This window comes from Schistocerca americana, chromosome 8 (genome assembly GCF_021461395.2).
Source record: "Schistocerca americana isolate TAMUIC-IGC-003095 chromosome 8, iqSchAmer2.1, whole genome shotgun sequence".
Lineage (NCBI taxonomy): Eukaryota > Metazoa > Arthropoda > Insecta > Orthoptera > Acrididae > Schistocerca > Schistocerca americana.
The window spans coordinates 405,838,950-405,983,128 of record NC_060126.1 but is presented as its reverse complement, the minus strand read 5'-3'; the positions used below and the strand labels follow the sequence as shown (position 1 = coordinate 405,983,128).

General features: G+C 44.0%; 1 non-coding gene across 1 annotated transcript; it reads left to right on the top strand.

Annotated features, from left to right (window-relative positions):
- Positions 1-32,445: 32,445 nt before the first annotated feature.
- Positions 32,446-32,518, top strand: Trnaa-cgc. Its single transcript has one exon. It is a non-coding gene; the product is annotated as a tRNA-Ala (tRNA).
- Positions 32,519-144,179: the final 111,661 nt, after the last annotated feature.

Sequence of the window (144,179 nt, the reverse complement as noted above, 5' to 3'; positions counted from 1 at the left end):
CCTTCTACTTGATTGGAAACATCGGAGGCTTTTCACACGTGGCTCCTCTCGTCCCATCTCAGAAGGTCGAAAGTGTCGGATTCAGATTCTGAAAACTCCATTACAGGACACAAATTAGGGTTGAGGACCGGTCCAGCAATCATATGAAACACGTACCAGAGACTCGAGCTGTTTCCTTTTCCCCTCAGTGCTACAGCATTCAGAATGTATGCTTCGATAAGGATCATTATTAGTTTCTTTTTCATATTCTTCTTATTATTAGTGTTATTGCGCAGTGGACGATTTCACTAGCCAATAGTGAAAATGTAAGTGAGATGAAATAAATCTATGTTAACTCCACTTAAGCGCCAATGAAACAGGTATAGGCATGCGTATTTGAATACAGAGATATGTAAACAGGCAGAATATGGCGCTACGGTCGGCAACGCCTTTATGAGACAACAAGTGTCTGGCGCAGTTGTTACATCGGTTAACGCTGCTGCAATGGCAGTTTATCACGATGTAACTGAGTTTGAACGTGGTGTTGTAGTCGGAGCCCGAGCGATGGGACACATCTCCGAGATAGCGATGTAGTGGCGATTTTCCCGTATGACCATTTCACGAGGGTACCGTGAATATCAGGATTCCGGTGAAACATCAAATCTCCCACATCGCTGCGGCCAGAAAAAGATCCTGCAAGAACGGGACCAACGACGACTGAAGAGAGTCATTAAACGTGACAGAAGTGCCACCCTTCCGCAAATTGCTGCAGATTTCAATGCTGGGCCATCAACAAGTGTCAGCGTGCAACCCATTCAACGAAACATCATCGATGCTGACTTTCAGAGCCAAATGCCCACTCGTGCACCCTTGTTGAACATGCGACACGGAGTTTTACGCCTAGCCTGGTCCCGTCAACAAAGACATTGGACTGTTGATGACTGCAAACATGTTGCCTGGTCGGACGAGTCTCGTTTCAATTTATATCGAGTGAATGAACGTGTACGGGTATGGAGACATCGTCATGAGTCAGTGGACCCTGTATGTCACCAGCGGACTGATCAAACTGGTGGAGGCTCTGTTATGGCCTGGGGCGTGTGCAGTTGAACTGATATGTGACCCCTGATACGACTAGATACGATTCGACAGGTGACATGTACGGAAGGGTACTATCTGCTCACCTGCATCCATTCATGTCCATTGTGCATTCCGACGGACTTGGGCAATTCCAGCAGGACAATGCAACGCCCCACATATCCAGAATTGCTACAGAATGGCTCCAGGGACACTCTTCTGAGTCTAAACAACTCCACTGGCCATAAAACTTCACAGAAATTGACATTATTGAGCATATCTCAGATGCTTTGCAACATGCTGGTCAGAAGAGATCTCCACGTCCTCGTACTCTTACGGACTTATGGACAGGCCTGTAGGATTCATGGCGTCAGTTCCCTCCAGCATTACTTCAGACATTAGTCGAGTCCATGCCATGTCATGTTGTGGCCCTTCTGCGTGCTCGCTGGGGCCCTACACGGCATTAGGCAGGTATACCAGTTTTTTCGGCCTTCCAGCTTATATGAACCAAGTTGATTAAGAAAACGACAATAAAAAACTCGAATTGCTCTCATTTCCAAGTTAAAGCTTATAACTATACTTTATTAGCATTCGTTGTCTATCCCTTCCCAAATAGGCTTGGAAACCTCGCTGATGGTAGACAGAGAGGTGAAGTTTCAGGCAAAGGTAGCTGTTTGTATTTTGTCACTCATTTTTACCCCGGGCTCGTAGCTATAGGGGAATAAGAAGAGGAAGGAGGAACGGAGGATGTTTCAAAATCTTCAAATGTGTGTGAAATCGTATGGGACTTAACTGCTAAGGTCATCAATCCCTAAGCTTACACACTACTTAACCTAAATTATCCTAAGGACAAACAAACACACCCATTCCCGAGGGAGGACTCGAACCTCCGCCGGTACCAGCCGCACAGTCCATGAGAGGATGTTTCACTTACCCGTACTTTCAGTCTGTTACAAGCTGTATTCTGTTCGTGTGGTGGAAGAACGTGTTACTGAAGTTTAGTTAATACATGTGGTCACTATAAATCCTGTGATACAATATTCCTCGCAAATGTGTAAAAAATGCTCTCAGTTTTTGCTACATTTGCGGACAGCTTACATTTAAATCGCAAAGGAGGCCGATAACGCTGTATGTTAATAAAGCGTACAGAGTGTACCTTGGCTGTTAAATCAGAAACCAAGACAAGCCCTGGGCCCATCATGTATGTTGCATATCTCGTGTCTCGAGTCTTCATTCATGAATGAATCGTCTAAGATTTTCCGCAGGCTTTGCTACTCGCATGATCTGATGAGAACCATCAAACGATGAGAATGATTGTTACATTTGTATCAAAACTCCATTAACACATATTTCCAAGAAGCTAAAGTTTTTCCTTGACATGTCCTGAAGCACCATCAGCCATATGACCCGTGCCTCATGGAGACGGGCAGCCTATTCCTGTCGCATCTTATTTGTGATAGTCACTAGGACGATAGTGAAACTATCACCTTCAAATCCCAGTACTTCGAAAGATCCTGGTACTGCGTGTGAGGGTGAGAGCACAAAGATTCACAAAATAACGCAGTTTGGACTCAATCACGTAGTGAGAAATCTGTAACTGCTAAACGGTGAAGCTGAAGCATTGGCGTCATGTCTACAACAATGGAGCCGGCCGCCGTGGCCGAGCGGTTCTAGGCGCTTCAGTCCGGACCCGCGCTGCTGTTACGGTCGCAGGTTCGAATCCTGCCTCGGGTATGGATGTGTGTGATGTCCTTAGGTTAGCAAGGTTTAGGTAGTCCTAAGTCTAGGGGGCTGATGGCCTCAGATGTTAAGTCCCATAGTGCTTAGAGCCATTTGAACCATTTTTCTACAACAGTCGAATTGTCTTGATAAGACGGTAAATGTGATTGCGTTCCATAACCGTCACGTTGCGTTCCTTCCATTTTTCGAAAGTGAAAAGAATTTAGGATTTTGTAGTGATATTCAGGGACGAATGGCAGCTATCGGCATTGACTATGAGTGGTCGGTATAGTTCGTTCATTGATTCCTCCAGAGTAAGTTCAAGTATGTGCTACTGGATAACGGCAAGGAGTTACCATCGATTCCCATTCGGTATACATGTTACAAGGGACAAACATATGATAACATGAAACAATAATTGTTATTACGGTTGAACTACGACAAGTTTAAATCGCAGATGTTCGGGGATCTGAAAGCTACAGGTATTTATGTGGGCTACAACGCGACTACACTAAATTCTGTTACCTCCTGTGCCTCTGGGATAGTCTCGCCAAAACACGTCATTACAAAAAGAAAGATTGGCCTAAGCGTCAATCAGTTGAACGAGGAACTCACAATGTCACGCACGAAGCACTTGTTGAATCCAAGAACACAATTCTCCCTGTTATTCATATAAGATTAAACCTGAGAAAAAATTCGTTAAGGGTATGAAGGAAACTGGGGAAGCGTTTCTCTATTCTCGCGAGAAATTTCCAGGTCTTAGTGAGACAGATTTTCGTGGACCCCCAGACATCCACACTGTACAAAGATGAGCAGTTCAACAACATCCTGATAGGTGATGAAAATCTGGCTTGGGATGCCTTTGTTTAAGTGACAACAAACTTTCTACGAACTAAGACGGCAGAAAACTATGAACATCTTGTGGCAAACCTTCTGCACTCCTACAATAGACTGGGGTGCAACATATCCTAAAGTTACACATCCTGGATTCTTAAAAATCGCTCCTTTTTTGTTCCAGGTGAGCATCAGTACCGACTGTGATACTCGTTGCCACTGATTCTCCGCTCCTCACGTCTCCTTCTCTCCTTCACAGTTTCACGTGAGTACAGATATGTCTTGTACGATGGAAATGTAACAAGCATGATGGTAACAAACGGAACATGAATGAAGTATTAACAGCATCAGTATCTCTTACAAATTTTTTTATTTATTTAGGCTGGAAATAACGTTTTTGGTATGGTACTCTGCAAGTCCAGATGTTGAAAAACGCTGTTTTGAAACGCATCGTAACCGCATACTAGGGAAGGCCAGTTGGCCGGCTTGTGGCAGCTTCTGCGCACCTCGGCAAGACTGACTTCAGATGGGGTAATTGGCAGGCGAGTTTGAAACTGCCTCTCTCGGCAAGAATTCGTTGTTGTTTCCACTCGATGCCCGAATTCTGCCCACATTCCTGACTGTCTGCCTTCGATCTCCGCTAAAAGAGTCGCAACTTATTCTAGCTGTGAATCGCTAAATGTAGACGCTCGGGCCAAGACCCCAGTATTTTTAATTCCTGTTACGTATCTGCTGTTTAGTCACTGTTCACGCACGGGTGACTTCTGGAGGTCGCTTTGTCTGATGTGTGATATGCACGGCAGAATGCTCAGCGTAATTACGAGTCGACTGGCCTAGGTAGAAGCTACCGCATCCCGTGGGAAAAAATATGCGACGGGCACACGAAGATCTACAGGGCTCCACAAAATATCTAAACACTAAAAACACATTAGCAAGCCTAATAGGCTGTAGGCATTCAAAATAGCAGCCAGTCGTCTAGAAATGGATAAATTCAAGTTCTGTGCGGTTATCAAGGGAATCTTATATCACTTTTCCTGCAAAATAGTGACGAGTCCAGGTAACGATGATTGGGACGAAAATCGATCACGCAATATCTCTGGAAAGTAGACCAAAAATCCTCAATAGCAGTAAGATCTGGTGACCGTAATGTCCACGGTAGATGCGAAAATTCGTCCTCGTGCTCACAAAGCGAGCCCTGGACGATGCGATATGTCGTCTTGCAAAACTGCATCGTCATTGTGGGACAAATACTATACCATGGGATGTACAAGATCAGCCAAAATGAAAACTTCCTTTTTTGTCATCAGTCTTTGACTGGCTTGATGCGGCCCGCTACGAATTCCTCTCCTGTGCCAACCTCTTCATCTCACAGTAGCACTTGCAACCTGCGTTCTTAATTATTTGCTGGATGTATTCCAGTCTCTGGCTTCCTCTACAGCTTTTGCCCTGTACGGCTCTCTCTAGTATCATGGAAGTCATTCCCTGATGTCTTAACAGATGTCCTATCATCCTGTTGCTTTTCCTTGTCTGTGTTTTCCAGATATTCTTTTCCTCTCCGATTCTGCGCAGAACCTCGTTGTTCTTCACCTGATCAGTCCACCTAATTGTCAAAATTCGTCTGCAGCATCATATCTCAAATGCTTCGTTTTTCTTCTGTTCCAGTTTTCCCATTGTCCATGTTACACTACCACACAATGCTGTGCTCCAAACGTACTTTCTCAGAAATTTCTTCCTCAAATTAAGGCCTATATTAGATACTAGTAGAATTCTCTTGACCACGAACGCCCTTTTTGCGAGTGCTAGTCTGCTTTTGATGTGCTCCTCGCTCCGTTCGTCATTGGTTATTTTACTGCCTAGGTAGCAGAATGCCTTAATTTCATCTATTTCGTGACCGTTAATCCTGATGTTAAGTTCCTCACTGTCCTCATTTCTGCTACTTCTCATTACTTTCGTCTTTCTTCTGTTTATTCTCAGTCCATATTCTGTACTCACCAGACTGTTCATTCCATTCAGCAGAAAATGTAATTCTTCCTCACTTTTACTCAGGACAGCAATGTCATCAGCGAATATCATTGATATCCTTTTACCCTGAATTTTAATTCGTTTCCTGAACCTTTCTTTTATTTCCATCATTGCTTATTCGATGTACAGATTGAAAAGTACGCGAGGAAGTCTTATTGCCGTTTTAATCTGAGCGCTTCGCTCTTGGTCGTCCACTCTTATTATTCCCTCTTGGCTCTTGTAGATATTGTATGTTATCCGTCCCTCCCTATAAATTACCCCTATTTTTCTCAAAATATGGAATATTTTGCACCATTTCACATTGTCGAACGCTTTTTCCTCGTCCGAAGATCCTATGAACGCGTCTTGTTTCCACTATCAACCGCAAGATCAGAATTGTCTCTCTGATGCCATTACATTTGCTAAGGCCAAACTGATCGTCATCTAACACATCCTCAGTTTTCTTTTCCATTCTTCCGTATATTATTCCTGTAAACAACTTGGATGCATGAGCTGTTAAGCTAATTGTGCGATACTTGTTAGGTCTTTGAGTCTTCGTAATTGTGTGGATGATACAGATGGTATGTCGCCAGAATCATACTTTCTACAGACCAACGTGAATAGTCATTTTGTTGCCTCTTCCGCTAATGATTTTCGAAATTCTGTTAGAATTTAGGTGGAAACAATACATCGAAGGTCTTTATGAGGAGGAAGTATTGTGTGATTTGGTAGAAGAAGAAACAGGAGTCGATTTAGAACAGATAGTGTATCCAGTATTAGAATCAGAATTTAAAAGAGGACATAAGATCACATAAGGCAGAAGAGATTGATATCTCTGTTTTCCACTCGCCTCCTCCCCCTCCCCCTCCCCTCCCCGCGACACGCATCAAGTATCCAGTGCTTGTGCTGTCACCTGTCTTCTGTGAGTGGTTACTGGACGTTGAAGTCGAATATATGGGCGGTCACATTAATGTGGCTGGATTGTGAAATACGTTTTCTTAACGATAAAGTAAAAAAAAGCTTAAAAAATGTCTTTTCATCACGTGGCGGACACGGGCAACGGTGGATGTGGACGCAAGGATTTGTGGCGGCCACTTTTGGCTCTTCCACGCTTGGACATCAAAGCGGCTGGTCATGAGAAATTAGACGATTAGTCTTATACTGAGCAAAAAGAGAAGAAAAAAGGAGTGTCGCACCAGTGGTGGTATTAAACCTGCAAGATGTTCCATCTACCTTACGTAAATGGCACTGACAGGAGACCTAAGAGGACCCACTTCAATTGGTATTTTGGCAACCCAAAGCCTTGGAGGTTTTGGCAGCACGTGGATTTTCTTTTGCGATCCGGGTACTGCTTTTACGGCGTTTCTTCCACACTCTCCATATAACAGTAGTACATCCAACGTCTCCTCATTGGTGTAAATGTCTGCACGCAATGAATATTGAAGCAGAAATGAGCGGCCTGCAGTGCAGACAAGTTCAAAATGGTTCAAATGGCTCTAAGCACTATGGAACTTAACATCTGAGGTCATCAGTCCCCTACAACTTAGAACTACTTAAACGTAACTAAGCCAAGGACATCACTCACATCCAGGCCCGAGGCAGGATTCGAACCTGCGACCGTAGCAACAGCGCGGTTCGGGACTGAAGCGCCTAGAACCGCTCGGTCACAACGGCCGGCGCAAACATGTAAACAAGCAAATAGGTTGACATTCTGACACAACATAGCCCGAAAGCTTTACTTGGCGGTGTTTTCAGCGCTAATCGTGATCCTGGCCACCGTCCTCTCAAATTCTAGTACATTGCTCGAATTCTTTTTCTACTACAGGTTTCAAAGTCGACATTAACAAACACTGTATCACTGTAATTGTCTTCCAAAGAGCTATAGAATGCAGTTATAAAAGATAAACGGTTCCATTTAGAAAAAAACGTACTTGCTTCAGTATCTCCGTTGATACCAGCGCTAAAAATATTAATGAAACAAAAAATACGTGTCCCTCGACGCTCTGATATTTCCCGAAAATCGCGTTTCGAAATGTGTGACCGTTTACGAAATAAAAGGGTTGTTACGCCCTAAGTGACTCTAAGTGTATGGAATCGTCAGTGCGCGAGTCCTTCTTGCACTTGGCCAATTTTTTGTTGATGCATACTAAATAAGTCAAATCTCAAGTTGCACCTGTGATGATAGGAGGGGTGCAGGAAACGCCCGAGCACGTTGGAGAAATGGTTACGAAATTACGACAGCCTGTCCGGTACGAAACTTTTCTAACTGGTTATCAGGCATTAATTTGGTCAAACGAGTGGTTGACAGGGATATCATACAGAAGTGTACATGTAGATGACCATTATCAATAATACCAGCGGAGTCCAAGCTAATATGATGCATCTTGAGAGGCTAAAATTATGTTCGGTCGTAAGATGACTCAGTCACCTTGTCTCTCACAGAAATATGTAAGAACGAATAATGTTCCTTCTACGCCTCCCCTTCGCAACTTCCTTTCAGCCAGTAACTTGACACTTTGCTCTCCTCCGCGCCCCGGAGCTTCCGTGGCACGCCGTGAAATCACATCCGCGGGCGCGGGCAGGATCTGAGTCCCCTTGGCGACGTGCGGCGCGAGACACAAGCTACGCAAACCGCTCCGCAGATTAATCGGAAACGTTTATTGACGGACCTGGACTAATTGTTTGCACTGCTACGCATGTAGACTGAGTCCAAATAAGGGTCACCACCCTCGCCCCTCGCTTTGACCCACGAGTCAAAGGTAAACTTCCCAGTGCTCCGAAGTCAATAATTAAGAGGCCTAGATATATATATCTAACTACTCTGACGAAAATTCCGAGGTACGACCACTCGACTGGAATATGTACACCGCTAGCGGTTTGTATACTGCCGGCAACTGACACTTCGTAAGTTCTGCCGATAATGTCTACAATAAGAAAATGGGAATACAATTCAAAGTTAGTAGGGAAGGATCCCACAAATATGCCATCCGCAGATTTTGACGGAAACGAATATTGTCTAGAAACGAATTTTGTCTAGACAGCGAGTTTATAAACGAATGATATCCCCGGTTTCCATTGTACTAGCAGTCATCTTCAGATGATAAGGTACGGCCGCGGAATGGAACATGTCACGCGTTGTGCAATCAAGTACTCATTCATTAACCTGATTGTAAAACATCTGACGTTACAATGAGTAACGATATCTTAGGATTTGATCATGTTTGCTAGCACAATCTAAACAGGTCATATAATTTTATGAACCCGCGATCTAGACAAATAGGCGAACAAAGTTTATACTGAAAAATAAAATAGCTTTTCCACAATCATGACCATGTCAAGCATTATATGAATGTGCACTGTGCATTCACATTAATGTGACAACCTGTGAAAGCCTGAATAACCAACTTTTAGAGCGCGAAACGTTCAGGAAGAGAGGTCGGTGAGATTCTGAAAGTTACCGAATGGGATGTGGAGCCATGACAACTCCAATCCTGTGGCCAGCTGCGCTAGGTTTTTCGTCTGACGATCCACGGCACCAGCAGCCCGATCGACGTGGTCCCACAGACCCTCAACTTGATATAAATTCGGGGATTTTGGTGGCCTGGGGAGCACGGTAAACTCATCCTGAGCTGTGTGACACTTTGTGTTATCCTGGTGGTAGGCGCCATCGTGCTAAGGAAAAACAGACTACATTGGGGGAGGCGTTGGTACCCAAGGATAGATGCATACTCTTGCTGATCGACTGTGCATTCTAGAATAACTAGATCACGAAGGGAATGGCAGAAAAGTATTCCACAGATCACAACACTTCCTCCTCTTTGAAGGCTGTTTGCTTTCAGGCGTTTCACGCAGCACACGCAAACGGCCATGGGCCAGATGGAGAAGAAAACGTGATTCACGTGTAAGGCCACCTGTCGCCACTCAGTTTACTTCCAGTTCCTTTTTTTTCTTTTTTGAGTTATCAGTCTTCTTACTGGCGTGATGCGACCCAACACGAATTCCTCTCCAGTGGCAACCTCTTCATCTCACAGCAGCACTTGCAAACTGCGTCCTCAATTATTTACTGGATGTATTCCAATCTCCCTTTTCATCTACAGTTTTTGCCCTCTACAGCTCTCTGTAGTATCATGGAAGTCATTCCCTCATGTCTTAACAGATGTCCTATCATCCTGTCCCTTCTCTTGTCAGTGTTTTCCGCATATTCTTTCCCCTCCAATTCTGCGTTGAACTTTCTCGTTCCTTACTTTATCAATCCACCTAATTTTCAACATTCGTCTGTAGCACAGCAACTCAGATGCTTCGATTGTCTTACGTTCCGGTTTTCCCACGATCCGTGTTTCACTACCATCCAATGCTGTGCTCCAAACGTACTTCCTCAGAAATTTCTTCCTCAAATTAATGCCTATGTTAGATATTAGTTGATTTCTCTAGGTCATGATCGCTCTTTTTGACAGTTCTAGTCTGCCTTTGATGTGCTCCTCGCTCCGTTCGTCATTGATTATTTTGCTGCCTAGGTAGTATAATTCTTTAATTTCATCAATCCTGATGTTAAGTTTCTCATTGTTCTCATTTCTGTTACTTTTCTTTACTTTTGTCTCACGTCGATTTATTCTGTACTCATTAGAGCTGACCGTGTAATTCTTCTTCACTTTCACTCAAGATAGCAGTGTCATCAGCGAATCTTATCATTGATATCCTTTCTCCTTGAATTTTAATTCCACACCTGAAACTTTCTTTTATTTCCATCACTGCTTCCTCCATTCACAGATTGAACAGTAGGGGCGAAAGACTACATCCCTGTGTTACACCGCGTGGTCTGAGGCGCCTTGCCTTGGTTCGCGCGGCCTCGTTGGAGGTTCGAGTCCTCCCTCTGGCATCGGTGTGTGTGTGTGTTGGCCTTACCGTAAGTTAGTTTCAATAAGATTAAGTAGTGTGTAACCCTAGGGAATGATGAAGTCAGCAGCTTGGTCTCATAGGAATATACTATCACCACCATCTGTCTTACACCCTTTTTAATTGTAATGCTTCGTTCTCGGTCGTTCACTCTTATTATTCCCTTTTGGCTCTTGTACGTATTATATATTACCCATCTCTCCCTATAGCATACCCCTATTCTCAGGATTTCGAAAATCTTGCTCTATTTTACATTGTCGAGCCCTTTTTTCAGTCCGACAAGGCCTATGAACATGTTTTTTAATTTTTCTTCAGTCTTACTTCCATTATCAACTGCAAAGTCAGGTGCCTTTACCTTTCTTTCAAATTGATCCTCATCTGACACATCCTCAATTTCCTTTTCCATTCTTCTGTATATTATTCTTGTCTGCATCTTAGATGCATGAGCTGTTAATCTCATTCTGCTATAATTCTCGCATCTGTCGGCTCTTACTGTCTTTGGAGTTGTGTGGAGGATATATTTCGTAAAGTCAGATGGTATGTCGCCAGACTCATACACTCTACACACCAGTTTGAATAGTCGTTTTGCTGCCTCTTACCCCAGTGATTTTAGAAATTCTGATAGAATGTTAACTATCCCTTCTGCCTTATTTGGTCTCCAAAGCTCTCTTAAATTCTGATTATAATGCTGGATCACCTATCTCTTCCAGATCCACTCCAGTTTCTTCTTTTATCAAATCAGACAAATCTTCCCTCTCATAGAGGCTTACGCTGTATTCTTTCCACATATCCGCTCTCTCTTCTGCATTTAACAGTGGAATTCATGTTGCACTATTAATGTTACACCATTCTTTTTAATTTTACCGAAGGTCGTTTTGACTTTACTATATGCTAAGTCCGTCCTTCTGCCAATCATTTCTTTTTCGATAGCTTCATATTTTTATGCAGCCATTTCGTCTTAACTTCCCTGCACTTTCTATTTGTTTCATTTTTCGGGGATTTATATTTGTGTATTCCTGAATTTCCATGAACATTTTCATATTTCCTTCTTTCCTCGACCAACTGATGTATTTCTTATGTTACCCATGGTTTCTTCGCAGTTACCTTGTTTGTACCAAAGTTATTCTTTCCAACCTTTGTGACTGCCCTGCTTAAAGATGTCCATTCCTCCTCAAATGTGGTGCCTACTGAGATATTCGTCGTTGCTGTATCTATAGCCTTAGAGAACTTCAAGTATGTCTCATCGTTCCATAGTACGTCCGTATCCTGCTTCTTCGCATATTGATTCTACTTGACTGTTATCTTAAACCTGAACCTACTCATCTTCACTACTACAATGTGATCTGAGTTTATTCCTGCTCCCGGGTGAGCCTTACAATCCTGTATCTGATTTCGGAATCTCTGCTTGACCATGATGTAATCTAACTCAAATCTTCCAGTCTCACCCGGCATTTTCCAAGTGTATCTCCTCCTCTTCTGATTCTTGAACAGGCTATTCGCTATTACTAGGTGAAATTTATTACAAAACTCAATTAATCTTTCTACTCTCTTATTCCTTGTCCTAAGCCCATATTCTCCTGTAACCTTTTCTTCTGCTCCTTCCCTACAAATGCATTCCAGGGCCCCATAACTATTATATTTTCATCTCCCTTTACTTTCTGTATTACCCTTTCAATATCCTCATGTACTTTCTATTTCTCTTCATGTTAAGCTTTCAACGTCGGTAGGTATACCTGTATTATTATTGTCGGTGTTTGTTTGCTGTTGATTCTGATAAGAACAGCCCTGTCACTGAACTTTTCACAATAACGCACTCTCTGCCTTACCATCCTGTTCATAACGAATCCTACTTCCATAATACCACTTTCTACTGCTGTTGATTTTACCCTACATTCATCTGACCAGAAATCCTTCTTTCCACATCATTCACTCACCCCTCCTGTGTTTCTATTAAGCCTTTGCTTTTTCAGATTTTCTAGGTTCCCTACCACGTTTAGGCTTCTGACATTCCACGCCCCGACTCGTAGAACGTTATCGTTCCGTTGTTATTCAGTCTTTTTCTCACAATCACCTCCATCTTGGTAATCCCATCCTGCAGATCCGAATGGGAGACTATTCTGGAATCTTTTGTCTATGGAGAAATCATCATGACAGTTTTTCAATTACAGACCACATGTCCTGTGGATACACGTTATGTGTCTTTAATGCAGTGGTTTCCATTGGTCTCTGCATCTTCATGCCAATGATCATTGTCGATTCTTCCGCCTTTAGGGGCAGTTTCCCATCCCGAAGGTCGCGAGAATTCCCTGAACCTCTCTGTGCTCCCCTGCCCTCTTTGACAAGGCCATTGGCAGAATGAGGTCAAGTCCTTATGCTGGAAGTCTTCAGCCGCCGATGTTGGTTATTAATAAAAATTTAAGAGGTGGCGTTCCATTAATAGCCAAAGGCCCTACCCCTAGATCACCAGTTGCGCTACTAGAATGTAAATTCCAGTATTCGTCTCCGACGAAGACCAGTGAACATGAGTGCATGGACCAGGCGCCAGCGGCGGAGAGCAATATTCGCTGGAACGTTCGTTGAGGAGACACTGTTGGTACCCCGTTGATTCACTTACACCGTCAGTTGGTCAACAACTGAATACTTAATCGCCCGCACAGATCCCCACAACATTTATTCGTCGCTGTCATCTATGGCCTGTGATGCACCTCAGTTGCCTTGGTGGCGATTTTGGATAGCACCTTTTTTGCCGTGTACCACAGCGGCACGCCAACAGTTCACAGGATCAGCCGTTTCAGAATTGCTTCCATTTTGGGCCTCAAAGCCACTGATAATGCCGTTTTGGACGTCAGATAAATGGCTCCAATTCCGTCTTACGGTAATCACTCCACTGTTTCCGGCGTCTCCCGACACGGTTTATGTATCGTCCGCTGCCCACCTGCCGTCTAGAGTGGTTATTGCACGTTAATGTCGAACAGAGATGGAGATCACATTAACGTTACTCGACCTTGTAATTTATTGATTTCAATTAAAATATCGGTAAGTCCGTCTCGTTCGATTCAGCAGCATAACTTCAGGTCCGTACTTTGAGTGTTCGCACGCTTGCTAAACTGAAATATTCCGATACAACACTGGGAGCGTCTTTTTGTAATCTTTCAATTTTCAGTTCTATAAAAAGAAAGCTTCCTTCGGCAGTCAAACTACCAACTATTGTTTTCAGAAACACGCTTTATCACAATACCATCGTGACGCCTCCTTCCTAGATGTCACACGACACACACACTCAACAAGTGGCGGCCGACTCCTCCATTGTGAGAGTTCCCAAAATGCCCACCAGAAAAATACTTAACTTTAGGTTTTCCAGTCAATTTGTATCAAGAGCCGCTTCTCGCTCCTTCTTGTAGTGCCACTGTAAGGCAGAAATTTCTCGTCGTGGGAAAATTATTCTTCCTTGGTGTCAGCCTTCCACCCATTTAGGAGGAATACAGGAAATATGATTCATTATCTCCCGGCTGAATAAGAACCATCTTTTCCTTGCTACCGGAAAGTGCTCCTTGCGACTAAATAGCGAACAACGCTGTGAAACAGGTACGGCTAGGAAATTAACATATTACACCTCCCTCCACCTTTACAGACTAATTCATTCCGATAAATAGTATTTATCTGTCAAGCACGCTCTATGGTATACAGTAGAAAATTAAATCTGGAAACAACCGCTCCAATATCCTTTCTTCCAGGTGGGATATTCCATCAAGATACGCAGTACTTCTGTGAAGCTTGGAAACTAGGAGAGATATACAGGCATAACAGAAACTGTGAGGTGTATCTAGATTGCATCAGAAAAACACCATTACGATGTTTCAATTCCTGTACAACACACAGTTTTAATGTGTGAGGAGGTTTCATCCATAGTTTACTCGCTCTATGTCATATTACAACAAGGTGGCTGCATTTATCCAGACCGAGTATCTGCACACCTCTCTCTTTCGTATCTATTTGCAATGTTTCATACAATGTTGTGACAGAAATCGTGGAATAGCAGTATGGACTTATACAGGCGACCGCTGCGACTGCCTTTACCAGCAGCACGACATCCGCGAAAAGCCGCATGGAACTTCCGACACTATCTACTAGGTTATTTATATACACTCCTGGAAACTGAAATAAGAACACCGTGAATTCATTGTCCCAGGAAGGGGAAACTTTATTGACACATTCCTGGGGTCAGATACATCACATGATCACACTGACAGAACCACAGGCACATAGACACAGGCAACAGAGCATGCACGATGTCGGCACTAGTACAGAGTATATCCACCTTTCGCAGCAATGCAGGCTGCTATTCTCCCATGGAGACGATCGTAGAGATACTGGATGTAGTCCTGTGGAACGGCTTGCCATGCCATTTCCACCTGGCGCCTCAGTTGGACCAGCGTTCGTGCTGGACGTGCAGACCGCGTGAGACGACGCTTCATCCAGTCCCAAACATGCTCAATGGGGGACAGATCCGGAGATCTTGCTGGCCAGGGTAGTTGACTTACACCTTCTAGAGCACGTTGGGTGGCACGGGATACATGCGGACGTGCATTGTCCTGTTGGAACAGCAAGTTCCCTTGCCGGTCTAGGAATGGTAGAACGATGGGTTCGATGACGCTTTGGATGTACCGTGCACTATTCAGTGTCCCCTCGACGATCACCAGTGGTGTACGGCCATTGTAGGAGATCGCTCCCCACACCATGATGCCGGGTGTTGCCCTGTGTGCCTCGGTCGTATGCAGTCCTGATTGTGGCGCTCACCTGCACGGCGCCAAACACGCATACGACCATCATTGGCACCAAGGCAGAAGCGACTCTCATCGCTGAAGACGACACGTCTCCATTCGTCCCTCCATTCACGCCTGTCGCGACACCACTGGAGGCGGGCTGCACGATGTTGGGGCGTGAGCGGAAGACGGCCTAACGGTGTGCGGGACCGTAGCCCAGCTTCATGGAGACGGTTGCGAATGGTCCTCGCCGATACCCCAGGAGCAACAGTGTCCCTAATTTGCTGGGAAGTGGCGGTGCGGTCCCCTACGGCACTGCGTAGGATCCTACGGTCTTGGCGTGCATCCGTGCGTCGCTGCGGTCCGGTCCCAGGTCGACGGGCACGTGCACCTTCCGCCGACCACTGGCGACAACATCGATGTACTGTGGAGACCTCACGCCCCACGTGTTGAGCAATTCGGCGGTACGTCCACCCGGCCTCCCGCATGCCTACTATACGCCCTCGCTCAAAGTCCGTCAACTGCACATACGGTTCACATCCACGCTGTCGCGGCATGCTACCAGTGTTAAAGACTGCGATGGAGCTCCGTATGCCACGGCAAACTGGCTGACACTGACGGCGGCGGTGCACAAATGCTGCGCAGCTAGCGCCATTCGACGGCCAACACCGCGGTTCCTGGTGTGTCCGCTGTGCCGTGCGTGTGATCATTGCTTGTACAGCCCTCTCGCAGTGTCCAGAGCAAGTATGGTGGGTCTGACACACCGGTGTCAATGTGTTCTTTTTTCCATTTCCAGGAGTGTATATTGTGAAAAGCAATGGTCCCATAACACTCCCCTGTGGCACGCCAGAGGTTACCTTAACGTCTGTAGACGTCTCTCCATGGATAACAACACGCTGTGTTCTGTTTGATAAAAACTCTTAAATCCAGCCACACAGCTGGCCTGATATTACGTAGGCTCTTACTTTGTTTATCAGGCGACAGTGCGGAACTGTATCGAACGCTGTCCAGAAGTCAAGGAAAATGGCATCTACCTGGGAGCCTGTATCTAATATTTTCTGGGTCTCATGAACAAATAAAGCGAGTTGGGTCTCACACGATCGCTGTTTCCGGAATCCATGTTGATTCCTACAGTGTAGATTCTGGGTTTCCAAAAACGACATGATACTCGAGCAAAAAACATGTTCTAAAATTCTACAACAGATCGACGTCAGAGATATAGGTCTATAGTTTTGCGCATCTGCTCGACGACCTTTCTTGAAGACTGGGACTACCTGTGCTCTTTTACAATCTTTTCGAACCTTCCGTTCCTCTAGAGACTTGCGGTACACGGCTGTTAGAAGGGGGGCATGTTCTTTCGCGTACTCTGTGTAGAATCGAACTGGTATCCCGTCAGGTCCAGTGGACTTTCCTCTGTTCAGTGATTCCAGTTGCTTTTCTATACCTTGGACACTTATTTCGATGTCAGCCATTTTTTCGTTTGTGCGAGGATTTAGAGAAGGAACTGCAGTGCGGTCTTCCTCTGTGAAACAGCTTTGGAAAAAGGTGTTTAGTATTTGAGCTTTACGCGTGTCATCCTCTGTTTCAATGCCATCATCATCCCGGAGTGTCTGGGTATGCTGTTTCGAGCCCCTTACTGATTTAACGTAAGACCAGAACTTCCTAGGATTTTCTGTCAAGACGGCACATAGAATTTTACTTTCGAATTCACTGAACGCTTCACGCATAGCCCTCCTTACGATAACTTTGACATAGTTTAGCTTCTGTTTGTCTGAGAGGTTTTGGCTGCGTTTAAACTTGGAGTGAAGCTCTCTCTGCTTTCACAGTAGTTTCCTAACTTTGTTGTTGAACCACGGCGGGTTTTTCCCGTCACTCACAGTTTTACTCGGCACGTACCTGCCTAAAACGCATTTTACGATTGCCTTGAACTTTTTCCATAAACAATCAACATTGTCAGTGTCGGAACAGAAATTTTCGTTTTGATCTGTTAGGTAGTCTGAAATCTGCCTTCTATTACTCTTGCTAAACAGATAAACCTTCCTCCCTTTTTTTATATTCCTATTAACTTCCATATTCAGGGATGCTGCAACGGCCTTATGATCACTGATTCCCTGTTCTGCACTTAGAGAGTCGACAAGGTCGGGTCTGTCTGTTATCAGTAGGTCCAAGATGTTATCTCCACGAGTCGGTTCTCTGTTTAATTGCTCGAGGTAATTTTTGGATAGTGCACTCAGTATAATGTCACTCGATGCTCTGTCCCTACCACCCGTCCTAAACATCTGAGTGTCCCAGTCTATATCTGGTAAATTGAAATCTCCACCTAAGACTATAACATGCTGAGAAAATTTATGTGAAATGTATTCCAAATTTTCTCTTAGTTGTTCCGCCACTAATGCTGCTGAGTCGGGAGGGCGGTAATAGGAGCCAACTATTAACCTAGCTCGGTTGTTGAGTGTAACCTCCACCCATAATAATTCACAGGAACTATAAAAAAAATGGCTCTGAGCACTATGGGACTTAACTTCTGAGGTCATCAGTCCCCTAGAACTTAGAACTACTTAAACCTAACTAACCTAAGGACATCACACACATCCATGCCCGAGGCAGGATTCGAACCTGCGACCGCAGCGGTCGCGCGGTTCCAGACTGTAGCGCCTATAACCGCTCGGCCACTCCGGCCGGCAGGAACTATCCACTTCTACTTCACTACAGGATAAACTACTACTAACAGCGACAAACACGCCAACACCGGTTGCATGCAATCTATCCTTTCTAAACACCATCTGTGCCTTTGTAAAAATTTCGGCAGAATTTATCTCTGGCTTCAGTCAGCTTTCTGTATCTATAACGATTTCAGCTTCGGTGCTTTCTATCAGCGCTTGAAGTTCCGGTACTTTACCAATCTGCTTCGACAGTATACAATTACAATACCCATTGCTGCTTGGTCCCGGCATGTCCTAACTTTGCCCCGCACCCTTTGAGGCTGTTGCCCTTTCTGTACTTGCCCGAGGCCATCTAACGTAAAAAAACCGCCCAGTCCACGCCACACAACCCCTGCTACCCGTGTAGCCGCTTGCTGCGTGTAGTGGACTCCTGACCTATCCAGCGGAACCCGAAACCCCACCACCCTATGGCACAAGTCGAGGAATCTGCAGCCCACACGGTCGCAGAACCGTCTCAGCCTCTGATTCAGACCCTCCACTCGGCTCTGTACCAAAGGTCCGAAGTCAGTCCTGTCGACGATGCTGCAGATGGTGAGCTCTGCTTTCATCCCGCTAGCGAGACTGGCAGTCTTCACCAAATCAGATAGCCGCCGGAAGCCAGAGAGGATTTCCTCCGATCCATAGCGACACACATCATTGGTGCCGACATGAACGACCACCTGCAGATGGGTGCACCCTGTACCCTTCATGGCATCCGGAGGGACCCTTTCCACATCTGGAATGACTCCCTCCGGTATGCACACGGAGTGCACATTGGTTTTCTTCCCCTCTCTTGCCGCCACATCCCTAACGGGCCCCATTACGTGCCTGACGTTGGAGCTCCCAACTACCAGTAAGCCCACCCTCTGCGACTGCCCGGATCTTGCAGATTGAGGGGCAACCTCTGGAACAGGACAAGCAGCCATGTCCGGCCGAAGATCAGTATCAGCCTGAGACAGAGCCTGAATCCGGTTCGTCAAACAAACTGGAGAGGCCTTCCGTTCAGCCCTCCGGAATGTCTTTCGCCCCCTGCCACATCTCGAGACGACCTCCCACTCTACCACAGGTGAGGGATCAGCCTCAATGTGGGCAGTATCCCCGGCAGCTCCAGTCGTAGTCCAATCGGGGGTTGCGTGGGACGAGCTGGCCGTCCCCGACAAACCCCCATCCGGACCCCCACAGTGATGCCCATTGACAACAGCCTCGAGCTGTGTGACCAAAGCCAACACTGCCTGAAGCTGGGAGCGAAGGGATGCCAACTCAACCTGCATCCGAACACAGCAGTTGCAGTCCCTATCCATGCCAAAAACTGTTGTGCAAAGAACGTCTGAACTAATCTACAGAGAGCACAAACAATTGGACACAAAATTTAAACGGTTATTTAAATACAAGATTGCCTAATAGATGCAGTAATGCTGCTACTTGCGCACTGCTGACACACTGCTCGGCGGCGGAAGGAGACTACGCGATTTTACACTACTCAGGTACTAAAACGCGATGCTACACTCTCAAATACTATAATACGCCCGAAATTCATGAATTAAACAATGCAAGTACCAAAAACACGCAAAGAAATTAAGAATTAAACTATGTAACAAATAAGTGAGCTAAGAGTATACGACTTGCTGCAGCAGCTGCTTATCCAACAGCAGGATACAAGAGACGAGCATACATGCAACAACAGACATTGTGCATGTATGCACCACAACCGACTTCGAGCTCGAGATTGTAACACACAACAACAATAAGTATAATTAATGAAATGTTTGCATAAATATGAAAGCTTTTAAAAGCTAAGTGTAACTAAAATGTACACGGCGTCAGTTATTAGCGCCGCGAAAAAGTCAATACACTCCAACAACAGCGGTCCAATAATAAACAGTTAGTGAATGATTGCTGTGATAAGCTAATGGGCCAATGAGAGCAAATTTAAGGTTATTAAACAAGATTGTTTTTCGATAAATTCGGCCCGCTTAAGATAATTAAAAAACTGGATATCCCACAAAATCTTTCAAAAGGGACTTTAACATGCATATGAAAATAAACACCTATTTTTTAAAGCAACCAGCGCAATGATGTACGAAATTACATAAGGCTAATAACGCACAGTGCTGTTAGGAGCAGGGCAGAACACGATAAACAGCTAAAGCACAGGCAATGAACAAAGCTTTACAGACTTGCTGATCCTCACCCATATCACGCCGAAGCAAAGCTCAGTTTTGTTTAGTCACGTGGAATAACGCGTTCCCATTGTGACAACAAGCAAAGGCGCTTAGCAGTGATCGTCTTACACTGTAGCGAGCCACCAAAATGCAGCCGCCCAGTAAGGTTACAACGGTGAACTCGACCCACTGCAATGACGAACTTCCGTCACTCCGAGAGCCGTATCTCCACGTAAATCCGTTTCCGACGGCGGAAATGCACTTCACAACTGATGTGTAGTTATCATACAACTTTTATTCAAGCGATATTGAGGATATCCAGCCCAGTTGCCAATCGTGTGACTATTGCCACAACATGTTTCGGGACAACATTATCCCGTTTTTCAAGTACTAAAAACAAGGAAACCATATAAAACATCCTCCTTCTACCAACAGACGTATAGCGATTACAGACGTCCTGACTTATAACCCATCTAAAAAAAATTTTATGCCATTAGGTCTCGTCACAACTTAAAAACAAGCTGCATACGTGTATTGTCAACTCAAACCATAAAACATAAAACATCCCAAGCCGGTGCATCCGTCGTTCCCGTGGTACAGTTGGAAACCAAGAGTCACTGCCATCACCTACCAGCGATGATACTTGCGAACGACGGTCATAAAATCTTTCAGAAATGCCTATCTGGTCCTAGTCCATTCTGCTTAAAACTACCTATACGGTGCAATATGAACGGAGACACCATTCGTGAATCCTATGGCACTAGAAAAATATGTTGGTGGCTGCTTCTTAACGAGGATATCGTCAAAATTTGCCCAAAAATGCCCTTTAGACACTCCTGTCCTCTCACGTAATTGGGGGAACCATCTCACGCAAATTAGCGATGTTGTTTAGCAAGGAATGGGTTAGAATTGCTTTAAAGACGGCCAATAATTTAGTACAGAGTTGAGTCGTATGACCGACACAGATGAGAACTGGATGAGGAAATCGGGAGCGTATGAAGTACAATGTCAGGATTGTGAAGCGAAATTTGTGGGGCAGATGAGGCGAGTTTTTAAATTTAGATTAAAAGAGCATGATAGTAGAGAGAACAGCTCGTCCTCTGTAGCAAAGCATCTCAAGAATGAGCAGCACTCGTTGGGCGTTATAAGAGAAAGCATGCGGGTGTTGCATGTGGAAGAAAAATGGTGGTTCCTGCCAAATTTGGAGGAGGTAGAGATTTATTATGCCTTGAAAGAGAAGTGCGTCGGCGTTTTGAATGAGAGGAGAGAAGTGTCTAAAGTGCGTTTCTGGGCGCATTTTGGCGATATCCTCCTTAAAAAGCAGCCATCAACATATTTTACCTAGTGACATAGGGTTTACGCATGATATTTTCGCCCAGATTGGTGCATAGAGGTAGTTTTAAGCAGAATTGGCTAGGATCAGACAGTCATTTCGTAAGGCTTTTATGACAGATAGTTGTATCATTGGTGCTGAGCATTAGGCTTGAAGTAAGTATCATCAATGGCGGGTGATGACAGCGGCTTTCAGTTTCCAACAGTACCTCGGGAACAGTGGATGCACCGGCTTATGCCGTTTTATGTTTTATGGTTTGAGTTGACAATACAAAGCATGCAGCTTGTTTTGCCATAATGACATAAAAAAGTTGTTACGGTACCTTATAAGTCAAGACGACTGTAATCCTAACGTGTCTGTCGGTATGAGGACGACATTGCATCTGGTTTCCATGTTTTTAGCATTTGAAAATGGGACAACGTCGTATCGAAACATGTTGTGGCAATAATCACACGATTGACAACTGGGCTGGATATACTCAATATCGTAGGTTACAACGTTTCCCGACTTCCATTGCTATGTAGTTGTACGAGTTTTAAAATATACTTCAGCACCACTTCCCCTCGTCTCTGCTGCAAACTCAGCTTCGAATAAGCGTTGCGGTCCGCTCGGTGTAAATCAGCACATTCAGTGGCCCGCTCTTCCCAGCGGTACCCACTTTCTTTCTTTAAGCTTCACCGTTGCACCCTCGCCACCTCGCGGTGAACGACACATCGCAGATCGATAGCAAGCTCCGCAATCGATTACGGACTATTTCGAAGTCGTGAAAGGTGTATTAAAATTGCAATTTTCAAAATAGTGCAGGAAAGTCTGTAGTAAACAGTAGTCGATTTGCATTCCAGCAAGAGAACACATAACCATATCATTTCCAGAAGATCAACACAAGCAGCGAAGTTAAGAAATCGTCGTCCTTACTTATCCGTATACCGGTGCTGGCACAAATGGGCAGGATAAGTTGGTGTTTGGAGCTCAGTATTTCCGAAAACTCGCTACCAACGAAAACTCCGCGACGTGCGGGTATTGGTTCAGCTCATCATTGCTTAGAAAATGTCATTCTGATATATTTTGATAGTATAAATGCGAACCTCTAACATTTCCTTTTGTTTGTTTCTAGCACTAAAGACCATGCATCGAGCTGTTTACCGCTCTTACTTAATTTTCGTCATGGTGATGTTTCGATGTGTAGGGCAACACAGCATCAATAACAGACCTAGAGAAAGGAAAAAAAAAGTATTGCAGCATTGTTGGCTGTAGGTTCAGATGCATTATTCGTTCCTCCTAATTTGCAATGATGTGGAGTCCCTGCCTTGATGACTGCACCGCATAGAATGCCGATGACACAAATGGGAAAAAAAGTAAACTGTTAATTATATCAAAAGTAATCGCCATAACTGTTACTATATTTATCCCATTGTAAGACTAGACGGTAGTGCCTTCATAGGAAACGTCTGCGGTTGCCTACGGAAACGTTATTGTACGCAGGCATGCCACGTCTTCCTCCGAAGGAAAATGTCGGCTAGGAATGTCTTTCTTCAGGGGCCGGTCGCGGTGGTCTAGTGGTTCTAGGCGCGCAGTCCGGAACCGCGGGACTGCTACGGTCGCAGGTTCGAATCCTGCCTCGGGCATGGCTGTGTGTGATGTCCTTAGGTTAGTTAGGTTTAAGTAGTTCTAAGTTCTAGGGGACTGATGACCACAGAAGTTAAGTCCCATAGTGCTCAGAGCCATTTGAGCCTTTCTTCAGGGCTTCATAATCACGGACATTATGTGGGCGGGGCACACATGTTAACAGGCTTGTTTCGACTACTGTGCAGAAGTTTCGCTGGGAAACTCTTACACATCCTCCTTTTTTTACAAAATGATGTAAAATAAAATAATGTAAGGATAAAGGGGAAATGAAACGTATTTTTACGAGACAACTTACGTTTAGTAGAAGCGGCGGCTCGATAGAGCAGTCAGAAATCAAATTGAGGAGGAAAAAACAAGATACTCCATCTTCTTAAAAATATTTTCATCACAACATAAGCTAGAATCTCCACTTGGGCTTTCGTGTAAATTTATCGGCCGATCAGCCATTACGTGAAGTAGTGGATGCTGGTTGAATATCGTTGCTAGCGACTTCCAAAATCACATTTTTTCGCTCATTTGAGTTTATTATAAGTTACATGGTCATCTTACATTTGATGCGTCTTTGTGCCACGTGTCTGGCTACGCATACGCAATTTTAGTATTATTAGTAGGGTTGTCATAATGTTTAAAATAACGGTATGGTATTCTGTCTTATTAAACTTCTAACCGCTGCTTCGCTAGCGTAGTCTGCATGACCGGCACAGATTCTTTTGTTATTCTGAAATCAAATCTTTTTATTGTCCACAAATCGCAACATCTAAACTTTCCACGCTAAGTAGGGTCATAGAAGCATAGTCTTTTCAGAACGTATTTCTGTCCAAAATACGATTCTGGTGCTGCAGTCAAAGATTTTTGTGTTCTTGTGGTGATATTTCCATAGGAACTCTCACCCACATCTAACCAGAAGTGAAACACCAATTTTTATAGATTTAGCTTTAAAATTTTTCTAATATAAAGAAATATTTTCCTAAAAATTTTCACCGCCTATTTCACACCCAAGTGGTTCAATTTTCAAAAACAATGAAACACGTATCTTTTAATTTCTAACAGATAAACCAAATACCGATTTTCATAGATTTAGCTTCGAAAATGTTTTCATACTGAAATAATTTCATAAAACTTTTCATCCCCGATTTCACTCCCTTAGAGGGCGAATTTCCAAAGCATCGAAACACTTTTTTTTTTTTTAATTTCTAACCGGAGAATCAAATACGAACTTTCATAGATGTAGCTTTAAATATGCTTTGGTAATTCGTTAATAACGATTTATTTCCCAAAAAACTTTAACCCACTATTTTACCCCTTTAATGGTTGATTTTGCAAAATGCAGAAACACGTAATTTTTTTTATTTCTGACTGAGAAAACAAGTGTCAGTTTTCGTAGTTCAATTTTCAAAACTGCCTTAATAGCCACATTTTTCAAAAAGCTTTTCATCGCCTAGTTCACTTCCTAGGAGTGGAATTTCGAACAATCCCTTCTTAAACGATACTTACAGAAAAAGATTTGCAGCCTCTCCAAATTGCAAGTGTCTGTCCATGGCGCTTTCAGCTGGTCGATGATGAATCAGTAAATCTGTCTGGGCCTATTTAGATCGAATTTCCAAAAACAGTGAAACGCGTATTTCCTTCATTTCTAACGGAGAAGGCAAATACTAATTTTCATAGATTAGCTTTAGAAATGCTGTCACATTGAAATATTTTCGTAAAAGATTTCGGCCAGTAAGGGGGTGAATTTCCAAAAACAAAGACATGTGCATTTTTTAAATTTCCAACAAAGACGCCAAATACACATATTCAAAGATTTAACTTCAAAAGTGCTTACACAATGAAATATTTCCACAAACACTTTCGTCTCTATTTCGCTGCCACAGCATTTGAAATCTGAAAACGAGCAACAGGCGTATCTTCTATTTCTAACCGAGAAGCCAAATGGAAATTTTCATAGATTTAGCTTTGAAAAAGTTTTCTTAATGACGTATTTCCTAGAACATTTTGTCTCCTATATCACCCTCATATGGGTTGAATTTTCAAAAGCAGTGAAACACACATATTTTTGTTTGTAACTAGTTTTCATAGATGTAGCTTTAAAAGTACTTTAGTAGTTTTTTTAATAATGATTCATTTAAAAAAAAAACTTGCACCCACTGTTTCACCCGCATATGGGGTAAATGTCGAAAAATGTCGAAACACGTATTTCTTCATTTCTGACCCAAAAACCGAATACCAGTTGGTAGGTCTGGTTTCAAAATTTCCTTAATAGCGACATTTCTTTTCATGCTCTATTTCATCCCGCCAAAGTCGAATTGGCAAAAACCACTTCTTAAACGTCTACAGTATATGATCAACGTCCTATCCAAACTCGAAGCTTTTATCCTTAGCGCTTTGGGCTGGGGGATTATGAGTCAGTGAGTCATTCAGTCGGGACGTACGTAGCCTTTTATATGTAGAGATTTACAAAGACAGCATCTCTGTTCTCTCAGTTATTGGATCATTTGACAGGAAAGATTTGGTATCGTGTATAATGATGGGACTAGACTATTTTCATTCTTTTTTGGAAACTACAAAGTATCGATTTTTCAGGTACAGATGATGTACACTATATGGTGTTCCAAAACAACTGCTTTATTTCTTGCAGTAGTTTCATGTAATGTATAGCGATTTTCTACGATAATTTTCTCTTCAAATGTAATATCAACAAATACAAAAAATACAAGAATTTCGCTACATGGGCTGAAAAAATGTTTATGCAATTTAGCAAATGTGTCTATAAATACGCGTCACTATCTTTAATGTGAGTTTTCCAGGTCCGTGGACTGTTATAGATTTTCTAAGTGAATGACTTTTCGCCCACTTTGATGGTCTGTAACTCATGAACGTGTAGTGGTATTACTTGCTTCATAGTCTCATTCTTTTTATCTCTGCGAGACGCTTTCGTCGGTATACATTATCACGTATATTATCGTGTATATTTTCGCGTGTACTTTTGCAGTGGGACTGGTGCTTTCTCAGCGCTCGTGTTCCGCGCTCAGTTATTTCCAGTTGCACGTGACCGCCTTCTTGCCTTCTGGGTAACTCTTTATGTCTGCTCATCGCTTTGGACAGACATGTAGTCCTTATGCACTATTTCGCTCCTCAATTCTGCGGTTCCAACGGTTCCAACTTATCACCCATGCGTGTTGCTACGCCCCCTTTCCCAACGGGCTGTCATGTTACAGTGGCTATTCACGCCTCTTTACCGAATCATCCATACTCTAATTCTCTTATACAACTGTTACCTCATTTCCTTGTACTGCACTTAATCTGAAACTCTCATTGTACACTGTACAGTCATATTAATGGGACCAACTGTCAGAAGCCTGAATAAACACCTTTTGCAGTGCGAGACCCGCAGTAAGAGAATCAGTGAGGTCTGGAAGGTACCGAAAGAGGTGCTGGAGCCAGGCCGATTCCACTGCTGTGGCCAACTGCGCTCGGTATGTCGGCTGAAGTTCCAAGGCGCGAAAAGCATTACCTAGATGGTCCCACAGATTCTCGACTGGGTTTAAATCCGGGGAGTTCGGTGGCCAGCGGAGTAAGGCTAAACTCATCCTTGTGCTCTTTGAACCACAGACGTACACAGCGCGATGTCTCACTCGTTGTATTGTGCTACTGGTGGATGCCTGTGTAAAAGTAAAAAAGGTAAGCCGCTTACGGTCGGACGTGGTCCGCAAAGTTATACATACATACTTGTATCGATGCATTGTGAACTCTAGAATGAGGAGACTAGCCAGTAAATGCCATGTGAACTTTCCCCAGACCAAAACACTCGCTCTTCGTTGTAGGAAGCTTCATTTCAGAAGTTTCACGCCGTACTCGCCCACGGCCATCTATGCGATGAACCATAAAACGCCATTCTCCTGATACGACCAGCAGTCACCACTCGTTTGACATCCAGTTGTGGTAATGGCGGACAAATTCCAGCCTTCGTCGCCGATGAACGGGATAGCACGGGTGCATGAATCAGGAGCCTGCTGTGGAGGCCGACACGCAGCAAAGTTCACTGAACGGTCTTTTAGGGGACGCTACTAGTAGCCCCTTTTCTTATGTGGGCTCCAAGCTGCTCAGCAGTTTCACATCTATTCGTTGGCACACATTTCCACACTCGTCCTTGACCCATGTCATTTTCCTCTCCACCAGTTCTGGATAACACCGTTTTACCATGCACGGTATACTTTAACTACTTCAGCAAGCGAATACTTTACAAACTTGGCCGTTTCGGAAGTGCTTCCATCCTTGGTCCGAAAGGCAAGCATTGTGCCATTTCGAACGTCAGATACGAGGGTAGTCCAGAAAGTAAGTTCCGATCGGTCCCAAAATGGAAACAACTAGGAAAATCCGGTAAAGCTTTGCACAGATGTGTTGGGCAGTGTCCCTAGTATGCCCATCGATCATGCCATGTAGCTCTTTCCAGTTTTGAGTGAACAGTGAGCACGTAAAGGGGCCTAGGGAACAGCGTCTTCCGCCAGCTTTGAGGGCCTGGCGAAAGATTTCGCCTGAAGCTATGCAATCCACATAACAGAACTGTCATGCGGTTCGTTCTACACAACAATTCTCGGCCGCACACTGCAGTAGCAATGAAGACGCTCCTGCAGCGTTTCCAGTGAGAAGTGTTTGATCACCCACAATACTGTCCGTAATTGGCTCCCCATGAGTCTCATCTCTGCTCACAATAACCGCTGGCTATGAAGACAAAATTTTTACACAGGCAACGAGCTGCAGACCAGTGCAAATAATTGGCCGAAAGCACAGGCGGCTGCATTCTGTGAAGAGGATATTGGAAAGTTGATACAACACTTCTACAAAACTCAAAGTTCGAGTGGCGACTATGTAGAGAAGTAGGTGGAAGGTGTACCTAACTGTTTCAAAGGAAACGTTTCTGGTTTTACTGTGGTGTCCATTTAGCGACCGATCGGAAATTACTTTCTGGACAACCCTCGTAAATCGTTCTGTTTCACATTACGACAACGACTGCTTTGCTTTCTGCTTCCTCCTCTGACACGCGTTACGCACCTTCTACTGCCACCTGCCGTGTGTGGGAGGGTTATTGCAAGATGACGTTGAGCATAGGCAGTAGTCGCATTAATATGACTGGACCTATTTTGTGTTTCTGTTTAGGACGGTTGTGGGTTTTGGAATAATTGCTTCACAAAGTTCTTTCTGGGTTAAATTTAGTTTCAAGCTTTCGACAACTTCTTCCATCGTCATCATCAGGAGACCTCCGAAGGCTGTTGGTGGTGTAGCTGGCCCAATTATGTCATGGTGATGTCAAGAATTCACAGAACTTCCATATGCTACCAGAAACGACGTCGCTGTCTGTTACTGAAGAACATTGGAAGCCACACTGCTTTCGTTAAATGCTGGATGACCCAGTAGATTTATTTGTAACCTTTAGCATCAAATGCTGGTTTCCACACGTTACTAATGGTTTAGCCACTGTATTACTTGACATCGTTGTCACACATTCTGATCTCAACGGCTGACGGAAGCGCAGTAAGTTGAAGTTATTGAGTTTAGAATGTGTAACGACTATTGGAGTGGTTACACTCTTAGAGACGCATGGGAACGGGAACTTGATGCTGAACGACAACAGAAAAGTCAATTGAGGCATCCACCATTTAATAAAATCAGCATTTTGTACACTTGGTTCTCTGCAGATTAGATAAACTGCAAATATGTCATATTAATAATCACATGTTTGACGTAAGGTGTTTTTTTAAGGTAATTTATTTTATCAGAACAGTCTCGGGCTTTCCATCGTCATGCGTGGTATGTGTAATATGGAAGACAAATATTTCTGATAACATGTTATTTTTATAGTGTTCAATGTTTTTTGAGTATGTGAAATTCTGTATTCTCGTAACGTGACTTGGTTTATATGTACTACTGTTTAGCTTTAGCGTATGCCAAAAACGATGTCCGTAATAATCATATAATAAGATGATTATATATGCCTATACAGCGTATATGCCTATACTGGAACACGTGAGGCAATACTGCTCTTACGACTTACCTTAGAAGAAAGATTAAGGAAAGGCAAACCTACGTTTCTAGCAATTGTAGACATAGAGAAAGCTTTTGACAATGTTGATTGGAATACTCTCTTTCAAATTCTAAAGGTGGCAGGGGTAAAATACAGGGGGCGAAAGGCTATTTACAATTTGTACAGAAACCAGATGGCAGTTATAAGAGTCGAGGGACATGAAAGGGAAGCAGTGGTTGGGAAAGGAGTAAGACAGGGTTGTAGCCTCTCCCCGGTGGTATTCAATCTGTATATTGAGCAAGCAGTAAAGGAAACAAAAGAAAAATTCGGAGTAGGTATTAAAATCCATGGAGAAGAAATAAAAACTTTGGGGTTCGCCGATGACATTGTAATTCTGTCAGACAGCAAAGGACTTGGAAGAGCAGTAGAACGGAATGGATAGTGTCTTGAAAGGAGGATATAAAATGAACATCAACAAAAGCAAAACGAGGATAATAGAATGTAGTCGAATTAAGTCGGGTGATGTTGAGAATATTGGATTAGGAAATAAGACACTTAAAATAGTAAAGGAGTTTTGCTATTTGGGGAGCAAAATAACTGATGATGGTCGAAGTAGAGAGGATATAAAACGTAGACTGGCAATGGCAAGGAAAGCGTTTCTGAAGAAGAGAAATTTGTTAACTTCGAGTATAGATTTAAGTGTCAGGAAGTCATTTCTGAAAGTATTTGTATGGAGTGTAGCCATGTATGGAAGTGAAACATGGACGGTAAATAGTTTGGACAAGAAGAGAATAGAAGCTTTCGAAATGTGGTACTACAGAAGAATGCTGAAGATTAGATGTGTAGATCACATAACTAATGAGGAAGTATTGAATAGGATTGGGGAGAAGAGAAGCTTCTGGCACAACTTGACCAGTAGAAGGGATCGGTTGGTCGGACATGTTCTGAGGCATTAAGGGATCACCAATTTAGTATTGGAGGGCAGCGTGGAGGGTAAAAATCGTAGGGGGAGACCAAGAGATGAATACACTAAACAGATACAGAAGGATGTAGGTTGCAGTAGGTACTGGGAGATGAAGAAGCTTGCACAGGATAGAGTAGCATGGAGAGCTGCATCAAACCAGTCTCAGGACTGAAGACAACAACAATACAGCGTGTAAACAAAAAGGCATGACCTAATTTTTAGCTAACATTCCTTACACGTAGAGGAAGAAAATGCATTATTTGGACATGGGTTCGCCGGCCGAAGTGGCCGTGCGGTTAAATGCGCTGCAGTCTGGAACCGCAAGACCGCTACGGTCGCAGGTTCGAATCCTGCCTCGGGCATGGATGTTTGTGATGTCGTTAGGTTAGTTAGGTTTAACTAGTTCTAAGTTCTAGGGGACTAATGACCTCAGCAGTTGAGTCCCATAGTGCTCAGAGCCATTTGAACCATTTGGACATGGGTTCCAAAATGCCTTACTTCTACGTTAGAGCTCAGTTTCTATAACTATTCGCCAGCCGCTGTGGCCGAGCGGTCCTAGGCCCTTCAGCCTGGAACCGCGTTGCTGCTACGGTTGCAGGTTCGAATCCTGCCTCGGGCAGGATGTGATGTCCTTAGGTTAGTCAGGTTTAAGTAGTTCTAAATCTAGTGAACTACTTTGAATCAAAGCCTCATCTGCACTAAAGTTGGGGTCGAGACGCTGTTGAATGAATTAGTTACAGAAGTGTTCGCTGCTGATAGTGCCTTCACACGCTGTACACGGTACGAATACAGTAGGTACTCATACAACATTCTCCAGGCAGTCATGTGATCAACAGTGCTTGTTGCAGCTAATTGTCTTGCGCTGGCATTAGTGCTGTCGTCAATTGCACGAAGAAGTTCCATCTCCAGTTGAAGTGTTCTTAACCTTCTACGCTTTGCCTAGGCGCGAGTAGTAGGCTTCAGTATCCCATACTCCCTGAGGCGACGACCAGTTCCCTCAAACGTCCTCCTGTTGGGGAACCGTAGTTCTGAAAATCTCTATCGACACAACCGCTGAGCGCTATGGCCGTTACCATCTGCTAATCCGTACAGCAAATTGGCATCTCGTAACACCGCATTTTTTGTACTGTCCTGGAAACCAAGTTCGTGATGAACACTGAACCGTTCATGTAACGTACTTGATGCTGATAGGCCAATGAAGATACTCGCATGTCTACATCACCTTCGTTCAACTGGAAAAAAGAATACTGGGGGTGAACCTAATAATTACAAGTTAGTGCACATTCTAACCAAAGATATTTTGGATATTTCGAGTAAGAAAACGTTTCATGTAATGCTGGAACATTGTGCTTACGTGTGCTCCACATGGTTGACGTGATTCTGAAGAGAAGTAGAAAACGAGTTCTAACATGAGTTCAAACATGTGTGAGGAACGTTTCCTGAAAGGTTGGCTATCCTTTTTTTGTTACACTCTGTATATGTAATTAGCATATTACGCATTTCTTTTCTTTGTAAAAAGACATAGTAATATTAGAAGCAACAACATACACGAGGGTTGGAACTTAAATAGTGGCAGCTATTTATTCATAACAACTACGAAAGAGTTACATGTTTGCACCTGTTACTGTCCTTCAAAGTAGTCACCAGCGTTGTGTAGAACCCGTTACCAGCGATGTGGAAGGCGTAGTATACCGTTAGCAGAGCCTGTTTTGTTGATGGTGCGAATGGAACGGTTGGTGGATGATACAGTACTTCCCAGTCCCATCGATCGAAAGTGGCGCCGCTTCTTTCGAAAAGTTTTTTTTTTTTTTTTTTTTTTTTTTTTTTTTTTTTTTTTTTAGCATTATGTGCGGCCATGTTAATCTTTGTATCGATTGTGAATAAATAGTTGCCACTACTTAAGTTCCGACCCTCGTATATAGTCTGGTACGTTCAACAAATAATAATCTTTGAAAGCATAGTAATCGCTACACATTCTCGTAAAAATTTCTTACGCTCGCTACAATACACAGACGAAAAAAATAGCAAGTCCACAGAGGAGTTGTGCGACTTCAACGAAAGTTGGTAGGCGTGTTTCTATATCTGAAGGACGATGTCTATTCAAATTTTACGCCAGTCGCATAAGAGTGACACTAGCAGCGCCACTATGAGGATAAACATCAGGTTTGCTTCAAATGCCCATTGTAACGGTCCTGAGCGTTAGTTACCTTTGAGGTAGAACGTGTTGAGTTGTTGTTAGTCAACAATGACTTAAGGTGACAAAGAGGCCATTATCATCAATTCACTGGGTTTGAGCGAGATCTTGTAATAGAGCTACGAGAAGCTGAATCTTCCTTCTGCAATACTGCAGAAAGACTTGGCAGGAATGTAGCACCGAGCTAGGTGGCGCAGTGGTTAGCACACTGGACTCGCATTCGGGAGGACGACGGTTCAATCCCGTCTCCAGCCATCCTGATTTAGGTTTTCCGTGATTTCCCTAAATCGTTTCAGGCAAATGCCGGGATGGATCCTTTGAAAGGGCACGGCCGATTTCCTTCCCAATGCTTCCCTAACCCGAGCTTGCGCTCCGTCTCTAATGACCTCGTTGTCGACGGGACGTTAAACACTAACCACCACCACCAGGAATGTAGCCACACTACGTTACGGCTGGGTAGTCACGAAAATGTTCGATCGCAAGAAGATCGGGCTCCAGGAGACCACGTGGCACTACGGAAAGGAGAGACCAACGTTTTTGGCGTATGATTCTGGCACATAGTACTGCGTCTGTAGCAACAATCTGAGCAGCAGTTGTCAGCACAGTGGCACCCCGAACTGTTACAAATCGGTTACTTCAAGGACGGATCCGAGCCGGACGCATTGTAGCGTGCAGTACACTGACCCCAAACCACTGCCATTTGTGACATCAATGGTGTCAAGCATGAGCTCATTAGAGGGAAGGGCGGAGGTCTGTTGTGTTTTCTGATGAAAGCTGGTTCTTCCTCAGTGCCAGTGATGGCCGTGTGTTGGTTAGGAGGGGGATAGGCTGCGTGCTAGGCACACTGAACCTACACCTGGATTTGTGGTCTACAGTGAGATTTCGTATGGCAGCAGAAGCACTCTCGAGGTTATCCCACGCACCTAGGCTGCAAATTTGTACATCAGTCTGGTGATTCGACCTGTTGTGCTGCCATTTAGATACAGCATTCCAGTGGGCTTTTTCCAACAGGATAACCCTCGCCCACATACAGCTGTTGCAACCAGCACGCTCAATCAAGTGTCGACCTTGAGTTGCTAGATCACCAGATCTGTCTCAAATCGAGCACAAAGGGGACATCATTGGACGACAACTCCAGCGCCACTCACCACAGCCAGCATTAACCAACCCTGTACTGACCGTGCCAGTGCAACAAGTGTGGAACTCCATCCCACAACCTTACATCCGCAACCTGTACAAAACAATGCATGCAGTCTGCATGCTCGCATCCAACATTCTGGTGGTTACACCGGTTAATATTGTACAACATCTCACGTTTGCAAAGTATTTTTTCTCGCTTACATTAACATGTGGTCTTGTAACATTAATCACCTAAATATGTTATGTAAACAAATGTATTCCCATAACTTCATTACTCTGGATTACTTATTATTTGATATTGGTTTTTTTCCATCAGTGTACATGCAGATATGCATATATAAATCACATAACTATATTCACGTACGATGAAAAGAAGTACATATAAGGCAAGACATATTACGATTATGTAGGAAAGCACTAATTGTGAAACACTATGTATTAAAAATAACATATCATGAAAAATATTTGTCTTCTGTAGTAAAGACACCACCGACGACGGATATACCCGTGAAAGTAGTCTGATACAATAAACTACCATAAAAAAGCAGCTTATTTCAACTGCGTGATTTTTAGTGTGTCGTATTTGGAAACTACGTCACTACTAGTGTTCTTCAGTGAGAGACGTAGGCATAAACTCTAGTAGCATATGGAAGTTCCGTGATTCTGTAACGTCATCATGACATGATCCGTCCAAATGAAGTACTTAACCGCCTTCTGAAATCTAACTGACGACGGAGGAAATCGTCGAAAGCTCGAGATCGACAAACCCTGAGGCGGCAAGAAATCCGTGAAACATCTATGAAGATCGTCACCACGAAAAACTACGTAGTCAGATTCTGTGTTTATTTCTAGGCACTGTCTTGATCTCATGCTACTTGCAGTAGTAACGTTTCCTCTCTAAACATTTTTCATTCACCTGCCTAATTTTTCTCACGCCACGATGCAAAATTTCGGAACCTTCGAAAGTTTTATGTCTTCACTCCTTACGTCATTTTTTTCTCATCTTTGACTGATATGTCTTAATCTGCGGAAGTCACTGCGCCATTCTAAGTTCGGCGAGTACTGCTCAATTTTAAAAGTTACTGAGGCGCACTTAAGCTCCAGTGACAAGGCAGCCAAAGTTTCCAGACCACATCCAAGTTTAGGAGTAGACGTGGTCACACCTGGTAGCCATCATTTATCAGTGTGCGGCACCTGGAGGCAGCTCGCCATATGCAAAATCTTACTGGAAGTAATAAAGGAAGAGATGACACACGCACAAAATTTGATGTATCTAACGCTGGGTGCCAAAACTCGCGTCATACGTTGGAAGAAACAGTTTTCTGTATATAAAACCGACAAACCTCGAACTCATATCCGTAAAAGAAAAAGAAACAAAAAAGAATAAAAAAGAAAAAGTCATGAAATTTTATGTGTCAGATGTGTTTGAATTTAGCTGAACACCTGAAGCGTAGAAAAGTGAAGCGATATGACGAAAGGAACTAACCAAGCCCATAGATAGAACTCAGTTTCAAATTTGAAAATACCTGAGATGTAAAAATGAAGAAAATGAGGAAGAAAGACTTTATAGACGTAGTATGAGCTCTGGATGCGGAAAGATGAGGCTGGAAATAACGTATGTCTTTCTCAAACGGTCGTCACAGCATTTACCTTAAATAATTTAATGAAACCGCTGTAAAGTGGCTGACCAGATGGGGGTTTGAACCTCGGCCCTCTCAAACGTACGCGATGCTTACATCTTTCCGGTACAGTACATTTAATGCCAATACAGAGCGACTAATTCTGTGTATGTTGCAATTGAGTACTGCTGTGAAATGTATAGGAACGAACTTTGTTTAAAAAAAATTACTTATAGAACGAATCTATATAACTGTGGCCAATTTCGCCGCCCGCACCCTTAACCAGGAAGCTTTATTTTTGGAAGGAAAGTCTTTAGTTTTCTCAGAGATTCTTTTTTTCTGATGAGTTTACCCTTAACAAACAAGAATTTTGATCTTTTCGAAGATATGCTTTAGTTTTAGAAGATCACTAATTTTCGAAAGCGTTCTGTGGATTCAAAGGAGGTATCTAGTTTTCAAGCGAGGTGTGATATCTAGTTTTCAAGCGACGTGAGGTGTCTAGTTCTCAAGCAAGGTGAGGTGTCTAGCTTTCAAACAAGGTGTTTAGCTTTCAAAGGAGATGTCTAGCTTTCAAAGCAGATGTCTAGCTTTCAAAGGAGATGTCTAGCTTTCAAAGGAGATGTCTAGCTTTCAAAGGAGATGTCTAGCTTTCAAAGGAGATGTCTAATTTCGAAGGAGGTCTCTAGTTTTGATAATAGGCTTCTAGTTTTCTTTCAAAGATGCCTAACTACTAGCTATTAAAATTACTACACCAAGAAGAAATGCAGATGATAAACAGGTATTCATTGGCCAAATATATTGTACAACAACTGACATGTGATGACATTTTCACGCAATTTGGGTGCATAGATCCTGAGAAATCAGTACCCAGAACAACCACCTCTGGCCGTAATAACGGCCTTGATACGCCTGGGCAGTGAGTCAAACAGAGCTTGGATGGCGTGTACAGGTACAGCTGCCCATGCAGCTTAAACACGATACCACAGTTCACCAAGAGTAGTGACTGGCGTATTGTGACGAGCCAGTTGCTCGGCCACCATTGACCAGACGGTTTTGATTGGGGAGAGATCTGGAGAATGTGCTGGCCAGGGCAGCAGTCGAACATTTTCTGTATCCAGAAAGGCCCGTACAGGACCTGTAACATTCGGTCATTCATTATCTTGCTGAACTGTGGGATTTCACAGGGATCGAATGAAGGGTAGAGCCACGGGTCGTAACACATCTGAAATGTAACGTCCACTGTTCAAAGTGCCGTCAATGCGAACAAGAAGTGACCGAGACGTGTAACCAATGGCACCCCATATGATCACGCCGGGTGATACGCAAGTATGGCCATGACGAATACACGCTTCCAGTGTGCGTTCACCGCGATGACGCCAAACACGGATGCCACTATTATGATGCTCTAAACAGAACCTGGATTCATCCGAAAAAATGACGTTTTGCCATTCGTGCACCCAGGTTCGTCGTTGAGTACACCATCGCTGGCGCTCCTGTCTGTGATGCAGCGTCAAGGGTAACCGCAGCCATGGTCTCCGAGCTGATAGTCCATGCTGCTGCAAACGTCGTCGAACTGCTCATGCAGATGGTTGTTGTCTTGGAAACGTCCCCATCTGTTGACTCAGGGATCGAGACGTGGCTGCACGATCCGTTACAGCCATGCGGACAAGATGCCTGTCATCTCGACTGCTAGTGATACGAGGTTGTTGGGATGAAGCACGGCGTTCCGTATTACCCTCCCGAACCCACCGATTCCATATTCTGCTTACAGTCCTTGGATCTCCATCAACGCGAGCAGCAATGTCGCGATACGATAAACCGCAATCACGATAGGCTACAATCCGACCTTTATCAATGTCGGAAACGTGATGGTACGCATTTCTCCTCCTTACACGAGGCATCACATCGTCTCAACAGGCAACGCCGGTCAACTGCTGTTTGTGTATGAGAAATCGGTTGGAAACTTTCCTCATGTCAGCACGTTGTAGGTGTCGCCACCGGCGCCAATCTTGTGTGAATGCTGTGAAAAGCTAATCATTTGCATATCACAGTATCTTCTTCCTGTCGGTTAAATTTCGCGTCTGTAGCACGTCATCTTCGTTGTGTAGCAATTTTAATGGCCAGTAGCGTATTTTTCGAAGAAGGTGTCTAGTTTTTAAAGGAAGTGTCTGGTTTTCTTTGAAAGGAGTTTTCCAAATTTTTGTAGATGAGATGTTAGCTTTGCGAAAGAGGGTTATTAGATTTTCTAATAGAAGTTATAACGTTTTCGAAAAGGAGTTAGTAGATTACTGAAAAGAAGATATTAATTTTTCGAAAGGAGCTTATTAGCTTTTCGAAAGAAAGCTATTAGTTTCTGGAAAGGAGTTTTCTACTTCACAAGAAGAGCTCTTCCGAGACAATTCCGGAATGAAGGAACTCGAGTTACCTTGCTCACAGAAAAACTGCATTGTGCTGGGAGGGTAGATCAAAGAAGCTAGGCCAAGGAAGGCCAGTTTGACGACCGATTGGCCGGGAAAAGAAGAATAAACAAAAATTTTTAAAATTTAAAAATTAATAATAAATTTAATGTGGAAGATCTTGCTAATACACGTTCCTGAAATGGCGCTTGACTCATAAGTAGGTCACTAACTGGCTGGCAAGGGGAGAGGGATTGTTAGTCACCCGATTCTAAGCTGAAATTTTGAATTAAGTTCCAAACATTATTGCAGTTTCTCATGCCGTGAGGATATATGGTCCCGGTTACGGTGATCCACTGCGCTGGATGGAGGCATTAATGACACAACTAAATGGTGCGGCCGCACACACACACACACACACAAACACACACACACACACACACACACACACACACACACACACACTCACTCATTACAGTTACCTCAATCAGACATCTAGGAGAGCGTGCCCGAAAGCAATGCGCCCCAATTTCTTGTCAGAGTCCTTAAATGCTTTTTCAATAGAACAAACGCTATTAGCATTCAACGTCTTTGTCCTTCACGTGTACATACATGTTTCTCGACATAGTCACCCTCGTGACGAGTGCAAAAAGGAGACCAGTTTGTTGATGCCGTCACTTGCACTTTGCTGACGGCGCCACAACCTCACTTCTCCGATTCGTTGCCGTCACAATTAACTCCTCCAATGTTCAAGTTTTGGAAACATGAAAATCGGACGCGGCCAAGTCGGGACTAGTACAGAGCATAGTAGACAACAACGAGACCAGGGCGACGGATTATTGCAGACGTTGCAGCGCTCGTGGGCGGTCTGACGTTGTTACGCTGAAGCAGGGGGTGCTCCACGTGTAGACCAACTCTTCGAATTCGAAACGCTGTTTCTCACGCACCGAAATAGTTCGTTACATGCCGCTATGCATAATTCGGACTCCTCCAGCGCCAGGTGGGTGAAAACAAGTAGCCATGAAGAACAAAGATGGAGAATGTTAATAACGTTCATTTTATTTAAAAAGCTTCAAGAGTTTCCACATAAAAAATTGGAAGGCATTACTTTTGAACAGATCCTCGTACTTAACACATCTGAAACGGAAGCCGCCCATGTGGCGTCAAATAAAAGCTATATCTGGTTGAGACAAGAGTTCAGATACAGGCTAATCTTTTCAGTCATAAGAAAAGGATTTTATGTTGTAACATGTCAGTGATCGAGATTAGTATATATAGAATTCCCGCGAGTTGAACAAGTAAGGCGAAAGAAAGCAACAGCTGCCCTGTCCCAGGAGCTACATCGTCAACTCCCTACCACGAAACCTGTAAATCAAGATGACTGGCTGGTGATGTGATCCACACCAGTCTCAACACACTTCCCTTGTATGAGCCTCCTGTACGCCTCAGTACACAGACACGATAACAGATGCCGCACAGTGCCAATTGAGAAACCGAGCTCCAGGTTCGGGCATAGCGAGACCGACCGTCGTCAGGCGATTAATAGTTATGCGCGGAAATAAACTTCGTCATCTACATCTACGTGATTACTCTGCTATCCACAATTAAGTACCTGGCAGAGAGTGCAGTGACCCACCCGCAAGCTCTCTCTCTACCGTTGCACTCTCGAAACGGCGAGCGGGAAAAACGAGCAATTAATTTTTTCTGTGCGAGCCCTGATTTCTCTTATTTTATCGTGATGATCATTTCTCCCTATGTAGGTGGGTGCCAACAGAATGTTTTCGCAATCGGAGTAGAAAACTGGTCATTGAAATTTCATGAGAAGATCCCGTCACAACGAAAAACGCCTTTGTTTTAAATTCACGTATCATGTCTGTGGCACTGTCTCCCCTATTTCGCTATAGTACAAAACTAGCCGCCCTTCTTTGAACTTTTTCAATATCATGCGTCAGTCCCACCTGATGCGGATCCCACATCGCACAGCAATACTCCACAATAGGGCGGACAATTGTAGTGTAAGCAGTCTCTTTAGTAGATCTGATGCACCTTCTAAGTGTTCTGCCAATGAACCGCAGTCTTCGGTTTGTTCTACCCACAACATTATTTATGTGATCGTTCCGATTTAGGTTATTTGTCATTGTAATCCCTAAGTATTTAGTAGATTTTACAGCCTTCAGATTTGTGTGACTTATCGCGTAATCGAATTTGAGCGGATTTCTTTTAGTATTCATGTGAAAAACTTCACACTTTTCTTTTTTGACCGTCATTTGCCACTTTTGGCACCACACAGATATCTTATCTAAATCGTTTTGCAATTCATTTTGATCATCTGATGACTTTACAAGATGATAAATGACAGCATCATCTGTAAATAATCTAAGAGGTCTACTCAGATTGTCTCCTATGTCGTTAATATAGATCAGGAACAATAGAGGACTTAAAACACTTCTTTGGGGAACGCCGGATATTACTTCTGTTTTACTCGATCACTTTCCGTCTATTATTACGGTGACCTTTCTGACATGAAATCACGAATCCAGTCCCCACAACTGAGGCGATATTCCATAGGAACACAGTTTGGTTAGAAGACGCTTGTGAAGAACGGTATCGAAAGCCTTCTGAAAATCTAAAGAATATGGTGTCAATTTGACATCCCCTGTCAATAGCACTCATTACTTCATGAGTATAAAGAGCTAGTTGTGGTTCGCAAGAACTATATTTTCTGAATCTGTGCTGACTGTGCCAGTAAATCGTTTCTTCGAGGTAGTTTGTTGAGGTGTTTTGTTGTTACCTCATTAGAAACTCCTGCCAGCGGAGATATTACGTCTCTTCGAGTTCAGCCGCATGTAAGTGTTACGATACGTAGATGCTGGAACCTTTTAGCTCTCAAATCACCTTACCGGCATTAGCATTTAGCGTGCAGCTTCACTGCCCTCTCTCACACTGGATTCCGTCCCAGAGGAGGAATAAGCTGTAGCTGCAGCGTCATGGTATTGTAACAGCCAAACAGCCCGTATTTGTGAGTCGTGAAAACGATGCATACCATGTCAATAATAATTCAAACTCCATTTCGTACAGTTGGTATCAATAATGAAATTATATGCGGTAATATTCGCTAATACGCTTAGCAAAGTATTAGGCTTCAAGCGAAAATTACGAGAGAGAACGAGAAACAGGAAAATTTGCCGGGAACATAGAATATTTTATCAGCATGATCTCTGTTGGAATACCAGTCCTAAGCAATGAAAGGAAAGGTGAAAGGTTGTCGGAGTGTATAGAGAGTCCATACAAGAAATGACCGAAGTCGAAACGAGGCCCAGAAATACACGACATTCCATCACAGCTATCCTTGGGAGAGCCATACATGACAAGACTGGTCAGCAAAATGTATGACAAAGGAGATATATCATCAGACTTCAAGAGGAATGTAATAATCGAGATTCCAAAGAAAGTGGATGCTTATTGATGTGACTTTTATCATAATTACCACTTGGATGCAACAACAATTCTTTACAGAAGGCTGGATAAACTGGTATAAGCCAACCTTGGGGAAGTTCAGTTTGGATTCTGGAGAAATGTAGGGACATGCGTGGCAGTGGCAGTACTCACCCTACGACTTCTCTTAGAACGTAAGCTAGGGAAAGTGAACCTGCATTCGTACCATGTAGATATTAGAGAAAGTTTTTGACAGAACTGACTGGTATATTTTGTCTGATAATCTGAAAGTAGCAGGGATAAATTACAGAAAGCGAAAGAGTATTTACAACTTCTACAGAAACTAGACGGCAGCTGAGAGATTCTAATGACATGTAAGGATAACAGTGGTTGAGGAGGGAGTCAAGCAGATTGTAGCCTATTCCGACGTTTTTCGGTCTGTACACTGCGGAGGCAGTAAAGGAAACCAAAGAAAAATTTGGAGTAGGAAATAAAGTACAGGGGGAAGAAATAAAAACATTCAGGTTTGCCGGTGACATTGTAATTCTTTCAGAGACAGCAAAAGACTTGGAAGAGCAGTTGAACGGAATGGCTACCAGAGGAAGCCAATGGACGCCAGTCTTCACTTTTGGATGCAAGCCGAAAGGCAGCAGTTTCTAGTGCTGGTAGTGGAAGACTGAGTCCACATCAGTAGACGAGAGGCTAGCAGCTAACAACAGCTAAATTCAGCAGATCGTGTTGGCTGCTGGTAGCACAATTCAGGTCCTGCTTCGAAGCTGGCTTACTGTGACTGGAACAGATAAGGGCTCACTAGCATGAGAATTTGTGCCTATTTGCCAGAGGCAATGATATTACCCTTTGGCGAGGATTGCTGCATGTGGACTAGTTTTCTGGGCTTGTCAGTGGTCTTCACCGCATCGTGATGTCTCAGCTGTGGCTTCCAGCTCTTTAGTTTCACTCTTTCTGTAACGAAAGTGAATTGAAAGGTGTTATTGTTTAGGATTTAGGTGTTGTTACAGCACCTTGGAGTGCTGTCAGAATTACATTACATTACATTCCCTTCAGAATACTGTCGTATTGCTGCACTGGCGATTCAGACATATGTCTAGAGGGATGCTTGGTAAAGGTGTTAGTTGTGTGCCACAACATCTGCAATATTAACACTCCTGCTTGTCTCTGGTGCTGTGTGTGACACTACACATGAGGCGGTCTTAGCGTGGCGCAGCACTAGCTGGAGAAAAGTTAATTTTTTTTTTTTACATACAGCCAGTATATCTTTTTACAGCATAACGGATAAATGGTTTATTAGGTACAATTTTATGAGATGTTACGAACAACAGAAGGAAATACCAATTTTGTGAACACTTTGGTAAAATAATATATTGTCTTGGAGACTAAGTGATACGTTATATTCTTTTCACAAGCTACAATATAGACATGGTTTAAAACAGTAATCCAAGTAGTGCAGAATAAGTTTGTTTTATTTCCGTCAGTGATCACAAATCTTTCTGTCCTTAGAGTACTGGTTTTGGCCAACGATGATAATCTTTATATCTGTTTTACAACGTGTGCTAATACAATGAAGCCACGGCGGCAGCGTCACAAACTACACACAAAATCAGCAGAGCTTCATCGCAGATATTTAAAATACTGTGTAACGTAGGCCACAGTGTCGGCAGAATCATCGTGTTAACACTGCTACTGTTAAAAAAAAATCATCGATGTCCGAAACCGATAGTCTAAAGAGCAAAACGTTTTGTGATCCTTGACGGAAACAAAAGAAATTAATTTCATTTTCTTATATTTTATATGTTTACTACGACTCAATTCCATGAGTAATTCAAAAAGTTGTTAAACGTTCACCTGTAGCAACTTCACAGCTTTTGTTACGCAGGACTGAACTTCAATACTAGCGAGGAAACAGCGAGAAAAATAATTTAGGTCGTGGGAGTACACCGGAAAAAGACGGAAGTAATGAGAAGTAGCAGAAATAAGATCAGTGACATACTCAGAATCAAAATTGCTGACCACGAAATAGGCGAAATGAAGGAATTCTGGTACCTTGGGAACAAAATAGCTCATAAAGCACCAAGCAATGAGGACGTAAAAAGCAAACTAGGACAGCCAAAAAGGGCATTCTTTGCCAAGAGACATCTACTATTATCAGATATTGTCCTTAATTTGAGTGAGAAATTTCTGAAACTTACGTCTGGAGCATGGCATTGTATAGAAGTTGTGGCGTCTGGGTCTCCTTAGAGAGTTGACACGACTCAGAGGTGATGGTTGTCCCAGTCGGTATGACGTGGAACGGCGTCCGTCGCTCACGGCAACGCCACCCTGTAACTAGTAGAAAAACACAAACTCCTCGCGTGGTTTGGTCATATTTCAGTTATCGTCTTTCGTGATTAATGTCAATATTTAGATAGAGCAGCGCATCAGAATGTGTCAGCTGTTCTTCTTTCTTCGCTCGTAAACGCGGCAATTGCACCACTCGATTACGCGATGACTCCTTTGACCTAATGATGACCACCAGTTCTCTTTTGTTGTGAGCCTGCGACAGACTTTTCAGCTTGCGCGAACTGGCTAACTGTAGTTCTTGTTTTTATTATTCCCGGTTAGATTATGGATGTTGAATATTAATACGAGGGCAGTTCAATAAGTAATGCAACACATTTTTTTCTGAAACAGGGGTTGTTTTATTCAGCATTGAAATACACCAGGTTATTCCCCAATCTTTTAGCTACACAACACTATTTTTCAACGTAATCTCCATTCAATGCCACGGCCTTACGCCACCTTGAAATGAGGGCCTGTATGCCTGCACGGTACCATTCCACTGGTCGATGTCGGAGCCAACGTCGTACTGCATCAATAACTTCTTCATCATCCGCGTAGTGCCTCCCACGGATTGCGTCCTTCATTGGGCCAAACATATGGAAATCCGACGGTGCGAGATCGGCGCTGTAGGGTGCATGAGGAAGAACAGTCCACTGAAGTTTTGTGAGCTCCTCTCGGGTGCGAAGACTTGTGTGAGGTCTTGCGTTGTCATGAAGAAGAAGTTCGTTCAAATTTTTGTGCCTACGAACACGCTGAAGTCGTTTCTTCAATTTCTGAAGAGTAGCACAATACACTTCAGAGTTGATCGTTTGACCATGGGGAAGGACATCGAACAGAATAACCCCTTCAGCGTCCCAGAAGACTGTAACCATGACTTTACCGGCTGAGGGTATGGCTTTAAACTTTTTCTTGGTAGGGGAGTGGGTGTGCCGCCACTCCATTGATTGCCGTTTTGTTTCAGGTTAGAAGTGATGAACCCATGTTTCATCGCCTGTAACAATCTTTGACAAGAAATTGTCACCCTCAGCCACATGACGAGCAAGCAATTCCGCACAGATGGTTCTCCTTTGCTCTTTATGGTGTTCGGTTAGACAACGAGGGACCCAGCGGGAACAAACCTTTGAATATCCCAACTGGTGAACAATTGTGACAGCTCTACCAACAGAGATGTCAAGTTGAACACTGAGTTGTTTGATGGTGATCCGTCGATCATCTCGAACGAGTGTGTTCGCACGCTCCGCCATTGCAGGAGTCACAGCTGTGCACGGCCGGCCCGCACGCGGGAGATCAGACAGTCTTGCTTGACCTTGCGGCGATGATGACACACGCTTTGCCCAACGACTCACCGTGCTTTTGTCCACTGCCAGATCACCGTAGACATTCTGCAAGCGCCTATGAATATCTGAGATGCCCTGGTTTTCCGCCAAAAGAAACTTGATCACTGCCCGTTGTTTGCAATGCACATCCGTTAACAGCTCCGTACAGCGCTGCCACCTGTCGGAAGTCAATGAAACTATACGAGACGAAGCGGGAATGTTTGAAAATATTCCACAAGAAATTTCCGTTTTTTTCAACCAAAATTGGCCGAGAAAAAAAATGTGTTGCATTACTTATTGAACTGCCCTCGTAATATGAAGTCGTGAATCTTCAATCCATCACCCAAGTCATTGCCACATTATGGAATTGCGAGGATGTTGATAAATTGTTATTCCGTCGTCAAGACGTCGCTACGTCGTGTGTTCAATAACTGCACGCCGTAATTCCAGAGATAACGTATACTTAAGCAATGTTCAGAATGCATCGTAATCTTGGGACAAATCGATGATTGTTCGCTGTTAAATAACCACGAATTCACTTTTCATTTCATAATATTCTAATAGTCAATTGAGTTTCACTAACACACATGATAATGTCTATTCAGTTGTGAAGGCGACAAGAAGAACTAAAGTTTGAATTAAGTTTTATTGTTCCTCGTAATTAATTGTCGCTACGCTGAGCACGCGTTTGCATCAGAAATCCTGTCCGCACAGTTATACGCTCTTCGTGTTTGCGTTTGTTTTGTTACCTACTTGAGATTAATAATTTTTTTTGTCGACGATCTTTCTTTCTCAATGTCCTCGAATGTTCATGCTAATTCAGTATCACCAAGGCTAAGTCCCATCACAAATCTCACACAAAAAAAAAAAAAAAAAAAAAAAAACGAAGAACATTTTTGTCTATTATTATGCATGTTCCGTCGTTTGCATTCCGTATTTTTTACATTGTTTCCACTTTAAAATCACCTGGTTATTCTGTTTTGTGGCCAAATAAGTGCAACCTTGCCAAATTTCCGTTTTTTCTATTTTGGACACCGGTGTATAATTGTTGATATTTGTCTCATTTAGGGTTAAAGATGGTAGAGATTACCGATATTTCGGGCCAATGAGTCTCAAATGACCAACTAGTACCGCTTCGGTTTTGGATGGGCAGAGATTTAACTTTATATCCTGCTCCCATTTTAATGATGCTGTCTTCACGTTTAGATACCAGTGGAGAATATCAGCGTACATACAGTATTTGCAGTAGGACAAAACTGATGGCATATCACTGACATTCACTGAAAAGAGTATATTACCTGCCTGTTCGATTCACATACCATGATCGTTTTAGGCTTGTTTCTGTTTATTTTCAGCTGTGATTGTCCAAGTTATCAAACAATATTTTAAGTTAGAATTCACGTCATTTTTCAGCAAATCGAATACAATGCATTTTTATCGTTAATTTTTATCTCTTTGCTGCCGCATTTCATTATTTGTAGTGCACTGCCTATAAATAAATCTTTACTAATAATATCACCGTAAAACCACTGTGTGTACCTGAACATGTAATCCAAAACTAATAGATGGATTTTCATGAAGTTTCCACAGGAAACTTGAGCGAAAGTTGGTGCAACATATAGGCTTTATTTCATCCAAATCGGAACATGAAGAAACATACTGTGATATGAAGTTTTATCTGAAAACGTCTGCTCAGTTTACTTATTCGGATGTTTAATCATTACAGAAAAGGACTACCCAAAAGCACTAATAGATAGTGCTGTTAGTTTTTTTTATCTCTGTGACATATGTATTTTCTGAAGTTATACGTTATTGACAGATTTAAATGCCACATTCTTACCTTTATGAACACAAAGTAATAGCAAATTTATTTGGCTATTATGTATGGATTTACTGACATCATTTTGTGTGTTAAAATCTTAAAGATATTTCCTTCCTTCCTTCCATAAGTTTTATTCATATTCATTGCTAAGAAATAGGCTTTATCAAGTTTGCTTTGTGAAGTGATTCCTACATATTGCTTCTGATTCTTCTGTTTACGAATAACAGTGCCTAGGAAACAGTCAAGTTTTTCTGAATGTAACAGAACGGCTGAAAGACTGAGGACGATGCAGTCTTAAGAATCCAATGAAGGTAGTAAAGCGAGACTTGCTGTGGCTCAAGAAAACCAGGCTTTAACTTGCTCTTTGGAAACTCCGTTTGAAAGTGAGGTGCGACGTAACTCTGTCCGAGAGCGTCATGCATTACCTCGCTCTGCAGAATCCTCCACTTACAGGGGCTTAAAGTTACTACTCTGGAACATAACATCATGGAAGTGGGAACTTTGTATGGACGTGGCGCAGATAAGCGAGTTTTTATACTCCAGAATCCCACTTATTCATAAAAAAATTTCCATTTCGATTTTATCGTGCCTAAATCCCTATTAGCTTATGTTATACCAGGACAATAAACAAAGCACAAGTCCATACCTTAGTGTTATTTCCTTTTCTCTTTGTCAGGTCTGCGAGACACTCTCCTTTGTTAGTGAAACAAACAAGTTTCTTCGTTCATGTCCTCGTGCTATTAGACACGTTGTACACAAAAAAGCTTTATAATTGAAAAATAAATTCCATCCATATAAAGGTTCAAATGGCTCTGAGCACTATGGGACTTAACATCTCTGGTCATCAGTCCCCTAGAACTTAGAACTACTTAAACCTAACTAACCTAAGGACAACACACACATCCATGCCCGAGGAAGGATTCGAACCTGCGACCGTAGCAGTCTCGCGGCTCCGGACCGAGCGCCAAGAACCGCTATACCACCGCAGCCGGCCATCCATATAAAGAGTCAGACACAGTATAAATCAATACGAATATAACGCCAAGTTTCTCAGCTGGTTAAATAGATATGGAGACAGCGGATAAGTTAGGGGGACACAGTCTCTTATTCTAATCTCTTTCTTAACGCTGTTGATATCTATAGCTGTGCTCTGATTTTTCTCTGTAATGAGAGCGATTCTTGTACACTACTGGCCATTAAAATTGCTGCACCAAGAAGAAATGCAGATGATAAACGGGTATTCATTGGACAAATATATCATACTAGAACTGACATGTGATTACATTTTAACGCAATTTGGGTGCATAGTTCCTGAGAAATCAGTACACAGAACAACCACCTCTGGCCGTGATAACGGCCTTGATACGCCTGGGCATTGAGTCAAACAGAGCTTGGATGGCGTGTACAGGTACAGCTGCCCATGCAGCTTCAACACGATACCACAGTTCATCAAGAGTAGTGACTGGCGTATTGTAACGAGCCAGTTGCTCGGCCACCATCGATCAGACGTTTTCAATTGGTGAGAGATCTGGAGAATGTGCTGGCCAGGGCAGCAGTTGAACATTTTCTGTATCCAGAAAGGCCCGTACACGACCTTCAACATGCGGTCGTGCATTATCCTGCTAAAATGTAAGGTTTCGCAGGGATCGAATGAAGGGTAGAGCCACGGGTCGTGATGCGTCTGAAATGTAACGTCCACTGTTCAAAGTGCCGTCAATGCGAACAAGAGGTGACTGAGAACCATACCATAATGCCGGGTGATACGCCAGTATGGTGATGACTAATACACGCTTCTAATGTGCGTTCACCGCGATGTCATCAAACACGGACGCGATCATCGTGATGCTGTAAACAGAACCTGGATACAACGGAAAGAAATGACGTTTTGCCATTCGTGCACCCAGGTTCGTCGTTGAGTGCACCATCGCAGGAGCTCCTATCTGTGATGCAGCGTCAAGGGTAACCACAGCCATGGTCTCCGGGCTGATGGTCAGTGCTGCTTCAAACGTCGTCGAGCTGTTCGTGCAGATGGTTGTTGTCTTGCAAACGTCCCCATCTTTTGACTCAGGGATCGAGACGTGGCAGCACGTTCCGTTACAGCCAAGCGGAGAAGATGCCTGTCATCTCGATTGCTAGTGATACGAGGCTGTTGGGATCCAGCGCGGCGTTCCGTATTACCCTCCTTACCCTACCGATTCCATATTCTGCTATTCTGCGACCAACGCGAGCAGCAGTGTCGCGATACGATAAACCGCAATCGCGATAGGCTACAATCCGACCTTTATCAAAGTCGGTAAAACGTGATGGTACGCATTTCTCCTCCTTACAGGAGGCATCACAACAACGTTTCACCAGGCAACGCCTGTCAACTGCTGTTTGTGTATGAGAAATCGGTTGGAAACTATCCTCATGTGAGCACGTTGTAGGTGTCGCCACCGGCGCGAACCTTGTGTGAATGCTCTGAAAAGCTAAGCATTTGTATATCACAGTATCTTATTCCTGTCTGTTAAATTTCACGTCTGTAGCACGTCATCTTCGTGGTGTAGCAATTTTAATGGCCAGTAGTGTACTTCTCCAGTCGATTTCAATTTATTCAGTTTTTCCAAACAGTATCTTCCTGTCCTTTCTATCAGTACTTCCTCTAGGTCGACGTATATGTTTTCTGATACATCTACATTCTTCTTTCTAAAATGATTGATAGTTTCATAATAGCTGCCCTGGTTCCTGTTCACATGTTAAATCCAAAGTCCTTCTAAATGTTGTACGTGTTAGGTTCTAATATTTGCTTAACAGCACTGAGAAAATTTTTGATACATAGGTTCCAGACGCAAGCTTCCATAATTTGGTCTGTAAGGACTAAATCTGTAGGAGAAGTCAGATATATGGATATCTATAAATTTCCTGATAAAAAAAATTGCATCACACATAAGGGGGAGAAGAAATAAAATAAAACTTCAGAGGCTGAGAAGCTATGTGATTCCATTTCAGTGACTATAAAATAGAGTTAAATTTACAACTAACTTGGCATTATGACCCCACTTATCCGAATGACGTTTCGCCACCACTGGCCTGGACGCAAGCAATGATACAGTTGGGAAGGGTGTCGTAAAGCCACTGTATCCTCTCCTCAGTCAAGCTGGCCCACAAGTGTTGTAGCTTGTGCTTGATATCCTACATAGTGGCACTGGAACAGTGTTGAAGTCCGAGATAATCTCTCACGCATTCTAACAAGGACAGTTCTAAGGAATTCGGTTGCCGGCCGCTGGAGAAAATCAACGCCACGCAGACTATTCATAGATGATGAAATGTGTGGATGAATATTGTCCTGTTGAAAAGTGACAGCACGGCACACATGATTGGTGACACATGAGGAACCATATGGATGTTCGTGACGTACCGCATTGCCAACAGAGTTCCCTCAATCACTAATGTCTGAGACCTGAAGTCATAAACGATGACTCCAGACACTATGAACCCTGGAGTAGTACTGCTACTCCTCTCCAAAACATGGGAAATATGGGATCCCTCGCTAGATCACCTCTATACGGGCTGGCGGTTCTCTTTCAGGGTACTGCAGACCCACTGTTCAAAGTTGCACACAATGTAACGCCATTTGTCGGCGAGCAGCAATTCTCCTGTTGTGGTGTTAACAGCAGCCTACTTAATGGGACAGTAATTTGGGTACTGCTAGTCTGTGACTAATGGTGCGGGATGACAAGATGTTGGAGGCAGTTCATTATCTGTTTTTGGACGGTGGACACAGATGTGAAGGGACTATGATGGGCTCGGTGCACTATATGGCGACCCTCCCTTGTGGTGGTCAGCCTTAGTCAGCTGGTAACTCGAGGACGTGTATGCCTGCCCTCACATTCACATGAAGCGGAACATCGGACGACTGCCATCTCCAAATGCCCCAAAAATCTGGATGCTGCACGATTCGCCCAGACGGTCAAATGGATACCCGAAATGAGGCTCCCTTCAAGTTCAGGCAGTTGCTGATAACTATCTCTGACATGAGTGTGTGACGTCTCCGTGTCCTTCATACTGATCACTGAATATCTTACGCAGTTTACGCCCGTTATACCCTGTATTCTTGCTGTGATGATTAAGGTAGGGATATTGAAATGTCTTACACTTCGTGCCTACTGTTGTGGACTGTACAGAAAAATATAGTCCTGCAAGCTCTCATAACATATATGGTTGGTATACTGCTAGGATTTACGATATTTTCACACATTAGTGTTGTCAGACATGGGAACAAAGAATGAAATCGTTTATCGTAACATTTTATTCTCAAAATGAATTGATTTGCATGCAATCATAATATCATGTTGATTCCGTTAGTTAATGGTTAATATCGCTGCTTTCTGCAATACTTTTATTTCACTACATTAATGATAGCTGACATGCTTTGAACATGTGTCCATCTACAAACTACGCTAACCAGAAACAGACATAGATTCTCTCTTCTTGTTTCATAAAAGAAGCCAGTGCCGATAACAAAACAACGGATCGGCGGTGCAAGAGTTTCAGATACAATATCGGTTGGTATCATTTTAGAGCAGAAACGATATAACGATGTTTAAAATACATCAATTGGACAGCTGAGGGGCAACAGTACATCTACCAGGCCTAATAACTTGACTTAACAGAAATAATACTAACGCATGAAGAACGTTATGAGTTACCGTCAAGAGCTACTGATAAAATTTCTTTATTGAACAACTAGTTTCGGTCCATGGACCGTCATCCGCTTCATAAAGCGACGATGTAATTTATATTAGTATTTGACAACAGTTACGGATCCATGGATTTTATTATTTAACGCCATCGATTTTATCGCCTAGTATGATGTTGTGAACGTGTGTATAAACCTGGACAAAAACTGGTTGTTGAATAAAGAAATTTTATAAGCAGCGGTAAATCACAACGTCCTTCAAATAGTTACTAGCGTTGGGCACCACATTCTTAAGACACTAATGCACCCTGGTCGTCGTTTTGTCTCCACTCATTTACATGCGTGCCAGTGGTGTGTTTTCGTTTACGAAGTTACACCGAATTCCGAGTACGAGATGTCTTCTGAGTGCTTCGCTTTTTTGTCAGGTGGTGTACCTACGCATATTATAAACATTGCTTTACATATATATGTACGTATATATGTTCCACATCTCATCCTAAACCACCGGAATAATTTCAATCAAACTTGGTACATGAATCACTTATTGGCTGAAAAAATAAATCGGTGCGATAGCAAGAACCACCTATCAATCAGAGTGGTTGGGGTGGGGGAGGAAAAGCGGTTGCCAACGACAGGCGAATACGCATGATTTAATCATCCAGTATTTGAATATGGGTCCACTAAGTGATTTGCAACAAACCTCAGACATAATTTCAAACCCTTACGAAAGTTTCACTTGCTTATTACACCTATAAGATTCCGAGTGGAGGAAACTTTATCGCTTATTAAATTTTCTCTGTTCATGCAGTAAAACTGCCGCATGATGCATTACATTTTACTTTATTCCTTTTTTACTGCTAACGGTGTTAACAGTACTTTTTACAGACGGTATCCACGTATGTCGCTGAATGTACCAATTGAAATATGTCATTGTACGGCACAAGTTCAGGAGATGTGACGTCAAATACTGAGATGTGCGAGAAACTGCGGCATCATGGATGACGTTTTAATTTTCTACTTCTTTATTGCTAGTTCTATTCACAACACATTTCATGTCCGCAGTAGCCATGTATACCACTAGACGTACCTGGCAAAGTTTAATTATCGGACAGCACATTAGTCAGGACGTAAGACGTCATATACATTAAGCTGTGTGAAAATGAAACTGCAGACTTAAATTCTACGGAGATGCAAGTGAAATATGTTTGCAAACACATGTGAAATGTATTAGATATATGTGAAATACATATGACTTATGCTCATGCGAAAGCTATAGGTAAAAAGCTCATCCTAAGCCTCTGGAACGATTTCAACGGAATTTGGCACAGATATTAGTTGCGATCTGGAAGGAAAATACTGTGGAGGTGAGAACCACCAGCCCCCTGTTGGGGTGAGCGTGATAACGTGGAGAGAGAAGGGCGGGGGGGGGGGGGGGGGGGGGGGGAAGATGGCTGGAGAGTGGGTGAAGAAGTTGATCAGCCAATGGAAGAATGAAATATATACATACCCGAGCAATGCCGAGTACTCAGCTTATATGCGATAAGTATTGAGGACGCTAGCGTGAAGTGCTACTGTAAAATGATGAGGCTGGCAAAGAAAAGGAAATCGTTGCGGACTGCATGCAACCGGTCAAAACACTAATGATTTCCCCACTAAATAAAATAAACCGCGTCGGTAAGGATAATTTTATACTGACGGCAACTGCAGCAAGAAGTAATTCATGTCTATGGTTCAAATGGCTCTGAGCACTATGGGACTTAACTTCTAAGGTCATCGATCCCCTAGAACTTAGAAATACTTAAACCTAACTAACCTAAGGACATCACACACATCCATGCCCGAGGCAGCATTCGAACCTGCGACCGTAGCGGTCGCACGGTTCCAGAATATAGCGCGTAGAACCGCTCAGCCACATCGGCCGGCAATTCATGTCTATGAAAATTTACAGAAACACGGCCGGTTTCGTGATATCAAATCACATCTTCAGGTGTACATCTGCAAGATAGGATACGTACAAACGACACTATGATAAAAAACAGGTACCTATAGTAATAATATATGCGCTATGACAACCAGTATGAAACTCACACATCAATAGGACACTTAAGCCCTGATGCGGGAAGGAGGGAACCTCAACCTGAAAATGAAGTACTGTTACCCGAACAAGCAGACCGCCACAGTTCTAATTGAACAGTTGAAAAACTAATGTGTTAAAAGCGCGTTTCCTACAACGTAACGACCAAAATAAAGAAACAAGATCAGGTAAAAGCCACAGCTAGCGACACTGAAAGCTCATGGTTAAGAAAACTCATTTCATAACAGCAACCCTCCAACCTCCTCGTTGTGCAGGGTCACGCTCCCCCCCCCCCCCCCCCCCCCTTTCCTGTACCAGGGCTTAAATGGTAAATGTTTTACCGACGTAAGAGTATTTCATATTGGTTTTGACAGAGCGTAGATTGCTAAGATAGGTAACTATTTTTTTATCATAACGTCGTTTGTACGACTCCTATTTTCTAGATCTACACCTGAAGATGTGATTCGATATCACGAAACCGTTCGTGTTCCTGTAAAAGTTCATATACTGTTGAAAGTTATCAGGAGAAAGAAAACTGGCGTCCTACGGGTCGGAACGTGGAATGCCAGATCCCTTCATCAGGCAGGTAGGATAGAAAATTTAAAAAGGAAATGAATAGATTAAAGTTAGCTATAGTGGAAATTAGTGAGGTTCAGTGGCAGGAGGAACAAGACTTCTGCTCAGGTGAATACAGGGTTATAAATACAAAATCCAATAGGGGTAATGCAGGAATAGGTTTTATAGTGAATAAAAAGATAGGAATGTGGGTAAGCTACTACAAACAGCATAGTGAACGCATTATTGTGGCCAAGATAGATACGAAGCCCACACCTACCACAGTAGTACAAGTTCATATGCCAACTAGCTCCGTAGATGACCAAGAGATTGATGAAATGTATGATGAGATAAAAGAAATTATTCAGGTAGTGAAGGGAGACGAAAGTTTAGTAGTCATGGGTGATTGGAATTCGATAGCAGGAAAATGAAGAGAAGGAAATGTAGTAGGTGAATATGGATTGGGGGTAAGGAATGAAAGAGGAAGCCGCCTGGTAGAATTTTGCACAGAGCTAACAGTTGGATCAAGAATCATAAAAGAAGGTTGTATACATGGAGGAAGCCTAGAGATACTGCAAGGTTCCAGATAGATTATATAATGGTCAGACAGAGATTTCGGAACCAGGTTTTAAATTGTAAGACATTTGCAGGGGCAGATGTCAGCTCTGACCACAATCTATTGGTTATGAACTGTGGATTAAAACTGAGGAAACTGCAAAAAAGTGTGAATTTAAGGAGATGGGACCTGGATAAAATGATAGAACCAGATGTTGTAGAGAGTTTCAGGGAGAGTATTAGGGAACGATTGACAAGAATGGGGGAAAGAAATACGGTAGAGGAAGAATGGGTAGGTTTGAGAGATGAAATAGCGAAGGCAACAGAGGATCAAGTAGGTAAAAAGCAGACAGGTGGAAGGAGTATATAGAGGGTCTATACAAGGGCGATGTTCTTGAGGACAATATTATGCAAATGGAAGAGGATGTAGATAAAAATGAAATGGGAGATATGATACTGCGTGAAGAGTTTAACAGAGCACTGAAAGACCTAAGTCGAAACAAGGCCCCGGGAGTAGATTAAGTTCCATTAGAACTACTGATAGCCTTGGGTGAGCTAGCCCTGGCAAAACTCTACCATCTGGTAAGCAAGACGTATGAGACAGGCGAAATACCCTGAGACTTCAAGGAGAATATAATAATTCCAATCTCAAAGAAAGCAGGTGTTGACAGGTGTGAAAATTACCGAGCTATCAGTTTCATAAGCCACGGCTGCAAAAGACTAACGAATTCTTTACAGACGAATGGAAGAACTGGTAGCAGCCGACCTCTGGGAAGATCAGTTCGGATTCCATAGAAATGTTGGAACACGTGAGGCAATACTGACCCTACGACTTATCTTAGAAAATAGATTAAGGACAGACAAACCTACGTTTGTAGCATTTCTAGACTTAGAGAAAGTTTTTGACAATGTTGACGGGAATACTCTCTTTTAAAATTCTGAAGGTGGCAGAGGTACAATACAAGGAGCGAAAGTCTGTTTACAAATTGCACAGAAACCAGACGGCAGTTATAAGAGTCGAGGGGCATGAAAGGGAAGCAGTGGTTGGGAAGGGAGTGAGACTGGGTTGTAGCCTCTCCCCAGTGTTATTCAATCTGTATATTGAGCAAGCAGTAAAGGAAACAAAGAGAAAAATTCGGAGTAGGTATTAAAACCCATGGAGAAGAAATAAAAACTTTGAGGTTCACCGATGACATTGTAATTCTGTTCAAATGTGTGTGAAATGTTATGGGACTTAACTGCTAAGGTCATCAGTCCCTAAGCTTACACACTACTTAACCTAAATTATCCTAAGGACAAACACACACACTCATGCCCGAGGGAGGACTCGAACCTCCGCCGGGACCATCCGTACAATCCACGACTGCAGCGCCCAAGACCGCTCGGCTAATCCCGCGCGGCTGTAATTCTGTCAGAGACAGCGAAAGGACCTAGAAGAGAAGTTTAACGGAATGGACAGAGTCTTGAAAGGAGGATATAAGAGCCAGCCGGAGTGGCCGAGCGGTTCTAGGCGCTTCAATCCGGAACGAGCTGCTGCTACGGCCGCAGGTTCGAATCCTGCCCTGGGCATGGATCTGTGTGATGTCCTTAGGTTAGTTAGGTGTAAGTAGTTATAAGTTCTAGGGGACTGATGACCTCAGATGTTAAGTCCCATAGTGCTCAGAGTCATTTTTTGAGGATATAAGATGAACATCAACAAAAGCAAAACGAGGATAATGGAATGTAATCGAATGAAATCGGGTGATGCTGAGGGAATTAGATTATCAAATGAGACGCTTAAAGTAGTGAATAAATTTTGCTATTTGGGGAGCAAAATAACTGACGATGGCAGAAGTAAGGAGGATGTAAAATGTAGACTGGCAATGGCAAGGAGAGCGTTTCTGAAGAAGAGAAATTTGTTAACATCCAGTATAGATTTAAGTGTCAGGAAGTCGTTTCTGAAAGTGTTTGTATGGAGTGTAGCCTTGTATGGAAGTGAAACATGGGCGGTAAATATTTTAGACAAGAAGAGAATAGAAGCTTTTGAAATGTGGTGCTACAGAAAAATGCTGAAGATTAGATGGGTAGAGGAGGTATTGAATAGAATTGGGGAGAAGAGGAGCTTGTGGCACAACTGACCAGAAGAAGGGATCGGTTGGTAGGACGTGTTCTGAGACATCGAGGGATCACCAATTTAGTATTGGAGGGCAGCGTGGAGGGTAAAAATCGTAGAGGGAGACCAAGAGATGAATACACTAAGTAGACTCAGATGGATGTAGGTTGCAGTAGTTACTGGGAGATGAAGAAGCTTGCACAGGATAGACTAGCATGGAGAGCTGCATCAAACGAGTCTCAGGACTGTAGACCACAATAACAACAACAGCTGAATGCAGTTAGATGTAGTTAAGGCGCTACTTCATCACCAGCGTGGAGTGACTTCCGTACCTGGGACGCTACCTGGTCTGTCCGTCACTACGCAGCACGTCGGCGCTGACACAGACAGCGCCCCAGCCAGAGCTAGCGCAGTTAACACTGGAGCACTCCTCGCGCTCGGCTGTGCACGGACAATCCCCGCGACGGCGATTGCGGACAACCGGCTGGCGGCAGCACGGGCCCGACCGCGCTCTGCCGCTGTTGGCAGACACGCCCATCAGCCGTCCAATTAGCGGCCGGCCGCTCGCCGCTAATGGCGCCGTCAGCGACACGCGCGTCGGCCGCACCCCGCGTGTGGCCGCGCTGCGGCTGCGAAGTACTGGCGCGGCCGCCGTCTCAGTGTCCTATGCAGGGAGAGAATGATTTAATCAACCCGCTTCTGGTCAAAGCGAATCATTCCCTCCTGTACGGTAACGAGATCGCGGGACGTGTCTGGGATATACGTGGCCAGCTATGACGCAAATCTGACGGGAACAGTTTACGGCTGACATCAGAGCGGAGCAGTCCAGAGTTTCCTCGACCGTGCCGTTGCTGGCCGAGCAGACAGTTTCTGTTATTCGTTATCGCGTTTCGTGGGCCGTCAACGCCGAGGTTATCAATGACCCGCTAACGCCGGCCGGGGTGGCCGAGCGGTTCTAGGCGCTACAGTCTGGAGCCGCGCGACCGCTACTGTCGCAGGTTCGCATCCTGCCTCGGGCATGGATGTGTGAGATGTCCTTAGGTTACTTAGGTTTAAGTAGTTCTAAATTCTGGGGGACTAATGACTTCAGAAGTTAAGTCCCATATTGCTCAGAACCATTCGAACCATTTTTTGACCCGCTAACCCTAGAGAGAAGGTAGATACTCAAACGGACAGTGTAACGCTGGGAGGGGACCAAGGAGCGAAGAGTCCGAAGACTATAAGGAAATAGTAGAACTAGCGACATCTTCGTACATCCATATATAAACTGAATGAAGGTGGGACACAGCTGGTACGAGTTTTATTAAAAATGAAACTCCTCAAGCTGCACTTCAGATTTTATATTTACTTGGCCGCTACTTTCGACGTTGCGTCAACGCCATCAGCAGGCCCGTACGGTAACGAGATCGCGGGACGTCTCTGGGATATTCGTGGCCAACTATGACGCAAATCTGAAGGGAATAATTTACGGCTGACGCTAGTTACTGCCCGCCATCCATGTGGAGCACGTGTTGGTCTCACCGTGGACTTCTAGTACTGAGCCACACACAATTGATTTCATCAATGTGTACGGTCCTGAAGATGGCGTAGACGCAACGTCGAAACTAGTAGCCAAGTAAATATAAAATCTTAAGTACAGCTAAAGGAGTTTCATTTTTAATAAAAAAACTAGCCGTATGGTTTGACAAATAAAAACTGGAGAAGTGCAAGTAGGACTGGCGCTCCGATTGTTCCGCACAAACTTCATTATTTGTACATTGAGATGATGCGTGAGTTGTAGTGTTTTTTCCATACGCTTGACATAACAGATGCGAATTACAGATTGAATAGTCAATAATAATATTCAGAATGAGATTTTCACGCAGCAGCCGAGTGTGCGCTGATATGAAACTTGCTGGCAGATTAAAACTGTGTGCCGGACCGAGACTCGAACTCGGGACCTTTGCCTTTCGCGGGCAAGTGCTCTACCAACTGAGCTACCCAAGCACGATTCACGCTCCGTCCTCACAGCTTTACTTCTGCCAGTACCTCGTCTCCTACTTTCCAAACTTCACAGAAGCTCTCCTGCGAAGCTTGCAGAACTACTGGAAGAAATTATATTGCGGGGACATGGCTTAGCCACAGCCTGGGGGATGTTTCGAGAATGAGATTTTCACTCTGCAGCGCAGTGTGCGCTGATACGAAACTTCCTGGCATATTAAAACTGTGTGCCGGGCCGAGACTCGAACTCGGGACAAGCAGGAGTGTTTCTGTGAAGTTTGGAAAGTAGAAGACGGGGCATGTGTCGTGCTTGGGTAGCTCAGTTGGTAGAGCACTTGCCCGCGAAAGGCAAAGTTACCGAGTTCGAGTCTCGGTCCGGCACACAGTTTTAACCTGCGAGGAAGTTTCAACATTAATATCATCTCATTCGTTATTTACAACAGTCCGCCAACGTTGGAGTAGCTTTTCGATTGCGCAACTGGGTTTGAGGCGAAGAACTCATCTAGCCATGTTCGGAGCGCGTTTTCATCCGGAAAGGAAGTTCCTTGCAGGTTGTTCTATAAAGAGCGGAAACGTCCTATCCTGCGGCGTTGCCGTGGACCTGGCGCTCAAAAATGGCTCTGAGCACTATGCGACTTAACTTCTGAGGTCATCAGTCCCCTAGAACTTAGAACTACTTAAACCTAACTAACCTAAGGACATCACACACATCCATGCCCGAGGCAGGATTCGAACCTGCGACCGTAGCGGTCGCTCGGCTCCAGACTGTAGCGCCTAGAACCACACGGCCTCTGCGGCCGGCCCTGGCGCTCAGTAGCCACCTTGGATGGGGTGAAGCTAACACGGGAAGGGCCGCCCATGCATGACCTTAAAAGACTCACTGGACCGCACTCGCCCTCCATGAATTATCAAAAGCGGTGGGTGAGACATGGTCGGCCATGACCCCCCAGTACCTGTGGAGGCCCTTCGGGGGAACGTAACTCGGGTTTGAATTGACGTCAAACTCCACAACGTAACACCCGGGCCAACATCCTTTGATTTTTATGATTTGGGCATAGAGCATGTGGTACCCATACACCCGTTTTTTGAACCGCTGACCTGCACCTTTGAGGGTTAATGCATTTAAAGGATCTACGTCAAATCCGGAACGTCTTCATGAAAGGGGAGAGTCACTAACGGTAAAACGATCCTCCTTGAAGCGATAAACCCGTTTTCTTGCCGTGCTCTAATGACATTATCCTCAAACAAAGTGTAAAAGTTTCTGGCTGCCTCCGGCGCTGTCACGCCTCTATTGGCATCAGCCAGGAGAACTGCGTCGGGAATACTCCGATTTCTCTAGCTGCCACTCCATTTTCTAGCGTCCACTGCTCCACTCACTACCTCCAAATAACAAAAATGACAATACGCTAGCGACAGCGAACTACAAATTGAAAATGACGATCGATAAATAAACCAACAGCAAGCCGAATACCAACATGTAAACAAAAAACACTACGAACTTGTGCAGCAACCCAATGGAGAGTTCGTCCATCCAAAGAGTCGAGAATCTCCTTGATTTTTCCCTGTTATCCACATCGAAACTGGCAAGATATCTGTCCGGATAGTTCCAACACTTCTGAGAATGTATTAATTTACAGTTTTAATCTGAATTTTTTTGTGTGTTTATGCATTTGCTAATGTAATTTTGCATTAGTTTTATTAATTTCGGAGGTATTGCATTGTATGTTACCCAGGGGCCTGGAAATGACGGAGAGGCTCCGTCCCCGCCGCAGCCGCAATGGTCCACAACCCTACGATGACTACCGCAGTCCACTCACCCCTCCGCCGCCCCACACCGAATCACTCTTTCAGGGTTACTGTGTGGTTCGGCCCCCGGTGGAACCCCCCAGGGAAAGTCTCACACCAGACGAGTGTAACCCCTATGTTTGCGTGGTAGAGTAATGGTGGTTTACGCGTACGTGGAGAACTTGTTTGCGTAGCATTCGCCGACATAGTGTAGCTGAGGCTGAATAAGGGGAACCAGCCCGCATTCGCCGAGGCAGATGGAAAACCGCCTAAGAACCATCCACAGACTGGCCGGCTCACCGGACTTCGACACAAGTCCACCAGGCGGATTCGTACCGCGGACCAGGCGCTCCTTCCCAATCCGGAAAGCTGTGCGTTCGACCGCACGGCTAACGGGCGTGCTAATTTCGGAGGTATATTAAACATACTTTGCTAACTGGCTGTATCTTTTTCTTGCATTGATTTGGAAGCCTAATATTTTGACGCTGTTAAGGAACGGTAGGTCTTAGTGAGTCATCCTACTAACTGAATTACGGAACCATAGAAAAAGGAAACATAAGGACTCTCAGTAAAGGGAGACGTACTTCTCGAGTTCAGAGTAATAAAATACACTACTGGCCATTAAAACTGATACACCACGAAGATGAAGTGCTACGGACGCGAAATTTAACCGACAGGAAGAAGATGCTGTGATACGCAAATCATTAGCTTTTCAGAGCATTCACACAAGGTTGGCGCCGGTGGCTACACCTACAACGTGCTGAGATGAGAAAAGTTTCCAACCGATTTGGCCGGCCAGAGTGGACGAGCGGTTCTAGGCGCTACAGTCTGAAACCGCGCGACCGCTACGGTCGCAAGTTTGAATCCTGCCTCGAGCATGGATGTATGTGATGTCCTTAGGTTAGTTAGGTTTAATCAGTTCTAAGTTCTAGGGGACTGATGACCTTAGCAGTTAAGTCCCATAGTGCTCAGAGCCATTTGAGCCAATCCAACCGATTTCTCATACACAAACAGCAGTGACCGACGTTGCCTGGTGAAACGTTTCCAGAATGAGATTTTCACTCTGCAGCGGAGTGTGCGCTGATATGAAACTTCCTGGCAGATTAAAACTGTGTGCCCGACCGAGACACGAACTCGGACCTTTGCCTTTCGCGGGCAAGTGCTCTACCAACTGAGCTACCGAAGCACGACTCACGGCCGGTACTCACAGCTTTACTTCTGCCAGTACCTCGTCTCCTACCTTCCAAACTTTACAGAAGCTCTCCTGCGAACCTTGCAGAACTAGCACTCCTGAAAGAAAGAATACTGCGGAGACATGGCTTAGCCACAGACTGGGGGATGTTTCCAGAATGAGATTTTCACTCTGCAGCGGAGTGTGCGCTGATATGAAACTTCCTGGCAGATTAAAACTGTGTGCCCGACCGAGACTCGAACTCGGACCTTTGCCTTTCGCGGGCAAGTGCTCTACCAACTGAGCTACCGAAGCACGACTCACGGCCGGTACTCACAGCTTTACTTCTGCCAGTACCTCGTCTCCTACCTTCCAAACTTTACAGAAGCTCTCCTGCGGACCTTGCAGAACTAGCACTCCTGAAAGAAAGGATACTGCGGAGACATGGCTTAGCCACAGCCTGGGGGATGTTTCCAGAATGAGATTTTCACTCTGCAGCGGAGAGCTTCTGTAAGGTTTGGAAGGTAGGAGACGAGGTACTGGCAGAAGTAAAGCTGTGAGTACCGGCCGTGAGTCGTGCTTCGGTAGCTCAGTTGGTAGAGAACTTGCCCGCGAAAGGCAAAGGTCCGAGTTCGAGTCTCGGTCGGGCACACAGTTTTAATCTGCCAGGAAGTTTCATATTGGTGAAACGTTGTTGTCATGCCTCGTGTAAGGAGGAGAAATGCGTACCATCACGTTTCCGACTTTGATAAAGGTCCTATTGTAGCCTAGCGCGATTGCGGTTTACCGTATCGCGAATTGCTGCTCACTTTGGTCGAGATCCAATGACTGTTAGCAGAATATGGAACCGGTGGGTTCAGAAGGGTAATACGGAACGCAGTGATGGATCTCAACGGCCTCGTATCACTAGCAGTCGAGATGACAGACATCTTATCCGCATGGATGTAACGGATTGTGCAGCCACGTCTCGATCCGTGAGTCAACAGATGGGGTCGTTTGCAAGACAACAACCTTCTGCACGAACAGTTCGACGACGTTTGCAGCAGCATGGACTATCAGCTCGGAGACCATGGCTGCGGTTACCCTTGACGCTGCATCACAGACAGGAGCGCCTGCGACGGTGTACTCAACGACGAAGCTGGGTGCACGAATGGCAAAACATTTGTTCGGGACAATCCAGGTTCTGTTTACAGCATCATGATGGTCGCATCCGTGTTTGGCGACATCGCAGTGAATGCACATTGGAAGCGTGTATTCGTCGTCGCCATACTGGCACACATTTCAGATGTGTTACGACCCGTGGCTCTACGCTTCGTTCGACCCCTGCGAACCCTACATTTTAGCAGGATAATGCACGACCGCATGTTACAGTTTCTGTACGGGCCTTTCTGGATACAGAAAATGTTCGACTGCTGCCCTGGCCAGCACATTCTCCAGATCTCTCACCAACTGAAAACGTCTGGTCAATGGTGGCCGAGCAACTGGCTCGTCACAATACGTCAGTCACTACTCTTGCTGAACTGTGGTATCGTGTTGAAGCTGCATGGCAGCTGTACCTGTACATGCCATCCAAGCTCTGTTTGACTCAATGCCCAGGCGTATCAAGGCAGTTATTACGGCCAGAAGTGGTTATTCTGGGTACTGATTTCTCAGAATCTATGCACCAAATTGCGTGAAAATGTAATTTCACGTCAGTTCTAGTATAATGGCCAGTAGCGTATTATTGTTTCGCAACAACGGGGTGACGCCTGGCTCACGACGTCGGATTGTGCGATCGCCTACTTTCTCAGTTCGATATCGAGCAGTTGAGTGCAATATGGACACCGTCCTGTGAAAACCCTGGGATAGGACTTTGCTCTAAGCTGCATCTTAATAGACGACGGGCTTGCCGCAGAGGCTGCACAATATTGCCTGTGTAATAAGTCGCATGGAAGTTTAGTAAAGCACGTCGGCAAGTTGTGAGACAGAACTCCATCGACAGCCTGCAAGAGATTGTTCAGGGATTGTTGTTGTTGTTGTGGTCTTCAGTCCTGAGACTGGTTTGATGCAGCTCTCCATGCTACTCTATCCTGTGCAAGCTTCTTCATCTCCCAGTACCTACTGCAACCTACATATAGGGATATCTTTTGAATATTCTGGCTGCTCGATACACAGTTACTGCACTGCGTTTAATTTCTTACCCCATTGAGCTTTCTACTGTATTGTACTGAAAACAGTGCAAAACAGTGAAAATGACGAAGATGTGGGCTGTTTGTCTTGTCTTCATTCGCTCTCGGTATCTGTTGTTAGGAACAAGAGAGCCCTCGTAACTTAAGTCTCATTTTTTTTTTTGTTTTTGTGTCATCAGATTTCTGAGAGGTTTGATGCGGCCCGCCACGTATACCTCTCTTGTGATAACATCTTTGTCTCTGAGCAGCACTTGCAACCTGCGTCCTCAGGTATTTTCTGGCTGTGTCCCAATGTCTTCCTCTATAGTTTTTGCCCTCTACAGCTCCCTCCAGTACCATGGAAGTCATTGCACGGTGTCTTAATAGATGTTCTATAACCCTATCCCTTCTCATTGTAAGCGTTTTCTAATATTCCATTCTTCTCCGTGTCTGCGCAGAACCTCCTCATTCCTTAGCTTATCAGTCCATCTAATTTTCGACATTCGTCTGTAGCATCACGTCTCAAATGCATCGAATTTTTTCTGTTCTGGTTCTCTCACAGTCCATGTTTCACCAATATAAAATGTTGCGCTCAAGTCCTACATTCTCAGAAAGAAATGCATGTCAGCCGTTGTCCCACAGTCCATAATAGGTCAACAAAGATTCTCAGAAACTTCCTCCTCAAATTAAAGCCGATGTTTGATATTCGTAGATTTCTCTTGGTCAAGAATGTCCTTTTTGCCAGTGCGAGTCTGCTTTTGATGTCCTCCTTGCTCTGTCCATCATTGGTTATTTTGATGCCTAGGTAGTAGAATTTCTTAACTTCATCTGCTTCTTGACGATTAATCCAGATTTTTTTCTCGCTGTTCTCATTTCTGCTACCTCTTATTGCTTTCGTGATTCATCAGTTTACTGTCAATCCATACTCCGTACTCATTAGACTGTTCATTTCATTCTGCGGATCATGTAATTCTTCTTTACTTTCACTCAGGATAGCAATGTCATTAGCGAATCGTACCATTGATATCCTTTCACCTTGAATTTTAATTCCACTTCTGAAACTTTCTATTATTTCTGTCCTTCCTTCTTCGATGTACGGACTGAATAGTAGGAGCGAAAGACTACATCCCTGCCTTACACTCATTTTAAACAGAGCACTTTTTTCTTTGTCGTCCACTCTTATTATTCCCTCTTGACTCTTGTACACATTGTATGTACCCACCTCTCCCTGCAGCTTACCCCTATTTTGTCAGATTTTCAAACATCTTGCACCATTTTACACTGTCGAACACTTTTTCCGGGTCGACAAATCCTATGAACGTATTTTGATTTTTCTTTAGTCTTGCTTCCATTATCAACCACAATGTCAGACTTGCTTCACTGGTGCCTTTACCTTTCCTAAAGCCAAACTGATCGCCATCCAAGACATCCTCTATTTTCTTTTCCATTGTTCTGTATATTATTCTTGTCAGGAACTTGGATTCATGAGCTGCCAAGCGATAATTCTTGCACTTGTCAGCTCTTGCAATCTTCGGAATTGTGTGTATGATATTTTTCCTAAAGTGAGATGGTCTGTCGCTTGTCTCACACATTGTACACACCAACGTGAGAAGTCGTTTTGTCCCTATTTCCCCCACGATTGTAGAAATTCTGGTGGATATTATCTATCTCTTCTGCCTTACTTGATCTTAAATCCTCCATAGGTCTCTTAAATTCTGATTCTAATGCTGGATCCCCTCTCTCTTCTAAATCGATTCGTCTTTCCCCTTCTATCACGTCAGACAAATCTTCCACCCTCCTAGATGCCTTCAATGTTGTATTTCCACCTATCCACTCTCTTCTCTGGATTTAATGGTGGAATTACCGTTGCACTCTTAATGTTACCACCCTTGCCTTTAATTTCACAGAATGTTGTTCAGACTTTCCTATATATTGAGTCACTTCCTCGATTTCTTCATATTTTTCTTGCAACCATTTCGTTTTTGCTTCCCTGCACTTCCTATTTATTTCATTCCTCAGCTACTTGTATTTCTGTATCCCCAAATTGCCCTGAACATATTTTTACTTCCCTCTTTCATCGATCAACGGAGGTATTTGTTCTGGTACCCGCTGTGGACACCCCTTTGTTATCTTTTTACTGATTTTCTCGCTAGGGAAAACTAATCAGACCTTCCTTTCCTCACAATAGCTCCTAAGACAGCCATATAGCGAAACTAGGCACTCCTTCTCCCACGGGCAGTCTTGCTGTTACTATCTTGAGTGATCTTCGAAACGGAAGAAGTTTGCTAAAAAACTGCGTGACGTGGGTAGCCGATGTCATACAACACATCTGCTCTCATATCTTTCACCATACTGCTGGTGTGCTTGGAAGCTCTGTACTGCCTCCTCCCCTTTACATCCTGTACACTTCAGACATGACCAAACCTCCCTCCTCCCATCCCACCTGCAATATACTGATAACATCACTTACCTAGTTACCAAACACACCAACTCTCCAGTGCCTCCCTGCTACGTCATTTGAATCTCATGGTTGAGTGCTACAATAAGCAGAGTCTTTACGCTAATCCAGAAAACAGCCACGCCGCGCGGGGTAGCCGCAAGGTCTGGGGCGCCTTGCCCAGGGCCGTGCGGCTCTCCCGTCGGAGGTTCGAGTCCTCCCTCGGGCATGGGTGTGTGTGTTGTGTTTAGCGTAAGGTAGTTAAAGTAGTGCGTAAGCTTAGGGACGAAACTGCTGAGGTCATTGGTCCCATAAGACCTTACAACAAATTTCCAATTTCCAATAACAGCCAAGCCGATACCGAGAGGCGCACGGCTCAGCGTTTCCGTTCTCCAGATTTCCACGTCCCCATCAACAACCATCTCATTCCTCTTACTAACACAGTAACGTAATTAGGATTAGCAATTGACAAAAAACTGACGTGAAATGCACACCTCCTTAATATCCAATACAAACCCTGAGCTGACTGAAACTACAAAACTACTAGCAGGTCATACCTGAGGTGTATATCCCATCGTTATCCTCACCTATAAACCCCTCATTACCTCCAGCCTACCTTATACCAATTTTGTCATTATCTCCATCTCTCTTAAATTCTACAGATCCCAACCCACACCTTATACCAGCTCACCCATTTCTCACACCTTCTCCTACTATCAACTGGAAAATCAAGAACCAGTAACTGAAAACCTCCCACTACACAGTAATCATCATTTCAGGTGAACTGATGCTCTACCACCTCCATATTCCTCCTTTCATGCACCTCTGTGCCGTACCCATAATCCCCTACCGGAACTTCAAGTACCTGCAACTAGCAAACGAAGAAATGTCCTTAGATAGGTCTTTACCTCCATCCTTTGGAATTAACAGCCAATCCCATCCCATTCTTGCGATTCCTCCCTATTCCATCCTCCCCGTTAATAGCTGTTAGCTCCTTCATGCAGTTCCACAGTGTTCCATAAGAAGTATTTATCATTCCACTTCATCGTAAGTATAATCACCTCCATGCACCCTGAGCATACCATTACAGCGTCATATCTGAATACATTTTAAGTCCTCCATAAATTTATGAAATTATTTAAGATTCCATAAACGTTTCTCAGTAATATTTCATGTAATTAAAATTTTTATTGCATGTAAAATCTTCAGCTGAATAGCGATTTTATGCACTTCCGGCCAGCTACTTGAGTGAATTTGAAATACATAAAACAAAATATGGATGTTAATCTTCGAAGGCTCATTTGAAGATGTTCGGCAGGTGCCTAAATGAAACTTCTTGCGAGATAGTGAACGAAAGGCTGCAATCTCTAAATACCATCATTTTCTACGCCGGGTGAAAATATTCACAGTAGTTATATCGGCCAAATTTGTAAGCAGTTTCACTTTATTCTATCACGGATCGCTCTAGATGCAAATTCAAAATCAGCCTAGTTTGGAATAGGAGAATGGTGGACGGTTGGTGAAATGATGGGATTGATAGCCTCTAGGTATCAACACATCTACCAGCAAGACTGGAGGCTGAACCAGTAGACTTGAGTCCACTCGTTATGACGTACGGTCATCCTTTACGAGTTTAAAACTGTATTGTTTGCTGGTTTAGGCACCGTACGCGTCACGCTATACGTAACCGGCCCTGGCGGTTTGCTGGGCTGTTCTCCTGAATATTCAGCGGGAATCCCATTCTTTAAAGGTCACTGTAAGCAGGTTTTATAAATATGCAAATATGCAAACATTACTTCACACAGCAAAAATGCGTTGCAATAGAAACGACGTTGTAGATATGAAACCACGTCAGCCTCATGCTCCGCGGCAGTCATTTCCCTTTATTTTGCCTTATTTTCAGAACCATTCCCTGCTGACGGTCGTATGAACACTGCCCGGTTTTATGGTAATATAAGCAGCAGTCAAATGAAAACGAGACAGATGGAAAAAATAAGTAAAATGCTTATTATTTCAAAAGTAACCACCATGATTGTTAATACATTTGTCCCACAGTGGAATAAGACCACAAGATCTTCGTGGAAAACTGTGGCTGCCTACAGAATCATAACAGTACCAAGGCAATATGATGGCCACAAATGTCTTTCTCCAGGGCTCCAAAAATACGATATTCTATGGGGAGAGATCGAGGATGTGAAAGACCTTACCACTTCTGCACAGTTCTATAAAAAACTTCGGCAGTATGTCGGCCTTTACATGTCCTCCACACAGTCTCTTTCTCACTCTACCCGTGCGATTTCCATATCTTTGAAACCCAGAAGAAAGACATTCGTTTCGATAGATTTGTTTCGGACGAAGAGGTGCGTGGCTGGGTACTGTAATGTTCCGTAGCCAACTGCAAACATTTTTCCATCAAACGTATTAACCGTACTGTCTCACAGTAGGATGAATGTATCAACAGTTAGGAAATTTACTTTTGAAATATCTCTTCCTGTTAGCCATGCTGTCTAACGCACTGCTTTCCGGAAGGATGCCTGATCCCCAGCACGAATCCGCCCGCCGGTCTTGTGTCGAGGTCCGCTGAGCCGACCACTCTGTGGATGGTTTTTAGGCGGTTTTCCATCTGCCTCCGCGATTGCGGGCTGGTTCCCCCTACTCCGCTCAGCTACACTATGTTGGCGATTGGTGCCAAAACAAGTTCTCCACGTAAGCGTACACCACCATTACTCTACCACTCTAGGGGTTACACTCGTCTGGTTTGAGACGTTTCCTCCGGGGTCCACCGGGGGCCGAACCGCACAATAACCTTCAAAGAGTGGTTCGGTGTAGGGTGGCGGAGCGTTAAAGTGGACTGTGGTAGTTGTCGCGGCGTTGTGGACCACTGCGGCTGCGGCAGGGACGGAGCCTCTCCGTCGTTTCTAGGCCCCCGGCTAACACAGAATACAATGCAATATACTACAATACATTTGAAATAATCAGTTTCTTAACTGCTTTTTGCTCTGTCTCGGTTTCATTTGACTGTCCCTCATAATTAAGATTATACAGTAAGTCCCATGCAATCTGTCGCGTATGAGAGTTACGTTAATTTTTATGTGACAAGAAAACAGTTCAAAGATTTTGATTCCAAAGGTCGGTTTGTTTACACTAAGTAAACTCACATGAATGACAAATTCTGAGGAAGAGAAAAAACAAATGAGTATTTTTGCGGCAGAATAGCAAATCTGCATGAAGTAAATACACTTTTGTATACATCTAACAAAAAGCTATAAAGTGATAGAAGGTGTGTGTGTGTGTGTGTGTGTGTGTGTGTGTGTCCGTGTGTAGTTGAAAGGTTGTGTGTGTGTGTCTAAGAAAGAACAAAAAAAAAAAGGTTCAATTGGCTCTGAGCACTATGGGACTCATCATCTTAGGTCATAAGTCCCCTAGAACTTAGAAGTACTTAAACCTAACTAACCTAAGCACATCACACACACACATGCCCGAGGCAGGATTCGAACCTGCGACCGTAGCAGTCCCGTGGTTCCAGACTGCAGCGCCAGAACCGAACGGCCACCGCGGCCGGCTAAGAAAGGACAGACTACTTTCATAAGTAGTCTCTAGTAAACCATGAATACTTTGATGATAAGTAGAATACAGATTTCCAATGCTCAAGAGAGCAAAATAACAGGATATGACTTGAGAAATAAGTAGAAAAGAGTCAGGCAACACAAACTTTCGTAAATTCAACGCAGCGAAAAGAAGTGAGGGCCACTGTATCTACTATATGTGAGTAGCACATAAGTGAATAATTTCGTAAATGCAATCGATTACTGTGAATATGTGTTAGTTTTCCATCTATAGTGTTCAACTGCGCAATGGAGTTGTTTCCAAGTCTGTGTACGCATAAATTCAAAATGTAGATAATAACTACGTAGTAAGGTTGTGCACAAATCCTAACTTGAATACGTAACATCGCTGTAGGTAAGTGAGGCAGCAGAACAAGATGTCTCAAAGCAGCAGTCAGCAGTCCGGTACCTGGAATTCAATTAGCAGGCAGAAAAATACTGCACATTATTATTCACAGTTCTGAGTGCCAGTCCTGTAGTCGACTGCCTACTCATCAGACTGACTGCTATTCTCGAAATTAATTTATTAAACAGAAGAAGATGGCTGCCAGCCATCGTGGCATTTTCAAGAAGAGTAAATACAAAGAGTTATATCGTTTCCGGTAAAAGGAATTCATAAGAAGTGAGTTTAACAAGCAGTATGTTGATTTCAAATACAAGAGAAAACTTTACATCCCCGCAGTGATACTCCAACTTGCAACTTCAAGATTCAAATGCAAAATCGTCTGAAATAAACGATTCTAATTCCTTCAAAATTTGATCTTACACTTCAGGAGAGGCTAAAATCTTTGAATTTATATTAGCACGGAGTGAAGTAAAGTAATGAGTGACGTAATAACCAGTTTCCAAACCGTCAGTGATAGTAACCTATGAGCACCTATTAAATATCACGGAAGAAGGTCATCGTATACCTATATGCGGAGTAATACAACCAAATATTCTCACAATAAACTCGCCAAGTAAAACTAACCGTCAGAATAAATGAATTGAGACAGTCTCATCCGATTCCTTATGCACCGCAATACCCGCTCAACAGCGTGGACCTGTACCAGACAATGGCAATTGTCTTCTCAACATCAGAACACAGAACAAAGGGCCTCTTCGACCTTACGACACCATGTCTGAACAATAAGTGAGCCGGCCGCGGTGGTCTACCGGTTCTAGGCGCTCAGTCCGGAGCCGCGCGACTGCTACGGTCGCAGGTTCGAATCCTGCCTCGGGCATGGATGTGTGTGATGTCCTTAGGTTAGTTAGGTTTAAGTAGTTCTAAGTTCTAGGGGACTGATGACCAGAGATGTTAAGTCCCATAGTGCTCAGAGGCATTTGACCCAACAATAAGTGACCGTGAATAATGGTTATTTTCAAACAAACAAAACTCCATGTCCCACACTCGCGAACGAATACGACTGGACGAGAGTAAACCGACTCGCTAAAGAATTGATTTTGTCACAATGGTCAAGCAAACGTATCGCTAATGAGCTTTTGTCGTCAGATCGAAGCTGGTTAGAACAAGTTGTCAAAGATTACAGCAAATATAAGTATTATGACACACAAAAAACAAAGTTTTATTGTGAGAAAGTGAAACTGCTGTGCAAAAGGGAACCTTTCAAGATACAGGGTGTTTGAAAACGAGTAATACGGGTTCACTGTGCTATATTGCCACGAGATGTGCTGCGTGAAGTGTGAAGTAGTGGCTAGCTTAAATGAGCGGCGTGCTGCAGGTCACCTGTTCAAATACGAACACCCGAAACTGTCTGTTATATGACATTTACTCTGTGGAACACATTTAAAGGATCAATTTTTCCAAACCCCATAAATATTTCCCATTGTAACGTATCAGTTTGAAATTTGCTCAAAGGTGTCTGCAACCATTCTCAGCACTGGTGCAAGAGCCTGGAACCCTGCGATTTCACCCTCGCAGTCGGAGACGATTCAGACAGTAAGTTTACAACACATACGAAGAAAAAGGCCAGATCTCAGAAGTTCACGTGGCGTATAAAGCGCGTTAATGATATCACGTTGGCGCCGTAATTTTGCCCGACGCTACCGTGGATGTGTCACTCGATGGGACGGTCCCTCACCTACATTTCACCCCTTCTTTTGACGCCTCGGCGATAGTGGGTAGAACTGCGACATCTGACATTGATATCCCGCGGTTTTCTTAAGTGTGGTCGGAGAAAACATTTGAGATACACCGCCGGTCAGAATCGACAAGAAAAGGCCACTCAAAGTGGCACGAGAAGCGTTAATGGAAGTACTCTCTCCCTTGAGGCGTTGATTCCTACCCACCTTGCTATCGAAAACGACAGTTCGTAGTGCGATGATCACTGTGGCGTAATTACAGAATGGTGCTACATTGACACATATGTGAATAAAAAGATTCCCTCCAAGATCACTCTCCACCTTTCCCAGACTGGCAATACTGTCAGGCATTCTTCAGAGTTTGTTCATCACTTTAATCATGTACCTGCACAGGAAGAACATGTGAGAGAGTCATGGACGCCTGCTAGTAGACAAGCCCGAATGGAGAGGTGCGAAGTGGTTGCCTACCTGCAAGCACCTCTCGTCACGGGTTATCTCTGTAGAGGTGCATTTTTAAAGTGCTAAACAAAGATGGGCGTGTGTCGCTGAGTGGGTTTAGAGAGACGCTTTGACGTTTCATTCCCGTGTGTGTCAATATCACATCCATCCGTGATCACGTCACAGGAGGGAGCAAAACAGAACGCCGAAGAAGCACAAGTACGCTTTGCTTCTTTGGAACGCGCTCAGATTTCGCCGAATGATTTTGAACGGTCCTTGATCCACAGGATACACCAGAAGAAAAATTGCAGTTGCACTGCAATCTGATTGGATGCGACCACGTTCAGCGGGGATGCTGGACCATGATATCTTCGGAGAAGCATGGAAGCATCGGTGGGGTGTGAAAGATTGTTGTGACTTGGCAAGACAGCCAAGCCACTAGGAGGTGAAGCCGAAAGGCACGCGTTTAAGCTCCGCAGGCTGGCGTGAGGTCTGGAACAGGTAAAGTAATTATACTATCAAGAAAAGTACGTAGCTGCTGGAATACTTAACTTTAATCCATAATTGGTGAACATCGGTCTGACGGTACATGCATCACAAGATAAATAGCAATTGATAATGGCGCCTTGCTAGGTCGTAGCAAATGACGTAGCTGAAGGCTATGCTAACTATCGTCTCGGCAAATGAGAGCGTAATTTGTCAGTGAACCATCGCTAGCAAAGTCGGCTGTACAACTGGGGCGAGTGCTAGGAAGTCTCTCTAGACCTGCCGTGTGGCGGCGCTCGGTCTGCAATCGCTGACAGTGGCAACACGCGGGTCCGACATATACCAACGGACCGCGGCCGATTTAAAGGCTACCACTTAGCAAGTGTGGTGTCTGGCGGTGACACCACAAAGATTATCAAGGACATCGTCCTGTTGATCAGCGAACTGTCATTTTAGCTCTCAAAATGAGTGAGAATGAAAGCCTCGAGGGAAGGCATAGTTTGATTGACGCCCTTTAATGCCACCCTTTGAGGCATTTTAATTTCGATTCTGAGCGGCGATGAGTCTGCAATTTTTTTTATCGGCCACCTGTAAGCAAACCGCGTGATTCCAATGCTAGGCGTCGCGGTTGTCCATCACAGAGGACCCAAAAGAAGGCATGAAATATAGGTAAGAGGGGGTGTCACGACCTTCTCATCACGTGACATGTTTACGGTGGCTTTGGGAAGAATTGCGGTGAAATTTGATGCCAATGTGATAGCACTGAGCCACTTCACACCGCACCTGAAATTCCGAGCTCTGCTTTTTTGTTTCTCGCAAGTGTGGGCATCATGCTGTGTGAACCATCGCCGATCCCGTGTGTGACATCGCTGGGCACCACGGTTTTGCATCATTACAAAGGATGATCGTGAGCGCCGTGCGCCATGTCACGGTCTGCGCGGCGTCTCCCGCCGGAGGTTCGAGTCCTACCTCGGTCATGAGTGTGTGTTGTTCTTAGCAGAAGTTAGTTTAAGTAGTGTGTCAGTCTAGGGACCTATGGCCTCAGTAGTTCGGGTATTTAGGAATTCACACGCAGTTGAACAGTTGAAGATCGTAAGCACCTTTGAGCTAAATTTCCAAGTTATAGGTCACAACAGGGTTTCCAAAAAGTGATCCTATAACTATTCCGCGTAGCGTATTTCTCTAAATTTCTTATCTTTTTAATATTTACATAGTCAGGAACATTCGATGTACAGTCGGGGACAAAACGAGCGAGACCCCTCGCCTTTTCGTTATGCTGATCCGCACAGCTTTAACGTCTGCTACACAGCATAAGGCGACGAAGTGCTACCAACATAATATGAAAGTTCGCTCAGCTGATGTGCTGAGATAGCTAGCACTGGAGAAACTCGCGCTTCTAAAACGCCACAGCGTCATCTGCCATCACTTGGTGGGAAACGAAATACCTCAAGTATAAGCCAATGTGTTGTTTCACATATCTGTGACTATGACTTGTATCTTAAGTGTGGTTATGGATAGCATGTATGCTCAGATTGCGAATCTAACATCATGGATAAGATAAGGGGAAATGAATTAATGAATTAGGCGTTCTTCCTCTTCCATAACATCAAATATATTTTAGTTATTCTTTCTTAAATGAGCTGCGCAGAAATCATTCACCAGAAGTGAATAACTTTTTAGCAACACCAGATGATATTAACAGCTTGCCCGCGCGGGTTAGCCGTGTGCTCAACGGCGTCATATCGAGGACCGCGCGGCTCCTTGCACCGTCAGTTGGAATCCTTCCCCGGGCATGGATGTGTGTTAGGTTAGGTAGGTTGAAGTAGTTCTAGATCCAGAGGACTAATGACCCAAGCAGTTTGGTGGCATAGTTCTTAGAGCTATTTTTTCACCTTTCGCATAAATTTTCTTTACATAAACGGCCGTGTCTCTAGATTGCGTTGACATAGCTCAATTTTTTTACACCACCAAGGGACCGTATACCACAGAAAGTGCGATATATTTCCGCTTATTATGTCCACCCGTACTCCAGGTAAACAGGTTTTAAGGGTTGGGTAGACAGACGGTCAAGAAAGTTAGACTAGTAGGGCTCCATTTTTACCGATTTACGTGACGAAATCCTACGTCACCGTTTATTTCCTCGGGTGGTGCAGAATTATCCTACTAAATTTACTCGCTAATAACAGTTTTTTGTTATTTCGATAAACACCCCGAATGATTGTCACATAAGCGGTGACATAAAGGTAAACAATTCATGTTTTTGAGTCCAGAAAGCTCTATGCAACAGAAACTGCAGATCATTCTGCGATTTTCATTGCGAAATTGCCGGCTTATTCATGTCTGGGGTAATAATAGAGGGCTGTTTGCCTGGGTTGTCTGCTAGCGTAGTGAGGGGTGTTTGCTACTGCAAGGGAGGTCTCGTTTGTTTTCGGTTCTAATCTCGATGGATGCAGATAGACTATCAGTAAAGGAATTTTAAGAAATTCTCGCGCCCCCCAATAAGTTTTATTACTGCCTTTATTCTGTACCGGCGCCCTGTGAATGTCGATATGAAACTGTTGTAGAATTTCATACCTGTTTCTGCCTATTTTTTCTGTTTCTGTCAATAACTGAATTGACTTAAGTGTAGCACTGAATGATTTTTAACTGAATTTCGTTATAAATCTTCACGCATTGGACACTTTCATGGTAGATCAGCAATGGCAATCCAGTATGACTGGTCTGAACGTTGACACAGACCATTTCGCGGTCGAATGCGCATAATATTTTGCTAATTCATAACGATCTGTCGTACTTTGTGTTACTAAAACAGTTACGTTATCTCGATAAGCGGAAATTCATTTTTATTAGTGCAGGTCATACTAATTAGCGTTTCTTCTTTCATTTGTATCTTATATTTAGGTGTTGTGGTTAACGCACTAATCAGCATTAATATAGTCTTACACATGATTGAAAACAGTCTGACAAATTTCGGATAGTTTTTCAATTTCACGCCTGTGCGTAGTATGTTGGTAGCAATTGGTAGCCTTGCCTGTTATGCTGTGTAGCAGACTTTAAAGCTGTGCGGATCAGCATATCGAAAAGGCGAGGGGTCTCGCTCGTTTTGTCCACGACTGTACGTGCTTACGATGTGACACTGTTTTTGGTGGAGACGCCGGGTATCGCTGGCCAGATCTCCATTGATCCGTTAAGGACTACGTGAGGCACGGATAAGGAATGCCGACAGGGGGAGCAAGTGCCATAATTATCGGCAAAGCATCTGATACGAATTTCGCCAGCAGCAGTCCCATTCCGCTGGATAAAAATCGATCTCTTGGAGATGCGGCAAGTCGACAAACGCTAATTGATAGATCCTAGTCTGCACTGACTACATAACCCGCTACAATGTCACCATAGCTGTGCCACCTGCCGAATCTCCGGATGTTCAAAGGTTTCTTGTAGAAGACATAATTTTGAAGAACGAAGCGGCCCGTGTGATGATTTCTGGTCGTGGAAGAGGTTTCCATTCGACGCTAGTGCAGAAGTAATTCAAGATGCGACACCACCCACAGACTGCCTACCACCCACAGGCTAATGGCCCCACAGAATGCTTTAAGAAGATATTGGCCGATATCTTTCGATGGATGTTGATATCCAACAATACATCGGGATACAATAGTGACCGCGAAACAAGCACTACAGGGTTCATACCTATCTGTCTGCTCCGAGGTCGCGACGTCGAAACAACAGGTACACTGTTCTCGTTTCAAGCCGTGGATACTCAGAACGACTACGCGAAACAGCGCAGCACCAGGCCTGACGAAACGAGGCATCTGCCTTGCATGCAGACGCTAGACTCACAGGAGTAAGACCGAGAGCTACAACGCCAACCACCAGCCAATGAGGTACATGCTGAGAGACTTGATATGGTTTCTTACGCCTGAGCGGGAAGTGGGGCTGTCGCGAAAGTTGCTAAAGCGCTACTTTGGGAAATAGTGTATCCTCCGTCGATTGTCGGAAGTCGACCATTATGACAAAAGAGCAGAGACGTCGCCCACGTCCTCGGTATGAAGCTCCACCACAGCCCTGAGGCACAGATCAGTGACGGGGGCTTCTCGTTCAAGGAAAGTGAAGACCCTGTCGATGACTGAAGCTTCGACACGAGGGGCTTCGGTATTCATCACAGTTGCAGAGTACATGACAACACGACCAGAACACGAAGATCCTCCAGCGCTGCCATACAGAGGACCACTGACCAGAATGTCTAGAATGTGCAGACAATTCGGAACCGCGCAACTGCTACGTTCGCAGGTTCGAATCCTGCCTCGGGCATGGATGTGTGTGATGTCCTTAGGTTAGTTAGGTTTGAGTAGTTCTAAGTTCTAGGGGACCGATGACCACAGATGTTAAGTCCCATAGTGCTCAGAGCCATTAGAACCATTTGCAGACAATTTTAGTGAGTACTTCTGAGAACAACAGATTGCTGTTTCTCCAGGAGAGAGAGCAACGCGGCGGTCTGTGCCGCGCAGTGAGGAGTAGCTGGATGGTGTACTGCGGGTCGCCACTTCTACATCTACGTGATGACTATGATATTCACAATAAAGTGCTTGGCAAAGGATTCAATGAACCACCTCTACCGTTCCACTCTCGAACGGCACGCGGGAAAAAAAAGCACTTAAATTTTTCTGTGTGAGCCTTGAATTCTCTTACTTTATCGTGATGATCATTTCTCCCTATGTAGAAGGGTAGCAACAGAATGTTTTCGCAATCGGAGGAGAAAACTGGTGATTGATATTTCATGAGAAGATCCCTTCGCATCGAAAAACGCCTTTGTTTTAATGGCTACCACTCCAATTCACGTATCATGTCTGTGACACTGTCGCCTCTATTTCGCGATAGCACAAAACGAGCTGCCCTTCTTTGTACATTTTCGATGGCACCCGTCAGTCCCACCTGATGCGGATCCCATACCGCACAGCAATACTCAAGAATAGGGCGGACAAGCGTAGTGTAAGCAGTCTCTTTGGTAGACCTGTTGCACCTTCTAAGTGTTCCGCCAATGAATCGCAGTCTTTCGTTTGGTCTACCCACAATATTACCTATGTGATCGTTCCAATTTAGATTATTTGTAATTGTAATCCCCAAGTATTTAGGTGAACTTACATACCTCAGATTTGTGTGACCTATCGCGCAATCTAAATTTAGCTGGTTTCTTTTATTACTCATGTGAATAACTTCACACTTTTCTTTGTTCATGGTCAATTGCCACTTTTCGTGCCATACAGATATCTTATCTAAATCATTTTGTAAGTTTTTTGATCACCTGATGACTTTACAAGGCGGTAAATGACGGCATCATCTGCAAACAATCTTAGAGGGATACTCAGATTGTCTCATATGTCGTTAATATAGATCAGGAACAATAGGGGGCCTATAACACTTCCTTGGGGAACAGCGCATTACTTCTGTTTTACTCGATGACTTTCCATCTATTACGACGAGCTATGACCTTTCTGACAGGAAATCACGAATCCAGTCGCACAACTGAGGCGATACTCCTTAGGCAAGCTCGCATTCGGGAGGACGACAGTTCAATCCTGTCTCCGGCCATCCTGATTTAGGTTTTCCGTGATTTCCCTAAATCGCTTCAGGCAAATGCCGGGATGGTTCCTTTGAAAGGGCACGGCCGATTTCCTTCCCCATCCTTCCCTCACCCGAGCTTGCGCTCCGTCTCTAATGACCTCGTTGTCGACGGGATGTTAAACACTAACCTCCTCCTCCTCCTCCTCCCTCCTTAGGCAAGCAGTTTGGTTAGAAGACGATTGTGAGGAACGGTGTCGAAAGCCTTCTGGAGATCTAAAAATACGGAACCAATTTGACATCCCCTGTTGATAACACTCATTACTTCATGAGTATAAAGAGCTAGTTGTATTTCAGAAGAACGATATTTTCTGAATGCGTGCTGACTATGTGTCAATAAATCGTTTTCTTCGAGGTACTTCATAATGTTCGAATGCAGTATATGTTCCAAAACTCTACAGCAAATCGACGTTAGTGATATAGGCCTGTAATTCAGCGGATTACTCCTACTTCCCTTTTTGGGTATTGGTGTGACTTGAGTAATTTTGCAGTCTTTAGGTACAGATCTTTCTGTGAGCGAGTGGTTGTATATAATTGCTAAATATGGAGCTATTTTATCAGCATACTCTGAGAGGAATGTGACTGGTGTACAATCTGGACCGGAGGCCTTGCCTTTATTAAGTGATTTAAGCTGCTTTTATGTTTCTCATCTTGGCAGTTGTTCTTGATTGGAATTCAGAAATATTTACTTCGTCTTATTTGGTGAAGGAGTTTCGTTATCTGGTTAAAATGGTTCAAATGGCTCTGAGCACAATGCGACTTAACTTCCGTGGTCATCAGTCGTCCAGAACTTAGAACTAATTAAACCTAACTAACCTAAGGACGTCACACACATCCATGCCCGAGGCAGGATTCGAACCTGCGACCGTAGCGGTCGCTCGGTTCCAGACTGTAGCGCCTAGAACCGCACGGCCACTCCGGCCGGCTCCGTTATCTGGTATTTATCGCTTCTAGAACGATCTCGAAATTTCTTGTGTTCGTAATGTTTGTATATTCTCGAATATTCGATGTTAATATGAACAACAGCACTTTCCGTCCAGGAACCAATTCTGTTCTGGCTGTATGTTGATCCCTATAATAAACATGCTATGAGAGCTAAGTGCTGCACTTCGATGACAACCGTCATTAGGATTTGGACTCGATTACGGTTACAATACCTTTGACACAAACGAAGAAATTTGAGGCAGAATTTAACATAGGAATGTAAAGGTAATAGGAAAAAAGGTCGCTTAGGCCCAAATCTTTTGAACAGAGTAGGTGGAGGACTAATTAGCTCAGATTCCGTTTTTTAATCGTAGTTACATGAGCAGCTGCATTTTGCGAGCACATGAAAACTTTATTGCACACTAACTGCAATGCGTCATTTAGAAGGGTGGATAGGCGAGCTAATTTAGCTGCCGTCGAAGTATGGTGATGACGGAATTAGCTCTGAATAACATTGATTTAAGCAAGGAAGATAGCTAGGGGAAAATAACTCTTTCGATGGTTGCAGAATGTAGTTTATCTTTCACCTATAATTTTCTATGTTGTTGGTATTATACACTCCTGGAAATGGAAAAAAGAACACATTGACACCGGTGTGTCAGACCCACCATACTTGCTCCGGACACTGCGAGAGGGCTGTACAAGCAATGATCACACGCACGGCACAGCGGACACACCAGGAACCGCGGTGTTGGCCGTCGAATGGCGCTAGCTGCGCAGCATTTGTGCACCGTCGCCGTCAGTGTCAGCCAGTTTGCCGTGGCATACGGAGCTCCATCGCAGTCTTTAACACTGGTAGCATGCCGCGACAGCGTGGACGTGAACCGTATGTGCAGTTGACGGACTTTGAGCGAGGGCGTATAGTGGGCATGCGGGAGGCCGGGTGGACGTACCGCCGAATTGCTCAACACGTGGGGCGTGAGGTCTCCACAGTACATCGATGTTGTCGCCAGTGGTCGGCGGAAGGTGCACGTGCCCGTCGACCTGGGACCGGACCGCAACGACGCACGGATGCACGCCAAAACCGTAGGTCCCTACGCAGTGCCGTAGGGGACCGCACCGCCACTTCCCAGCAAATTAGGGACACTGTTGCTCCTGGGGTATCGGCGAGGACCATTCGCAACCGTCTCCATGAAGCTGGGCTACGGTCCCGCACACCGTTAGGCCGTCTTCCGCTCACGCCCCAACATCGTGCAGCCCGCCTCCAGTGGTGTCGCGACAGGCGTGAATGGAGGGATGAATGGAGACGTGTCGTCTTCAGCGACGAGAGTCGCTTCTGCCTTGGTGCCAATGATGGTCGTATGCGTGTTTGGCGCCGTGCAGGTGAGCGCCACAATCAGGACTGCATACGACCGAGGCACACAGGGCCAACACCCGGCATCATGGTGTGGGGAGCGATCTCCTACATTGGCCGTACACCACTGGTGATCGTCGAGGGGACACTGAATAGTGCACGGTACATCCAAATCGTCATCGAACCCATCGTTCTACCATTCCTAGACCGGCAAGGGAACTTGCTGTTCCAACAGGACAATGCACGTCCGCATGTATCCCGTGCCACCCAACGTGCTCTAGAAGGTGTAAGTCAACTACCCTGGCCAGCAAGATCTCCGGATGTGTCCCCCATTGAGCATGTTTGGGACTGGATGAAGCGTCGTCTCACGCGGTCTGCACGTCCAGCGCGAACGCTGGTCCAACTGAGGCGCCAGGTGGAAATGGCATGGCAAGCCGTTCCACAGGACTACATCCAGCATCTCTACGATCGTCTCCATGGGAGAATAGCAGCTTGCATTGCTGCGAAAGGTGGATATACACTGTACTAGTGCCGACATTGTGCATGCTCTGTTGCCTGTGTCTATGTGCCTGTGGTTCTGTCAGTGTGATCATGTGATGTATCTGACCCCAGAAATGTGTCAATAAAGTTTCCCCTTCCTGGGACAATGAATTCACGGTGTTCTTATTTCAATATCCAGGAGTGTATTTAAGGGGCGACGTGTGCAAATGTGACAAAAAATTTCATTTTTCAATTTTGTTTTCATTCATTTCAGACAGTTTCATAACTGAAATGTATGAGAAGAGGTGTAAAAATGTACATATCGATGTTTTCCATCCGCGCCCCATTTCACAGCTGTCTATGAATAACGATTCCTATAGCGACAAAGAATGAATTGCTAAATGCGTATTGCATCCTATGAAGCCCGCATTTAGTTTCTTCGCAAATCTTAAGGAAGATCTCTGACGACACTTACGTGGAAATGTTTCTACAAGACGAATTTTTCATCATCTTTAGTTATAAAGTTTATAATACATGATGCTGTGATTGTTATTGTTGATGGAAAATCAGGGAGAGCGAAAGTGTTACAGTACTTCGACTTTAGGGTTGGCACATTCACTCTAACCATTATTGACGAATTTGACCGTCGTGACGTATCTGGAGCTCAAATGTTATTTAGGGTATGGTAAAGGAAACTACAAGTATTGAAGACAAAAAAGTTTCAGAGTGCAATTCTCCAGAATTCTGAGAGATTCTAACTGAAGAAAATATGGGTTTAATCTTTATATTACTTTTCATGGAAACCGCAGTTTTGGACAATTATGTACCTTTTTCACTGCGTCTGTGACGTAATGCCTTGATAAAAGGGGCTATCGGAAGGTTTCCGTTCGATGCCGTATAGTCAAAAATCTGTATGCCAATCAGGGCAAATCGTTGTGAGCATTGAGGCAATCATTCCACCGACGTACCTGGCTGAGGATACCCGTTTGGTAACACACCGTGTCCAGCTGCGTGAAGTCAGTAAGTGACTACAGCACATCGTGAGCCGACAGTAACCGTCGACCATTCATGGCCTATTTTAAAGTACCGAAGGCGTGATATTCTCATGCGGAAAGATGAGATCAGGACTATAGCCTTCCAGTTAAGCGTGGCCTCCCAGATCGACCGGTGACTTGTGTCGAATCGCGACCATCACGGAACTTAGCGCACCATTCCTCAGACAGTCGTTTGCGACAAAGTTGTTGCTCCAAACAGATTCTTCATTCCCCGATGGATGTCTACCGGTGTTCTTCCGTCGGCAGCCGAGAGAAGAATAACAGAACGTTAATAGCATTTGCTAATAACGCTGTCACAGTTCACATTTCAGCATCTACCACACACACACACACACACACACACACACACACACACACACACACACACACACACACCTCTCGACAGACATGAATGCCATACTGATCGCTCGCTTATCCGCCGGTATTTATATACATGCTTCGAATTCTTGCTACGTTGCATATACGCTGCAGCAACGCCCTCAAACGGAAACTTTTTGATGGTCTCTTACATTTTGCCAATATATTTCTCAGAGTTCAACATATAAACACAAGGAGCTAAATTCTCCAGTGTTTTGTTTCAGCTATGTATGTGCTGAAATTCCTACCAGAAAGACGCAAAATTTAATAAAATATTTTTATGACAGTTATTCAAAATTACATCTGTACAGTTGTTTCAATAGATGTTGACATAACACAAATCAACTTTGGCACTGATTGGTTTAATAAGTTATGACGAAAAGGAACGACAAGAATTACAGATGTATTAAAATTGACTGTTCTATAGTATTTCCTAAATTAGATTAAAATTTTGATAACTGAATTTAAAGTTGCGTTATACTGTTATTAATTACCACATTAAATTTTCATTGTTCATTTTTAATAACTTACCCATCATGATTGATAACATGAGAGCAGGCGTTCCGTGCACGCCCCCTTAAGGATACCAATGATTTTTTTCTACAATGTTCTCGCCATCGTTTCGCTTTATCACAATAAGGCTTGGTAATGATCAGTTGGGAGCGCAGCAAAATTGCCAAAGGCAGGGCTCTAGGTTCGCCTCAATCATAATTTTAATGTTCTGTAGTTCTGTATTATATGTAAGTGGCGCAGAGAGTGATTTCAAGTCATGTAATAACGATATTACCTGTAAGCCCGTAACCAATAGTGTATCGCTTACTATTTGTGTACGATTTCAGGGACTGAAATTTTTCATTAATCGAACCACTGTCTCATATCCAATCAGATTGTATCAGTTTCAAAAATACCCCGAAAAGACGAATTATATTTTTGTTTGTTAGGTTTCATATTTTCTCGATGAGTATTTTTGACTGTGACTTACAATTAGCTATGATTGTGCGCTTGATTTAACAAAAACTGAACCAATGATGAAATGGCATTACCGAACGTCGCAATGTGGAGATGTTCTCCGTAGAAATCGTGTTATGAAATAATTGCTAGTTTTTCAACATACGTAGAGCATATGTATACTTTTTATGGTACTATTGCAATTTCACAATACAAGGAGTTATTGTGCTATACAGAATACATTTTTTTACGACTCTCCTGTATGTGTCTTGAACGCCTCAGTATGTCGAAGTGACACACGTTCTTTGCTTATTAAGTAGTAAATACGCTTCGATTTACGCCACAAGTTAGTCATCAATTCACCAAAGATTTCTCCCGAAACATCGGAAGAAGAAACAATTACGTACCAAAGGCATGATGAAGCAAAGCCTTGTACTGTTGGCCATTTCTGGTAGTACCAGAGATGATGCAACCCCATTGCTTGGAAGGAACAATTAGATATTTAGTATTTTGTTTTTAAGTACGTGATTGTTTCTCTAAATAGTGCACTATAATCTTTTCTCAAACATATTTATTCTTAAGAGATAGAATTGGTTTAAAGTCTCAGTCACCAAATTTTATAGCCTTACGCCAGCGTTGTTGACGAGCATGTGTTCCCTGCTGATAAATGCACTTATAATATCCTCGTAGGAAATTTTCACTGCACTAATTACACTCTCACAGCATATCTCACGTAGAGGAGATGGAAGTACGAGATCTTGGCTGCCTTGGAGCTCACTTTCTGCACTCGCTGTAAATTTGATTCTCTTTACACTAAACCGGTCAACTGTATCGTTACCATAAAAAAAACGCTTAGGGAGGTTCACCACGGTTTCTTTTTTCGCAATCAAGAATCCAATTGTAGCACTTTATCTGCAAAGTGTATCTTGCGTAGAAGCCATTTCTGTGGTTCACTACTGCTCGACCCTCGACCATCTGTCGAAATTGTTTGAAACTACAGACATTTACAGAACAAACATCAAATTTGAGTCACCAATAGAACGTTTCCTAAAACATTAACGGCTGTAAAAAATCGGGCCATTATTTCTTTAACGACCCTCGTAGATTGGACCATCCGTATGAAACTGTAATGGAACCAAGACTGAACCTTGAGGGAAACATACGCTGGTTTCCTTCGAGTGTAGTGACGGACCTCTTAGGCTGTGAGATTGGACACACGGACAGGTAGGCGTGTGGGAGAGGCCTCTGGAGCATAGTGAGGGCGCGGTGGGCGTCGGCCGCGGCCGCGAAGTCCAGGATCGATACCCTGCGACCCAGTGACCCCCGCCACCCGGGCCACGCCGGGACACAGTGGCGGCGGAGGCGCCGGCCAAGGACGGACGGGGGCGCAGGCGGCCAAGTTTGTGTGCTCAGCGCCGACAGGGATGCACCGAAGAACACACAGCGGAAGTTTGTGTAAGCGGTCAGGAGTGTCTCAACACGACGCTGCGCAGGCTCTATGCCGTGCTATGCACTGGAGGGTATATAAGAACTGGCGTAGTGTCTCAACACCACTGACGCGTTTCCTATCAGATTATATCGGTAGAGAAAATTTCTAGATTTAGGTCAGAGTGTAGCTGAAGCAACACAAAAAGAAGATGGACAAATAATATAAGGGTTACACGTCCCTTCGACGACAATGTCATTGGAGAAAGAGCGCAAGATGCGATAGCAATGTCAGGAGCAGCAAAACTACAAGGTATTTTTCAAAGAACCAGCCATACATTCTCATGAAACGACTGATCGCTTGATACCTTCAGAATAATTTCAGTCTGTCACATAGACACTTTCTTGTTCCTGGTATAAATGTTAGAAATTATATCTTGTTTACATCCACCCTTGGGCGATGCAGCATTGCAGTCGATCGTTTGTACATGTGTGTGGCAAAATGGGCACTGTAACAGTTGATTAGTGATTAACGCTGCCAGTTTACATAAACAACTAACATTTTTACTTAAGGATACTTTATTTAACTAGTGTGAATTAACTCTAAAAAATATGGCGACGCATAATGAGTGTCACACTGAAAAACATTTTAGATTGCTCCGAAGATGGCTAAGTAATGAGCCGAAACCGGAAATCAGTAAAGAGAAGTTGCGATCCTGACGTAGGATTTTTATCCACACATATATTCTGCAGTGTTTCCATGGTACGCTCCTTAGTCGCTGCCCTGTAGCCATATGGCTACACGTTTGCAAACAGTACCTGTCAGAACACTGCCACAGTGAGACGGTCCTGTTCATATATATGTATGTTTGAAGGAACAGACGCTGTTCTGATGATTAGAGCTCTGGTAAATACTAGGAAATAGATTCGCATTTTGCGAATCCGGATCGACGTCAGCTGTGAACGACAGATGAAAAGTTGTGCCAGACCGGGACTCTCAACTCGGATATCGTGCTTGTCGCCAGCGGTCACCTTAATCACTTCGGCTATCCGAGCACACTTCGAGGGCCCATCCACACTTCCGTACGTCACGAAGTCCAAAACCCTTACACTAACAAATTACGTGATATTCGGACAGGGAGAGAAAAGTATTTTATCGTCAATTTAGCCCGTCGACGTATGGATACATTATCGACGGTTAGAATGTCTGATGGTTAGAATGCATATGTCGTTAGAATGTCTGACGGTTAGCACGCATGTCTCAATGAAAAGATGCTGTTCTGATGATTATATCTGTGGTAAATACTATGAAATGGATTCCCAAATTGCGGATCTTGATTGGGGCAGCTGTTTGATACACATTTAAATTTGTGGCGGACGGGTACTCGAACCTTGATGTGAAAACACAGACATTGTATGAACACAGATATTGTTACCGTCAGTAATGTATCAGTGCTTGACGAGCTTCAATGACCATAAAATGTTTGTCTCTCCCAGTGTGGGAATATCGAAATGTACGACCGTAGTGATTTCCCTAAATCACTCCAGGCAAATGCCGGGATGGTTCCTCTGAAAGGGCACGGCCGACTTCCTTCCCCATTCTTCCCTAATCCGATGAGACCGATGACCACGCTGTCTGGTCTCCTTCCCCACACAACCAACCAAAAATGTACGACCGTAAGGGTTGAGGACTCTGCGACGTACAGAAATTTGTAGCGGTCGTAGAGGTGTGGATTGATAGCCGATGTGGTCAAGGCGACCATTCACGATAAGTGGGAAATCTGGGTTCGACGCCTGGTTCGGCAGAAAGCAGCTGACATCAACCCAGATTAGTAAAATCCGAATCCATTTCGCTGTAGTTACTACCCAAGTCTCTGTACCTTACTCATATGTATTATTATAACCATTAAAACTGCAACACTGTAAAACTGGCATTCCCGCAAAGACTCATACATGCTTGGATAAGCAAATGATTAGCTTTCGAGCGTAATTTCACAACGTAGTAGGGCATAACGCCATCTACTTATTTTACAGAATAAAAGATTACACGGCGAGTTTTTTATTCAGAAAAAGCAATTAAATGTGAGAATATCGAGCTGTGTCTCGTGTAAAATCGAGAAACATCTACGATCGCCTGTCGAAATTCGACAGCGGCGGCATAGCGGCCCATCGAGACTGAGGTATTTGTTGCTCATGCAGGTCCGGATACAGTGACTGTGATGCTAATATGTAATCAATGGCTTCAGGAAGACCATACTTAACACCATGAGAGTACACGGTGGCTCTATGCGACTAGCGCCCGAGCGGAGATTTTGAGGTATTGACAAGGGAAAGTATGTAAGTCACAAAAAGTCGGAAATCAGTTTTTCACGGATAAAATAGAATGAACCAATGCTAGTGGCATGGTAAAGGCAATAAGCAGCTAGATGAAATACTTTAGTTTCTGCAGCACTCCAAAGATGGCATAAGCAGATGTTAGGGATTTAACACAGAGACGCTGGTAAGTCCACGTCAGATGTTGATCGAGTGTAATATTTGCTGTCACGTTCTCAACAGCCGTGAATGCCGTTAGAATGATTTAGGTTTTACACACAGCGAGGAGGGCGCCACCTGCAATGACTTCCTTCAGGCAGGTAAGTGGGAACTTGTGACTGCCATCTTTAACTACACATCTACAGCCCTGGGCGATGCGAGCTGAATGATCATGCGCCCTGTGGTGGGCACTTGTAGCTTTTGAGTTGCGATGATATTTTTGTTTAGCCAGTTCCTGCATGAGCCTAGCAAGAGCCGTAATAATGCCAAACTTCACCCCTCAGGGGCGTCGGCAAGCTACTTCCAATTCGTCAACTTCCGGTGTAGGAGCTATTTTTTCACTGTGAATACGACTTCTTGTGAATTAGTGTCTGGATTTCAGGCTGGAGCCCGCTTCCCTCTATATGGTTCAAAAGGCTCTGAGCAGTATGGGAGTTAACTTCTGAGGTCATCAGTCCCCTAGAACTTAAACGTAACTAACCTAAGGACATCACACACATCCATGCCCGAGGCAGGATTCGAACCTGCGACCGCAGCGGTCACGCGGTTCCAGACTGTAGCGTCTAGAACCGCTCGGCCACCCCGGCCGGCTCCCTCTATATGATGTTGTTTCGCTGAGCGTCACAGGCACAGCTCATCGCGGCGTTCTACTTGTCTACGTGTCTGTTCAACAAATATCTTAACACAGGTTTTACATTTTGACTTAAAAATACAAGATTTTTCATTTTCCTCTAATTCTTAGCATAAACCACGTGCTTCATTGTCTGTTCCTTAATATAAACGATATTTTTTATGGTTATCCCAGTCCATTGGCAACTGGTGCACTGGAAGGTCGATAGCTTAGCTAGCTTTCCACGCGAAGTAGACACAAAGCAGGGTTAGAACCGTAGCACATCCGCTAACTGAGTCAGTCATGCTCATAATCCAATTGTGATGATCACTGCGTCACTGCTTCACATGCTGAAACAACTGCTCATTAGTAAGAGCACCTCCTTTCACAAGGCGAATCTACATGATTCATCATTCCTCAGTACGCCCCGTTAAAATAGCATTCCCAAATTCGAATTATACTGTACACTGCCTACCAGTCTCATGCAAGAAGTCGTAGTAGCAAACTTCAAATGAATTACCCTCAATTAACAAATAATAACTCCATTTAACTTGGACAGTAATGTAACCATAACATGTTTCACCACATATAGCGTAAACCTCGATACTCACTGGCTGAGCACGTCCAGCAAGTGGCATATATACTGCACGCTAGCTTCTTTCCTCTTTCTACTTTCGACTTTCTGCTTTCTTCACGCGTAATGACAATGATATTTACAGTAATGTGCCCAGGGTATCCTTGAACTCTCTCTTCGTTGCCAAACAACAACGTCCAATCGAATCTTTCTTCATGCAAACTGTGGGCCGCAGCTATTTTCAGAAAACTAGGGAAAGAAAATGATAGTACCGGTAATTATTCTTGTCTGTCACGCAAATTAATTACAATAAATTCACTGTTTGGCCCTAGTTCTCCTTATTTCTTCTAATTTTCAGTTAGTGACTTACATAGCTTCAAGTCCTAAGAGTACTATATTTGATAGCCAAACTCTAATTTTACTTAATACTGGAGACTGTAGCGTTATAACACTTTGTACGCCGAGAGCCAAACTCTGTCGTGCTCTTCTGAGTTGCATGCGGCTGCGACATATGGTGGGTAAACGTCCCACTTCAGATCCTGTAGTTCCCCATAAATGAGACAAATTCACACGTCCTTCTGGTTTCACAAACTGCACCTGCAGATTCCTATGCACATCGGTTCTCCCTACCTGTGCTCTGCCCAAGAACGGAAAAGGCCACAACGACACTACAAAAATGTACAGTTAACTCACGCACCCGAATTACTCAAACTGCAACCCAGAGCTTGTGATGACGCCACAGTTGGAGCGTCCATTAGACCTGTGACAGTTGTCGATCTTAAGAGACTTCTAATGCCAGAATTTTAGTGTCTGACAATTCTAACACTAGAATGTGGGGCCCAAGAGCTGACTTGGACAGCGGCGAAAGAATCGGAATTTTTGTAGGTCTAGGAAAGGTGCCGCTTGTGTGCCTGGATGTGGATTGAGGAGGTGGTGGTGACTGAAATCGCATGGTGAACCGGCACTGAAATATCCCTGTTTACTTGAATGAGTTCCTGTCGTTTCCTCTGGAACATAGGGCCGTGACGAAATTCCTCCATCTGGTACGATTTCTAGCAAGTCTCTTCAGGTTTTCACATCCTCTGCAGCTTCTCTCTCAGTCATCCTTTTCCAGGTCTGTTTGGGACGACCACGTTTTCTAACTCCTTGAGGGTTCCAGTCCAATGCCACCCTTTCCACAGCTCCATCTGATTTCCTCAATGTATGCCCCATCCAGCTCCATTTTCTTCGCTTGGTTTGTATATTGATTGGTTGCTGGTTTGTCTCCCTCCAAAGATCTTCATTTGTCATTATATCTGACCATCTCACATTTAAAATACGCCGGAGACAGCGGCTGATAAAACCTTGGAGCTGGTTTTTGATGTGGTTAGTCACCTTCCACGTTTCGCAACCATACAGCAGAACAGCTTTCAAATTGCTATTGAAAAGTCGGACTTTGGTCTTCTTTGAAATGTTCTTATTTCTCCAAACAGGGTACAGTTGTACAAATGCACGATTTGCTTTGTGGATGCGACTACGGACGTCCTCCTCAGCGAGTCCTGTAGTCGTGACTATACTTCGGAGATAGAGGAAAGATTGGACCTGTTCTACCTCCTCTCCATTAATGGCCAGCTTATTCGTGACAGTCGAATTTATCCGCATTTCTTTGCTTTTGCGAACATTTATCTTGAGGCCTGCAACTTCCGCCTCTCTCTGAAACCTGGCCAGTTTCTCTTCGATGTCTCGATATCATTTTACCATTAAGCAGATATCGTCTGCAAAATCTAGATCTTCGAGCCTATTCCGCATATCCCATTGCACACCTCTCTTCCGTCTTCCCATCACTCTCATCACATGGTCCAACACCAAAAGACATAGTGTTGACGAAAGAATACACCCATGTCGTACTCCCGAATTAACTTGGAAAAGCTCTGTTAGTTCTCATTATGTAGTACTTGGCATTCATAGTCTTCATACATTTCCTTGATGATGTTAATAATCTTCGTTGCAATGCCATATTTTGCAAGTGTGTCCCACATGACTCTTCGATTGCCAGAGTCTAAAGCCTTTTCAAAGTCAATGAAGGTAAGGTAGAGGGTGTGTTGCCACTCCGCACTTTGTTCCAGAATAATTCTGAGAGTATTGATAAGGTCCACACAGCTTCGATGTTTTCTAAAACCTGGCTGCTCTCTTCTCAGTTGTGCTTCCACAGAATCCTTAATGTGGTTCAAAATGATTCTCGAAAGTACCTTACTCGGTACTGACAATAGTGTAATGCCCCGTGCCCCGCCAGTTGTTGCAGCTAGCAACATCTCTTTTGGGTATTTTCACGATAATACCTCGTTTCCAATCTGTTGGCAGTTTCTCCTCTCTCCATATCTTCACTACGAGGATGTACAATAACTCGACAGTGGTGTCCAAGTCTGTTTTCAGCATTTCAGATGTTATATTATCTCATCCTGGTGCCTTCCCATTCTTGATCTGCTTGAGTGCTATCCGAATTTCTGCTTTCCTGGGTGCATTTACACCAATGCTGGAACTAGGATTATGGTATTCTGTTTGTTCCTGTTCTTCTACCTCACCACCAATGTCTCTATTTAGAACTTAGTTAAAGTGTCCCTTCCACCTACGCGATTGTTCTTCATGTGTAGTTAGTATCTTCCCTTTCTTATTCCTTACTGGTAGATTCCTCTGGAAGCTTTTCTTTGACGGCATCTTAGTGATATCATATAGTTCTTTCCCATCCCCCCTCCGCGCTGCCTGTTCTGTTCTGATGAAGTTGTCATAAAGGCGAATAGTGGACACATCACATATTAATGTCCACTGAAAGTGAAATGATCGTGCGGCACTGTTCGCCGGGAGGTCCCATCCGGGGAAGTTCGGCAGGCGGGTTGCTAGTCTTATTTGAGGTAACGCCACGTTGGGTGACTTGCACGTTGCTGAAGATAAAGACAACGCAACACCTGTCCACGAGCGCAGAAAATCTCCAATGGGGACGGGGACAGAACCCGTACCCACTGCAAGGTAGGCAAACACGTTACCACTCAGCTAAGCACGTAGATAATGTCCACTAATAGGTTGCGGGATACTTTTGACCAGATAGCGTATCAGGAGCAGATGTGGACTTTGCCCATAGTCTATTCGCACTCACCTATAAACAGCAGAGCGAAACCTACTCCACAGTTCCCCACAGTCGTTTAATGAACAAAGTAAGAGCCCCCCTTCTAACAGCCGTGTACCGCAAGTCTCTAGAGGAACGGAGGGTTCCAAATGATTGGAAAAGAGCACAGATAGTCCCAGTCTTCAAGAAGGGTCGTCGAGCAGATGCGCAAAACTATAGACCTATATCTCTTACGTCGATCTCTTGTAGAATTTTAGAACATGTTTTTTGCTCGCGTATCATGTCATTTCTGGAAACCCAGAATCTACTATGTAGGAATCAACATGGATTCCGGAAACAGCGATCGTGTGAGACCCAACTCGCCTTATTTGTTCATGAGACCCAGAAAATATTAGATACAGGCTCCCAGGTAGATGCTATTTTTCTTGACTTCCGGAAGGCGTTCGATACAGTTCCGCACTGTCGCCTGATAAACAAAGTAAGAGCCTACGGAATATCAGACCAGCTGTGTGGCTGGATTGAAGAGTTTTTAGCAAACAGAACACAGCATGTTGTTATCAATGGAGAGACGTCTACAGACGTTAAAGTAACCTCTGGCGTGCCACAGGGGAGTGTTATGGGACCATTGCTTTTCACAATATATATAAATGACTTAGTAGATAGTGTCGGAAGTTCCATGCGGCTTTTCGCGGATGATGCTGTAGTATACAGAGAAGTTGCTGCATTAGAAAATTGTAGCGAAATACAGGAAGATCTGCAGCGGATAGGCACTTGGTGCAGGGAGTGGCAACTGACCCTTAACATAGACAAATGTAATGTATTGCGAATACATAGAAAGAAGGATCCTTTATTGTATGATTATATGATAGCGGAACAAACACTGGTAGCAGTTACTTCTGTAAAATATCTGGGAGTATGCGTACGGAACGATTTGAAGTGGAATGATCATATAAAATTAATTGTTGGTAAGGCGGGTACCAGGTTGAGATTCATTGGGAGAGTCCTTAGAAAATGTAGTCCATCAACAAAGGAGGTGGCTTACAAAACACTCGTTCGACCTATACTTGAGTATTGCTCATCAGTGTGGGATCCGTACCAGGTCGGGTTGACGGAGGAGATAGAAAAGATCCAAAGAAGAGCGGCGCGTTTCGTCACCGGGTTATTTGGTAACCGTGATAGCGTTACGGAGATGTTTAATAAACTCAAGTGGCAGACTCTGCAAGAGAGGCGCTCTGCATCGCGGTGTAGCTTGCTGTCCAGGTTTCGAGAGGGTGCGTTTCTGGATGAGGTATCGAATATATTGCTTCCCCCTACTTATACCTCCCGAGGAGATCACGAATGTAAAATTAGAGAGATTAGAGCGCGCACGGAGGCTTTCAGACAGTCGTTCTTCCCGCGAACCATACGCGACTGGAACAGGAAAGGGAGGTAATGACAGTGGCACGTAAAGTGCCCTCCGCCACACACCGTTGGGTGGCTTGCAGAGTATCAATGTAGATGTAGATGTAGATGTAGATATGGACTATGAGACCAATTGTGTGATTGGATTGAAGAGTTCCTAGATAACAGAACGCAGCATGTCATTCTCAATGGAGAGAAGTCTTCCGAAGTAAGAGTGATTTCAGGTGTGCTGCAGGGGAGTGTCGTAGGAACGTTGCTATTCACAATATACATAAATGACCTTGTGGATGACATCGGAAGTTCACTGAGGCTTTTTGCGGATGATGCTGTGGTATATCGAGAGGTTGTAACAATGGAAAATTGTACTGAAATGCAGGAGGATCTGCAAAGAATTGACGCATGGTGCAGGGATTGGCAATTGAATCTCAATGAAGACAAGTGTAATGTGCTGCGAATACATAGAAAGAAAGATCCCTTATCATTTAGCTACAATACAGCAGGTCAGCAACTGGAAGCAGTTAATTCCATAAATTATCTGGTAGTATGCATTAGGAGTGATTTAAAATGGAGTGACAATATTAAGTTGATCGTCGGTAAAGCAGATGCCAGACTGAGATTCATTGGAAGAACCCTAAGGAAATGCAATCCGAAAACAAAGGAAGTAGGTTACAGTACGCTTGTTCGCCCACTGCTTGAATACTGTTCAGCAGTATGGGATCCGTACCAGATAGGGTTGATACAAGAGATAGAGAAGATCCAACGGAGAGCAACGCGCTTCGTTACAGGATCATTTAGCAATCGCGAAAGCGTTACGGAGATGATAGACAAACTCCAGTCGAAGACTCTGCAGGAGAGGCGCTCAATAGCTCGGTATGGGCTTTTGTTGAAGTTTCGAGAACATACCTTCACCGAGGAGTCCAGCAGTATATTGCTCCTTCCTACGCATATCTCGCGAAGAGACCATGAGGATAAAATCATAGAGATTAGAGCCCACACAGAGGCATACCAACAATCCTTCTTTCCACGGACAATACGAGTCTAGAATAGAAAGAAGAACCGATAGAGGTACTCAACGTACCCTCCGCCACACGCCGTCAGGTGGCTTGCGGAGTATGGATGTAGATGTAGAGTGCAGGCAGCGAGTAAACGTTAAGGCACAACTCGCTGCACATGAAGAAGACAGCCGGGTTGGTCCTTGAAATAATGTGCATAAAAAGGAAGCACACCTTTACTGTAGACTGTTGTTGATCCGGCGCCAACGCGTACTGTCAAAAATATCCCGCCTCCTGTTAACGTAGTACACCACACGAAGCAATAAACAGGGTACAAAGTTATGAGTTCTTATGTATCCTTATTGATAAAAACTTAAAGTCGCGAAACCATAGAAAAACACTTAGTAGACCCTCTAAAAGTTTTTACATAGGAAAATTGCCAACTTTGTGGAATATAGAAGTCTGTACGCTAATATATTTTTCATATTTTCATTCATCAATGTCTTACGAGAAACTACTCTACTGTAACTCCTAGCTTCGGCAAAAAGTAGTCATTGCACCAAAGAAAGTAATTAGAACAGCGTTCACAAACGTACATCTCACAGCTATCTCCTCAAGCAGCTGGAAAATTTAACCGCGTCCTCACAGTACCTTTATTCATCTATGAAATTTATAAGCAACCTTTTAAGTTTGTTAGTAATAGAGATGTTCACAACACTAGAGGGAAAAATGATCTGCGTTACCGTTTAATGTATGTAATTTTGGCAAAGAAAGGGGTGAAATATGCAGCTATAAAAGCATTTAACAACGTACCCGTGGTAATAAAATGTTTTAAAGAGAACAGAAGTGTTTTTCAATGAAGATTAAAGATGCTTCTCCTTAACAACTTCTACACCATAGAGAAATTCTTGTTTCGAGACAATTAGTCATTACAAAAAATTACAAACGGCTAGATGTAGCCATACAAATATTATTTTTCATATATTTTTTTAAGATTTACGCAAATTTTCTCTATTTGTTCCGTTTCTATGTTCGACATCACAGCGTTTATCGTGAATTTTGCGTATGGAAAGAGGAACTAACTAGCTATACCTCTTTGTGGTTTCGTCTCCCGGCGCCCAGTATGCAGTTTGATGCCCTTTTGTTTTTCAGTAATGATATTCCATGAAACGCACATTGTTTTAGCATTTCGCAGCCATGGTGAATGTGATATCCGGCGTGGTGGGGGGGGGGGGGGGGGGAGGACTGAGTGTCGGACCCCAAGCCTTGTTCAAATTGAAGACTCCGTCCCTGATATCACAAGCACAACATTAAAAAAAACTAATTTAGTAATTTTATTTTTCGCGGCGATGGTTAAATCTTTATGACTACCGGTCGTAATTACGGCGTCGCCAGCGGTCTGAAGGAAAGCATCGGCAGAAACATGACAGTCAATTAACAGCAGCGACCGGAGCGACAATAACTCTGCACGTTATTGGCGCTTTTGCGGATGATATACGTGTGCCACCAACAAGTGTATGCTGTGTATATGAGCCTGTGGTGTCTCACTGCGACGTGACCCGGCTCGGCGGCGGTCGTAAAGTCGTGTTACTGCGGACCCGGTCGTCAAACGTTTCCGCCGGCCCTGCTGGGTCGCCTAGTATTCCGCGACTCAGCTCGGACGTCGAGATGGATCTAAACTGGTGGTAAACTCGAGGGATGCCAGTAGCTGTTTCACAATTTTGATAGCATCTCGCTACGGTTAGCAGTTTCATCCTCCTTCCGTCCATGCATCTCTAGCCCAAGCGCAGTTTGTGTTTAAAGCGGTAACGTTCCTCCTTTCACTCTTCTCGATTACAGAACTTAAACAGATTTTAACTGTAACTGCTATTTACTCCAAACTAACGTCTTTGTTGCAATCCATTTATAATTCCTCAAGATCAGGAACCGAGTCATAAACTTCACTTATTATTTTTTTATGGATGCTCTCGGCGACTGTTGATTGTCATTCAGATAGGTGCCTGGATTCTGGATTACATGCAACATGTGGAACTGGTGGTTTTTTAATTTTAAAATCAGATTTTGAATAATACTTAAATATTCATCTCAACTTTTTGCTCGAATAACATCCCTGCACTCTGATTGCTCAGCCATATTTTTCCACACAGCTGGCCATAATAAAACTGTGGTACAACCAATCCCACCAAACTTCTCGGTACAAAGCACAGCAAAGTTGGTCGAATACAATTTTTGTGTGGTGACAAATAATAACGATAATATTCGTTTAAACCATCTTTTTTAATATTCACATTCAGAGAAATTAATTTTATGAATTAAAATAATTGGTATGAAATATTTTGTGAGTATAAAAAATAAATGAAAACTTAGTAATATCTCGCTTTCATATGTGTAATCGTTCTGCACCCAAATTTACTTAAGAAGAAATCTATAGTGATTGCTATGAATTTTTGCATTTAAATGTGACAAACTGAACGTCCAGATACCACATTGCGGCTGAAAATGAAGGAAACGATATTCATTGTATCGAGCTGTGGTACAAAATGGTTGAAATGGCTCTGAGCACTATGAGACTTAACATCTGAGGTCGTCAGTCCCTTAGAACTTAGAACTACTTAAACCTAACTAACCTAAGGCCATCACACACATCCTTTCCCGAGGCAGGATTCAGACTGAAGCGCCTAGAACCACTCGGTCACACCGGTCGGCGGCTGTGGTACATTAAATGTATTATAACACTCTCTTAGCTGCAGGTACTGAGAAATGTTAACGCATTTATTTTCTGTAAAAACTAGACAGCAGCAAAAGGTTTGAATCCCCTGTGTCAGGGAGAATGTTGCTCCGTATTGTCACTGTTGTGAACGGTATGTTAGAGCAAGTGTTGAAGTGGAATTGCACCTATGAACGATAGCGTGATCAATTGTGCAAGTTGTATTATATTTGTGTAAATTAAATTCCTTTTTAATTGTCTATTAGCTTTTAATTTCATGATTAATTTTTCAGCTTTCTGTATTATCTAATAAATCAACTATTGCTAAATTCGTCCATGTATATGAGGGGCGTCGGCCATAATAAGCATTGCGGTTCTTGTTTATACCCTTACACGTCACTTTTTCATTAATTATACGTCACATATCACAACATATTATAAATTAAAACTCCTTGTCACGTTTTTCTGTCTGTATGTGCATGCTAATCTCATGAGCTACTGTTGTAATTTTGATTCAGTTTTTATTAAAGAATAAATCATGAGGAAGGCTTGTGTATTTAATTCATTGTCGCTATTAGCCTTCAACGGGACATAAATGGAAAATACCAGACGAAATAACATATATATAACAATCATGCTTTACTCTCATTTTCCTGTCGAAAGCGAAGACGAAAAACTGATTTCCAGCTTACATGTCATGGAGCGTCTGACGAAAACACACAATTAGACTCTAGGACCACAAAAAAGAAAGATATACGCACCACGAAGGAAATCGGTAAATGTGATGTACAAGTACAGACAAATAAATGATTTAAAATTTTTAAAATTGCATGATTTATTCAAAAGTAAGGGATTCACAAATTGAGCAAGTCAAACGCACGTTTGTTCATCTTTCTCCCTTATTCGACTTGGTAGTGACTGATAGAGTTATTGGATGTCCTCCAGAGAGATATCGTGCCAAAATTTATGCAACTGGCGCTTTAGATCGCCAAAATCTGATTGAGGGGCCTGGCCATAAAGATCTAAACGTTCTCAACCGAGGAGAGATCCGGCGATCTTGGTGGTCAGGCAGGGTTTGGAAAACACGAAAACACGAAGACGAACAGTAGAAACTCTTGCCGTTTGCGCGCGGGCGTTATCTTGCAGAAATATAAGCCCAAGATGGCTTGCCATGAAAGACATCAAAACGGGACGTAGATTGTCGTCGATGTGCTTCTGTGGTGTTAGTGCTGCGGATGACAACTAAAGGGGGGCCTGCTATGAGAAAGATTGACACCTCAGACCCTCACTCCTAGCTGTCGGCGATATGGAGAGCTACAGTGAGGTTGGCATCCCATGGCCCTCCTGGGTGTCTCCAGACGTATCTTCTGTTTGGAATCTCATTGACTAGAGTACAATTGTCTTCTGTGATGGATCACGCTGCGAATCGAGTCCCAAAGACCAGATGTAGTTTGGAAAATGGACAACAGAGAATTGAGGAGGTAGCATACAAGTCCTAATCTCAGACAAAGAGGTTTGCCCAAGAAAAGAGTTCGTGGGAGGCCACATCAAACCAGTCAGGAGACAGATGACACAAAAACGGAAATCGTTCCAAAAATACCAAATTCGTCTGCCGGACATCGTGACGCGAGATCCACTCTGCATGTCGGGTACCACCGGGACGATCTGGCTACATCCTTGAAACTCTTACGACGAACGGAATGACACCCCGCTCTCACTGATGCCAGTGGCGACGATTGGTGACACGAACACCAGAATATACCGGATGGGTCAGTTTTCATTTACGGCGGCTTACGTCTCACACACAATTCACAGAGAGTGGTAGGAGCTGTGTACAAGTAACGCAGATGTCGCTCGATTGTCTCCCACCAGCGCTGTGTAGCACCGACGCCACGTGGCGTGGGAGGCCAAGTAAACACTAAGTCTTCAAAATGTTGAAGTCACTCTGAGTCAATGCGGGCTTGGCGGGGTGGATACATTGTCTTGTTGAACGTAGAGGTCAGTTTGAGCGACCGTACATCGGTGTCCAGTCAACTAGTCTCCTTCAAATTGGTGCCTCTGGTCGAGGGCGGGCCCACTAATCCCGCTGTCCAAGCTCTGACCCGGGATGTAAAATAGCCGAAGGCTCTTATGTGGTGTACACTGAAGAGCTGGTCTACTAAAGAGACTGCTTACACTGCGCTTGTCCGTGCTCTTCTGGACTATTGCTAAGCGGTGTGGGGTCAACACCAGATAGCGTTGACGCAGAACATCGAAAAAGTTCAAAGACGGGAAGCTCGTTTTGTTCTGTCGTTAGATAGGGTAGAGAGTGTTACTGATATGCGATTTGTGGTGGCAGTCATTAAAACAAAGACGTTCTTCTTTACGGCCGGATCGTCCAATGAAATTTCTAGCACCAACTTTCTCCTCAGATTGTGAATACAGGGTGAGTCATAAATGAGGAAAAATATGTCGTGCAAATTGTCACACACTGAGCTACAAACATAAATTTGTTTTTCGCATGTTCCCGTGTCAATAAATGACAATGCAGTTAAATGGTAAAAATCTGGAAATATGAAGTGGACTTTTGGGTGTTACTGTGCGCCGACATTTGCCAAGGGGACAGATCGGCAACAGGGCACAACATAAAAGTGTTGTAGGTAGTCTAACCGCTCACGAGAAGGCGAGGCATGCGGCGTCAAGAGACGGTCTGCGTGACTCTGCGAGCAATGACAGCGCCCACATCTCTCTCGTACCGGTTACGCTGGCCGGTATTATGTATCGCGGCTCGTGGCATAGGGAAAGAAACGTGAGGAAGGACTGCACTACTGTACACGGATGTTTTATAATTTGGTTTTTGTGTCCCAGACTTAGTTTTAAGAAACGAGTACATAGATGCAGAATACAAAATACAACTACACAAGTGTGTGGTAGTTAATACAAACCATACAGTACAGCTGTACAAATCGAAACTAACATAAAAACACATGACCAGAAACTGCAGTGGCGGTTTATAAGTACTGTTCGAAATGACGGCCACGATGTGTGTGGCCAAACTGAACTCTTCGCAGGAAGGATTGCTGAACATGATCCAGCTTGTCTGTGTCTCTTTGCGTAATATCACAGAGATGTTGTATTCTCTGTTGAAGGGTGTTGAGATCAGTGACCTCTCCGTCATAAATCACAGATTTCTGATGGTCCCACGAAAAGAAATCCAGTGGATTCTGGTCTGGCCATCTTGTTGGCCATGCTACAGAGCCTCCACGACCGATCCATTTCGAAGGGAAGGCACTGTCCAGATGGCGTCGCACTGTACCGCTGAAGTGAGTGGCGGCACCATCATGCATGTACCACAGGTTCATAAGAGAGGCCAAACTAACGTCTTCCAACAATTCCGGTGATGTAGCATCCAGGAAACGCAGCTACCACTCTCCTGTGCGCCTTTGTGGTAGCACATGTGGCCCTATGAGACGGTGATCAATAATACCACACCAGATATTGACACCGCATCGTTGTTGGTACCCTTGTATCACTGTGCTTTGGGGGTTTTCTTCCACCCACTCGCGCCAATTATGCGAATCCACTACACCCTCCTTCGTGAAATAGGCTTCGTCAGTGAACAGTATTGTTTGTGAAAAATACTGGTCGTGGGTCTGACGCCCTAGGATAGTTGCACAAGTCCAGCCTCCTCTGGTAGTCTTCCGACAATAGTGCCTGTACCTTCTGCACGCCAAAGGGACGGTAATGGTTTCTATGGATGTAAGGTGGTTGGGTCTCCTGACCTTCATTTCTTACATACAGGGTTATTACAAATGATTGAAGCGATTTCACAGCTCTACAATAACTTGCCATGGTGCTGTAGTAACACTGCGACGCGGCCGTTAGCAGCTGTCGACACGGCGAGTATCGGCAGAGTGAGCAGAGCAGAGATGATGTAAACACGCCATGCAGGCCGTGGTTTTACTTCCGCCGTTGACCACTCTTTCCGCTTACAGGAGACACATTCCCTAACACGGGACTGTACACTCCGTTACCGCCAGCAACGTGTGATTCACAAGTTCTGATACAATTTCACATACATTACGATGGGATTTGTTCTTTCTCGTATTTTTCAAACGCTGGCATATACTCATCAGCTCATTGGTGTGTCATGTTTTGTATTTATGGGTGAATGACGCCGTGATCGCTAGGCTCATCGGTATCTCGTTCAATGGTTAACAGGTGTTTTTGGTTTACGTACACAGTACAGCGAGGAGAACGAAACTAACAACGGTGCGTCACTTGTTACGCAAGCAGCATGCGGTCCTGGACATATGTTTCCTCATTTATGAATCACACTACATAGTTTTTGGCATCCACCTACATGAGAAGATATAATAAAACAAGAGAAATCAGAGCTCGTAAGGAAAGACTTAAGTGTTCGTTTATCCCGCGCTCTATCCCAGATGGAAAGGTAGAGTAGGGGGTCAGATGAACCATCTGCGAGGCACTTAATTGTGAATTGCAGAGTAATCATGTAGAGGCAAAAGAGGTAGAAATACAAAATAAAATATGGTCTGTATTTGAGGATAAGCATATGGTATATACAACGCACGTCGGAGACGTCTTCATGCTAACTAAACTCCAAAATTACGCGCACGTATACGTACACAAGCTGCACATACCTTGCCCTCCAATTCCTAACGCTACAGGCGTTCAGAACAAGGCAACAATTTTCTTCATACTTAGTATTGTGCATTGATCATTATTGCCAGGTGGAAGATACGTGAGCATTATAATATTATACATCAAGTAAGATATTCTATAAGGGCAGATATCCAAAATGAAATTTCAGCAAGGACATTGGGTGTTGTGGTGCTAGACTGAGAAGAGAATACACGTTCACACGGTTATTTTCTGTTGACAGCCTTACCTTCCTGTAAGGCATGAGACACAGATAGAATACGCTACTACTAACATCAAATCTGAAATAGTTGCAATAATTTATAAAGAAGAAATAAAATACGTAGTATAAATGAACATCCAAGGTAGCAATTAAATATGTCACTTGTTTTCCTCTCATAAAAACCAACATGCACTAGAAATTGGCAATATCAGGCATCAACTGCAAAAATATTACAATACATGTCAAACAGTGAGAATTCCACTACTGTGCACTGCTATTTGATGCCCAAAAACTTTCCTTAGTACGATTTCAACATATCTTTATAACTCAGTTTCAGACATTTTTCCGAAACTTGTTACAAATGGCTACTATTGCCGAAAAAAAAGGTCATTACAAATACATATTCCACAGTTCAGATTCTCAACTCTTGTGCAGTTACCAAAACTGACATGAAAAAAAGGTTACAAATGACAAGCCGATATCAGTGATATGGTACGATTATCATTCTTTACCAACACGGAGACCTGAGCCAAAGTTTCTAATTACACCTTAACCACTGATCGCCCGAAAAACGTGTGCTAGGAGCACGTAAAATGACAATTTCATTGATATCACCTCTCCACGGAGCAATTCTCCAATAGCAGTAACCCAGATTAACGTGTTTAACCTCACCAAACCACCAACGACACAATACCGTATATAAGCTTAACATCTTATGTACCAAATGCCAAGGTATAAACAACTGTAAGTAGCCAGTAATTGACACGTGAAAATACCACAACAACTCGACAGCCTGACTAGAAAACTCAATTAGAAAAACAACCTAACCAGGCTAACACATTTGTGTACAATTTCCGCCGGCCGCTGTGGCCGAGCGATTCTAGGCGCTTTAGTCTGGAACCGCGCGACCGATACGGTCGCAGGTTCGAATCCTGCCTCGGGCATGGATGTGTGTGATGTCCTTAGGTTAGTTAGGTTTAAGTAGTTCTAAGTCTAGGGGACTGATGACGTCATATGTTGAGTCCCGTAGTGCTTAGAGCCAATTTTGTACAATTTCCGTTCATCTAGTCATTACTTCGGCACAACTGACAAGCATCATAAAGGTTTCGCTTTTATTTTCAGTGCAATGCAAGGTTCCTTATTCTATGCATGTAGAAACAGAGGTACCGCGCAACACCAGCGGCAAGAAAGCCCTGCAAGTTCAGAGGACCTTAATTACGGCAACAGACAAGTTCATCAAAATACATGTAGTTCACAAAACCCTCAGAGCCTATTATAAAATGTTGAGACACATTTAGAAATTTAGTGCCCTAGGAAAAATGTTTACAGAAGACACAATATTTCATCCCAAGCGAGCAGAACACTGTCTGCAGCAAACGATACTTTTCACTCCAAGTAACTCCAACTTCTGCCCTATCCTCTGAACCGACCACTGCCATCACACGTCCACAACACGGACCGCCATAGCCAATGTCCGCGCACGTCCTCCTTTCGTTTCATGTTAGTGTGCGGGGGCCGTTTATTCCTTCCTGTGCTCTTCTCAGCTGCTGGACGCGGAGGAAATTTCAAACATCGGCGATAGTTGTGACGCCATAACGTCGCAGAAATAACTTACGTAACAACGAACTAAATTTTGTAGGTGGGATTGCATAACATTATCATTTATATAAGGCTACTCAAGAGTACTTCCAGGGTTTCAGAATACGATTGTGTGAACACTATAAGACTATAACAGAAAAATGACACGTTTCGGTGGATAGACCATCTCTCCAAGTTTTGAGTTTTCTCATTATGAGAGCATCGAAGGGCGATTAGGTTTAATTGTCAAAAGCTTTCAAAAGCCAAAATCGTAAAAAATACTTTTTTATTCAAGACAACCGGTTTCAATAGTCTTAGCTCTCATCTTCAAGTTTTAAGCTTTTTTGTGATAAAACGTTCATTTTACGCTGTACCTCATGGACAAGATGCCAAATAGAAAAACCCAGTACAAACGTTTCTAATGAGATGAGGTTTATTTAAAAAAAATATTTTGTGCGATCTTGGCTTTTCAATGGTTTATAACAATATCCAATTTCTGATTCACCAGTATTTGCACCAGGTAGTAGGCGTGTCAGAACAAGTACACAAGTAACCCGCTCTGTACTGTCGCACCCAATTAGTCCAAGCCTGCAGACAGGTGACCAAATGAACAGATTTCCAAAGCGGCCTTCTATTCTACCTTCCAGGACAATTCGTGTCAGCAGCTTCCATGAATTGGACGCACTAATTAGCATTTGCTTTATCACCAACGGTGCCAATATTGATCACCTGTAATATGAATTTAAAGGTTGGAGGAGGTGCTCTGTCCACTGATATGTGTATGTCTTGTTCTGCTCTCACAGTCTTATTCTGAAACTCTGGACGTACTTTCGAATAACCCTACATTAAGACAGAGTATGCATCATAAAAGAGGGAAACGCAGTATTTTAATACCACACGCTGTTTCCATACCAGGTGATTATAATTAAAGTGCGAATGCTCAAGGAGGTCTGTAATTATCGGAGGGCAGCATAATTCGGTAGTCATGCTACTCCGCTAATGCGGAATTTATTTACACAGGGAAAAAATTACTTTCAGTTTTGGCCATCAAGTGCAAATCTGGTTCTGTAAACTAGCTCGTCGTCTTCAGTGCTCATATTGAAGAAATTGTGTAAGTAGCGGATAATAATAAAATCTTCTAATAATTTCCGGGTATGCAGCCGGATCCCGTCGACATTCTGCCACGATATTTCGGCCCAGAGACGTCCGGCCATCATCAGGTGAGTACACAACTACTGAAGAGCCCAGGGGCAGTCGCGGTATCGTGGCAGAATGTCGACGGGATCCGGCTGCATACCCGGAAATTATTAGAAGAAGAAATACGCCGGGAAAATTTCAGAAGTCACAATAATAAAATCAACATTATGCCTTTCTCCCTTGTCTGAGCTTTTCTGCTCACGTCCCATTACATATGAAAACATTTCTAAACATCTTTCTCGCATTCACAGTACCAGATTTGCACCTGGCGGCCAGAATTATAACCAACTTTTTCCAGCGTAAATCGGTTCAGCACTACCACATCAGATTATCTACCACGTTTCGCTGACATACGATAATTACATCCCACGCTAGACCTCTGTGAGTAGCTGCACGTTAATTGTAACTGCCCAGTATATAACTGCGAAAATTGGATGTTTCGCGCCGTTCCTGTCTCGTCTAGTTCGAATGAGATTGTATGTCACTTGTCACAGTGCTGGATATGGGTCGCACCATATCCGGTGATCGAAGTCTGCCTGCAGGCCGGTGTGGCCGAGCGGTTCTAGGCGCTCCAGTCTGGAACCGCGCGACCGCTACGGTCGCAGGTTCGAATTCTGCCTCGGGCATGGATGTGTGTGATGTCCTTAGGTTAGTTAGGTTTAATTAGTTCTATGTTCTAGGGGACTGATGACCTCAGATGTTAAGTCCCATAGTGCTCACAAGGGAACCTCCCCATCGCACCCCCATCAGATTTAGTTATAAGTTGGCACAGTGGATAGGCCTTGAAAAACTGAACACATATCAATCGAGAAAACAAGAAGAAGTTGTGTGGAACTATGAAAAAGTAAGCAAAATATACAAACTGAGTAGGCCATGTGCAAGATATGCAACAGAAAGGACAGTGCGAGTTTAGGAGCACCATGGTCCCGTGGATAGCGTGAGCCGCTGTGGAAGTAGAGGTCCTTGGTTCAAGTCTTCCCTCGAGTGAAAATTTTACTTTCTTTATTTTCGCAAAGTTATGATCTGTCCGTTCGTTCACTGACGTCTCTGTTCACTGTAATAAGTTTAGCGCCTGTGCTTTGCGACCGCACCGCAAACCGTGCGATTGTTATTGAAGTCGCGAGCTATATTTGCTGGATTCGTATTGCCCACGGAATACATCTCACGTATTTAATGCACTCACGTCCAAAGCAGTGAACAATCAACTGCCAGACAGGGAGCCTCGTTAGCAGGAATACTCTCTCTTCCGTGCGCTGTAGTCGACTGACGTCGTGTGTTTCGGTGTTTGTTTAGGTGTGGCGTCCCCATACTACGACGCAGTTACCTCGCGACGGACGGACGGACAGATAATAATTGTCTGAAAATAAAAAAATTCAACTTTTCAGGCGATGGACGACCTGAACCAAGGACCTTTAGTACCGCAGCCGCCCATGCTAACCACGGGACCACAGCGCTCTAGAGCTCAGATTGTCCTTGATGTTGCCTATATTGCGCATTGACTTCTCAGTTTGTATATTTTGCTTATTTTTTCATAGTTCCACACAACTTCTTCCTGTTTTCTGGATTGATCTGGATTCAGTTTTTCAAGGCCTATCCACTGTGCCAACTCATAACTAAATCTGAGAGGGGTGCGATTGGGAGGTTCCCTTGTCAGAGCCATTTGAACCACTTTTTTGAAGCCTGCCTTCTTGGTATTGGTTCCCATAGCAACGCACGTCATAGGGGCTGCGTCGCACATGAAACACCAGGCATTTACGGTCCTGGTTGTGTGTGCTTGCAGTTAGGACCTCGAACGCGACTATTCAAAGCATGCCGGCACGCCTCTTAATGCCACGTGGCTGTGCTGTCCTGCTCTGGGTAAGCCCGGCGCCCGGCCGCGCGCTCATACAGAGCTCTGTGCCCCGGAACCCGGCGCTGCAGTCAACAGAGGGACGCCGAAAGCCGCGCAGCAAACACGGCACCTCTGCTGCAAACCGAACCGAGGCTGCGCGCTAACTGGCTCTCCGGCGCTTTCCGCTCGCATGTTGACGATGTAAATGTCTTTTAGATGTTATTTGACCATTCTCGTCTTAAACGTACTGATGATTAAGAATTTTTACATCAAACGCGTTTAGCTTTATTAATGGGAGAGCTGCCTATAGGATTTTCTCAAAAACGAAAGAGAGAATAATTTTGTTTCTTACAAATCTTTTATTTTTCCCAAAATGCTAAAATACTGCGTTTTGCTGTTCTGGAAAATGTGACAACAATTTTGTTTCTTACAAATCTTTTATTTATCCCAAAATGCTAAAAGACTGCCTTTTGTTGTGCTGGAGACTTTAGAATGCTCTCCATATTCAAACGTCCGGCCTGCCATTATCCACCGAACGTAATCAGCACCACTAACGTAAGTGTGGTGTCACCGCCAGACACCACACTTGCTAGGTGGTAGCCTTTAAATCGGCCGCGGTCCGGTAGTATACGTCGGACCCGCGTGTCACCACTATCAGTGATTGCAGACCGAGCGCCGCCACACGGCAGGTCTAGAGAGACTTCCTAGCACTCGCCCCAGTTGTACAGCCGACTTTGCTAGCGATGGTTCACTGACAAAATACGCTCTCATTTGCCGAGACGATTGTTAGCATAGCCTTCAGCTACGTCATTTGCTACGACCTAGCAAGGCGCCATTACCAGTTACTATTGATACTGTAAAACATGTACCGTCAAGAGCGACGCTCATCATTTATGGATTAAAGTATTCCACTTGCTACGTCCGTTTTTTGCTAGTCTCAATTCCTTGTCATTTTCCAGACCTCACGCCAGCCTGCGTGAGCTTAAACGCGTGCCTTTCGGCTTCCTGTCATAGTGGATTGGCTGTCTTGCCAGTCCACAACAGTAAGCATTGTCCTCTACGAAGTCACTGCGCATACAAGCATACTCAGCATGATACTTGCTCTCCGCAAAGCCTTGGTAGGCATCCTCAATTTGAAAATGGCACCTGTCTTTTGTGGAGGATGCCTACGACCGTTTGTGTGAGCAAACATCACTACACAAAATTTCTGCTTATTGATTAAGTTGGAAGTTTGAATAGCTTAATTAGAATGGTAACGGAAATATGGCGTTGCTGTGAGAAACCAAGTTACAAATTTTCTATAACAACATTTATTACCTAAAATTAATGAAAATACTTCTTAATCACTTACTTTACTTAATTGTACGATTGTATGGAATGCTGGCCCATCATCCGTAATACAAAGCCGAAATAGCGATTTTGTCCAGCCTGACTATCTCTCCTAACTAAGATGACTGTAGGAGCCATCACGAAGAGCATCTTTACTCACGAATCTCAGCAGGGAATGCCTAACCGTCTCCCCTCGTCCGGGATCCACACAGGGTGGCCGGAAGGGCTGAGAGAGTCTGCACAGCGGCTATTTGCCAACCTGACGGGGCCTGCTAAAGCGCGGGGAAGTTATGTCTCTCTGGTCCAGTGCAGTCGCACTCTACTTGATGCAATGGTTGGCTAAACTGCATCTCCACATTCACAGAACTCACAGCAGACAGCCGACGCATACGTCAGCAGACGACACGCATTCACATTTTCAGACTATACTAAGAGTGATAATATAACATAATTTCGAGTAATAAATCTTACACTGCTCTTCCCTGAGTGTCGGAAGGGCACCCAGGTGCGTTCTGACTATAAAACTATTGTATAAAGCAATGTTTCGGCTCACATGGAGCAGTTACAACTGCACAAAAGAATTATATTATCACATTTTCAAAACGTCGTAATTGTTTTCCATTGCTACGCAGATGTTCCAAATTTGGCTCAAAGCCACCTAAAACATCCATCTGTAATGGTACAATAGCTCTGGGCTCGTCGACGCCTCAAACAGCAAAGTTTTCACATGCGCGAAGAAAAGGCCAGAGCTCAGAAGTTCATGTAAGCGTAAGGTGGGTTAATGGTGTCACTATTAACACCAACTTTCACCACGATTCTGCCAAACGCCACCGTTGACTTGTCACATGATGGGAAGGTCATCAAATCCCTTCTTAGCCACATTTCACCGCTTCTCTAGACGCCTCTCCTGTGGAGATGTCAAAAGCTACGCCCAAGCTTTCAAATCGCGTAATATCCCTACGGGCTGCCGACGAAAACATAGAATGAGACACAATGCCGCACAGCAGGTGGCGCGAAGGGCGTCAGTGAAACCATCCATTTCCTTGGGTCGTTGATTCCCACACATTTGGCACTGTTCGCAGTGCGATGGGGAACAGGACAACGCTCTTGACAAGCTTTGACACTGCTGACAGCTCCCAACGATTCAACCTTTCTCTAACGAAACTGTGGGCCAGCGAACCTACTGACCGTGATTGCACTCATTTTGAATGCAGTGCGACAGCAGTTTTCACTATATTGTATGGGGTGACCCGCTAGGAACCGTAAAACCAATTCGACGAAATCTGAACTCGATTTGGAGCAGCAAAGAGCGATTATGATTTTTCAGCCCTCTTGTTTCGTGAACTCCTGATGTGCGGTCAAGTAATAGTGCAACAGTGACGCCTGCTTGAATAAAACGGCAACGGGTCTCTCTACAACCCCTCCCACATCTCCCACTGGTTGGCAACGTACTCGGTATGACCAGGCCACCTTTGTTCAGCACATGAAAGTGTACCTGTACAGAGGCAGACTGTGATAAGAGTCGTAAGCGCCTGCAGCCATACAACCCCTTGACACTCCTCTGATTCTGCATGTCTGCTGGTAGGGACAAGAACAGCAGTGTAGCTGCCTGCAGGCGCCTAGGACTATCGTCACAGTTTCTCTCTATACTGATGATGCGCCATGCTAAACCCGCAGGACAGGACAGGTAGTTGGAATTGTGGAAAGGGGCCAAAATGAGCGGCTGACAGTTACACTCGAACACGTATAACTTTATTTATTTGACCAAACATTACAGTACAAATTCGTGAGTTTAGTTATCGGCTGAATACGCTACACTGTCTTATGCGTTAAGGGCACAAACACTTTAATTTCTTAAAAAAAAACGGCTAAAAGTCACTAACTCAAAATTCAGATGCCAAAGAGAATATTTAGAACACAGAAGGCCTCACGCTAAGTAAGTTCTATGATTTGGCAGAAGGCCCAAAAATTTAACACTTAAAAAGCAACAACCTTAATTTAAAGACGGCTAAAGACGCGTGATTTAAGGCTCCAGGTAAAATTAAATAAAAAACTCAAGGCAGAAGGCCTTATCATCAATTAGGCTGAACGACTCAGTGTGATGCTTGAAAGACAAAGATCCTTATTTTAAAATTGGCTGAAGGACGCATGAATTAAAACTCAAGGTAAAATATAAACAACATAGCCTTATCTTAAATTAGGCTGAAGGCCCCAAATAATCTGACACTTGTCAAAACAAGGAATCTTAATTTTAAAGCAGCTGAAGGCCAATGACTTAAAACACCACTAAAAACAAGTCAACTTTAATTCAAAACAATCGGCCATGAGCCACAGAAATATATACAACAGAAAACAAGAAAACACAGCTAACGGCGCTCAGAAGTTTTGGGGGTCGGCCAGCACTTGAAACACTAACGATCACCTAGGTGAGACAGACAGTCGGCCCAACTATTCTTGAACCGACGACAACCTAACCAACAGACTGTCAACGGACCCACCGACAAGGTAAATTGCGCTCCACTCGACCAGCACACAACCGGGAGTTCAATGCAAAACGTGAAAAGGCATGGACGCCAACAACCCAGCATACATTAAGCTGCCAAACTACACATCGTGCTGGACAACAACAACAACACAGTGAGGAAAGGACACTACCCGAACTTACGACAACCGCCAGGGCAGGTAACTGGAACGTTACGGCCACAAGGCAGAAAATTCGGCTGGTGCACTTCAATTGCAAATAATGAAATACAGTTAGACTCCACAGGACGGTAGCTAAACCTTCGCCAACTCGAACACATACGTTGTTGCTCGCCGGAGTGTCCCAACAGCCAACATCGAGAACCAAATGGTACAATGTGAACAGTCTTGACTTGCTGGTAAATTAAATCCAAACTCAACTTTCGTATTCAGGGTCGGTGAGCCACGAACCTCGTGGCAATGGAAACAGCCCCACACACTCCGACACTGTGTAGAAACCACCAGCGGGCCCGGCCAAACTACACCCCTTGGAGACTTCCTCGCTGCTGCACGTCAACCGACCGATTGCTCGCACACAGCACAGCCGGAAACTATAAGCACCAGACGAAAGATAGCACAAGGTGTGAATATCGATACACACCGCTGCTGCCTCTCACGGAGAGAGAGAACAACAGCATAATCGCAATAACCGCGGGAAACCAAACACAGAATAGGAACCAAGGTTTAAACCAACGCATAACATGAGCCCAACATGGCTCAACTGGTATATTTTTAAAGGACTCAAGGTGTTGCCACTCTAGAGAGTCCTGGTGGTCCTTTGCCATTTTATTCGTGTGTATGTTAATATTACACCCTCCATGAGTATTATGCAGGAGGGCGCAAAACAAGAGTGCTGAAACAGGTTGTTCATTCTTTGCTGCTTCAGATAGCGTTAAAACTCCCTATAATGGTTATAAATAGTCCTTAGTGGATTCACCCCGTACACTGGGCCAAATCTGAGGTAGTAATGCAGCCCAAAGGTGTTCCTTCACATTTAGAGGGGTTTCTGTGCTTAGAGAAGGGTTGAATCGTTTGGAGGTCGTTATGAGTCCCACGCTCGAGAGGGGACTCGAACCCCGGACGGGGGACCGCGCGGACAGTGGCAAGGCGTCCCGGACCGCACGACTACCCCGTGCGGCGTTTGGTGGGTATCAACAACGTCAAAGGTTGTCACGAACATCATCCTATTGCTCTTACACTGCGAACTGTCGTCTTCGAGCGCGAAATGTGTGGGAATCAGCGCCCCAAGTAAAGAGGGGGTTTCACTGACCCTCCAAATTCTTTTAGTGTCACTTCTAAGGGACGGTGTTGGGCCGTGGCGCTCGATTCGATATATCGCTTGCGGGCTTGTCTGTGATTTTTGGATAGAGTTCGGCTGGCCGTGGTGTGGGAGTAGCTCAAGAGAGGGAGCGAAGGGTACGAGTGGCTCTGAGATATGCGAGATGGAGGGAACTCCGCGCTGAAACAAAGAGGCCTGTTCGGACTTTTAGCCGACGCTGCGGGTTGCACACGTCGAGCTGAAGAAAGGCGCTCTGCCGTAGCAAGTTGGTTGCGGCCTTCGTGTTGGAAGTAGTGGTGTATGGATGCTGATATTACCACAGGGAGTAGCGACATCTTTCTTGTTCTGCCTTTCCATCTAGGACTTCTCGGTATCACCTCTGACCAATTCCAGTTTCTGTATCTCGGAAACTGGTGAGGCATTCGTCTGATGAGAGCATGTTCTTAGAGTCCTCCCTCGGGCATAGATGTGTGTATTTGTCGTTAGGATAATTTAGGATAAATAGTGTGTAAGCTTAGGGACTGATGACCTTAGCAGTTAAGTCCCATAATATTTCACACACATTTGAACATTCGAGAGCATGTTCATATGTAAAGCAGAACGTCCTGTACTCTTTGAAGTTCTAGTGGGGCTTGGGCATGAGCATGAGCATGTCAAATATTTAGTAGTACCGTAATGACCCGACTCTTGAGACAGGTAATGTTCCGAAGCAGTATTATATTTGTACTGGAAATGTTATATTATCGTGACCGTTAGGACGCTTACATTACTTGCTAATTTGTAATGGGGCAGTTTGTGTTAACTAACATAGAAACGTAGTTGTGATTTACTTTAAGGTGAATTGGTTTTTATTCCCCTCTTGAAATTTGTCGACCTTGTAATGAATAAATTGTTAAAATAAAATCTCAGTCTGTTGCAGTTGCGTCCAATCTGTCAGCTTGTGCCATTCCTCAGTTAACGGTTTGTTTCCGGCAGTTTTCAGCTGTTCGTTTTGGCCACGAGTGTAGCAGCGCTGCCTTGACTGCCGAGATGTCTGCGTTGGAACGGCCAAGCTATCTCATGTCGATCTGCTACATGCTCAAGCCGAAGTTGTAAAACTGCAACTAATATATTTTACTGAACGCTGTGTCTGATTTCTTAAATAAATTTGACTTTACTTGTATGGCTATTAGCACTGAAATTTGGAAATGATTTAAAACTGGAAACGTCATGCTTAATTAATGATCTGATGACAGCTGTGGCGTGTTTTCCTTAAACATAATTCCATTTAATTGTTATGATCAAAGTATTCTACTGAGCGTGACAGTGCGTTTTTCTTACATACTGTTTTTTTTTTATTTAAATTTTGAACAAATTGTTCTTGTTAGCACTATCGAAACTGATTTTCTTAAATACAATTTTCGTGTGAGCTGTTACGAGCAGATTTCCATGTTGTCCAAGTCACGATTAGTAGTTTTTGATATGATGAGCGCTATGATACTTTTTCTTAAATACTGCCGGCCGCGGTGGTCTCGCGGTTAAGGCGCTCAGTCCGGATCCGCGCGACTGCTACGGTCGCAGGTTCGAATCCTGCCTCGGGCATGGATGTGTGTGATGTCCTTAGGTTAGTTAGGTTTACGTAGTTCTAAGTTCTAGGGGACTGATGACCACAGAAGTTAAGTCCCATAGTGCTCAGAGCCATTTGAACCATTTTTTTCTTAAATACTAATTTTATTTAAATCGTTATCGACAGGTATTCATGTTGAGCAAGCTACTCATAGTAATTAGTAGTTCTGTTGAAGGCTGCGCCGCGTTTCCTTAAGGATTTAATTAATTAAATCCAATTCAATAATTAAATTGCTGGACCTATCTTCCTGTTGACTAAGTTACGCTTTGTAATTAATGATCTTTTGGGCAGTGTGCTACATTTCTCCGTGCCGTCTAAGGCGCTGCAGTCCTGGACTGTGCGGATGGTCCCGGCGGAGGTTCGAGTCCTCCCTCGGGCATGGGTGTGTGTGTGTGTGTTTGTCCTTAGGATAATTTAGGTTAAGTGGTGTGTAAGCTTAGGGACTGATGACCTTAGCAGTTAAGTCCCATACGATTTCACACACATTTGAACATTTGAGCTACATTTCTCTTAAACACAAATTTATTTTAGTAACTCTGGAGAAATTTCATGTGAGTAACTTTATGCTGAATAATTAGTAATTCTATGAATTTTGGAAAATATTTTACCTTATTTGGGATTCCTGTGAGTACTAAAATTATCTTCAGTCTTCAAGTTGGTTAAACTGTTACTGAATAATCAGTATGTTAGCTGAATATTGTGGACCGCTTCGTAAATTTTATGGTATAAATTTGCGCAATTGTTGTTGTTTTGTTAGCCTTTTTAATAGAAAGAAATTTACTTAATTCATGTCCGTATAGTAACTGACAAAAGTTGTATAAATAAGTTTGTGGCATAATGCAGACTGTGAATGATGTTGCTGTGCTGAGCTGGCCCTTCTACTCCAAAGCTTTGCGTGCTGACCCTTCTGACTCGTTCTTCTTAGCGTCATTTCAGGTGTTTCTGAAACGTTTCACTCTGAAACCGCGTGATTTCGACTTCAGGCTTCGCGGTTCAAACCTGCAGAGGTGCATAAGAAGGGTTGATATGCAGATAAGAGCGGGTGTGACGGTGTTCGTATCGCGTCTTATGTCTACGTTGGCGTTGAGCCCAAATTATGGCGATATTTGATGTCAACGTGATATGATTAACGTACCTCCCAACTCTCATGAAGTGGCCGAGCGGTTCTAGTCGCTTCAGTACGGAACCGCGCTGCTGCTACGGTCGCAGGTTCGAATCCTGCCTCGGGCATGGATGTGTGTGATGTCCTTAGGTTAGTCAGGTTTAAGTAGTTCTAAGTCCAGGGGACTGATGACTTCAGATATTAAGTCCCTTAGTGCTTAGAGTCATTTGAATCATTTTTGAACCTTTCATAAACTTCTGAGTTCTGGGACGGTAATTACCTAGCCCGACTGCTGCTGGTCTCCGACCATGGTGTGAAATGACACAGCCCAATATTTGTTCTCGGATGGCGTACGGATGTGTGAAGCGGTCGCGATACTCTTGGTGCACAATACGGTGATTCTTTGTTGTCGTGGTCAGATATTGTCGACCGAATGCTTGTCGACAGTTATGCAGGTCGTCACGTTCCCATGTAGTCTAACAGCGGGTGAGTGTAGCATCCAAATGGTCGAAAACAGATGCTGCAGGATTTGACAAGCTGGCCAAACGGAGACCTACAATGAGGTTCCTTTTCAAATACCCTCAGGTGCTATCTCACACGTCGGATCTCCGTGTCTTTCTCAGTGATCATTGCCCATACCAGGGCTAATGACAACACTGAATACTAGCTACACCAGTGCACTCTGGTGGCCTTTCACGTGGCACGGATAATTGCAACTGTAATCATTTACATACCCACCGATGATGTGTACGCGTAGGAAATTACATGTTCACATGTCCATGGCTTCGGGGTTCTTCACTTCTTTTTTGTCTGACAGTAAAGAGAAGAGATGGGGCCCCTCCACGCCCGCACCAACGTGGTGACCAAACCAAAAGTTCTACTGTCACCTCCGTAAACATGTTAGCTGTCTAGTAAGTGGATCACAGGATGCTGGGCTGTGATGTTATCCGTGCGTCTGGGTAAGACCACGCATTAACACGGTCCATCAGGTGATAGATAGTGGACGAAACGCGAGTGAGGGTAGCGATTTGAAGAGCAGAGGGAAAAAACTACCATAACTGGTGCCGTGGGAAAAAAACCTCTGCGACAGTGGGATGGGTAGTAAGAGCAGTAGTGGCTTACTAGCTGCGATAGCTCATGCAAGGTTGGATTTGTTAGTACAGGTATCATGCATCATTACCATGACAAGCGATGGCGATGTGTCCCAGTTGCTGCAGCTGCTACATTCCTGGAACAATCAAGATCGTTATACAGTAGTGGGAGATCGGCCATAGATCATCTCACTGTGTGGGGGATGTGTGGAGTTTGTTTGCATGCAGTGTACGGTAGGGCTTCCCTGTGTGGTGCCAGTTATTCGACAGTGTATTCTAGCTGGGTATCCAGTAATGGCGTCTGATTAACAGGGGCTCGCCTGTGCCGTTATGTTTGCGTATGCTTGGCCATAGATGTTATGTCCTTACAAGTATGTCAGACAGTGTATTTGTCTGGGTTATCTCCCGAAATGAACCCAATGGAGCATGCTGGCAACTAATTGATACTTTTGTGTCGTCGCAGGAATGCATCTCAAACACTGTACGACCAACATGGTTTTGTACATGAGTCACTTGCTTCTTGATGACAGAAAGTTTTCTGTCCAATCGAAACCTGTTTAGATATACCACAGTAACGTACATTCTGTAGAAGATGCCGGTGTGGCATCTAACGAATGCTTCATGCTTCCCATTTGCTACTTTTGGAAAGTCTGGAAAAATCGAATCAATCTGAAGATGTGAATTGAGTTTCGCATGGGCTGTGGTTGCGGAATCGATGCTGATTTACATGGACTAGGTCATGTCGTTTCAAGTTGGTGATAATGTTTGGAACCACAGTATGTTCTAGTACTCTGCTATGAAAAAGATGTAAATAATGTAGGATGGTAGCACCGTGTATCAGTTATTATTGCTTTTCTCTAGATGGGTATGACCTGCCATTTTTTTAAAATCGCAGCCATACCTCTCCTCAAGGTATCTGCAATAAGTTACTGTCGACAATAGAGCTAACACTGGGAAATTCTTTATAGAAATTGACGACGACTCCATCGAACCCTGGGTGTTACTGAATCTTAGCGATTTATTCTGCTTTTCACCACAATTTGTGTTGTGGTCGTCGTAACTGCCGACTGCGTCACGCCTGCTGTGCAGCGAGCTACATTAATTTAAGTATTAACTGTATTTTTCTTACTTGTCTCTTCTTCTTCTTCCGTGTGTTTTTGCTTTTAGGAAGCTTTAATTGTCAAGTGCTAGTAATAGTGTTCCATAGATTTCGTGTTTGTTTTGAATACAGTCAGAGAGAGTCCCTTTAGTCAGCCATAGTGCCAGTAGTGCTAGTGTTTGTTTTGAATACAGTCCATAGACAGGTAGTGCTATTTTCATTGTTTTCTACAAGAAGTGTCTAGTAACCACAGTTTAGTCACCTATCAGCCGCCTTTCGTGAATTAGCAGTCTAGTTAAAAGTTGATTAACTCTCTACAGTAAATTGATTTCTTAGGATGGATAGGATGTGTGACTGCTGTGTACGGACGCAGGAGGAGCTGGCCACTGTTCGCGAAGAGCTGAACGTGTTGATGGCCGCGGTCAGCTGTCTTCAGGCTGCTGCCTTGGAGTGTAGCGGCAGTGGGAAGTCTGGTGCGTCGCATGGTACGCTACATGCTTCACCCACGGTCCCTGCTGTCGAGACATCTTCGCGGGTACCGGGCGCGGTTGGGCCACTCTCTCCCCAAGGGGAGTGGCGGGTTCGGCGTCGTTCGCACGAGGCGGAGGGTCAATGTGGAGGCTGGCCGTGTGGCATCGCCCGCTCTGCCTGTGAGTGGACATGTGGCCGCTCCTTCAGCAAGGTCCGTGCAGGCACACGGGGGGGAGGGGTTTATTAGAGATTGGGAGCTCCAACGTTAGGCGGGTGATGGAGCCCCTTAGGGAAATAGCGGAAAGGTCGGGGAAGTTGGTCAGTGTTCATCCTGTCTGCTTGCCGGGGGGTCTCATCCGAGATGTGGAGGAGGACCTGCCGGCGGCGACAGAGACCACTGGGTGCACCCGACTGCAAATTGTTGCTCATGTTAGCACCAATGACTCCTGCCGTCTGGGTTCAGAGGTCATCCTCTGTTCGTACAGGCGGTTGGCGTAGTTGGTGAAGGCGGAAAGCCTCGCTCGAGGGGTGGAATCTGAGCTAACTATTTGTAGTATCGTTCCCAGAACCGATCGCGGTCCTCTGGTTTGGAGCCGAGTGGAAGGCTTAAACCAGAAGCTCTGCGCAGACCTGGGGTGCAAATTTCTCCGCTATCGGGTGGATAAATGTAGGGTCCCCCTGAATAGGTCAGGCGTGCACTACACGCAAGAAGCGGCTACAAGAGTAGCGGAGTATGTGTGGAGTGCACATGCGGGTTTTTTAGGTTAGAGAATTCCCTCCCTAGGCCCGACAAGACGCCTCCTGAGTCGCGGCAAGGTAGGAGTAGACAAAATGCAACAGGGAATAACAATATTAATGTGCTAATAGCAAACTGCAGGAGCGTCTATAGAAAGGTCCCAGATCTGTTCTCATTAATAAACGGTCACAATGCTCACATAGTACTATGGACAGAAAGTTGGATGAAACCAGATCTAAACAGTAATGAATTTCTAAACTGAGATTGGAATGTATACCACAGAGACAGCTGGACAGTGAAGGGGGAGGCGTGTTTGTAGCGATATGAAGTGCAATAGTATCGATGGAAATTGACGGAGATCCGAAATGTGAAATAATTTGGGTGAAGGTCACGGTTAAAGCAGGCTCAGACATGGTAATTGAATGTCTCTATAGGCCCCCTGGCTCAACAGCTGTTGTGGCTGAGCACCTGAAGGATAATTTGGAAAATATTTCGAGTAGAGTTCCCCACCATGTTATAGTTCTGGGTGGAGATTTTAATTTGCCGGATGTAGACTGGGAGACTAAAACGTTCATAACGGGTGGCAGGGACAAAGAATCCAGTGAAATTTTTTTAAGTGCTTTATCTGAAAACTACCTTGAGCAGTTAAAAAGAGAACCGACTCGTAGCGATAACATATTAGACCTTCTGGTGACAAACAGACCCGAACTATTTGAAACAGTTAACGCGGAACATGGAATCAGCGATCATAAAGAGGTTACTGCATCGATGAGTTCAGTCGTAAATAGAAATATTCAAAAAGGTAGGAAGATTTTTCTGTTTAGCAAAAGTGACAAAAAGCAAATTTCAGAGTACCTGACGGCTCAACACAAAAGTTTTGTCTCAAGTACAGATAAGGTTGAGAATCAGTGGACAAAGTTCAAAACCATCGTACAATATGCGTTAGATGAGTATGTGCCAAGCAAGATCGTAAGAGATGAAAAAGAGCCACCGTGGTACAACAACAGAGTTAGAAAACTGCTGCGGAAGCAAAGGGAACTTCACAGCGAACATAAACACAGCCAAAGCCTTGCAGACAAACAAAAATTACGCGAAGCGAAATTTAGTGTGAGGAGGGCTATGCGAGAGGCGTTCAATGAATTCGAAAGTAAAGTTCTATGTACTGACTTGGCAGAAAATCGTAAGAAATTTGGGCCTTACGTCAAAGCGGTAGGTGGATCAAAACAAAATGTCCAGACACTCTGTGACCAAAATGGTGCTGAAACAGAGGATGACAGACTAAAGGCCGAAATACAAAATGTCTTTTTCCAGAGCTGTTTCACAGAGGAAGACTGCACTGTAGTTCCTTCTCTAGATTGTCGCACAGATGACAAAATGGTAGATATCGAAATAGACGACAGAGGGATAGAGAAACAATTAAAATCGCTCGAAAGGCCGCTGGACCTGATGGGATACCAGTTCCATTTTACACAGAGTACGCGAAGGAACTTGCTCCCCTTCTTGCAGTGGTGTACCGTAGGTCTCTAGAAGAGCGTAGCGTTCCAAAGGATTGGAAAAGGGCACAGGTCATCCCCGTTTTTAAGAAGGGACGTCGAACAGATATGCAGAACTATAGACCTATATCTCTAACGTCGATCAGTTGTAGAATTTTGGAACACGTATTATGTTCGAGTATAATGACTTTTCTGGAGACTAGAAATCTACTCTGTAGGAATCAGCATGGGTTTCGAAAAAGACGATCGTGTGAAACTCAGCTCGCGCTATTCGTCCACGAGACTCAGAGGGCCATAGACACGGGTTCCCTGTTTGATGCCGTGTTCCTAGACTTCCGCAAGGCGTTCGATACAGTTCCCCACAGTCGTTTAATGAACAAAGTAAGAGCATATGGACTATCAGTCCAATTGTGTGAATGGATTGAAGAGTTCCTAGATAACAGAACGCAGCAGGTCATTCTCAATGGAGAGAAGTCTTCCGAAGTAAGAGTGATTTCAGGTGTGCCGCAGGGGATTGTCATAGGACCGTTGCTATTCACAATATACATAAATAACCTTGTGGATGACATCGGAAGTTCACTGAGGCTTTTTGCGGATGATGATGTGGTACATCGAGAGGTTGTAACAATGGAAAATTGTACTGAAATGCAGGAGGATCTGCAGCGAATTGACGCATGATGCAGGGAATGGCAATTGAATCTCAATGTAGACAAGAGTAATGTGCTGCGAAAACATAGAAAGAAAGATCCCTTATCATTTAGCTACAATATAGCAGGTCAGCAACTGGAAGCAGTTAATTCCATAAATTATCTGGGAGTAGGCATTAGGAGCAGTTTAAAATGGAATGATTATATAAAGTTGATCGTCGGTAAAGCAGATGCCAGACTGAGATTCATTGGAAGAATCCTAAGGAAATGCAATCCGAAAACAAAGAAAGTAGGGTATAGTACGCTTGTTCGCCCACTGCTTAAATACTGCTCAGCAGTGTGTGATCCGTGTCAGATGGGGTTGATAGAAGAAATAGAGAAGATCCAACGGAGAGCAGCGCGCTTCGTTACAGGATGATTTAGTAATCGCGAAAGCGTTACGGAGATAATAGATAAACTCCAGTGGCAGACTCTGCAGGAGAGACGGTCAGTAGCTCGGTACGGGCTTTCGTTGAAGTTTCGAGAACATACCTTCTCCGAAGAGTCATGCAGTATATTGCTCCCTCCTACGTGTATCTCGCGAAGAGACCATGAGAATAAAATCAGAGAGATTAGAGCCCACACAGAGGCATACCGACAATCCTTCTTTCCACGAATAATACGAGACTGGAATAGAAGGAAGAACCGATAGAGGTACTCAACGTACCCTCCGCCACACACCGTCAGGTGGCTTGCCGATTATGGATGTAGATGTAGATGTTGTGGTCTTTAGTCAAATGGTTCAAATGGCTCTGAGCACTATGGGACTTAACTGCTGAGATCATCAGTCCCCTAGAACTTAGAACTACTTAAACCTAACTAACCTAAGGACATCACGCACATCCATGCCAGAGGCAGGATTCGAACCTGCGACCGTAGCCGTCGCGCGGTTGGTCTTCAGTCCAGAGACAATTTTGATGCAGCTCTCCATGCTACTCTATCCTGTGCAAGCTTCTTCATCTACCAGTACCTACTGCAACCTACATCCTTCTGAATCTGCTTAGTGTATTCATCTCTTGGTCTCCCTCTACGATTTTTACCCTGCACGCTGCCCTCCAGTACTAAATTGGTGATCCCTTGATGCCTCAGAACATGTCGTACCAACTAGTCCCTTCTTCTAGTCAACGTGTGCCACAAATTTCTCTTCTCCCCAATTCTACTCAATACCTCCTCATTAGTTATGTGATCTACCAACCTAATCTTCAGCATTCTTCTGTAGCACCACATTTCGAAAGTTTCTATTCCCTTCTTGTCCAAACTATTTATCGTCCACGTTTCACATCCATACATGGCCACACTCCACACAAATACTTGCAGAAACGACTTCCTGACACTTAAATCTATACTCGATGTTAACAAATTTCTCCTCTTCAGAAACGCTTTCCTTGCCATTGACAGTCTACATTTTATATCCTCTCTTCTTCGGCCATCATCAGTTATTTTGCTCCCCAAATAGCAAAACTCATTTACTGCTTTAAGTGTCTCATTTCCTAATCTATTACCCTCAGCATTGCCCGATTTAATTCGACTACATTCCATTATCCTCGTTTTGCTTTTGTTGATGTTCATCTTATATCCTCCTTTCAAGGCACTCTCCATTCCGTTCAACTGCTCTTACAGGTCATTTGCTGTCTCTGACAGAATTAATATGTCATCGGCAAACCTCAAAGTTTTTATTTCTTCTCCTTGGATTTTAATTCCAACTCCGAATTTTTCTTTTGCTTCCTTTACTGGTTGCTCAATATACAGATTGAATAACATCAAGGATAGGCTACAACCCTGTCTCACTCCCTTCCCAACCACTGCTTCCCTTTCATGCCCCTCGACTCTTATAACTGCCATCTGGTTCCTGTACAAACTGTAAATAGCCTTTCGCTCGCCGTATTTTACCCCTGCCACCTTCAGAATTTGAAAGACAGTATTCCATGCAACATTGTCAAAAGCTTTCTCAGTCTGGACGTGACCGAATCTTAGCGATTTATTCTTCTTTTCAGCACAATTTGTATTAGAATTACTGAAACTGTCAGTTCTGTCATATCTTGTTCCTCTGGGATTTGTTAGGTTTCGTTCCCTTCTGTGAAAGGAAGCTTCCAGGGGGTCGAGGTCGTAGTCTGGATCCTGTTCCTCGGCACACGGTGGCTCGCCACTGACTGACGTCACACTGCTCTGCCGCGTACAGTGGCGGGGAGACGCAACGTCACATGAGTTTAGAAGGCGTGCGCAGGCCGATCGTTGGCGGCTCTTGAAGTCGCTGTCCTTGCCGTTGTATACAGGAAGACTTGTGAGTTGCTTCATAATCGGAAGCCAGATGCATATAAATAAACATATATAATTCACATGCCTCCTTATGGTGCTTGGCGGAGGGCACCTTGTAGCATTACTAGTCTTTTCTTTCCTGTTCCGCTTAAAAACAGAGCGAGGGAAAAGCGACTGGCTACATGCCTTCTCTTATCTTCGTTGTCCTCACGAGAAATGTACGTGGGTGGCTCTAGAATCGTTCTACAGTTAGATTAAAAAACTGGTTGTCGAAATTGTCTCAATAACATTTCGCGAAAAATCGTCGTCTTTCCTCCAAGGATTCCCATTTGAATCCACGAAGCATTTCAGTAATACTCGTGTGTTGGTCGAACCTACCACTAACAAATCTAGCATAACGTCTCTGAATTGGTTCGATGACTTCCCTCAATCCGACCAGATGAGGACTGCGAACACTCAAGCAGTACTGACGAAGTTTTCCCAATGAATCGAAGTCGACCATTCCAACGTTCCAATGCAACGTCACACCTGGAAACTTAATCGATGCGAGTGTGTGAAGTAGCGCAATACCAAAGCTGTATTAGATCATTTACCTACTCTTCTGCGTCAACTTACATTTTTCTACATTTAGTTCAAGCTGCCATTCATCATACCAACTAGAAATTTTGCCTAAGTGTCTTTGCGTCATCGCAGAGTCACTCAAGTACGACACATTCCTGTACACCACAGCTTCATCAGCAAAACAGCCGCAGACTATTGTCAACATATTAATGTGGTTCCACCACACTTCCATGGGACACTCCTGACGATACTGTCATCTCTGATCAACATGCGTCATCGAGGACAGCGTACTGTGTCTCCTGACCTTGACACCTTCTTCCATCTATTAAAGTTATCTAAATAGTTAAGTCTCCACCGCCACCCTAAGGTAACCGTTTGTGGCTGTCAGGACGTGCGTTTTCTAAATATAATCTTGTGCCTTCCTGTTTGCCAAGCGTGCTACGTTACAACTGATTTATCCGTTTCCAATCTCCGATATTGAAACAGTCGAAACGTCATTAGCTGCCAGAGACATTTTTTCACAAAACGCGTTTTCAGTGAAACTGTGTTCTCGGAACTCTTTTGCGTCTCCCTGGACTTGTTCCAAGAGCCATATGTCGGAGAAAATGTTTCTGACACTACTTACAAGACGGTTGTGCTAAGCAGTTCTTCCCTCTGGAAATCCAAATTCCACTGTTTAAGGTCTACAACACTTAGCTAATATAATCTTAGAGAAGCTTCTGGTAAGTCTGTGATAATTTTCAGAAGTAGCACATTACGTTTTTGGTGAGTGGGCACTGTTTTTAGACTAGCAATGAAGATTTTTTAATGATGGAGAAAAGACGAAGCGTAAAAAACTCCCTTTACGCCGAAAGTTTATCACAAGAATATCAAGTGAGCTGAAGTAATTAACCCATACCATGTAATTCCAACGCATACAACTAACCTCTATAACTTTAAATACGCTTATGAATCACAGTTGTCAGTTCAGGTGTCTAAGATCTTCAAATGCAGTATGTGTGGTGTCACCGCCAGACACCACACTTGCTAAGTGGTAGCCTTTAAATCGGCCGCGGTCCATTAGTATACGTCGGACCCGCGTGTCGCCACTATCAGTGATTGCAGACCGAGCGCCGCCACACGGCAGGTGTAGAGAGACTTCCTAGCAGTCGCCCCAGTTGTACAAATGACTTTGCTAGCGATGGTTCACTGTAAAATACGCTCTCATTTGCCGAGACTATAGTTGGCATAGCCTTCAGCTACGTCATTTGCTACGACCTAGCAAGGCGCCATTACCAGTTACTATTGATACTGTGAATAATGTACCGTCAAGAGCGACGTTCACCATTAATGGATTAAAGTTAAGTATTCCACCAGCTACGTCTGTTTTTTCTAAATTCTAATTTCCTTGTCCTGTTCCAGACCTCACGCCAGCCTGCGTGAGCTAAAACGCGTGCCTTTCGGCTTCCTCTAGTAACACGGTGTTGGCTCTCCTGCCAACTACAACAGTATGTGTATCACACTCATCGATCTTAGTCAGTCACTAATGGTTCTTACCCTGAAGCCGAAGAATGGAAAAATGTCGAAGTATTCAAAAGAGGCAAGGGCAGCCATTCTTACCAGTTGCAAAACAGAAAGACTGATTGATGGGTTTCCCATTTCTTCCTCAATGCCACAGGGAGTTTTGCAGGAAACTTTGAAACACCCGATCCCAAGACTGGAGTTATATAAGAAACAGCAGTCTATATTGAGAATTTTTTTAAAATTAATTTTGTTTGTCTCTCAGAAAAAAGTTTCGTCGTGTAAAGAGATGGTTTTTTGACCTCATTTCTTCTAAACGAAAGCTTGCTAATGTATTTCCGTAATTCTATATCACAAACAAAAAGAGGTGCCTCAGTATTAACAGCACTTGTAACAAAGACTTTCTTATTGTCACTTAGAACCAGTTACTTCCAAGGTATGGCATATAAAACGTTCTTAATGACTTATTTCATTTCTCTCATTTTTGTATTGACGAAGTGAGCAGTGCAATTCCATGCTGTCATAATACCTTCTCAGATATTTTTCTTTACAAATAAGTTATGTACAAAAAGAGAGATACTGATTTTGAGTCCCTTGACAAATGTGAGATTTCGTACTGACAATGTCTGACCGATCCATTCCTCAATAGCTTTTGCCCTTCTCAATCTTTTTTCTGCCGTTCCGTTTCACAACTGCATGGTATTCTGTATAGTCTTGTTTCCTCCAGAGGTTGACCATCGTCTGTGGTCGACTTCTTCGGAGGTTTTTCCTGTTACCGTAATACGACGTACTATAAAGGGTGTAGTGGAAGAGAGAGGTTGGAATACAAATAATTGATGACGTAGGTTTCAATTGCTACTCTGAGGTGAAATGTTGGCACACAAGAGCAATTCGTGGCGGGCCCCATCAAACCAGGCAGAAGACTGGCCCCGTAAGGCCTATTAGAGCCACTTCTGAGCATCTACGTATCTGAAGTTTCACTCAGACCCCCATAAAACAACAACTTGATTTCAACGGTGGGAGCCGCGGTTCAGACCTGCATCGAAGAGGTGTCAGAAGAAGGGGTGACACGAAGGTAAGAGAGTGTGTGTGACGGCATTGGCACCGTGTGAGGCGTGATGCGTCTGGGGTGGTGTTGGGCAGAATTTTGGTGAAATTTGGTGTCACTGTGACAGTATTAACCAATGACAAGACGACTCAAAAAGAAAAAAAAGTCTAGCTCCCTTCTTACGTCGGTGGATGAATACCCATTCTTCGAGAGAGAGAGAGAGAGAGAGAGAGAGAGAGAGAGAGAGAGAGAGAGAGAGAGAGAGAGTGAGAGAGAGAGAGTGAGTGAGTGAGGTATTATCACACTTCCTCTCCAAGCAAGCCTGGTTCACAAATTTTCCTTTCCTGTCTGCTAACGTCTCCACAAACCCAAGTTTCTGTGGTGGATGGTCACTTGAATTACGATGCAAGCATCTATCGGTGTAGGTTTGTGGTATGCGCTATGGCCTAAGCTACCACCTCCTCTTAAGCAGATCAAAAATTCAGCCTGCCACCCACTTCCTCTTCCCTAGTAAACAGAAATTTTGATAATGCTATTCGGATGTTCATCCACAAATCTTCTGATGAAGATAGTGACTCCAAAAACCGCCAACGGTCAAACGGTGGCCTTATTCAGAAGTCGGGTGACACTACGCCTCCAGCTCACAGCATGCGACACACCAGTGGCGTGCCGTCGTCTGCTCCGTACTAACTATAAAACCACGATCCCCCTGAAGATTTCCTCCGCAGATGGGAACGAAACGTTGAACTATCTAACAAATCTCAGAAGACTACCGCCGAACAGCCCGCAGAATGTTAGTAATTTTAACCTTTCCGGCAGTGAAAGTAAGCTTTCTGTACCACTGGTAGTGATTACTGTGACTGGTACTGATTACTGTGACTATATCCCCTGATTTTTCTTTGTGAATAAATATTTAAAGACAGAATTAAGACATAGGTTTTTGTTACGCTATTTTCCATTCAGTTCGTATCTCGCCCGAAAGTATTTGTGTATTTATGTTGGTGTTACTGATTACGTTAACAAAAGCCATATTACTCTACCGTACTGTAGTTCTTGTGATTGTATTTTACTCTGGTAGTTACTGATAGTTTCTAACGTTACCGTTCTTGTAACTCATTGGATATCAACTCACCAGATCTATGCTTTCCTTTCTAGATATTATGAAACAGACGCTGATACTATCCCTATAATAGAGAAACACTATACAATTTTTTGATATTATGCTAGGTACATATTCGCATTCACCATTCGACAAAGTGACCAAGCACCATAGCAACACTGTGGCCAGTATTTTCTTTCATTTTTTTTTTTTTTTTTGGTACAGTTTGTAAGAGGCAACAGTGAAACAAAGAGAACGAATTAAAAAAAACTGTATTATAGCTATCGGTGGCATGCCGCATTTAAGATTTAATACGAAAATTTTCGAGTTTTAGGGAACAGGCTGCGTTCGCACAGTAAGTTCGCATTTAGATATATGTTTTTCGCCATCTTATAGCAATCTCAAGAGGTTAATTTTTTATTTCTTGGAAAACCAAGAATGTTGAACAGTTTTTGTGTTTGTAAAATTCAACAACTTTTTACAATACAAGCTAAATGTGTAATTAATTACGCTATCAAATATGCAGCTAGCGTCTCTGAACACATAGGTACTGTGTGTTAGACTATGAAGTTTCGCTGTATACTTTGAAATATTTTTTAAAGCAATTTTCGCCACAATAACCATTTAGAATTACGTTGCGTCAAGCTGCTATTATCTATGACAACTACATGCGTTGACAGATTCAAGAGTACAGTTTTACAACGTGTTATCCGCAACAGTTGCTGCGCTTCCCTTTATTCGGTGTTAAAAAATATATAGCTGTATTGTAATCTGAAAATTTATTTTTCCGCGGTGATTAACGGTTTCCACGTTTTTTCCCCGTTTGCGGGCGTATTCTGCATATCATATGGCAAATTAAATGATATTTGGTGTTTTATAAGTATTACAAGCGTGTTGCGCTTTTATTTATGTGTTAAAAAAGTGGCACATTTTTGCTTCAGTTCCTGTGTTGTCACTGCTGCGGATGTTCAGTTATTCCTTCTGCGTTTTTTTGTTTTAAGTGCTGCACGATTTTAATATGGTTCGCTACCAGAATTTTAAACCAATTTGCTTAAAGCATGTGCACGTGTACGTGTGTGTGTGCGCGTGTTTGTGTCTCTCTCTCTCTCTCTCTCTCTCTCTCTCTCTCTCTCTCTCTCTCTGTGTCTGTGATGAGTGCAGGTTTTCAGCGTGCTCACAACTACATGGTATCCTGTACACTTCCGCTTTCTCCAAAGGTTGACGAGCATTCATAGCCTACTTTAGATAGTACAAATCTTACAGAGTAATTCTAAAAATTTCTTATTGTTTGTGAATGTTGTAATACTAGCAACGATTTATTGATTATGTGGATGCAAAATAGGCATTGATATGTTAAGATGTCAGATCATAATCTACTTGTAAATTTGGACATTAAGTGGCTGTTGTGTCCTGTACCGCGACCCGACTCATATTAATGACAGTTCAGGTTATTAACAAGGTTATGAGTTTCCTGAAATGGAAACAGTATGTACAGATACTGCATTTCTTGAATTCACAGTCAAGTTAATCAGAATTGCTGACACTCACCTATACTATTTAATGGGTATCACAGTTCTTCTTCCACTTTTATATAAGTCATGTCTCTAGTGGTAAAAAGTGAAAGTTCTGTTTGTAGTCCTCCTGTGAGGACACTAGATGCGTTTAATACTTTATAGTATGTATTTTTGTCCCATAACGAAAAGCACTACTTTTTGACTCACATGTGTAATCAGAAGCACATCACTTTGTTCAGCTCACAGCTCCTGTCATTTACATTTCTCGTTTCCCAGATATTAATCCTTCCTTTCGTTCTAAACTTCACAAAACTGGTTTTCGGGACGTCCCACTCGATCACCAGACAGACACCGAAACTGAAAACATCCTCTCAATCAATTTCAGTTGGGATTTCCTCCACTCCGAGCCTGTCGGTAAACTTGGCTGAAATAAACGAGGTTCTCCACCAGTCCTCCTTGTTCTCGTGAAATGGGATTCATTTAATTTTCTTTCTTTTTGTGCTTTTTTTTACAAAAAAGAATGAAAGCTGTGGCCTAAAGTTTTCTCGTGCCCATATAAAAAATAATGCGCCATCTGTCACGAAAGTTGGCCACAGGTGACTTCCTGTACCAAACGCACACTCTTACTCAATTTGGCAGCTGCTATGTGTAACTGAACTGATAGAAATCAAATGAAATTTACTGGTATTGTGTGAAATCTTCTTTGTGTTCAGACCACGTCAAATCTAAATTAAAATTCGAGCTTTCGAAGTTCATTTTCTTCGTCAAGAGGTGATTGTCTGCCAGGAGCAATGTCTACCTCCTTTATTACTAATGTTGAAGTTTGCCTCACGTCAAGTGCCGTCACTTAGAATTCTAATGTCGACTGATGGAGTGTCGCCCCTGAAGGGCTGGTTTCAAGTGCACAAGTGTGGGAAATCGACAAACAGCCAGTAATTCTCCCCAACCTCGACTGGGCCACAACGGAGGGGTAAGAAACGAACGGAGCCCCCTCTCTTCCCCCCCCCTCCCCCCCTCCCCCCCGCCCCGCCCACCATCACCCATTGCCGTAACTCTGCAAGGTTTTCCAGACCGCTTCACGCTGCTTTTTCAAAGTCAACAAAAGCCAGACACAAAGGAGTTCGAGACTCGGTGCAGCACACAGTTTTGATCTGCCAGGATGTTTCATATCAGCGCACACTCCGCTGCAGGGTGAAAATCTCATTCCGAAAACATCCCTCAGGCTGTGGCTGAGCCATGTCTCCGCAGTATCCTTTCTTTCAGGAGTGCTAGTTCTGCAAGGTTCGCAGGAGAGCTTCTGTAAAGTTTGGAAGCTAGGAGACGAGGTACTGGCAGAAGTACAGCTGTGAGGACGGGGAGTGAGTCGTGCCTGAATAGCTCAGTTGGTAGAGCACTTGCCGGCGGAAGGCAAAGGTCCCGAGTTCGAGTCTCGGTCCGGCACACCGTTTTAGTCTGCCAGGAAGTTTCATATCAGCGCACACTCCGCTGCAGAGTGAAAATCACATTCTGGCCACGAAGGAGAGCATTATTCCATGGATTGCTCAATAATGATTCTCAAGGTGTTGATATGGTCTGTGCCTGATCTGCTTTCTATAAAACCAACCTTTTCTTTCCTGTGTTTACTAACCATGGGCACTCTCAGACGGTTTAAAACAATCTTTGAAAATACTTTACTAAGTATTGAAAAAAGTGGGATGCCACGTCAGTTGTTGCACTTTGTCAGTTCTCCTCTCTTGGGCAACTTGATAAGGATTCCCTTCCTCCAATCTTCCGGGATGGTTTCTGTGTTCCATATTTCTTGGAACTGGGGCAGTAACATATCTGCTGTTACTTCATAGTATACTTTGAGCATTTCCGCCACCACACTGTCTACACCAGGTGCTTTGTTATTCTTGCAGCTTTTAAGAGTCTTGATAATTTCGCTCTTGCTGGGAAGGTGAGTATTGATTTGCAGTGCAGACGTTTCCTGTTGGTCAAGTTCTTCCTGCTCTTGTTCTTCTTGATGGATCAGGGTCATGTTGATAACTCACTGTTATATTCCTTCCATCGCTTTAGGTGCTCCTCGCTGTTGGTCAGCAGTTCACCCTCTTTTGACTTCACTGGCTTTCTTTCCTTAAAGCTTTTCTGTGAAGATATAAGAACTTTTTATTGCACTGAAGAACCAAAGAAACCGGTATACCTGCCTAATATTGCGTAGGGCCCCTGCGAGCACACAGAAGTGCCACAACACGACGTGGCATGGACTCGACTAACCTCTGGAGGGAATTGTCACTATGAGTCCAGCGACGGCTTTCCATAAATCAGTAAGAGTATTGAGGGTGGAGATCTGAACAGTACCTTAGAAGGCATCGTAGATCCACTCAATGATGTTCATGTCTTGGGAGTTTGGTGTCCAGCGGAAGCGTTTGTTTAAACTCAGGAGAGTGTTCCTGGAGTCACTCTGTAGCAATTCTGGACGTGTGGTGTGTCACATTGTCCTGCTGGAATTGCCCAAGTCCGGCGGAATACACAATGGAAATGAATGGATGCAAGTGGTCAGACAGAGCGCTCACGAACGTGTCACTTGCCAGAGTCGTAGAGTCGTATCTGGATGTACCAGGGGCCTCATATCACTCCAACTGCACGCGCCCCACACCATTACAGAGCCTCCACTATCTTCAACAGTTCTCTACTGACTTGCAGGGTCCATGGATTTCTGAGGTTGTCTCCATATCCGTACACGTCCATTCGCTCGATAGAATTTGAAAAGAGACTTGTCCGACCAGGTTACATGTCTGATCACCAGCCCAATGTCGGTGTTGACGGGCCCAGGTGCGGCGTAAAGCTTTGTGTCGTGCAGCCATCAAGGATACACGAGTGTACCTTCGGCTCCGTAAGCCCATGTCGATGATGTTTCGTTGACTGGTTCACACGCTGACACTTGTATATGGCCCAGCATTGAAATCTGCAGCATTTTGCAGAAACTTTTACCGGCCGGAGCAATGTCGAAGTTTGATGTTTTGCCGGATTCCTGATATTCACGGTAAACTCGTGGAATGGTAGAACGGGAAAGTCTGCACTTCATAGCTACATTGGAGATGCTATTTCCCATCGCTCGTGCGCCAGTGTCACCCATATTTTGATAAACTGCCATTGTAGCTGCAGTAAGCGATCTAACAACTGCGCCAGACACTTGTTGCCTTATATGGGCGTTGCCGACAGCAGCGCCGTATTCTGCCCGTTTACGTATCTCTGTATTCCAATACGCATACCTATACCAGTTTCTTTGGCGCTTCAGTGTAGTTGTTTATTAATTCATACAATTCAGACATTTTTCTGATGGCGTTCCATTCTCTGGCGCGGTCCGGAGTTCCCTCGTAAAATTCTGGCGTGGTAGCTGCAGACATTTACGTATGGCTGGCGGAGTGCGCGCATTGCTCGGGAGACAGCGCTATGGTTCGGTCCAGGTATGCGAGGCGATTTGTGGTAAGATCTTATGGAACCAAATGCTTAGGTCACTGGTCTCTAAGCTTACACAATCTAACTTACGCTATGGACAACACACGCTCCATGCCCGAGGGAGGACTCGAACCTGCGACGGGGGAGCCGCACGGAGCGTGACAATATGCCCGAGACCGCGCGGCTACCCAGCGTGGCTATGCGAGGCGAGCTGAGACGGCAGGGTTGTGCCGTGCTCGGTCACGGACGGTCACCAGGTGTTCTCTGATGCGGAGAGTCGCGACGTTCCAGTGTCACGAAGATGGCGTTGACTGGAGCTAAAGTCTGGACCGACGGTGAGGGGCAAGGGCGGGAGGAAGGCGCAGTGTTCCCTGCCTGGGCTGGGCAGACGGGCAGAGGTCCATCCTTCGCGGTCCTCTGTCCGGTGACGAAGAATTCACATTGAAAATTCCCGGTTGACATACGGCAGGCGCTGGGTGTGGTCCTGCTGTGCCCGAACGCGACGTACTGCGCTGGGACATCGTTTAAATGCTGGTTCCCGGGGCTGAATTCGCGTTTGTGGGCCACTGCGAACCATGTGGAGTGGAGCAATGGTGTAATCGTCGGCGACGCGGAAGTCAGTGGAACCGGAGTGGCTTCTCGAAAGCTGGCCGCAGGGCACTGACACACGGGACGGTGTCACAGGTGTCTTGCTGCTGCTGAAGGGTGCTGATCATGCAGGAGCGACGGCTGGCTGCGGCCCATGTCCGTGGCTTGTGGCCTGATTTCGGCGCTTGCGGTCCGACGACACGGGTGCCGATCGCGCAGTTCAGAGACGAGCATCTGCCGCCTGGCTGTTGCCTCGTTGCAGTTCTGAGCTCTGACTTCTGCTTCAAGTTCTCGTACAGTTTTGTCCCGTTACAGATGTATCAACCTGAAACAAGATACGGCTATTTTTTGATACTCGCAAGATAGCTCATGTGACGGTACGTCATATAAATGAACATTTGGAGAGAGGGAAAAGAAGTTTTGTTATGAGACGTGCGAACCATAAATTATCTAAAGACTAAGTACGTCCGCGTGAAGTATAACAAATAGTAAAGATTGTAAATTATTATTATAAAAACACAAATATCGATGTAATTAGCAAAACGCAGGTGTTTTTATAATTTCTGTGTAACATAGTCCATGAAGATCAGAGACAATGTTTTGATTGAACTCTCGCTCTTGTTTTTGTTTCGTCTGGAGGTTGGTCGCCATTGTAGAGCTGGATAATATTTAATGTATGTTTGGTTGTAATTTAGTAAAATATAATTGTTATTAGAAAGTGTGTATTATTGACCTAGTTGTCACCTATCATTATCACAACCATTAATTATAATTAACAAAGTTTGTACAGAACTTCGTAGTGCATCGATCTCATCTCCAATTTTGATCTTTCATTAATTTCAAAGTTAAAAAGAGTAGTGACAGATTTCATTTACTAAACTTCACAGCAGTGAATGAGTTCTGTATGTTTCATTTTGGCCGCCTAACGGCAGATGAGATTCTCTCCAGTTTTTCCTTGCAAATAATGAACAAGTAATATTGAAAATCATTGCATTCAATAAGCTCAGCAATATCTAATTTAATCTTTGTGTAGTTTGGAACATAAATAACCAGTAGCCACTGAGACCTATATTAATAATTACAGATTGCGTAAGAATGCGCATATTTTCTTTTCTAAATAGCAGCACTCATGCAAACTATTTACTAGAAGGCGATGAGTCACGCGTTGTGTTTAAATAATATTATACCGTACGTACATACGGGCAACCGATGTCCGTACCAGTGTTATCGCGGTATAAGGTAATTAAAAGTATCATGCTAGCCCACAATATTTAAAGCCACCCTAATCAAAATCATAAAATATAATTATAAAAATAAAAAAAATATGTAATTATCCCGTGATAAATGGCCACACACACACACACACACACACACACACACACACACACATATATATATATATATATATATATATATATATATATATATATATATATATATATATATATATATATATATATACTCCTGGAAATGGAAAAAAGAACACATTGACACCGGTGTGTCAGACCCACCATACTTGCTCCGGACACTGCGAGAGGGCTGTACAAGCAATGATCACACGCACGGCACAGCGGACACACCAGGAACCGCGGTGTTGGCCGTCGAATGGCGCTAGCTGCGCAGCATTTGTGCACCGCCGCCGTCAGTGTCAGCCAGTTTGCCGCGGCATACGGAGCTCCATCGCAGTCTTTAACACTGGTAGCATGCCGCGACAGCGTGGACGTGAACCGTATGTGCAGTTGACGGACTTTGAGCGAGGGCGTATAGTGGGCACGCGGGAGGCCGGGTGGACGTACCGCCGAATTGCTCAACACGTGGGGCGTGAGGTCTCCACATTACATCGATGTTGTCGCCAGTGGTCGGCGGAAGGTGCACGTGCCCGTCGACCTGGAACCGGACCGCAGCGACGCACGGATGCACGCCAAGACCGTAGGATCCTACGCAGTGCCGTAGGGGACCGCACCGCCACTTCCCAGCAAATTAGGGACACTGTTGCTCCTGGGGTATCGGCGAGGACCATTCGCAACCGTCTCCATGAAGCTGGGCTACGGTCCCGCACACCGTTAGGCCGTCTTCCGCTCACGCCCCAACATCGTGCAGCCCGCCTCCAGTGGTGTCGCGACAGGCGTGAATGGAGGGACGAATGGAGACGTGTCGTCTTCAGCGATGAGAGTCGCTTCTGCCTTGGTGCCAATGATGGTCGTATGCGTGTTTGGCGCCGTGCAGGTGAGCGCCACAATCAGGACTGCATACGACCGAGGCACACAGGGCCAACACCCGGCATCATGGTGTGGGAAGCGATCTCCTACACTGGCCGTACACCACTGGTGATCGTCGAGGGGACACTGAATAGTGCACGGTACATCCAAACCGTCATCGAACCCATCGTTCTACCATTCCTAGACCGGCAAGGGAACTTGCTGTTCCAACAGGACAATGCACGTCCGCATGTATCCCGTGCCACCCAACGTGCTCTAGAAGGTGTAAGTCAACTACCCTGGCCAGCAAGATCTCCGGATCTGTCCCCCATTGAGCATGTTTGGGACTGGATGAAGCGTCGTCTCACGCGGTCTGCACGTCTAGCACGAACGCTGGTCCAACTGAGGCGCCAGGTGGAAATGGCATGGCAAGCCGTTCCACAGGACTACATCCAGCATCTCTACGATCATCTCCATGGGAGAATAGCAGCCTGCATTGCTGCGAAAGGTGGATATACACTGTACTAGTGCCGACATTGTGCATGCTCTGTTGCCTGTGTCTATGTGCCTGTGGTTCTGTCAGTGTGATCATGTGATGTATCTGACCCCAGGAATGTGTCAATAAAGTTTCCCCTTCCTGGGACAATGAATTCACGGTGTTCTTATTTCAATATATATATATATATATATGACTAACAAGACGATCTAGTGAAATATGGCAAGATAACACCAAAAACATGTAGGAACGACATCGATTCCTGCTGATGAAGGCAGCAAGGAATGGAAAAGACCAGAAGAGTCCAATATCACGGACTGGATGTCAAGTGATTCTAGTTCATGATCTACATCTACATCTACATCGATACAGTGCAAATCACATTTAAGTGCCTGGCAGAGGGTTCATCGAACCACCTTCACAATTCTCTGTTATTCCAATCTCGTATAGCGCACGGAAAGAATGAACACCTATATCTTTCCGTACGAGCTCTGATTTCCCTTATTCTATCGTAGTGATCGTTCCTCCCTACGTAGGTCGGTGTCAACAAAATATTTTCCCATTCGGAGGAGAAAGTTGGTGACGGGAATTGGTGAGAAGATTTCGTCGCAACGAAAAACGCCTTTCATTTAATGATGTCCATCCCAAATCCTGTATCACTTCTGTGACTCTCCCATATTTCGCGATAATACAATACGTGCTTCCTTTCTTTGGACTTTTTCGATGTACTCCGTCAGTCCTATCTGGTAACGATCCCACACCACGCAACAGTATTCTAAAAAAGGACGGACAAGCTTAGTGTAGGCAGTCTCCTTAGTAGGTCTGTTACATTTTCTAAGGGTCCTGCCAATAAAACGTAGTCTTTGGTTAGCCTTCCCCACAACATTTTCTATGTGTTCCTTCCAATTTAAGTTGTTCGTAATTATAATACCTAGGTATTTAGTTGAATTTACGGCTTTTAGATTAGATTGATTTATGGTGTAACCGAAGTTTAACGAGTTCCTTTTAGCGCTCATGTGGATGACCTCACAATTTTCGTTATTTAGGGTCAACTGCCACTTTTAGTACCATTCCGATATTTCTTCTAAATCGTTTTGCAGTTTGTTTTGATCTTCTGATGACTTTATTAGTCGATAAACGACAGCGTCATCTGCAAACAACCGAAGACGGCTGCTAAGATTGTCTCCAAAATCGTTAATATAGATAAGGAACAGCAAAGGGCCTATAACACTACCTTGGGGAACGCCAGAAATCACTTCTGTTTTACTCGATGACTTTCCGTCAGTTACTGCAAACTGTGACTTCTCTGACAGGGAATCACAGATCCATGTTTCCTTTACCCCTTAAGGAAATAATTCGGAAATTTCTGCAGTACCACAAATAAGATAGAAGAAAATCTGTTAGTAATCCATTATGGCATCAGTGATTGGATTGGATTGAATTCACGGAGGACGGCAGCTCGTTTTGTAGTATCCCGAAATAGGGGACAAAGTGTAAAGGATACGATACGCGAGTTGGGGTGACAAACATTAAAATGAAGGCGTTTCTCGTTGCGGCGAAATCTTTTAATGAAGTTTCAGTTTGCAGCGTTCTCCTCCGAATGTGAAAATATTTTGTTGACACTCACCTACATGGGGAGAAATGATTGTTGTAATAAAATAAGAGAAATCAGAGCTCGAATGGAATGACTTAAGTCTTCGTTTTTTCCGCACGCTGTTATAAAGTGAAACGGTAGGAAAGTAGTTCGATGAATCCTCTGCCCGGCATTTAACTGAATTGCAGAGTAGTCATTTAGGTGTAAATGTATGGGGGGCGACAGGCCTGTGGTTATCATAGCATATATCGTTTGCCTGGGGGGAAAATCTTAAACCGTGTAACAAATCGAGAGGCAATAGTCACAGGCAAAGAGAGCAGAAAAGTTTTGGAATGGATGAGTACTCTTTTTTAGTTTAGGAAATTTGTAAATGAAACTTCCTCTTCTTTCACGTAACAGTTTCTATGACTTGTACGGACTCAGCTGTTCAGTGATTACATTCGCCATTAATTAATTATTTGTTGGTCTGTTGCGCAGTACAAGACAGAAGGACTGTGGGCTCTTGTTGCCCGTATGCTTTCCTCTTACATTTCCGTGGGTAGCAAAGGAAACGAAATGACCACCCATACGTAACGACGAGGTACGTGCCTTAATCTCCCTCGTAAAGTAGTCTACTGAAGCAGCAGACGTTCTTATGGGTTATCTCAAATATTGGCGCTCTCAATTTATTCTGCAGCCTTTCGAAAGAGGATTTCCGGCTTTCTCCCAATGATCCGCGTTTATGTCCCTCCGCAATACTATCTTCCCGCCTCAAGCACTCACTTGAAATTCACTAACCGACTCTTTACAGTTATACCTCAGCTAACCAGAGCTCTAGCAATAATTTTATATATTCCTTGTACTGTTTTACGCCACTTTGATCTATGTAGAGTGGTGTGGCGAGACGTGACTCTAATCTGTATACTGACAACAGCCCTGTCTTCAGTACTAGACACACCTCGTCCCAGTACTAATATAAATCGTTCAACTTTAGTCCAAGATGTTTTATTTCGTGAGTGTAATAGGAACTGTGGGCAAACTACGCACCTGACTAAAACGAAAGTATAGAAGTTACATGCCACTCTTACACCGTACACACTCTGTCACTACTACACTCGTCAATAGTATAGCAATGCGTTGAAGTAAAGAACAGTCAACGCACTTGAATAGTGGTACTTCTCATTAGAGTAATTAGCATTTCATTAAATCTTGTGCACACTGCACATCACCTGAAACATAAATACGTTCGCTCAATGAGCAGTAACGTGGGCTGCTATTAACAACAGTTCAAAAATGTGTGAAATCTTATGGGACTTAACTGCTAAGGTCATCAGTCCCTAAGCTTACACACTACTTAATCTAAATTATCCTAAGGACAAACACACACACCCATGCCCGAGGGAGGAGTCGAACCTCCGCCGGGACCAGCCGCACAGTCCATGACTGCAGCCATCGCCTTAGACCACTCGGCTAATCCACGCGGCAACAACATTTCAGCAACTCTCAGTAAAGTTGCGTACTCTATAACCTATAACTTGCGCCGACTATTGCGTTATTATTCACAATTAAATGAATAAAACCTGTTAATGACAGCAAACAACTTTATAACCCGAAATAAATGTAACTATCGCTGGTTAGTTACGTTATTCAAGCTAAAACTCGGTATAGCTTACTAAGAGAAAATCTTTCACTCTATTAAGAAACAAAATCACCTAAAATGCCTAATAAATATTTACTGTGACCAACGTTTCTCTTAGTTACTGCGAATCTCAATTCGTACAGGCTTATTCAGATAAATTTCCGAACGTAGCAACCAAAGTTACAATTTCATTGGAAACCAGCGATATAGTACCTCTGCGATAGTATTAACTCTCTTATGGTCGGTAAACGTTATTTCTTATTGTCCCTTTTCATCATTTCTTTCTCTTTAAATCCCTGAAATAACTGGTAAGTGAATAAAGACGTTAATATTTTGGCCTTTTCTTAAATTAAATCTAATTAATCCTTCTTTCTAATTACTGATTTTAAATCGTAATGAAATCTCAATAAGACGTTAATTCGTTGAGTGTAGCTCTCTGAAACGTGGAATAACCGACTTATTTTTAGAAGACTGGCTTTTGACTACTTTGAATCATTTGCCTATCTTTCAGTGAGGACTTAATCCTTCCCACTGTAAAATTAGACTCCGAGCTCAGAACTTCGACTTTTCTTCTTCGGAATCAAATTAGTATGTCACATACCACTGTGACGTGAACGAGTGACATTCAAAAAATCTATCCCACACGAATTGGGATAGGACACACAAAACAAAAACACAAACAAAAATCCTACGTCCTTCCACCACTTTTCTACTAAATTTTATACAGCAATCAAGGCTCATCCACTCTAGGTGTTGGCAACCGCGTTCCCTTAAGACCCCTTAAGTTAAATTTATCACTCGTCACCCGCCCAAGGAACAGATTTGAATATCGTCGAATAATGTCAATTGGTTCCACTAGGGTACGAAGTCTGTCTTCAAAGATTAGGATCACAAAATTTACGAGCAACAATAACTATGTCCTCTTTTACATAAATCGTACAGATCCTGGTTCCTGGCTTTATAAAACGCCATTTGAGACTTAAACTCAGTGGTGCACAAAATCACAATTATTGCGCCACTAACCCCGTAGTGCGTACTCAAAATATACACCGAAATAAACTGCTCCATACTCAACTACTTTAGGGTGGGCGTCAAAAATCACAGAAATACCGCAAACGCTCTATTACCTTAGAGCGTGCGTGAATACAGTATCCACGTACTTAAACCAAAATGACTTCTAGAGTCATGTGAGCACCAGGAATACCACGAATCGCACTCTTAAGTCCACTCCAGTGGCTAACACTTTTAAACATCAACTTCTCGAAATTTGGAACACAGTTTCACCAAACTTAAAGCGTTACTTTACAACAGCAAGCTCTCTCGTTACTTTCCACACAACGTGATCACTAAAAAACTTTATCCACGCTATTGCAGCGTTATTAATCAATTCCTCCACATACACGATCATTACAAAAATATCTCCTGCGCTACGACCAAAAAATAAAATCAATTACTTTAACATACCCTACTTTCTCTCGCGGAACAATATAAATTGAAGAAGATACACTGATAAACACGTCGAGAAACTCGGTCCCACTAAGTTCTGATCTACAGCATCGACCGAATACCAGCTCAATAATTCAAGAAACCGTCTTGGCGATAGTCTCACGAAATTCTTTAGTCGCGATCCCACCTATATCCGCGACCTATTGTCTTTTCTGGTGACAGACACGATAATTAATTAGAACTTGCACCTACTAGCTCCGGAGTAGGCTTCCCTGGAAAGAATCATATCAGAACTGAACTTTTAAATCCCAAAAACCACAGAGGAATCAGTTTAGACAATCACTTCACACTTATATGGCTTTTAACAACTAAATGCAAGTTCTTCGGCGGCCTTCGTCTCGTTGAATAGTGCCCAGCTCGGTGTGATGATATCTCTGCTTCGGACAGCTGATGTCTGCTGCTGCCGGCGCGAGGAGACTTTTTGCCGCAACTTGCTCGTTCTGCCAAGCGCTGTCGAAAGCTCGCTTTTCTACAACACTTGCACACACAGAGGCTTTAGCTACAGAGCATACATAAATCTATAACCGTTCATCATGTATTTAATAGTTGCCGACAGCAAAGTTAATATGTTGAAACGAATCAAAGTCTGTGACGCCACACACATACTTCTGTCCCGTCACATCCTCCAGTCTTGCACGGGACTGACCGTACATATCAAATCATAATACATCCTCAGTTAGGCCTACTAGATGCTATCTGATTACCTAGAAACTGGTACGGTGCTCATTGTATATAGACCTTCTGTCTCGCTGTGTGCACATTACTTGATCACTCTCTCCAGTGAGCTCGTTGTCGACGGGACGATAAAGTCTCATATTCTTTCCCTTTCAGAGACGTCAGTCTACCCTTGTAAGTTTGAGAGAGCAGAAGAAGATACACAACGCCTACACAACGAAACGTTCCCAAAGTAATGTTTTTCCACGACTTCTATGAGATCAACTCCTAATGTTTACGGTCATGGCTTCAGCAACAAAAGCCTGTCATCTAACATTCTGTGCGAAACTCGTCTCTGTACATTTACTATACCGAGCATCGTAATAATCTGTTCCACGTGCCCTAAACTTTTTCCCTCAGCCCCTTCTTTTATTTCAGACCGGATATTTGGTGAGTAGAATAGTAGATATCGTTGAAAATGTCCCTTGTTTTGATAACAATTTTTTTCAATCATTGCAACACTTTTTCTCTACAAAATCTTTATATTGTATTTCTTCCGTCCATTTATTTTACATCATTTGCTAACACCATTTCTCAAATGCTTATAGCTTTTTTATATCATATTTTGACACAGCGCACTTTACACTACTTGCACTATGCCCTTCTCCAGCATACAATTTGGGAAAAATGTTCTTCTCTTACTTGTCGGTACTCGATCGGGTAGACACCATTTCGTTAGGAAATCTGTCTTCGCCTGTTCCAATCTAGTTCTAATTTTTCTATTGCTTCTACCTCTTCTTTCATCTACCCATGACAAACTACTCCAATTCTCCTCGGCTAAGTGTTTGCTGTGTTGCAAGTCATTATTGGTCTTGTAAGTCTTGTATACTAAAAAGGGTCTAGGGGAGGGAGGAATGAATGCACCTATTAGTATGGTTTGGTTTCCTTGTATTTTCTTTTCGTATGGTTGCTGGAGGAGATGATGAAATTGTGCAGTCGTTTAGACACTCTGGAAGGATATGTATTTTTTTAACGCCTTGGTTTAGCTTTTATCTTCAGTTCACTGCCATTTAGCCTGTTGTTAAATTCCATCTGTCCAAATAGTGTCGAGACTGGACCGATATAAGAGACGATCAAGAAGTTCCCGTTTGAAGTCATTGATGCAGCGCCTATCCAACACGGTGTGGGTATGTAAGCACCGACTTGTAGCTATGGGGCTACTGTGGCCTTCAAACGGAAACTTTTTGATCGCTCCTTCTAAACAGAAGAGTTAAGATGGTGGTTTTATTCCTTCGGATGCTCTATATAGTCGCTTCCCACTCCAGTAAAACGCACAGGCATTGATGGAACCGCGAATTTGCCATAAAAGTCGTTCTATGGCATGATGCTCAACTCGTGCGTCTTAATTGCTCCTTCTTTGGTCTTGGAGGACCACGAAGGAGCCATACTGCTCTTTGTCGTTTTGTGGTGGGTTCGTATTGATAACGCCAACTCTTGTCAACTGTGATATTTCTTCCGGAAAAGAGCAGTCCACGTGTTCATTTCAATCAAATCGGGGAACCTTTCCTTCCCGCGCTCGAAGTTTTTGTTCGGAAGTCAACGTGTGCGGGACAAACTTTGGATACAAGTTTAACTTCTCAGAACTTCCTTGAAAATGTTCTGAACACTTGATTTAGAGGTGTTCAGTTCCTCTCTTGCTATTTGTGACATAACAATGCTGACACATTACGGCCACACGTCCAGTACTTAATACTTCCTGCTCATCAGTGACTGGTCGAATGCAGATCTGTTGCTTGCAGTTGTTAGCCCATGCTGACAACATAGTAACAGTTCGGATGTACGGCAGGAATATAATCAGTCCAGAAACGTTGTGGACGGACGGTGTACAGGCTCAGTCAGCGTTTTCACGCAATTTGGGTGCATAGGTCCTGAGAAATCAGTACCCAGAACAACTAACTCTGGCCGTAATAACGGCCTAGATAAGCCTGGGCATTGAGTCAAACAGAGCTTGGATGGCGTGTAAAGGCACAGGTGCCCATGCAGCTTCAACAGGATACCACAGTTCATCAAGAGTAGTGACTGGCGTATTGTGACGAGCCAGTTGCTCGGCCACGATTGACCAGACGTTTTCATTTGGTGAGAGATCTGGAGAATGTGCTGGCCAGGGCAGCAGTCGAACATTTTCTGTATCCAGAAAAGCCCGTACAGGACCTGCAACATGGGGTCGTGCATTATCCTGCTGAAATGTAGGGTTTCTCAGGGATCGAATGAGGGATAGAGTCACTGGTCGTAACACATCTGAAATGTAACGTCCACTGTTAAAAGTGCCGTCAATGCGAACAAGAGGTGACCGAGACGTGTAACCAATGACACCCCATACCATCACGCCGGGTGATACGCCAGTATGACGATGACGAATACACGCTTCCAATGTGCGTTCACTGCGATGTCGCCAAACACGGATACAACCATCGTGATACTGTAAACAGAACCTGGATTCATCCGAAAAAAATGACATTTTGTCATTCGTGCACCCATGTTCATCGCTGAGTACACCATCGCAGGCGCTCCTGTCTGTGATGCAGCGTCAAGGGTAACCGCAGCCATGGTCTCCGAGCTGGTAGTCCATGCTGCTGCAAACGTCGTCGAACTGTTCGGGCAGATGGTTGTTGTCGTGCAAACGTCCCCATCTTTTGACACAGGGATCGAGACGTGGCTGCACGATCCGTTACAGCCATGCGGATAAGATGCCTGTCATCTCGACTGCTAGTGATACGAGGCCGTTGGGATCCAGCACGACGTTCCGTATTACCCTCCTGAACACACCGATTCCGTATTCTGCTAATAGTCATTGGATCTCGACCAACGCGAGCAGCAATGTCGCGATACGATGAACGGCAATCGCGATAGGCTACAATCGGATCTTTATCAAAGTCGGAAACGTGATGGTGCGCATTTCTCCTCCTTACACGAGGCATCACAACAACGTTTCACCAGGCAACGCCGGTCAACTGCTTTTTGTGTATGAGAAATAGGTTGGTAACTTTCCTCGTTTAAGCACATTGTAGTTGTCGCCACCGTCGCCATCGGCGCCAACCTTGTGTGAATGCTCTGAAAAGCTACTCATTTGCTTATCACAGTATCTTCTTACTGTCGGTTATATTTCGCGTCTGTAGCACGTCATCTTCGTGATGTAGCAATTTTAATGGCCAGTTGTGTATATCACTAAGAGTAAATGCAAGGGGGCGTTCAATAAGTAAGGCAACATATTTTTTTCACAGTCAATTTTGGTTGAAAAAATTCGGAATTTTGTGTGAGACATCACTGAATACCCTCGTTTCAGCTCCAATAGTTTCGTGAAGTTGCGATTGGTGGCGGCGCTATACTTATTCTTTAAAATGGCGTCTGTAACGGACATGCATTCCAGAGCTGTTACTAAGTTTCTTCTGGCGGAAAACCAGAGCGTCGTAGATCCTTACGGCGCTTTCAGAATGTCTACGGAGACCTGGAACTGAATAAAACCCCTGTTAGTCGTTGGGCGAAGCGCCTGTCGTTATGGCAGCAAGGTCCTGCTGTAAACCTGTCCGATCTCCCGCATACCGGCCGGACGCACAGAGTCGTGGCTCCTGCAGTTTTGGAACGTGCCGACACTCTCACTGGAGGTGATTGATGGATCACAATCAGACACCTCGCTGCTTAAGGGGGGACGTTGACGAAAAACACACACTATTTCAAAAATGCACCAAATCCACAGTTTTGGAGATATGGCAATGAAATTTTGCACCACGCTTTACATGAAAGTAACATTTACATATAAAATCCTTTTGATAATATATATTCAACTTTTTTTTTCAATGAAATTTGAAGATTTTTTTCAAAAAATAATGTATTTTCCTTTTTCTCAGAAAGTATTTAAGTGATTTCTACAACTATTTCTCTGTTTCATCTCTTCAGATGTTGTAAGCTTCTCTCATGAGATTTTTGGAATAGGTCAAATAGGAGAATCTTCATAATTTTTAAATTATAATTCCGCAAGTACAATATTAAATTCATGCAAAATTCCAAGCACTTTGCCCCATATCTCAGCTTGCAATCAGAATTTCACAATTTGCTCTTGAGACAACGTTTATTACGTTTACAGAAATATGTGTACAAAATTTCATAATTCTAGCATTCATAGAATCTGAGGAAAAGGTACATAAACTTCAAAAATAAAATTTTCAGGAAACGCAATTTAAAGTTCAACCTAACTTTTTTTATTATGCCCCTTTTTCAGAAGGTACCACATTTGTACTCTGGGTCGTGTTTCCCTTGAAGGATTTTCTTCTGGTTTCTTGTTGTCTGTCTTCTTTCCTTTACCAGGTCTTCAACTGACTTTTCAGCTGCAGAGACGCGCTGTAAATCTATTTTTCTCAGGATGTGCTGAGTAAAATTTCCTGTCTTGAAGCCCATTCTTTCTAATGCCTTCATCCTCCCATCGTTCCCATTATTTAATACAATAACTGCATTATAAGCTGCAATTCTGCGAACTGCAGCAGATGCAAATGTGTTTCTACTGCATCGTTTCCGCATGAGTGAATTTAGAGACTCATCTGGATTTTGTGTTTCGCCATGAACACACTTTTTGTGAAGTGCATGATCGGCCAGAAACCTGTAAGAGGGCTTGACAATGTCCAGGATACAATTTGGAAGCCTCTCCTTGTGAATGTAGGGGTTGTTATCTCTCTGAGCTTGGC